The sequence below is a fragment of the Dermacentor andersoni genome, chromosome 6 (genome assembly GCF_023375885.2).
Source record: "Dermacentor andersoni chromosome 6, qqDerAnde1_hic_scaffold, whole genome shotgun sequence".
In the NCBI taxonomy this organism is placed as follows: Eukaryota; Metazoa; Arthropoda; class Arachnida; order Ixodida; family Ixodidae; genus Dermacentor; species Dermacentor andersoni.
Window position 1 is genome coordinate 113,853,277 of NC_092819.1, and position 144,179 is coordinate 113,997,455.

At 48.0% G+C, this 144,179-nt stretch overlaps 1 protein-coding gene across 4 annotated transcripts; it reads right to left on the bottom strand.

Annotated features, from left to right (window-relative positions):
• Positions 1-467: 467 nt before the first annotated feature.
• LOC126522276 (venom metalloproteinase BumaMPs1-like) lies at positions 468-117,863 on the bottom strand. 4 transcript variants are annotated; one of them, XM_055066315.2, is made up of 13 exons: positions 116,835-117,854; positions 101,114-101,307; positions 97,940-98,035; positions 97,743-97,869; positions 86,619-86,657; positions 86,416-86,540; positions 64,978-65,049; positions 64,795-64,925; positions 49,524-49,573; positions 33,502-33,610; positions 19,450-19,590; positions 5,303-5,450; positions 468-632 (listed from the first exon to the last, which is right to left on the bottom strand). In XM_055066315.2, the coding sequence occupies exons 1-12, from the start codon at positions 116,872-116,874 to the stop codon at positions 5,309-5,311; spliced, it is 1,266 nt and encodes a 421-aa protein (XP_054922290.1). In that variant the 5' UTR covers positions 116,875-117,854; the 3' UTR covers positions 468-632; positions 5,303-5,308. The 4 variants fall into 4 exon arrangements, with proteins under 4 accessions (XP_054922290.1, XP_054922292.1, XP_054922291.1 ...); XM_055066317.2 differs by lacking the exons at positions 468-632; positions 33,502-33,610 and having other exon boundaries at positions 5,360-5,450; positions 116,835-117,862; XM_055066316.2 differs by lacking the exons at positions 468-632; positions 5,303-5,450; positions 19,450-19,590 and adding an exon at positions 29,933-30,166 and having other exon boundaries at positions 116,835-117,862.
• Positions 117,864-144,179: the final 26,316 nt, after the last annotated feature.

Sequence of the window (144,179 nt, forward strand, 5' to 3'; positions counted from 1 at the left end):
TAGGTGTGCTCTGTTGACTAGATCGCGCAGGTCTGTGGGTATTTAAGCAGGTGGTTCTTGAAAAATAAAACAAGTTGTTAGAAAGCGCTCGTCCTTGTGTTGCCCCTATTCTTCGTCCCTCTTTGTTTTCGCACAAAAACTTTTAAGATGCTCCTCGGCAATGTTATGCACCCCCAGCTTGAGGAGATCCTCGGCATGGGTCCTGATGGGTAGCCCGAGAGCCCTCTTGTCCGCTTTGCGGATGAGAGCGTCGAGCTTGTCTCGCTTCGCTCTGAGCCAGTTGTGCATAGAAATTGCGTACGTAAAGTGACATAGTACGAAGGCATTGATAAGCCTGAGGAGATTGTTTTCCTTCATTCCTCGGTGCCGGTTTCTATTCTGCGAACGAGGGGAACGGTTGCGCGTCGGGATTGGGGTGTGAACACTCCAATAATTTTAACTAACATGGCTTAATTTGCAGTCAGACGTGAAGAAACCGAATACGATTTTATTTTCAAGGTGCATTTAATTTGCCATGCCCGAAAAGTCACTGAGCAGCAGTCTCCTTTTTGGTTGGGTTTTCTGTCCTTATCCTGGTGTCATATGATTTGGCTTACTTCTACAGATCTGTTTTTAGGTTCTTCTCGAGGACCCTGAAAATGCATGAAAAAATTATCATTTTTTTATCTATAGGACCTGCTCATTGTTGCGTTCACTCTTTCAGTGCCAGTATAGAAATCAAAATAGGGCAGCATCATTATGTGTGTAAGAAAAGTGCACTGTGCCTTTCACAAGTAAATACGTGAGCCTTTCTAGGTCATCTCTTAATTCTGCTAAAATTCTGTTCTGTTCAAAGTTCTGCTGAATCCATCCCGGTTCCGCTCACAGTAAATGAAAGCTATTGTTACGATTCTTGCCAGCGTTGCTGTCAGTCGACTGCCTTATATAAAACATCCGTAGAACGTGCCGCACAATATAGATGCGATTCTTTCAAATTCCTTACCATAAGAAATTTTCCTGAGACGGTATTTGACGAGGAACTCGTTCATAGAATAATGTTGCATTACAGGAACAAAAAACACTTTGCGGATTCCACGCACTATGCGAATCGATGTAAGCGATGGAATGGATGTGTGTGCTCTTATTCAGAGTAATTAGCGATGATGTTCATTGCGAATGTTTAATTTCTTTAACGCGTAGTCTAATACGAGATTGATGAGTTGATATTAAACGTTGCTTTGCCTGCAACACTTGTGTATATCAGTGTAATGCAACGAACGCACAACGAATCGTGCTTGCTTTAGTCTTTGTAGTACGTAATTGTTTATAACCTCTGAAAAGGCTAGCATTGCCACGGCCTCACACGATGCATCGCCTCGTGACTGACGGGTCAAACTCGTACTGTATTAGGGTGCTCTATGTGACAAAAACCCCATCAAATTATGAGGCACGCCATAGTGGCGGCCTCTGGAATATTTTTGACACCCTGGGGTTCTTTAACATGCACCTAAATCTAAGCGCAGGAGTGTTTTAGAGCGATGCTGTACATCGATATGGTTAATTGAATTTTTCTTCGCCGAGAACAAAGCTATCATCATCAATGGCTCACGCGCCAGTAATCACTCATGCTCCCGTAAGCAAGCAAAAGATGCCATGGGTCATAGTCCCGTAAGGCAGATGCTACAAGCACTCAGCAAAGGGAAGCGAACAGTGCTTAATTTTTTTCTAATCACGCATACAAATTACAGAACAGCATGTAGAAAACTGTCATCGTCAATGGCCCATACTCCTGTGAGCAATGGCTCATACTGCTGTGAGCATCGGCTCATACCCCCTTAAGCAAGAAAAAATGCAATGACTCAAAATCCCCTAAGGTTCACGGCTACTCACTTTGCGTGAATTAGCTGCGATAACACTACCCCTGTTGTCGTTGTCGGTGATTTCAATGTGGATGTGTCTGCACCGAGAAGGGAGTGGCTTACGCGTTCCGCGTTGCAGACATATCCGTTGCGATGCCACACCGATCCGGCCTAATCGACCAGGCGTACGTGCAGCGATTTGACATTATCAAAGAATGTGATTGTAGTTGCGAGTGAAATTGTGACCACTGATCAAGGCAATAAATGAGTGTGCGTACCTTTCGTCACGATGACCACCCACCAGCACAATAAATGAGTTCGTACCTTTGTTTAAAATTATGTGTCACGTCCGCACCGCATTCTAAGCAGCTTCGCTGGTCAACTACCCTCACAGAGTTGAATGAATCATAGTTTTTTTTTAGTATTTAGCCCCTGTCGAAATGCAGCTACTGTGTTCAGGATCGAGCCCGCGATCTCGAGCAATGTCACACCCACGAACCTACCGCAGCGGTACAGAAGTGTTGAATTGAAATGCCACCTTCTCCGTAGTGTCGCCTAGACGCTATGGCGCTTTAATGCGGCGTTCCGTCTGCGCGACCTGCGTCAGTTGTCTGCTTCACAATTTTGTACAGTGTTTATTTTACAGAAACATCAAAAACATACCGTACTATACTTTCTGATTGCCCGCAACCACTGCTGTGTCTAGTATTGGCGTTTTTTTTTGCTTTCATACGCCACGTTTTCACTATCCGGCCCTACCACCGCCTGTATGGGAACTGCGAGCGAAGAGTGGCAAGGCTGTTTCTCACTAGTTTTGTGACTGCTTCTGTACTATCCATCCTCTGCATCTTCTCCCTACCTCCTCTCTGCCAGTTTACTTACCTCCGCTCTGGACTTGCATGTTAGTAGAAAGGTAGGCGCTGCAGTTTCTGCAATGCTTTTGTGGGGCGTAACATAATTACAGGGAGCTGCAGAAGGTATTGTGCACACACGACGGTATGGAATGGCCCAAATATGTTTCTGGCGTCACGTTACCTCTCTGCTACACTCCTGTCATATATATATGCGCTCTGAGCCATCTGGCGACGCTGCTTGTAGTACAGCAGCAGCAGCAGTGAAAAAGTCAAAGGAAGCAAACTTCGCTTTCGAACTACAGAATCTCTCCACTGTGGTTACGAGTGAGAAGAGCTGATCGCTCTGTGCCCTTTATTTCATGGTGGATCAAATTGACGAGTGGCCGTAAAGTTGGCCTGACAGTTATTCGAACGCCGAACGACCTGAGGCGGTGGTGCCACAACTCTGCTGCCGAATGTTGACGTTGTGCAGGAAGCACATATGTCGCGCTTATCAGCGATCTTCGGAAAGAGCCTGTTGAGGAATTTTTCAAAGTGCGCTCATTTGTACGTGAGAACACGTACCAGCAAGGTGTAGCATCATAGATCATCCTGATAAATTTATTGCTTCTTTGTTGAAGCAGATGCGTGGCTTAAGAACGAGTACTACAGTTGTCGCTGGAAAACCGGATACTCGAGTAATGACGTTGTGAAACGCAGTAGGAGGAAGAGGAACACCAAAATGAAATGAGAAAGATCAAACACAGGAGCGTTCTGCCTTGGACTAATACAGCGAACACTGATATGGTCATGAAATACATTACTGCTTGAAAACTTATCATTTGTGCTATGTCATATAGCTTCAGATGTTGCAGAGGGTTCTTATATTATGCGCTTCCAGCTCCCCCCATTTCCCATTTATAGTTAACACAACATATGAGGGCATCTTCAACTAACAGGAGAATCAACCGGTGTGACGAGAGACCTGCTAAGACCAGGTGCTTATTCTTCTGACGCTCTTCACAATATGCCGCCACTGTATTATTCTGATGTTGCTGGCATCGTGTGCAATACTAATGATGAAGTTGCCGCGCCGATTACAGAATTGCAAAAATGGTATGATATGAGTGACGTCACTGCATGGTATTAGTTTCGCATCCGAGCGTATATTTGCTTTCGCACTTCTCTGTGTTTGCTGCAACCGCGGGTTAAGTTCCTCTTGGCGGATGTCTGGCTTACGTCGTTGTGTATTTTTTATCACAGTTTCAATATTTTAAATCCTAGGAATCACACTTCAGACAAATAACCCTATCCTTCTTGTTATTACTGACTCTCTACCACATTCTCGTTGTGCCCTTTCGTAGCTCTTACAGTGATATGAAGTATACCTTGTGTAATTGTGTATAAAAGAGTTCCCAGACAGTGGCATCATCTCCTCTATCTATGGAACAGTAACGCCATTTACTTTAATGCAGTAGTAGAAGGCCATTGATCAAAAGTTCAAATTCAAATTTATTTCGTTTGACGAGAAATAATCTTTATGGCTGCCTATGCTAAAAGCTGCAATTCAGCAGCTTGACGGAGCCCTAGGCCGCCGTTACATGGCGTGGGCATCAGTAAAAGCAATGCTGCAGTCGTCAAGCGTAACAGGCCACATTACGTTGCAACAGAGGCCTATAGACAGAAACAACGATGCATATTTACAGAAATATATACACACAGATAAGTAACTTTGCTGTGGTGGTAGACAGACACATATAAATAAGCGTATGCGCTTGGAACGCATTTCCTGAACTGCGCCAGTTCCGAGGTGTTATTTTGAAAGTGTCCAGCGAGATGCAATGGCGTTGCAGTTACATTTTTTTAAGAAAACGAAATTTTATACACGGAAGGAGAGAAGTAACTGGAAAACCAATGCATTTGGTCTAGCACTTTAAAATTATTCTGGACACTTGTGTGGTCCTGAGAATGAATTCACTCAGAAAACTTAAACTGAAATGCTAAATAGCGCAACTGTGGCACTGTGATAAGTAGCAATTGCTTGACTTGAACTGGCGGGCAAACATAAGGCGAGCAAAGTGGCGGCCTAACAGCGCTTACTAGAATTTGCATGCTTTGTACATGAGAAGGATCAGAAGTGCGATATGAGCACAAAATGACACTGTAAAATTTCGTCTGAAATATGAACGGTAACTTATTGCACATCCAGTGCACACCGCGGAAGCGTGCTGAGATTTTGGATAAGAAAAAGGAAGAATCGCGAAGATAATTTGGAACATCCACCGCGGTGACAATGCGTGCATGTGGTGCTGCACTACGGAGTAGATGGTCGCGGGTCTGATCCTTGGCACGGCAACCAGTTCCCACCAGCGCGGAATGCAAAAAAAAAAAAAATACACGCTTTGATGCTGCATCAAATCACGTTAAAAAACTTCTATTGATGAAAATTATTCCGAAATCTCTCCGCTACAACCTCCTTTATAACCCTTTCTACAGGAGCGGGACGTTAAAGCCCACAATTTACGTTAAGAATTAGGAGCACAATTCAAACCACATTGACGGGAGGTAAATCCGGCCCGGACGCATCTATGATCTATGAGTTTACTTCTACACAATGTGAACGTCACGTACCTTAGTCTACAGTGTGTTCACGCGTGTTGAAATGTTGACTTTGTGGTCTTGTGGTAAATGTGCATCAAGTGAAGGCACAATAGCACGTGGAAAAATGCCCAAAGCACTTGTCGCTGCTGCGTATTGTAGGCATGTAGCATCACCTGACCTGTAATAAAGAAATAATTGACGCATTCCTTGGCATCACAAATCATCTGATGGTATTCTCACACGGCGTGTCTTAATGGTAAAACTAATCTCTAGAATATATTGTTGGAAAGACTGTCAGAAAAGAACACAATGACAAAACTCATCTCATGATGACTCTCGGCGGTTATGCGATTGCCATTCGAGCGATTTAGCGACACGCCATATTCCTGAAGTCACCTTTGTTTTAACACGTGTAGTAGCCATTCTGAGATTTTCGTTGCTTCAACTATAGTCAGCGCATTAGGATTTTACTTGGGCGGAAAACACTCGTGTCAAACTCAGGACACACGAAAAGAAGCTCTCTAGCTGGGATACCTTTAAGAAGAAGCTCCGCGACCTCTTTCGAAACCCGACCGGTCGCCACCTGGCAGCAAGAAAAGAGCTTGCTATCAGAGTGCAGTCTTCCACTGAATCGTATGTGTCATACATAAAGGACGTGCTCGCCCTTTATCGGAAAGTTGACAACAAGATGGCAGAGGTTGATAGAGTAAGTCATGTCCTCAAAGGGAATGCGGCGACGCGTTGAACTTGTTGACCTACAACAATGTTTTCACCATTGATGTCATTGTAAAGGAGTAACGCCGCTTCGAGCTGGTTAAAAGCCTCCACATCGTTTCACAGTTCCCCCATCTTCCTAACAGGGATGCCACATCATTCTGTGTCGGCCGTACTACTACACCCACTTCAATGAGAATGTCACGCTTATCGCTCGCTGCAAGCTGGACGCTGCCCGTCCAGCCCCGTTCCATCCAGGCTCACTTGACCCCACCGCTGATAAACCAGCAAGAGCGATCTCCTTCATCCAGGAACTTGCGCGGCATGAATTTGCCAATCTGTGATTTCCTGCTGCCTGCTCCGTCTCCGGACATAACGCGAGACTGGTGCCGACAGCAGTGCCTTGCAGCGTCCTCTATTCTCCCAGAATGCGCAACCCTACTCGGTGGAGAACTCCGGATGACAAGCCAATCTGCTTCCTTTGCCACCGAACTGACCATGTAGCTCGCTACTGCGGCACATCCTGGACGTGCCCGTATTGGAGCTCCTTTTCCCCATCTCCTGGCCCATATGCCGATACTGGCCCGCATTCACCTCGCCGTACATCTCCTACCTCTGACGTCTCTCAATATGACACCCGTGCTGCTCGCTCGCTGTCATCTCAGCGCCGTCGGTCCGCGTCGTCCAAGCCATGCCGCTGCTCGTAGGCGACCAATTAGGAACCCTCCCGGACGGCAAACTAGGCCATGCCGCTCTTGGGGGTAGTGCTGCATTATTTTTTGGTCATGCAGAAATCCTCCATTGACGCTCCCAACGAACCACAACTTATTTGTTGTTCCCGTTGATGGTGTACCTTTGCCGGCGGTAATTGGTGCTTGAGCACAGGTGTCCATAATGACTGCTAATCTCTGTCGCCGACTGAAGAAGATTCTCCCAACTGCTATTGCACGAGAGTAACTGTCGCCGTCAGTGGGATGTGCGCTACCCGTATAAGTCGCGCCGGCCGCCACGTTTCAGTTCTTTTTTTTTTTTTTTTACAGTGCTGACAAACTGTCCCCACATCCTCGTCATTCGAACAGACTTTAAGACGCATTCAGCTCTAATCGACTGTTCTGCCGGTGCCTTTCGCCTCGAAATTCCTCTTCTCCCGCATACTCGGGCCAAACTCTCGAACAAATTTAGTGCAACCTCTTTTATCCGCCTGTCGACTGGAGCCTTCGCTTTCGTCGATTAGTTGACATGTTTCCCTATGCCCGATGGTGATTATGTTGTCACTACCGCTCTTGATGTCTGAACATTGCGCAATATCATTGTTTGCCACTCTGTCACAGCCGTTGCCGAAAACTTGACATGCCTCGCCGTCGTCAATTTTGGCCAGAGAAAGCAAGCTCTAACCCAAAGTATATCGGTTGCGATGCTGCATGCTATAGCGGATCACATCACGACTTTCTCAGTAGACGTCTGCTACGGTTCTTCACCATGTCCACAAGACGTAATTTGTCTCGAGAAAGCATATATTCCCATGACTGCTGCGGACCTATTCCCTGAACAAGCAGCAGCTATAAGACGCCTACTGGTTTCCTACAGCGACATCTTCGACCTCAATAACTGACATCTGGGTCTGGCTTTACTTTTTAAGCATCACCTCTATACTAGTGATCCTAATCCCATTTCTCGCCGGTCATATCGAGTTTACGCACCAACGTGTAAGGCAATTCAAGATGAAGTAAACAAGATGCTTGCCAAATACATTGCTCGTCGAGCCCTTGGGCGTCACCCGTCGTGGTTGTTAAAAAGAAGGGGGCACGTGGCGTTTTTGCGTAGATTATCGTCGCCTAAACGAGTGCATGAAAGGGCCTTCCGAAAAATGTGGTCAATACAAAAGATGTTTCTGAAATCATGCGTTTACTTGATGTGTATTTATGTCAATAATTCTGATGATTAGTTAGAACTTCAACTATGGTCTTGAAATTGGTTGTATTACTTATTTTATACGTATATGTGTATAAGTTGTGCGTATGTATTAAATTACGCTTGCAGAATGTTCTCCCTCCCTGTAGTAACCTTCAAGAGAGGGTTAACGTATTCCTGAATAAATAGAGCAAATAAAAAAAAAACATATTGTCAAAAAAAGCGTCTACCCATTGCGTCGCATTGACGACGCCCTCGATTGTGTCCATGGTGCCATCTACTTTTCATTAATATACCTTCAGTCTGGTTATGGACAAATATTTGTGGATGAAAAGGAACAAGGGAAGACCGCGTTTGTCACTACTGATGGTCTATGTAAATTCAATGTTATGCCATTTGGTCTATGCAACGTCCAAGCACCGTTCAAACGTAATATGAAATCCTTGCTTCAAGAGTTACGTGGTCAACATGCCTCTGCCTCTGCATTTGAGACACACCGTGAATGCTTATTAGCTATTCTTCAAGTATTCCGGAAGGCTGTGCTTCAACCTAATTCACCGAAATGTCACTTTGGTCGCCGGTAGATTACAAGGCTGGGCCACCTCACCGACGCTTTTAGTATTCGATCAGACCCGCAAAAATTTTTGGCCGTCACGTCTTTCCTGTCCCTAATTCTGCCACAGAGGCCCGAAGTTTTGTAGGACTATGTTCCAACATTCTACTCTTCGCAAAAAAAAAAAAAAAGCCGCAGCGATTGCCCAACCACTTACTGATCTTCTGAAGAAGAATATGCCGTTTACCTGGGGTCCCGCTCAAGCTGCCGCTTTCGCCCACCTCCCCACCGCTCGCACCATGCCACCAATACTATCCCACCTTGCCCCATACCCTTCTACTGAAGTCAGTACTGATGCCAGAGGTCACTAGATTGGAGCCACCCGCCGTGGTTGCTCAGTGGCTATGGTGTTGGGCTGCTGAGCACGAGGTCGCGGGATCGAATCCCGGCCAGGGCGGCCGCATTTCGATGGGGGCGAAATGCGAAAACACCCGTGTACTTAGATTTAGGTGCACGTTAAAGAACCCCAGGTGGTCAAAATTTCCGGAGTCCTAATCAAAAAGTGGTTTTGGCACGTTAAATCCCATGATATAATTTTTTTTTTATTGGAGCGGTCATATTCCATCGCCAACGGGGACAAGACCGTGTTGTCGCCTATGTTAGCCGCCTGCACACAGCAGTGGAGTGCAACTATTTGATTACAGAGCGTGAATGCCTCGCTGTCGTCTGGGCGTTTCCAAATTCCGCCCGTATTTTTAAGGCACGCTGTTCTCTGTAATCGCAGACTATCACCGTACTCTGCTGGCTTTCATCACTCAATGATCCTATCTGCCGGCTTGGTAACTGAGCTCTGCGCTTACAAGAATATTTCTATGCAGTAGCGTACAAGTCGGTCCACCTACATGAAGACGCAGACTAAAAATTAAATTATGGGGTTTTACGTGCCGAAACCACTTTCTGATTATGAGGCACGCCGTAGTGGGGGACTCCGGAAATTTCGACCACCTGAGGTTCTTTAACGTGCACCTAAATCTAAGTACACGGGTGTTTTCGCATTTCGCCCCCATCGAAATGCGGCCGCCGTGGCCGGGATTCGATCCCGCGACCTCGTGCTCAGCAGCCCAACACCATAGCCACTGAGCAACCACGGCGGGTAAGACGCAGACTGTTTACCCCGTCATCCAGTGGATGCAGCACCCGGTGTTTCTAACACCCAAGTCAAAGCTTGTGTTTTCTCCGTTTTTCAACTCCTCGACGTCACCCACGAGCAACACCGTGACGCCACCTTTAGAGCCATTATTGATCGCTTAGAATCCTCCGGGATGGTGTATTATACCGCTACAACATTCGTACCGACGGTTCTGCCTTACTCCTCGTCATTCCTAATTGAGCTGCTCCAGTCAGCTCTTCTTCATGAACTTCACGACTTACTAACCACTGGTCACCTCGGCGTCTCCCGCAGTTACGACCGAATTCGCTGGCGCTTCTTTTGGCTAGGGCTTGCCCGCTCAATCCTGAAACACATTGTGGTATGTGAGAAATGGCAGTGCCGAAAACCCAATCAAGGCTTCCTGCCGGGTGCCTTTAGCCGCTAGACGTCAAGTTGGAGCCCTTCTTTCGCGCCTTCTATCGACGTCTGGCAAAAAGTGGATCGCTGTGGCGACAAATTGCGCCACGCGCTACGCCATAAGAAGAGCGCTGCCAACAAATTGCGTCAAAGATATTCCCAATATTTTTTCCGCAACGTAATTTTTACAAAATGGAGCTCCACACCAATTACTCGTTAACGGTGGGCGGACATTCCTTTCAAAAGTCATCGCCGACATCCTGCTGTCCTGCTCAACCAGTCACAAGCTGACTACGTTTTACCATCCAGAAACTATTTGTTTTAAGGAGCGTCTGAATCAAATCCTGACACACATGCTTGCAAATTACGTCTCGTCCAGCCATAGTGATTAGGTCCTTGCTATAGCTGTTTTCATATTTGCATACAATCCCTCGCGCTATGACCTTGTCGGTTCTTCCCCGTTCTTTCTGTTGTTCGGCCGAGAACCAACATTGCCACTGGACACATCCCTTCCATCCGCCGTAACAGAGGCCAGCGAATACGCACTTGACGCCATCACCAAGGCAGCCGAAGTATGCGAAATCGCCTGTGCTCTCCTCCTGACCTTCCAAGAGAAACAGCGGCGTTCGTAAGATCGCCAGCACAGAGACGTGCACTTTCACCTGGATTTCTGGCGCTGCTCTGGTCCCCAACCACTCACGTTGGGCTACCAGAAAAAGTCACAGGCCTGCGTGGTACACGCAGCACAGTCACAACGTAAGCTGGAGGAGCGTCTACATATGAGCTTCATTTTCCGCACAACGCACTACAGGTCTTCACGTCGTTTTAGGAGAACGATCGGAATGGTCCGCCCCGCGTCGACGGCGAGCTGCGGCTTGTCCTGCCCTCTGCCCAGCGGTCTGTTGAGCGGTCTGTTGAGCCTGCGAATCGCTTCTTCAGGTTCGTCCCTTGCAAGGAGGCCCCATAACGTGCACCGAAGAATAAACAGTACTGTCCAAACTACGTGGAGTAGATGTCACATCTCTTGACCCGTGGCATAGTACGCTGCTGCCGATTATGGTAATAATAACGATGGCATCCCCTTCGAAACGCGATGACGGCATATAGTCACCTAGCCTGCTACATCCATGGTCACCTACATGTAGCATGAACCTGCTAAATGTCGGCACACCTGGTGGAATATAACGGAACTGCAATGCAAAGTTTGTAGGTATTGAGCCTGCGTGGTGAGCATGTGAAATGGTAACGATGATGCTGATTTAATGGCATTCCCTTTGAAACTGGACGGTGAAAAGCAGCCACCTAGTGTGCCTAAAATGATCGGGTATATCATTCATGATCTCTATAACATTTTTTTCCTTTCTTCAAGACTTCTCTATCAACCTAGCCCCGCTACCTACGCGGATGTGACATGACAAGCCACCTGGTGTAATAAAATGTAACGGCAATGCAAAGGGCACATGTATAGGCGCTACGCAGCGCAAATCTTGCATGCGAGGCAAGTCGCATGATACGATGCTAATGATTATGATTATTTATTACCATCCCCTGTGAAAAGCAGCGGTGGCATAGTTACCTAGCCAGCTTGAGTTATTCAGGCACACAATGTATGTTTTTCTAACATTCTTGGATTATAATCCTTAAACTTCTTTTTCTTCCTCAAACCTTCTTTATCTACCTTGTACTGATACATGTGCAACTGCTACACGGTGTCCTACCTGGTGTAGTAATATGCAAATGCAATGCAAAACGTTCACCTATCGACGTTACGCAGCGCGCATGTCACATCACGTGTCTCCTGGCGCGCTTGGACGCGTTTATACGGCATTTTCCCGCTGAATGCTAACAAGCGCTAGCGTGGCTCTGTGGTAGGGTTGCCGACTCCTACGCAGCGGGCCCGAGTTCGATCCCGGCGGGAACGGAGTGTTTTCTCATTGCCGGCGAAAGCTGCTATGGACACCGGCGGCGACGTGCACCATCGCCACCAGAAAGTCTGTTGGAGTTCCAACAGCCATTTCTGGTGGCGATGGTGTGCGTAGCCGCCGGTGTACGGTGTCCATAGCAGCTTACGCTGTAGAAGCTCCTGTCTCGGTCCTTACTGCGTGCCGCGATTCAGTGACATATGAAATTGCTCCAGTCAATGTTCAGTGCCTCATCTGTCCGCATTCCAATGACGTTGTGCATGTCGCACGTCTGAAACCTTATTTCTCTCTCATTAACGCCGATAGTTAGATGCACCGGGATGGTGCTTCTGCCGCCGGGGATAATGCTACACGCATATTGCTTCATTTGGACAATGCGCGCTGGCGGCTCGACGAAGACGAACTGCTTGGGTCCCGAGCTGTCGGCTGAACTGGCAGCGCTGCAGTTGTTTTCTAAATATACATTGTAAATAACCTTCACCGTTTAATCCTTTGTTCGCACAACAATATATATAAATATATATACACAGTAACACAGCAACCTGGACGAGTTGGTGACTGAATTGGGGTGGCTCTGCCCACCCCTAGGAACACACACGCACACACATACCTATATATATATATGGTTGTGGCTGAGGAAATCACGCTGGGCTTGGTAGGAAAATGAAGAAAAAGAGAGTACGACGTACGTTGAATTAGCACAGAACATTTCACTGACGTTTCGGCTGGTGGACAAAGTTTTCTTTATGTATATGTATATATATATATATATTGTAAGCACTATTAACGTTCTTCGTCGTTTTCATTTGTACATAGCCATCATCATCTTCCCTCTTCTTCGACTTCTTCGCGCGTGAGCTGCGGGCGTTGCCTTTTTTGGAATAAACAGCGCTGGACAACTTGATCTGTCTCGGTATTATAAAGTGGTGGAGGTACGTCAAGATCCCGACGTCCTCTCGCGTTCCCGTCCTCCCTGGAGCTCCGTTCCGGTCGCCGCCTGCACCCAGCTACCCCTACAACAATGGACACTTCCAACCCCGGCCCTTCCGGCGCCTCTAACCCTACCACACCGACGACCCCGCCTGCGGCGCCCTCTTGGACTGTGACGAGCCCTCAGCGCGATCCCCCTGTCTTCGCGGGACTCCGCGGTGATGACGTAGACGATTGGATCGACCACTACGACCGCGTGAGTTCTTGCAACAAGTGGAACGACACCCAGAAATTGAGGCACGTCGCCTTCTACTTGACCGGTGTTGCAAAGACGTGGTATTTCAACCACGAATCCGACATCGCGGATTGGTCCACGTTTACCTCGAAGCTGCGGCAAATCTTCGCTTCCTCGTCTGGCCGTGCAGAAGTCGCCAAACAGAAGCTGGGAACGCGGCGCCAACTTCCCCAAGAGTCTTACACCTCATACATAGAGGATGTCTTGGCTCTGTGTCGCCGTGCGAATCCTAGCATGACGGAAGCCGAACGCGTTCGCCACATCTTAAAAGGCATTGGGCCTGTCGCATTCAACGCCTTAATCGTGCAAAATCCGGCTTCTGTCCAAGACATCACTTCAACGTGTCAACGCCTCGACGAGCTGCAGTCTATTCGTCTTCCACATGACTGCAGCGATCTTCAGGTTCCCCATTCTCCAGATCTACGTGCTCTTATCCGCACCATCATCCGCGAAGAGCTTCAACTACAAGACCTCAGGCGTCCACCTGCTGCCTGCGCCCCAACCCCCGCCTTCGACTTGCGCGAGGTCGTAAAGCAGGAGTTGACAGCGATGACTACACCCATGACGCATCTGGCTCCGGTAGCGCGCTCCACACCTACCTACGCGGATGTTGTTTCGCTACCCACCCCTACCGTGCCTTCCGTGCCTACTGGCGCTTCCTATGACCATTTGGCTTCGATGGGAACCAGAGCACTTGCTGCGCCATCGTACCCTCAGTGGCGTCCACCTCGTCCAGTTTGTTTTTACTGCGGTATACGCGGCCATATATCTCGCTTCTGTCGCCGGCGCCAGCAGGATGAAAGGCGAGGCTATGCTGAGCACGAAAGAGACCGCACTCGCCGATCAGACGACTACTATCCCGGACCGCACTCGTCCCCGCAACAGCGTTCTGCGTCTCCACCAGCTGCTCCCAATCTGCCTCATAGTTCCCGTTCGGCCAGACGTCGTTCCCCATCCCCTTACCGGCGCTCTACATCCCCGCTTCGCCCCACTTCCCATTTTGTCGACCAGCACTCGGAAAACTAACTGTTGCAGTTTTTGGAGGGGAAACTGCTTCTTATCGGTCTTCAAAAATTCCTCCTGTTCGCCCGGCCAACATGCTTTCTGTGACTGTCGAAGGTGTTCCCGCGTCAGCTCTCATCGATACCGGTGCCGCCGTTTCTGTTCTTCGGAGTGATCTGTGTTCGCGGCTCCGTAAAGTAAAAACGCCTTATCTTGGACCTATTTTGCGTGGTGCTAATAATGCATTCATTCACCCTGACGGACAGTGTACTGCTCGTGTTCTCATCGACGGCATACGCCACCACATCGAGTTTATCATCCTTCCAACGTGTATCCATGAACTTATACTAGGTTGGGACTTCCTACATTCTGCTTCAGCCGTCATTTCATGTAGAGAGGAAGTTGTCCACATCACGGATACAGAGCTTGAACCTGTTGCGGACTCTTCACTTTCATGCGTGAACTTGACCATCGCTGCCGACTACGTCCTGCGTCCTGGTCACGAAGACGTTGTAGCCGTAACATCCAGTCAGATCGCCGACGGAGACGCCCTAGTCGCCCCTTCTTCCCGCTGTACTTCTCGCGGAATTCTCATTGCCACCTGTCTCGTCCGGTTTTCACGCGGCCGCGCCCTTCTGTCTGCTTGCAACACGACCCCAGATCCTGTGATGCTGCCCAAAGGGATGACTGTGGCAACCCTCGCCGACACTCAACCTATCTCTCTAGTCGCGCTTTGCCCTTCATCGCCAGCCCCAACCTCAGGTTTGGATGATTCTTTCCCTCCTCCAGCCGTTCTTGGTTCTGACCTAACAGCCGCGCAGTCCGAAGCCCTAATGATGGTCTTGGCAAAACACAAAGCCTGTTTCGATAGCTGTTCCCCTGTGTTGAGCCAAACTCCTGCGGCTACACACCGCATCGAAACCGATGGTTCCGCTATTATACGACGACGCCCCTATCGTGTATCGCCATCCGAACGCAAGGTCATTGAACAACAGGTTGCTGACATGCTTGCGCGGAAGATAATACGACCTTCATCTAGCCCATGGGCGTCTCCCGTGGTCCTGGTAAAGAAAAAAGATGGCTCAGTTCGCTTTTGCGTGGATTATCGAGCGCTCAATAAGATCACACGCAAGGACGTATATCCAATACCTCGAATTGACGACGCTTTGGACACACTACAAGGGGCGGAGTATTTCTCCAGCCTTGATCTTCGGTCAGGATATTGGCAAATTCCGATGAACGAGACTGACAAAGAAAAGACCGCATTCGCTACACCGGATGGCCTTTATGAATTTAACGTGATGCCTTTTGGCCTTTGTAATGCTCCTGCCACATTTGAGCGCATGATAGACAACGTCCTTCGTGGTCTAAAATGGAAGACATGCCTCTGTTATCTGGACGATATTGTCATCTTTTCGTCTGACTTCAGCCAACATCTTCATCGATTAGACGAAGTTCTCAAGTGCCTTGCGAATGCTGGTCTCCAAATCAATACAAAAAAATGCAAATTTGCAAGCAAAACAATAAAAGTATTGGGTCACGTCGTCTCAAAAGCTGGCATCCAGCCTGACCCCGAAAAGATTAGTGCCGTTCTTCAGTTTCCTCGCCCCCAGCAACAGAAAGATCTACGTAGTTTCCTCGGCTTGACGTCATATTTTCGTAGATTTATACGCAACTGGACTAGATACGCAACTGGACTAGCGACTGCGAGTCGGCTTTTCAAGCTCTTAAGCGGCATCTTACTTCTGGACCAGTGCTTCGCCACTTCGATAATCGTGCCCCCACCATACTCCATACTGACGCAAGCGCACAAGGTATTGGCGCAGTACTTCTGCAACGTAATACAGAATCTAAAGAGCAAGTCATAGCATATGCCAGCCGAACACTTTCTCCAGCTGAGCGGAACTACACCATTACAGAGCAAGAGTGCCTGGCTATCGTTTGGTCGATTCAGAAATTTCGCCCATACCTTTACGGCCGCCACTTCACCATCGTCACCGACCATCATGCTCTGTGTTGGCTGTCATCAATGAAAAAGATGTCAGGACGCTTAGGACGCTGGATACTGCGATTGCAGGAATATGACTTCACTATAACATACAAGTCTGGAAAACGCCATCATGATGCAGACGCATTGTCTCGCTGCCCACTCTCACTCTCTCCCGGTAACGCGCCGTCGTCTCCCCAACCACGTCGTTCCGATGCTACGCTTGCCTCCCACCAGCTCTCGATAACGCCCCTGGACCAAGTTATGCTTTCATCACGCTCTGATTTCGTCTCGCTTCAGCGGGCCGACTCCTACTGTCGAGCTTTCATGGATCGCCTTAGTGGGTTCACCGAACCACCCAACAGGCGCTTGCGACGCCAACTTCGACAATTCCGCCTTCAAGGTGGCGTGCTACACCGCTACGTTTACCACCCAACAGGTCACCGGTGGGTCCCAGTTCTACCTCGCTGCCTTCGCTTGCGGGTATTAGAGGCACTTCACGACGATGTATCGGCTGGCCACTTAGGCTTCCACAAGACTTACGACCGCATAAGGACCCGCTGCTTCTGGCCTGGCCTATCCACAACGGTGGCCAAATACATTGCCTCTTGTGCGTCATGTCAGCACCGCAAACGCTCGACATCCCCTCCTGCCGGTTTACTACAACCTCTCCCTTGCCCGGACGCACCTTTTGAATTTGTTGGCATTGATTTATATGGTCCCTTGCCGTTGACACCCTCCGGTCACCGTTGGATTGTCACTTCGGTCGACCATTTAACAAGATATGCCGAGACTGCCCCTCTGCGATCCGGCACCGCTTCCGAGGTCGCCGACTTTTTCTTGCGCGCCATCGTCTTGCGCCACGGGGCTCCTCGCGTTCTTCTCAGTGACCGTGGCAAGGCGTTCATTTCACAAGTTCTCGAGGAAGTTCTTCGGGCCACTAATACCGTCCACAAATCTACTTCTACTTATCATCCGCAAACCAATGGCCTTACTGAGCGCTTCCACCGTACGCTGTCTGACATGATTGCCATGTACATCCGTCCTGACCACACTGACTGGGATAAAATTCTTCCTTTTGTGACATTCGCATATAATACTGCTATTCAACGGACTACCGGCTACAGCCCTTTCTTCCTTGTGTATGGACGATCTCCTTCCACCACATTCGACAGAGAACTATTTTTCGCACCTTCTTCGCCTGACGCGTCGCTTCCAGAAGATTTTGCTGCCCGAGTTGCACATTGCCGTCAAATATATATATATATATATATATATATAGCAATCGGCCACGCTGCCGTAAATGGCTCTGGGAATGACAACTTGCCATCAGGTGGCCGTGTCGCCGCCGCGTGATGTTCGCCGGTGAGAATGTGCACCAGGAGATCCTGGGCGTTGAAGAGCGGCCGCCCGCACTGACGTGCCGCGCAAGCAGCGAGACCATCAGCCCAATCGTTGGGTGTGCCTTCGTAGCGTTTCAGTGGACGGATCACGCTTCGACAGCACACTCGAATCGCCCGAACTCGGCCAAATGCCGCGTGCCTCGCACGTCTGGTCCCTTCCGACGGCATCCCGCGATGGTCTCTGGAGCATCTTGAAGCCTCTAGCGCGTCTTTTGCGTCTTTCGCGCATGGGCAGGTCTTCAAAGATGATGGCACAAGCTGTGTTACTGGCCTTCGTTTCCTTCAGCGAGGCCTCACTTAGCGCGGGGCCAACAGTGACTCCGTTGAAATTCTAGCGTATGGAGGTATAGGCGATTCTGCCTGCTGCGATCCGTGAACATATCGCGTTCCTGGAGTGCTAGGGTGCGATCTTGTACGCGTTCCAAAATAGAACGCAGGCGGTCCGTTCCACCGAGCCGCACACAATTGGTCAATTTGAACCGTGACGAATGCCATGACGTCAATTGTGCCGTGATATCTGCTGTCAATCATTCCGTGTCGTCGGCTATCGGACGAATGCAATGGAACGGACTGCCTATTTCCCGACGTAAAGAACGGACCGCCTCCGTTCTATTTTGGAACGCGTACAAGATCGCACCCCTAATGTCTAAAGTATTAAAGGAGCAGGGGCGTCTATGCGCTCCGGTGTTTATGAATTCGGGTGCCGCTCCACCGACTGCTGTGACGGAAAGTGGCGCAGGTCTCTAAATGTGATGGTGCAGTGTCGAATGCCGACGAATAGACAGAGAATCGCGATGGAAAAAAAGGGCTGGCAACAGCGGTCTATCACGGAGCAGGCTGTGAGCCTTTTTACTGAAACCTTGCTGGGTGTAGCTGCAGCGGCAAGATGGTGCAGCTCCCGATCTTCACTGTGTTGCCGCCGCAGCATCTGGGCTGGCGTAGACTGCCAAATTAAAGCAGCAGTGGTGCTCTTCCGCGTGTTTATGTGTTGTGGTTTAGCCGGTGGCGCTCGATTGTGATGCGCTGCCTAGAAGTGGGATGACACGGAAGCAATGGTCGCCAGGCGCTTTGCATCGCCTGGTGTGGAGCCAACAATTGGTGAGCCGGTGTATGCTATGGGGTAGCCTGCGCACGTGCTGCTGGGCACCACTGCAGCGTCAAGGTGGTGCACCTGAGGAGCTCGGGCTGCGGAGCAGTGCTGGCCGCGCTCGTCATAGGCGTACATGAGCAGGCGGAAAACAGCCGTCAAAGCAGCACTTCCTTCTGCACTGGACCGGTACTTGTGGACTTCGTGGCTGTCCCATGCTCTGGCGCCACCTCGAACCCGAGGGGCACTATGGGAACGCTGTCACCATGAGTGGCATGGGAGCCAGCTGTGGAAAACGATGACGACGAATGCGCGAGCATTGGCACGAGCAGGTTAACGGTTATACCGAGGGACGCCGATGAGCAAGCCCTGGAAGAACTCGACGAACGCGCGCAATGGCACACAGCGCGCTCGCATGGTTACGCCGAAGGACGGCAACGCTCAACACACGAATGGGCGCCTAGGAGCTGCGCTCTAATATGAGGATATCAATGTTATAGGCGTATATAGCAGAGTTTACGAGCAGAAATAGGCTGTAGTATGTGCACCAAAACAATGCGCAGATTTCTTGGGTCACCATGTACTACATAGATTCAAGACTGCTAATTGCGCTAGTTGAAATGTTGGATTCATAGTTACGATACATCAGCGCCGACACAACGGACAAAGAAAGGAAGTGCACAATACGAGCGCTGTATAGATTGCGCTACATACATAGTTGAATTGCTTGTTGAGTCCCCTCCAAAAAGTGCGTAATTTACTAGGGTCCATCAGGTGCACGGTAGAAAGGCTTCCACAATCCTTACGTTATATATTTGTTTATGGCCCTTTGGCTGCAGCGTGAAAATTTATCCCTGTGTGCTCCATGTGACTGTGGACTCATTATGTATCCCTCTCGGGCAGGGCAATCCACTGAGGTTCCTTCGCCATCGTGGTAAGAGCCAAGTCTGCATTGAAAGAAGGAAGAGGGATCACGTTGCAAGTTTCATATCTTGAAAATGACACGAAATATGTTTAAAAAAGAAGATTTTATCACTGCTATCCAATTTCGTGGTGATTGCTTCTGCAATCCGAGACAATGGGCATGTATCTCTAAATTTCTGCCATAATAAACAAATTGAGCCAAGGGCAGGTCAAAACTGGCCGTCAGCATATGCCTATGTCAACATCAGAAGCAAATCCCCCAGAATGCGTTTGTTCCACCAAGTACGTGGCTAACTACACACGTACAACACCAGTAAAAAGCTTAAGAAGCGACTAAGAAAACTAGCTGAGTACATCGAAGGAATTAATGCGAAGAAAATGGGTCCAGACTGTCATTGAAGTGAGGAGCGCTGAGCGACAGAGAGGTGAAGAATAAGTCGGTAACAAAATTTCATGTCGAGTAGGAAATGAGCAACAGAAGGAGTCCAGTTCATGTTTAAGTAAAGCTAATTGAGCCGAAGTGTGTATTTCGCGATAAAATTCAGTAAACAGTGAAGGTATTTGAGTAAACAAACGCAAGGAAGAGGTTTGCTTATTATGAATTTCCACATGTGTCTCAGATTCGCTCACTCGGTTTTTTTTCAAACAGTATTTCCTTTCCGATGAAGAAAAAAGTCGTCATATCCTACACGTATGTGAGAATCACTCATAAACCAACATTTCTTAGTGGATATGACTTAAACATCTTCTCATCAAGCGTGTTTGTTTACTTCTATGTAGGTCAACGCTCCTCGCTCAACCCGGCGCAGCAGCGCAAGGATGCCGCGGCGTCGCTGGCTCAACTCAAGATTGCGGGTTCGATCCCGATGGCGGTGGCCGCATTTTCATGAAGGCGATATGCACAGACGTTCATTTACTTAGATTCCGCAATCATCACCAGCATACTTTTGTGTCCACTGCAGGACGAATGCCTCTCCGAGCCATCTCCAAATACCCTGTCTTTCGCTGGCTGATTCCAACTTGCGCCTGCAAATTTGCTAATTTCATCACCCCATCTAATTTCCTCCCGTCTTCGACTGTGCTGCCCTTCTATTGGCACCAATTCTGTAAATTCTGTAAAGGAGAAGTGAAGAGAAGACAGGAACGATGAAAAGGCGAGAGAGAAAGACGAAGATTGGAGAGGAGGACAGGAAAAGGCGACTACCGTTTCCCCCAGGTGGGTCAGCCCGGAGGTGCCGTCTATATGAAGCAGAGGCAAAATAGGTGTGTTGCCTCTGCCGGGCGGGCCTTAAAGCTCCGAGCATCCGGCATCGGCTCAACCCCCAGGATCCCCCTTTTTCCAGACACGGCTAAGCCGCGCACGGCTACACGCGGGAGGGTCCAACTCTTGCGTGCTCGGGTACGTGGTGTCGCAACACACCAAACGCCTGCTGACGCAGGCGACCCTGCGGGGTCTCCCTTTCTGTGACACAGCCATTCTTTTGCACCTCCCTCCTGCACCCCTCGGGCTGCCCTTCACGACACAGGACACTACTACGTGCGCTCCTGACATTCGCCGAGGCTGTCGGCCTCGCCGACCGCCTTTAGCTCCATCGCATTTCCGCGGCGTGCTGCTGTTTCTGGTGCACTTTCTCTCCCTCTACTTTCTTTCCCTACCCCCTGTGCAGCGCGGTTGAGGTGTCTTCTGCTGAGGGACAGCTACTGCGCCGCACTTTACCCCAACCCTTCCTTCCCATCAACAAGAATCTCCTTCTCTCTCTCTCTCTCTCATACAAAATTATCAACAAGAGGCCGATCCTTAAAATCTCGTAGATGCGTTTCGGTCAAGTCGTACACGCTAATAGCTTTGAGCAAAACGTGAACAAGGTGAATGCAGGAGCCAACGTTTCGACAAGTGGACTTGTCTTCTTCAAGGCCTTGAAGAAGACAAGTCCACTTGTCGAAACGGTGGCTCCTGCATTCACCTTGTTCACGTTTCACTCATCGTCTTGAATTTCCATCTCCCGCATTCCCCGAATTTACGCTAATAGCTTTTTAATTCAGCTGCGTTTGCATGTTAAGCCATTTCCCTGATTCTAGCTATTCTGCATGTTGATGTAGCAAATATTACCGTCCCTGTTCTTGTCATTTGTGCGTTACTTCTTCACTCTTGGTGCTCTAACTCTGACCTTCGCTGGTGTGTCGCTATACTGAACACTTCACCTTCGTTCCTGGTTGTCTGGGATCCACCTAATGAAGCTACTGTCCATGCCGCGAACTGACGTCCACCCGTGTTGCTGCGCTCTCGTGAAAATGTATCCCGCCATGCACAGAAACGCGTACGCGGACGGCTCGGTGCACTTGTCCGTTGATGTCAGCGATCATAAATTTATTGCCTTACCTAGCGTGCAAATTTGCCTTTTTACTAAAACCACTGCCCTTTAAATTGCATGATCATGGCTTTCAACCTCTGGTACCATGCACATTGGGTCTTGCACTTCCTTCGAAATATTCCGGAGATCGGCAACTTCTTTGGCTGTTTGCTTCGCGATCCCTGTCCCCTGTCCGTGCAGTACGTCAATCATTCCGCCCATTACCACCACTAGATTCGCCGCCTCCATTTAGTTCAAGATGTGTTGCTTGGCTTTCGCTGTCCCTTCTTTGATCGGTCTTCCCGGGAGCGCATTAACCTGCACTTGCTCGCCTGCACTAACCCTCTCTATTATCACTTTATCACACTATTATCACTCATTTATAACCAAAAAGACAAAGAACCAGAAAAGTATGATAAATGATCTATATATATTGTGCGGTATATCTAACACTTCTAACAACTAAGTGAGCGAAAAGTCAAATAAAACTTCTCGCTTTCACTCCTGCTGCGTTGAGAAGGCACTTCCACTCGGCATATCGGTTCCCTTCGGCGTCGCTCCAGAGAGTGACACTCAACGATTTCTGCAACAGCGCTATCAGGCGGAACATTGGGCTAATCTTAAATGTTTGCAAGAAGAAAAAAAAAACGCGTTTCGTATAACAGCATCAGCGTCTATTCTGGGTTCTACGAAAGCAACTCTTACGAAATCACTGGCACGAGCTCTGCAAGCACCTCAGGTTCGGGGCATGATACAGAAAATTATGGCACGCCTTTCACGACATGAAGTATGGTGGTCATCATGCTGAGCCGTGATCTGAACTTTTAATGGCTCTCAACCTTATGTCGGCAGATGTTACTAACCAAGCGGCTGTTAGCATTTTTCTTGAGAGGAACCTTTAGCTCGGGGACTCTCATGCGCCAAGTTTGGTAATGTTTGTTGCATTTAAAAGAAAAAGTTAAAATGTAGTGATGGTTGGTGTTACATCTTTTTATTTATATGGCCAATCCTTTACTATAAATTGGCTAAAAGTGGCAATTTTCAAAAAACACCTATCAAGGTTTCGACTCTGTAAGTGAGCAATTAAAAATATATTATAATTATGTAAATTGCTCTTAATAGTTCACATAAGGCGGACAAAGTTCATATATGCTACATGGCACCGCAATCAACGACTAATATGTCATCAGAAATTTTGCATTGCTCTCGTAAAGAATGCCAGTAATTCATGTTAGATGTAAAATGGCGCACCAAATTTGTCCATTTTGGATGCTGAAACAAATACAGTTCACAGAAGTGCGATGACTGTTAATCGTGCAGAGCTATGGATTTGTAAAATTCGTGTTCGTATCTTGAAGGTTAGCAATTTTCGCAAATCCGTTTTAAAATTTCAGGCCCTAAAGCAAAATTCGCTCCTAACAGTCACCAAAATTTGCCTTTCTCTTGCAAATGCCACATATTTCGTTAAAGTCGGTCCAAGGGTTATCTCAGAAAACAGAAAATCATTTATGCCTTTTACATGTAATCTCAATAGGCGGCTTCGGAGTTGGCACCGAGCTAAAGATGACGCTTAAGCACCATCAATCTGCAGGAAGTCCTTTCAGTTGATGAGGATGAGATTGCGGGAAATATGGTGCACCTAACCCAAACTGAGTTCTTCCATGAAATTGAAGGCACGAAGCAGTGTTCGAGGCTTGAAAATGAACAAATCCCGTATGAACATTTTGTGAAGTTGGAAGCGAGACCATTGAAAATTTTCTCGAGGTAAGGAATAACGTAACAATCGATGTATGTGTCGCACTTGAGTGAAGACCAGTGGCGTAACAAATATTTAACGAGTGTGGGGGGAGCGCGGGCTTGGTCTCTCTCTCATTATATATATATATATATGTATGTATATATGTATTGAGAAGCCCACAAACAAAAACGCCAAGGGCAACATAGAGGAAATTGTACTAATTGAACGAACGAAATAAATAATGGCAGTGCACGGGAATAAACAACGTGCTGCGGGTGGGAATATACATATATTGCCAGCCTAGTTTTACGCCTGTCTCGCGGTAGCTGATTCCCACTTGCGCTTGCAACTTTCACACTTTAATCACCCCAGCGAATTACCTGCCATCCCCGAATGCGTTGCCCTTCCCTTGGCACCCATTCTGTAATTCTAGTGGTCCACCGGTTATCTACCCTGCTCATTACACATGGCCTGCCAACTTCCATTTCTTTCTCACAATGTCAACTAGAAAATCGGCTATTCCTGTTTGTGCTCCAATCCACACCAATTTCTACCTTTTTCCTAACGTTACACCGAAGAATCCGCGTTCCATCGCTCTTTGCGCGGTCCTTACCTTGTTCTCGATTGTTACCCTGCAAGTATTTGTGCCTTATGTTAACACCGGTAGTACGCGGTGATGTTGCAGTTTTACACAATAGTGCTAAACTCCCAGTCAGGATTTGGCAGTGCCTACCGTATGCATTCCAACGCATTTGTATTCCGTAAGTTTCCTTCACAGAATCGGGATGCCTCCAAAGAGCAATTGACCCTGATAAACCCACTCCTGCACACACTATATACCGGGGATCCTAGTTAATCTGGACTGAAATTGCAAAAGAAACCAAGATCTCTAGAGATATCGAACCGACTACATAGTAGCGGCAGTAGTCTGTACTTACAGCCAGTTTTTTTTTTCTCTCACAAAGTATTACTTATTCATTCTAATTATAGATTTTTAAAATTATTGCTTCAATCGCAAACACGTCATATACAAAGCTGTAGGGCACCTTAAGTAATCTCCGAATCAGGTATTTATTTTGTGGTGACGTGTGCCTGGTTATTTTTTCCAAGAAAAAACAAAAGTCCACAAAATACGCGGAGCAGGAAATACGCAGGAGCAGGAAAGAGATGCGCACTAGCGCGCCGCTACTCAAGTGCCCCCAAGAAACCTTTGAAAGATATATGGTTGCATTCGTTTATCGCAGAATCGTATAACGCTTCGTCATGTAGGATGGCTCGAGAGGTTTCGCGACTAGCGTGATGCGATAAGCGTCACCATCTCTGGACGCCAAAATGTTTTGCTCGATCATAAGGCGCACGATATAGCTTTAACTTTTCCGTATCATAAAACACGTACAAAAGAAATTCAACCAATGTTTAAAACAAATCAGTGGGCAAAAGAGCACAAAAGAAGAAAAAAGGCATCTCTCGGAATAACACAAAAGACCTACTCAGGAGTTTATTTCAATAAAAAATAAACCAAAAGCACGCGAGGCGTCCACGCCGCCCACAAAGAAATATCCAAACGTACAACTGGCTCAGCCATTAGCCCTTTCTGCCTCCTGATTTCCGGAAAAGAGGCGAAATAAAGCATTTTTGAGCTATTTCTATCTTTGTCACAAGTTCTTTTTTTGTAAGGAGAAGGTGACATCATGAAGATGCGTTGAACATTTATATTTTACACAAGTTTCGAGCGGTTATATTCCACTGCCGCTTATAGCACGTGCTCAAACAGGTCACCGTCTAAAGCAATACAGTACTTGCTTCTTTCCAACACTGGTGCTGTTGCAGCTTTGATGAATGACGTTGGAATCTCGCGGCAGACACTGCTTATTTTTGCTTTAGGTGTGCGGTGTGGCAGTTTCGCTGCTATACACGCGATCTTTCGCATAGCGCCACAACAAGTCCAGCGGTGTGATGTCCGGCGACCTTGCAGGCCAGGGTACAGGTCCAGGGCGGCCATTCCACTGTCCAGGAAAAAGCTTGTCGAGCTACGCTCGAGACTCACTACTACTATGCGCGGGAGCACTATCGTGTTGAAACGAGATGTTGCAAAGGTGCACAAATGCAACGTTGCTACAGACGTCGTTCAAGGGGCCCTCGATGATGTCGTTGAAGTAGCAACGCTACGTCAACGATGGTGTGTTATCAAAAAAGATGGGTCCGATGCTGTTGCCATCAAAAATACCTCTCCACAGAATAAAAAACCACTGGTATTGGTGTTGTGTTTGCGCCAGCCAGTGGGTATTCTGATCACACCAGTGGTACGCCCTATGAAGGTTATTTTGTCAGTTTCGCGAAAAATTAGCCGCATCCGTCCAAATCACGCGAGTGAGAAAGTCCGGTTCTTCTTCACAGTTCGTGAAAATCCAATTGGCAAAGTCAAGTCTGTTTTCAAAGTCTCAGTCTTCAAGTTTTTGATGAAGATGTCCATGGGGTGCATATGACCTTTTTTTTTTTAAGATGGTCTACACTGATGACCTTGGCGTATCGGCCTCCGCACGGGTGCCACGCACACTACCGTGAAAGTAAGTAGCAAGGAATGCCAAACATCCATTCCCGTTTCTTGACCTACCGTCGCAGTCTTGTGTCGCTTCCTTGTGAAACTGCCCATCTCGCAAAGCAGTTCGTACGTTCTAAGTATCGTTGACGGACTAGGGCGTCCTGCATAATGCGACATCCGGAATAGATTGCGTGCCTTCCTCTTGTCGCTGTGCGCCACCCGTAGAGCCAGGATCATCTTAGCCTTCTGATAATTCGTGAAGGACATGACTGTCTTCTTGAAGAGCAGGTCGCTGGCGTGATAACGTTGAGATCTCCAGCTATTATCAACGCGCTGACACGTCTAGCAAATATGATTGATGTAATCGATAACACTATATTCTGGCTACACAGATCCGCCAAAACACATTAGATGGACATAATCCGCCAAAGGTTCGTTTCCTTTGCTAAAGGGAACAAAAGGAACATACGTTCCAGGCGCGCCTATCTACAGAACAAAATGAGTCCGCAAAATTAGTCCCAATTGCGTGGTCACGGTTTCCTGGCTTCGAAATTCCCGCGTCCCACCCCTACGGCTCGGCTACGCTTATCAATGCGTCAGCGGTGGGTTCTCATGACGCCTCGACGAGCACATATCGTGAATCCCTGTCTCGAGCTGCCACCTCTAGTAAACCATGTATGCGTAGCTGTTCGCTTAGGAGGGCTTGGGTAGAGGCGCGCGAGTGCATGTCTATTTAGTATTGTGGATGTTTCGCGAGCATGTGTTTTTACACAGAAAAACCAAGGCAAAGCTGAGCGCAAAATAAATGCTTGATTCGGAGGTTAGTTGAGGTGCCCTACAAGTTTGTAATTGATATGTTTGCTATTCAAGCAATTATAAAAAGTAAAAAAAAAATACTGGCTGTAGGTGCACACGACTGCCTCTACCATGCAGTCGGTACGATTTTACTAGAACTTTTGGGTTTTTTCTGTGTAAAACATGGTCCCAGTTAACTGGGACATCCAGTATGTATATATGTATGTATATATATATATATATATATATATATATATATATATATATATATATATATATATATATATATATATATATATATATTATCATCATCATCAGCCTAGTTACGCCCACTGCAGGGCAAAGGCCTCTCCCATACTTCTCCAACTACCCCGGTCATGTACTAATTGTGGCCATGTTGTCCCTGCAAACGTCTTAATGTCATCCGCCCACCTAACTTTCTGCCGCCCCCTACTACGCTTCCCTTCCCTTGGAATCCAGTCCGTAACCCTTAATGACCATCGGTTATCTTCCCTCCTCATTACATGTCCGGCCCATGCCCATTTTTTTTTCTTGATTTCAACTAAGATGTCATTTACCCGCGTTTGTTTCCTCACCCAATCTGCTCTTTTCTTATCCCTTAACGTTACACCTATCATTCTTCTTTCCATGGCTCGTTGCGTCGTCATCAGTTTCAGCAGAACCCTTTTCGTAAGCCTCCAGGTTTCTGCCCCGTAGGTGAGTACTGGTAAGACACAGCTGTTATACGCTTTCCTCTTGAGGGATAGTGGCAACCTGCTGTTCATGATTTGAGAATGCCTGCCAAACGCACCCCAGCCCATTCTTATTCTTATGGTTATTTCAGTCTCATGATCCGGATCCGTGGTCACTACCTGCCCTAAGTAGATGTATTCCCTTACCACTTCCAGTGCCTCGGTGCCTATCGTAAACTGCTGTTCTCTTTCGAGGCTGTTAAACATTACTTTAGTTTTCTGTAGATTAATTTTCAGACCCACCCTTCTGCTTTGCCTCTCCAGGTTAGTGAGCATGCATTGCAATTGGTCTCCTGAGTTACTAAGCAAGGCAATATTATCAGCGAATCGCAAGTTGCTAAGGTATTCTCCATCAACTTTTATCCCCAATTCTTCCCACTGCAGGCCTCTGAATACCTCCTGTAAACATGCTGTGAATAGCATTGGAGATATCGTATCTCCCTGTCTGACGCCTTTCTTTATTGGGATTTTGTTGCTTTTTTGTGGAGGATTACGGTGGCTGTGGAACCGCTATAGATAGCTTCCAGTATCTTTACATATGGCTCATTTACACCCTGATTCCGTAGTGCCTTCATGACTGCTGAGGTTTCGACTGAATCAAATGCTTTTTCTTAATCAATGAAGGCTATATATAAGGGTTGGTTATATTCCGCACATTTCTCTATCACCTGATTGATAGTGTGAATATGGTCCATTGTTGAGTAGCCTTTACGGAATCCTGCCTGGTCCTTTGGTTGACAGAAGTCTATGGTATTCCTGATTCTATTTGCGATTACCTTAGTAAATACTTCGTAGGCAACGGACAGTAAGCTGATCGGTCTATAATTTTTCAAGTCTTTGGCGTCCCCTTTCTTATGGATTAGGATTATGTTACCGTTCTTCCAAGATTCCGGTACGTTCGAGGTCATGAGGCATTGTGTCTATAGGGCAGCCAACCTTTCTAGGACAGTGTTCCCACCATCCTTCAACAAATCTGCTGCTACCTGATCCTCCCCAGCTGCCTTCCCCCTTTGCATAGCTCCCAAGGCGTTCTTTAGCTCTTCCGGTGTTACTTGTGGGATTTCAAGTTCCTCTAGACTATTCTCTCTCACCTTATCGTCGTGGGTGTTACTGGTACTGTATAAATCTCTATGAAACTCTTCAGCCACTTGAACTATCTCATCCATATTAGTAACGATATTGCCGGCTTTGTCTCTTAACGCACACATCTGATTCTTGCCTATGCCTAGTTTCTTCTTTACTGCTATAATATATATATATATATATATATATATATATATATATATATATATATATATATATATATATACAGAGGACATTTTCAGATTGACATTGTATTGAAGGAGGCTCTAAATGCGTCATTGAGCGTTATTGTTTTCGTTGAGAGATCTGGTTTACAGTCCCACCTAACGAACCATTACAGCCTAGTGTAGCGCAAAGTTTTTGAAGTGTGCCGCTGAAGCGAGACGAAAAATTTGTTAACATTCTCACTACAACTGTCAACTGGATTTTAAATTGAGTAGGCGTTTTGAAACAACAGACTATAACTTAGCGTGAATTAAAGATTTACTTTGATGTTCTATGTTTGTGTAGTCCCCCTGCAAGCACAGATAAACAGCGAAATTATGACCAGGACGTAGAGGGCAGTTATCTTGTTTACCTATTCACATAACGGATGATGACAACTGAACATCAGCGTTTACTTTCAGATTCTAAGGTTCCCGACACAGAACTCTTCCAAAGAACACAAATACCGCAGTTGTCCTTGTACGAAAAAGTACTTAGTCTACATTATTTCCCTATTATTCTTGGTTTGGATATTAGTAATAGAAGGAGATTCTGTGGAATGCACTTGCCTGTATGTGGTCAATACGGTGACGATAACTACTGGAACATTATACAGGCAAAATTATCGGCTTCCGCCCTTGATCTCGCTGAAAACCACCGTGAAGTATTGATTGGTCCGAAAGACGTGCCGAACGGAGTGAATTTGTTGATATTCGCGTGAGCGAGCGCTGCTGCACCGATATCTACGCCTTTCTATACAGTCGGTCCATTTAACCTGCTATGTTCAAAATTTGAACGTAGAATTTATTTCGATTGGTTTTGGTGGATAAATTTATTGCTACGCCTGCGAATGTGCACAATTGGAACTTCTGAGTGATACCGCAGAACGAGCAGCATATAAACACAGTCAAATGGCTTTTATTTGGGAATAAAGAAAACATCACTTTTGTGAGCCCAATGTGAAACCTGGGATGACTGCTATGCTGTGAAGAGCAATCACGGTGTAGAAGACTATCAACGTGAAGCCAACCGTTTCTTCATCACGGTCACGTCGCCTAGGCATCGTGAGTTCCTGGAGCTTCCATGCAGGTTTTCAATAATAAACTCCAATATCCTTCATGGCTGCTTACACTTCTAAAAATCGAGTTGTCAGTAGACGGGATATTCAGAAAATGAGACATGTTCATTCAAGCTGCTCACCAACTAGCACTTTACCAGATATATATGCTGTAGTCAGGATACACTCACATCTATACAGATGGCTCCAGTACAGCAACCTCTTTAACTTCACAATTAATTATACCGCACCTCAAGAAACAAGAACAACTTAAGTTATCTCGTGTGACTTCGTCCACAACGGCTTAACTGTTCGCAATCCTATGTGCGATAAAATCTATATTGTCAGTAAGAGACGCGCAAAAATGGGTAATTTTCAGGGGTTCACAGGAGGCTCTAACATCACTCTGCAGCACAAAAGGCAAAACATTCAGTGACAATATAACATACGAAACACTTAAACACCTCCCAAAGGCAAGCGAAGACAAACATGCAATGCCATTCCAGTGGATACCAGGGCGTTGTAACATTCCTGGCAACACACCAGCCGATGAAGCAGCACGACAAGCACACGTCAAAGATGATGCGGTTCCGCTCCAAATATCAAAGAATGAATTACGCTGCATTATAAGGACAACGCCTTTCAAAATGTGTGGAAACACTTGGTTTGACCAGAATTCTAAGAGCTCGGATTTATAGCATGTTGATCCGTTTATTCAATTCAAATTTTCATTGTCATTAAACAGAACTATGGGAAACCTTATTCATCGATTATGGCTAGGTACTGCCTACACAAAGAATTTCTTACACAGAATTGGCCGTGCGGAAACCCCCGAATGTGATTGTGGATTTGTAGACGAAGATACACTTCACCTTCTTCTAGATTGGCCAAATCACGACACACCAAGATGCCGACTTAAATGAACCCTAATTAAATTAGACCGCAGACCTTTCAATTTAAAGAAACTTTTGGGTCCTTGGCCAACAAGGTCCTTGCAGAAGAGCGCTTTAAAAGGTCTAAAGACTTTTCTGGAAGACAGCTGCATTGCTGGACGTTATTAACGATCTTATTGCTCCTTTCATTTCAATGTCGCTCTATATATGCATGTGTTTGTGAATTATGTTATGTTGACTGTTCTCTTGTGACAATATGTGATAATGCCTTTACACGATGTATGTACCATCCGCTGACTAGAGAATGTGTTATTAGGCGACAGCATCGTTTGTATTTTTGGGACTTTTATCTACATAACTATGGAAACATTTACCTTGTATGATGTATGTACCATGTTTTTCTTACGTCATAGTCTTCCTGGGAAAACGTTGCATAATAGGTCCTGGTGCTTGTGTGAAAAGGTTATTTGTTATGTAATCTTGAACCCTGTATGTTGTATGATGGAACCATTCAAGAGATAAGGAGTAGCCAGTGCCTTAAATTGTGCGGCAACATGTCCTTATATCAAATCAATAAAATAAAGCTGGGTTGCAAAAAGCCATATTTAGCAAGTTATTTATTTAGAGCGCTTAAAAAGTCCCTGTTTGCTTTGAACATTTTGTCGGCGAACAAACAAAAATGTCGCTAAATCTTTCGAAAGAATGCTACAAAGGCTGCATTGATTATACGCCGGTAAATTTTGAAACCCAAAGTGTATTTTATGTTTTCTAGATGGTTAGGTTAGATGGCCCCGACAATCACAAAATGAAGCAAGCAGCGTAACGTGAAATTTGTTTTGAAGTTTCCGGTGACAGCTTCTTCTGCAATGCAGGCGTGCAAGGCACGCCCCACAGATGGCCCAAACCGTGAAGAAGCATAAACACTTAACTGTTTCGATAAGCCAGCCCCGGCGTGAACTGTTACAGTGCATGGCAGTGAGGTGCGACAGGGAATTCTACTTGCCAAAGCAAGAAATACGTAATAAGAAAAGCATACTTACGTGGGCGCTATTTCGAAAGAAAACTTCTTCTGAGCTGTTGTTTTGCTGGATTTGACAGTGTACAGGCGACAGCGCCCGCATACAAAAGTGAGGGGGCGAATGGCCTACTTTGCACCCCCCCCCCACTTCTAACAGTGCCCCATGCTCCCGCCTCCCTACGGTAAATACGCCTATAGTAAAGACACTTCGTGGTGGTGCCCACTCATAAGCCACGCAAGGTACCAATAGGTTTCGAGGTTCTGCGGCCAATTTTCTGGCCACTAGCAACCTGCAAATTGCCTGAGAGAATGCTGCTCACATGACTTTCATGGTGGTTTGAACATGACGTTCAAAATCTCAGAATAAATTCAGGTTTTACATGGGTACCCAAGACGATCTCCATGTACTAGATGAAGTCCTGCACGTTCACCTTACAGTAATTTTGTGTGGACTTCAGTGGATAGTAACATAAACAAAGAATACGATAATGTACACTGTGAGACCGTCGTATAAAACACGCACAATAGACGGCTTCTTTACGTTACAAAAATAGTGCTCTCGTTCTTTTGCTGCATAACCTTTTGTTTGCGTACGCACACACAAGACTTTGGTTTGAAGATATGTATTCATGAATTATTGAGAGAATTACTTTGCACCAGATAATTAAAAAATGGAAACCAGGCAAGAAGCCAAAAAAGGTAGCTTGTGGATTCCTGCAGCCCAGAAAACAAGTGCAAACATATATAATATATGTAACAATAAACCGTGGGGTAGTACAAGGATGTGATCGGTCACTGTTAATATTTAACATTGTGTTGATGATTTCTGCAGGGATGTTGCTTCACTACGACCATCGACAACCTTCTACTACGGCATTGCATGACGATAACCACTATCATGATGAAAAAACCTACTCTGCCGATCCGTTCAACCAATTTCAACAATTTAAGCAACCGTACCTAGGGAAGATGTGGGATCAACGACGATGCGACTGTTACCTAAACGCAAGATAAATAGCTTCGTTAAGTCCTACGCACCCGGAGGTCCAAGATACCACAGCTACTCAGAGCACTTTTGATATACGTAATTATTTAAGCTGCAGGTTGTGTAATCTTTCCGCTTTCATGCCTAAAATACTATAAGAAGCAAAGGAAATTATTCTCGGTACACCTCGAAGCTTGCGGGAAAGAGCTCGACAACATTTCTACCGTATAAATGTTTCGTTTTTGTGTAAACGTTAGTGTATGGTGCAGTTCCGGAGGTCCGTGTCAGTCAAGCGCTTCTTGCACAGTCAAGAACTACCTAACAGGCAGATGAGGCCACCCATGATAACATGTAAGACAAACTCGTTTACACTTTCCTTCTGTTTGCAAATCTCTACACGTTTAACCAACAATCGGGGAACCAATAGACACGCCTAACATAACAAAGAAAGAACTACACTGCTGGCACACACACTGGGATGTATGTAATTATGGTCAAATATATGAGTAAACTTACGAATGGCCCATTTCATGGACTGTTGAGTGCACTCCGGAGTATGTTCCAGCCAAGTCTTTAACAACTGCCACGCTGTATTGGCTACAAATTCCTTCGAAGGGTGCAATGCCTATTTGTATAAAAAAGTTTCGACAGGTTTTCTTATATTATATAAGTAAGGGTAGAAAATCATTTTATCAAAACACAGAATGATGCAGCATGCATAAAGGAACAAGAGCTGCTTCATTTGCTCTCAAAGTACATTTATTAATTTGGTTTTTACTACAGGTGCCATTAAGACGCAGCGCAAAGGGAAATCCGACATCAATGATAAAAAAAGCTATGTAACCAGCTACATAAAAAAGGGCGACGAAATACCGATACGAGACTTGGAAACGACCACAAGAAATCTCAAGAAAAGCTTCCATGTAGAAATTAGTAGGTTGCTTTGAAATGTAGATCACTGGCTACTGCAGTAGATAGCCAAATATTAGTGGTGGTGGTAGACTACCAGGGCTAACTAAACTGTTTGATGAAGCATATTTGTTGTCTACCCACCGCAAGGCATAGTGGTAACAGATGGCGGCGCACTTGTAACAAAATGTTTACAACGCCATAAGCCTATATAGAGCGAAGATCATCCCGACAAGTCAATTAGTTATCGTATCACTATTTGCGAAGGTGTTTGTACTTATTTCTAAAGCTGTATCTGGCCCTATCACCTTGTAGTTGGAGCAAGCGCCGGAATGCCTGCAAAGATGCGAGCTTTATGCGTTGACACTAGCGCCTACACTGATTCCGTCCGTTCAAGGAAAGGTGATACCGTATTCTGCAAACATTTTTTGCTGCGCTATTGTTTTTTTTATGAAGTATACTGGCCAGTGGGTGATAGCTGCCACAGCGTGGGCATACCGTCGTGGTAGACGATGACAAAGCTAGAAAATAATGGGATCTGGAAAGGCTGCCAAAGAGATGCGACCAGACGCCAATTCACATTACAAGGATTCTTACATGAATGAGTAGCATGCTCACAAAGAGAGTCGAGGATAGCTTATGGGAGCAATTCATGAGCAGAACCCACGATAAAGCTTATCTGAAACGTGGCCCATCCCTGCTCGAGAAATAGCCGTATTGTAGCCCCTTCGCCGCGGTCGGGACGTTTCTAGTCCGCATACGACTAATTCTCTGTGAAAAATCAATTCGCTGCATCCCACCTCAACTCCACTCAAAGAGATTAGGGCTTTTCACCGTATTTAAGAGTAACCAGCGCTCGCCTTAGCAAATCATATATAGTTAGAAGAGTGCAGAAGGCATTAGGGTCATAGCTTGGTAGGTTCTGAGAAAATGCATGCAAGGACAGCTGGCATGAAAATTGCTCAAAAACACAGCGTACACGCAAAACATGAACTCAAGATAATGCAGGTACGTGCTGTATATGGCGATTGGTCTGAAAATTGTTCTGAATGAATTGGTACGTGAAGAAGGAAGTGTTGGTCTTTGTGATGGACAATGACTACCCGGCCCAAACCTGGTAGCGAGGTGTGTCTGGATATTCTCTCTATGAATGTGAACGTTGCTTATTAATCGCGCAACTAGAAAGTACTTCTCATTCACAGCGGCTACACGCGGAAGCTGTCTATTTCGTCTGCACTTCTAAGGATTCACGTGCAGCTCCATAAGGATCGGCGCCCGTCTTTACGGCCAACTGTCGTCGTTAGTGTGACGCCGGCTGCTCGCTCGGCTTCGCAAGCTGCTTGGAGAGTAGGCGAGCTGCACGTTCAGTGTCCTGGTGTTCTGGATCTCATTAGGAGCGCATCTGTACGTCGTCGAAGGTCATTTGTAGAATGCGATCAGTGCGTAAGCAGTTATACTAGCGAGAAGGTTCATAGATGGCCTACCGATCACTTAGTCTGCCTGAAAACCATTTGTTACTCGGGGCTTGATATAAAACGAAGGCAGCGAGACACCTGCAATGCATCGCTCTCATTTTACCACAGTTTAGGTTTTCATAACTGCGCGCACAAATTTCTTTCCTGAGCGACAAATTGTAACGCTATATTATATTCACCGCTGGAAGAGCGTGTCTCCATGCGAATACCAAATATTCGTCTATTACGTCAGCGAACTACACCCTATGCATACAAATGTCTTGATATAATCACGGCACCTACCTCTCCCCACATACGACTACCCACTACCACACTACCTGTCCATTCTGTTACTATATCAGACAAGCAGGTATTGTACGCTCTTCGCCTAGCATTGCATACTATGGCTCACTGCTCTCTTTCAATATCAACTACCACTGCCGAAATAATTTTGAGTTTATTATATGCTGATTCTCCCTCCATATTGACACGATAACTTTTATTTTATTGTGAAAGCAACTATATGGACGCTCTAGGCGCATTTCTGCCGTCGGCGCCGCCATCACAGTGAGGTTTCTTATAAAGTCCAAGAGCGACAAAATAGTCGCCGCGCGCTGTATGCTTTACGTGCGACTCAAAACGTGCGAGACTGAGCTGGCGAACGCGGCTCAACCTCTCGTATGAAATCGAAGAAGGCGAGGCGAAAGCGCCCTTTCCTGTTGCACACGGCGCGCACCGGTGAGGTGAAGGGGGCTTTCTCCTGCGGCTGCTGCTTACGGCGCGGCCGCGCAGGTGCCGTATCTTGAATGAATGAATGAATAAAACTTTATTTGAAACGGCTCTTCGTCCGTGCCGTCCGCCGCTTCAGTGCCGTGTGATCATGTAGTAGCACTCGGAGCGGGGGGTGTGGTGGCGCCCTGGACGTGCCTTATGTGTTGCACAAGGAGCGACAAAAAAGCGGTTCGGTGGGGTTCAAGCGGAGTGGTCCAGCTTTACAAACAGTAAGGAATAGACGGGCTCAGGGAAGAGGTGGGGCGATAGTAAGGCGAGGACTGTGCACGGAGGCAGGTCCAGTACGTGTGGCGAACGTCGCGATAGCCGCCGCACACCGGGCATGCCGAGTGGCCACGGCGTTGTTCAATAATGTGTTGCATGGCGTCATTCGCCAGTGTTAGAGCATGAGCCTGACAAATTAGGGAGCCGTGGTGGCGGGTGAAGGAGGGATCGGGGGCCGGAAGGGTACATGCAGACGAGCGCAGTTCACGGAGCCTAGCGTGGCTTTGCTTGCGGTGTTCAGCGCGGTGCATTCTGGCGCAATAGGTGTCAGGCCATGGAATAGGAGCATTCGGTATTTTAGACTCGCGAGCGAGGGAGTGAGCACGCTCATTTCCCTGTATCCCCTGATGGCCCGGCACCCACTCCAAGAGGACGTGAAGTGAGGGATGCTGTTGCATGTGTAGTGCGAGGGATGCCCGAATATGACAGGGAAGTAGGTTGTTTGCAAAATAACGAAGGGCTTCCTGGTTGTCTGAGCGAACGGTTATGGTTGGCGGGGAGTGAGGGCGAATAGTAATGGCTTCCGATATGGCAAAGATCTCGGCATCGGTTGGAGACGGTACTCCGCTATGCGAACGAGTGATGTCACCCTGAGGGCCGATGACTGCCGTCTTGTATGCGGTCGGCGAGAAGGCGGCGTCAACATAGTAGGTGTCATGCGCTGGGTCACTTAGATGGGTCGCCCGTGCCTGTCGCCTACCTGCGTTGCGTTCGGAGTGCATATTCCGGGGTATCGGTCGGACCTCGATTCGAGGGATAGTTATCCATGGTGGAGGATCGATGGAAAGAGGTGAAAGTGGTGAAGTGTCGTGTCCCAACATTCGCAGGATGGCGCGTCCCCATGACGAGGTGCTCATACGGAGATGCTGAGACTCCCGGTGGGCTTGGACCTTCACATCCAAGGTGTTGGGCAGGGTTGCGCGTTCAACATCGATGCTACGGGCGTACCTGGGAACACCCATTTCAATGCGGTGACATATTCGCAAAGCAGCCTCGAGTCGTTTGGTCTGTGTGCGTGTAAGTGCAACGTATGGCAGGCTATAGAGGATTCGGGAGTAGATTGCTGCCTCATAAATTTTACTGAGTTCGTGTTCACGCAGGCCTGTGTGGCGCTTGCTTACGCGTGTCATCATGTGTATGACCTGACTTGCTTGATGGAGAATGCGCCATAGCCACTCCGCACTACGTCCATTCTCTTGCCACAGAAATCCGAGCAAGCGGACACATTTCCTGCGCGGGATAGGTTCGCCGGTCATAGTCAAGGTGATGTGGGCGCGTTCAGCAGCTGCTTTGCGCGTAGAGGAATTCAGTACGACGACGTACTCTGATTTTTCCGGGGAGCATGTGAGGCCTAGCTGGTGTATGCAGGTGTTGACGATGTCTAAGCCGGTTTGAAGTGTGGCTTCCTGTTCGCCTGGGTTTACGGTCGCACACGAAAGTGTGATGTCGTCAGCGTATATTGCGTGGCGTAAACCTGTAACGAGGTTGAGCTTTGCGGGGAGGTCCTTCATCGCCAAGTTGAAGAGAGTCGGTGACAGAATGGAACCTTGTGGCGTTCCTCGGTTTATAGGGAAGCACATGGATGGCTGGGTGTCCGGACCCAAGAAGCGCACTTGCCTAGCACGGAGGAAGCTGCAGACATAGCGAACCATGCGTTCTCCGAGTTTGGTGGCTGCTAGGTCGTCAATGATGGCTCGGTGCAGGACATTATCGAAGGCACTTTTGATATCCACGCCTACAGTTGTCCGGAGTTGTGCCGAGCTAGGGTGATTGTGGAAATCTGTGGTAATTTGCAATGCCACGTCTTAGGCGCATACGTACCTGCGGAAGCCGATGAGTGTGTCTGGGAGATGGCCCTGGCTCTCAAGGTGCCATTCTATTCTCGTCAGAGCCATCTTTTCCACCAATTTTCCCACGCACGATTTGAGGGATATCGGTCGAAGGTTTTAAGCGTGTTGGACGGTTTGCCAGGTTTGGGGAGGAAAATAACTAAAGCTTCCTTCCATGACTCTGGAATGTTCCCCGTCTCCCATGCAAGATTAATGAGGTGTAGATGGTGCTTCTGGTGGTTTTCGGGCAAGTTTCGGAGCATGGTATATGTTATCTGATCCGGGCCCGGAGTTGTATTGCGTCGGAGCTGAATGACTGCTGACCGCAGCTCCTGGAGTGTAAATGCGGAGTCAATCCCTTCTGGCTTGGTTGGTGATTGCGGAAAGGGTGCAAGTGGTGGTGGGTTGAACTCCGGATAAAATGTCTCTCGCAGTTCTTGGATAATTTCTCCTGTGGAGCGCCCGATCTGCATTTGATATCGTTGGAGGGCGTAGCGAGGTTTGGCTGCGCCCATGAGAGTGCGAAATATTTGCCATACTCTAGGTGTGGAAGCTGGCCATTGAGGTCTTCACATGTTTGCCACCACCGTTGAGATGCCAGTTAGTCAGCGTATTCCTGGCTCTCCTGAGTTATGGTGTGTATACCTTGGTGGAGCGTCCTATTATTCTTTGCACGGCGCCACCAGCTCACCAGTCTGCGGCGTCGTTCCCAGAGGGCTAAGAGGTGAGTGTCGACCTGGGGTTGATCTTCTGTGGCGGCAATGCGGGAAGTATGTTGGGACACAACCTGCAGAACATTGTTTGTCCATTCTGTGGGGTTAGTGTTCTCATCAATTTCATCCAGTTCGAGTCGTTTACGCGCCTTGTTCCAGTCAACGAGACAGATAGTTTTGTGGCGGGGTGTCTGAGTTGGCCTTTGTGTACGCAAGGGAAGCCGGATCTCAATAATAGAGTGATCGCTCCCAAGAGTGTCTTGGGTATTCTCCCATTGAATGTTGTAGCGGCTGCTTGACCAAGTGAGATCAGGGCTTGTGTCCCTCTCACGTGAGTTCCCCAGTCTGGTGGGAGTGGTAATGCCGTTTAGGAGAGAGACGTTGTAGTTCGACATGAAGCTGTCTAATTCGCGGCCGAGCGCTGATGTTTCGTCATATCCCCAAGAAGGGTATCGATAGTTGAAGTCTCCGAGGATTAGGACAGTATGGTGAGGTGTTAAGCGTTGCTGGGACAGGTCGTAGCTTGATAGCGGCCAGATATTTTGGTTTGGCGTCCAATAACAGTTTAAAATATCTAGACCGTGACCATGCACGTCTGTCCTCTTGCTCACGTGCTCAGTAGTCAGTGTATTCATATGCGTAGTGTCGAGTTGAATTGTGGGCAAGGAGCTCTTGACGTAAGTCACCGTCACTGTAGGAGTAAGCGGGTGTGACGTGCCCCGTTGTTTGTATGTAATACTAGGAGCAACAAAATGCTCATAGCCAGCGAGGGGAAAGGCGCCGTGGGTCTCCTGCAACACAAGAATATCCGGTTCTGTTTTCATGAATAGCGTACGTTGCAGGAGATGTTTCTTGCGTCTGAAGCCACGAAAGTTCCATTGCCACATCGTGAGAGATGGAGATGGTGGGGTTGGGATCGGAGGTGTTTGCCTAGAGTTAGTGGCCATGTTGTGATTTAGAAGGGCTATGGGGGATGGGGCGTTTGTGTGGGTGCATATATGTTAGAGGCGGGTGGAAATTTGCGCAAATTGGTTTGACAAGGGGATTAGAGCAGCTAGAACGGCGCGTTGTATCTGTTCAGTAATTATAGTTGCGATAGTAGATTCGATCGCTTGTTGCACGATGCGACGAATACGTGCATCTAAATCCTCTGTCAGAAGGCCTGAGCTCTATGGGGTGGGCTGCGGACTGGGGGCCGTTTCTGGGAGAGCTGTACCATTGACCTTTAAAGGCGTAGACTGCGTCTGTCAGTGGTTAGGTAGCGCAGGACAGTTAGGGTCGTCAGCAGCAAGCTTGGGTTTACGTAGTTGCTGCCACGAAGGACGGCGCGGATCGTGTTGATCACATTGGGATTGAGCTGTCTGGCTCTGTCTGAAGTCCACCTTCTGCTTGTGGGCGGGCTTCGGTTTCTCTGTGGGCCGATTTTGACTGTGCTTGCGGTCGTGACTTTGACTCCGGTTGCGACTGCGGCTACGGCTACGGCTGTAGTCGGTGTTGAGTGCCGAATACCGGTTGCTGGTTGGCACGCCGGAGTCTTCTCGAGTATGCGGTCGTGAGAGGTACTGGGCTGCTTGGTGATTTGGATTGATGCGTGTCGGTGGTTTGCGTCGGCGAAGTGCCTCCTTCGCAGCGCAGCGGTGTGGGCAGTTTGCGTCCGTAGCAGGGTGGTCACCCCCGCAGTTGCAGCAGCGCATATAGCACTGTGAGGAGTTGACGTAGGAGAGAAATGTTGCCCACAAGATCTACAGCACGAATATGTCGCGGCGTTGGGGCAGACATCAGATCTGTGTTTCTGGCTGTAACAATGCCAGCACTGAAGGCATTTCGGCTTGGGTGGGTACAGCCGGTAGACCGCTGAAAACAGGATGGCGCTCCTTGGTATTTCAGGGCCCTCTACCGTGATTATGAGAGACGCCATCTTGCCAAGTCGCCGAAAAGACAGGATTTTTCGGCCCGGAATATGGAGTTCTTCCCGTACGGCATCTTCTGAAAAGGAGAGTGGCACGCCGTGCAGGACGGCGCGAGCGCTTTGTGGGTCGTTGGCGCAGTACACACTCACACGGTGCGATTTTCCACAGACATCCACGGACTGTAAGGAGAGTAGTTTGGTGGTGGCCGATGCACGGTACGTGTCGATGGGGATGAGGTATTGGGCGGTTCGAATTTTCACGACCGTGTCCTGCCTCTCGAACTTGGCAAGGTGGGCCGCGGACGAATTTGTAGGCTCAACTCGATTGGTGTTACTGAGGAGAGGTTGAAGCCATCGGTCAACTTCACAACTATGGTGGTGGCTCCGTCCCGGCGTGGTGCTGAAGGAGTCACGCACGTAAATGCTCCCTGTGAAGCGTCACCAAAGTACTATCGGCCAAAAAAGTAAACGGACCACGGCTTAGGTGGCCGGAGCGGCTGCGGGGCCACACAGGGGCGCTGATATCTCGCTCCGCGCGCTGACGGCGAGAGTGTGCCGGGTGACGCCAGACTTCGCCCTCACTCTCGCGCGGTGCCTCGTCACACTTGATAAATTTCTAGCGCGCCGTTTTATTGGTCTACTGCTGGCAGTCGCGACGAAGGAAACCGTGCATCGCCGGTAGTCCGGCACATGGCGCTGTCGCACAGGGGCGGGCGGCAGCGGGACAACAAACCGCGGCACTGAGAAGGAACGGAGACCCGTTATGATTGTTGTTTTGTTTACATTCACCGTATCTGTTATACTAGTGCAAGTCGCCGGCGTCCACTGCTGCTCGATTTTAGGTAACATCGCGCAAGTAGCCGCAACGGCGGCTACCATGACGCGCGCTCTTTCACGCCGGCGCGATAGTCGCAGGCGGCAAGGTTTACTGCGGGCACGGCTTATATGTCGAGATCACTTTTCCGTCGTTGTCTCCAGTAGTACGTTTAATATTAACATCAGCGACGCCTCTGAAAACTGCTTTAATTAGATACTACTATGCGTAGGCCGTAATGAAACTTTACAAAAGCACGGCCAGGAAGAGGCAATTGGGAAGACGAATAGGAATAACTATAGTCAGTCATGAAAGTTTATTCATGGAAACATTCCGTGGCTTAAAGGGGTCCTCAGTGCGATGAAAATTTGCCGTCGACCACGATGACTTGGCCTACTCGCCTAGGCATCGAGAGCGCCGCCGCTATAGCTTCGGATGTCCACGCAGCGCTTCCAATTCTAAGTTAGCGCGATGACGTGAAAGAGCGCGTGTCACGGTAGCCACCGTTGCGGCTCGTTGCGCGATTTTACCTAAAATCGAGCAGCGGTGGACGCCGGCGACATGCACTAATATAAAAGATACGGTGAATATAAAACAATCAGAACGGGTTCCGTTCCTTCTCAGTGCCGCGGTTTGTTGTCCGGCTGCCGCCCGCCCCTGTGCGACAGCGCCATGTGCTGGACTACCGGCGATGTACGGTTTCCTTCGTCGCGACTGCCAGCAGTAGAAGCAACCGAACGGTGCACTAGAAATTTATCAAGCGTGACAAGGCACCGCGCGAGAGTGAGGGCGAAGTCTGGCGTCACCCGGGACACTCTCGCCGTCAGCGCGCGGAGCGAAGTAGCAGCTCCCCGGTGCGGCCCCGCAGCCGCTCCGGCCACCTAAGCCGTGGTCCGTTTACTTTTTTTGGCCGATAGTACATACCCTGTGGGTTCAGCGTAGTGGATTGTGCAGGCTGCTACGCAGTCGTAGCTGTCGAGGGCGGCGGATCCATGCCGAGCATGGCAGCGGCGGCGGCGAAGCGCCTGCAGTGCGGCGCGGGGTCGGGGGTCCCTGTGCAGGGGCCGGCCGAGGCCGCCGGTGTTTAGGCGAGGCGCAGTGCGGCGGGCTAAAGTTCGCCCAGCGATGACAGGGAGCTCTCCGATTTCAGCGGAGCTCTCGTTGCGCACGTCCGCTCGGGGCGAGCACTGAGCGCCGAGTCCACTATATTGAAGGCGATCTGCGGCACGGCCAAACTGGCCAAACTGCATGCCCGCGGCTGCATTATCTTCAAAGCGATCTACGATGTTTGCTGAGTGCGCGTTGTGCGGGTAGCTTCGTATGCGCAGTGCATTTGGCGTTTAGTTCGCATTGAAGCGAGAGATGCCCGAAGGTCAATTCAGCCGCTGCTGCCACCGTGATTCCTCACTCCAGCATTTCGAGAACCACTTTCTGCGCCCATCGAGCTAGATCTGTTCATGTTTACATGAGCGCGCGTGACACCTTGCTTGTTAATATTGCTACGACACAATATGCGCGATCACGAAAGGCCAGCAGTGTGAAGACGACGACGACGATTAGAAGCTAGCGCGGGCTGTTGCCTCTTGGCCAAGCGCAGCGTATTTTCCTTGTAAATATATTTGTACATAGCTTTTCGTCTGCGTCTTCCTACGTAACATATCTGGTGGAGGTGGACGTTCCCTGTACCTCGTCACGGAGCTTCGCAGTGGACGGTACGTCGAGCCTTCCTTCATGGCTCCCGGCGACGACAACCCGACTCCGCCGGCTCCGACACCTGCTGCCACTTCGACGACCTACATCACTCTCCCCGCTCCCCGTGATCCTGGCGTATTCTCGGGCCAAGATGGGGAAGACGTCGATGACTGGATCAGCCTGTATGAACACGTCAGCCGCAATAACCGGTGGGACCCTACTATTATGCTCGCCAACGTAGTCTTTTACCTCGGTGGCACACCTCGAGTTGGGTATCGCACGCACGAAGATGAGCTCACCAGTTGGGATTCACTTAAGACACAGCTTCGTGACTTGTTCGGCAACCCCTACGGTCAACAACTTGCCGCGCAGAAGGCGCTTTCCGGCCGTGTGCAGACGTCAACAGAGCCCTATGTCACGTACATTCAGGACGTCTTGGCTCTGTGCCGCAAAGTTGACACCCACATGACTGAGTCAGACAAGGTTTCCCACATCCTCAAAGGCATTGCCGATGACGCCTTCAACTTGCTCGTTTGCAACAACGTAGCGACGGTGGATGCTGTTATAAGAGAGTGCCGCCGTCTGGAACTCGCCAAAAGCCGACGTATTGACCAGCAGTTTGCCCGTCTGCCCAACACCCCAGCGACATCTTCCTGTGCCGACGCTCCTCGTCCCAACAACACTGCCGATGTTACCAGGATCGTCCGGCGTGAGATCGAGGCCGCCTATCCGGCTGCCTTCGACTCCAGTCCCACCAACACATCTACAGTCACGGTCTCACTGATCCAGGCAGTTGTCCGCCAGGAGTTTGAAAACATGGGTCTTCACACCATCTGCTCGGCCCATCGCCCTAATACCCGCCCGGCTTCTTCGATTTCGCCCCGTCCCGCATCTTCTTACCCACCACGTTTCCGCAACCCATCTGAATGGCGCACTGCTGACGACAAGCCTATTTGTTTCCACTGCCATCGAATCGGGCACATTTCTCGGCACTGTCGTAGTCGCTGGAGTTCCCCGAGCCGGCCTACTTATACTGCCTACTCTCGCCCCTCAGGTGGCCCTTCTCGTCCCTATGCCGCACGCTCCGATAATGCCGCCACTGATTCTCCTGCAACGAACCGCCCCTATTCTCGTTCGCCTTCGCCCCAACGACGACAATCTCGCTCTCCCCAGCCCCGTCGCTCCTATTCGCCGACTCCCTTCGGACGCCGCTCCCAGCCGGAAAACTAGACGATGCAGCGCCTCGAGGTGACGCTGCATTGCTCCCTACGCCGCCAAATCCTCTACTGACTTTGCCCACTCATCTGAACCTTCTTGACGTGCAAGTCGACGGTGTTTCTGTGTCTGCTCTCATAGACACTGGCGCGTATTTGTCCGTAATGAGCGCTGACCTTCGTAACCGGCTCAAGAAAATTATCACGCCCGCCACGACGCCTGTTGTCCGTGTCGCCGATGGCGGAACAGCCCCCGTAATTGGTATGTGTACCGCCCGCGTCTCCTTCGCCGATCGCTCAACAATCGTGCTATTCACAGTCATCGCCCACTGTCCCCACGACATCATCCTCGGCTTAGACTTCCTTTCCGCACATTCTGCTCTCATCGATTGTTCCGCCAGTACTCTCCGCCTTGACCTGCCTGTTCTGGATCCTGCTGAACCACACCCCAGTCGCCTCAGTTCCGCCGACTTCGTTCGCTTGCCACCTTCGGCACTGACCTACGTTGACCTAGTGTCATCCCCACCAGTCCCCGACGGTCACTACATCGCGGCTCCTATGCAAGACGTCCTCCTTACACATGGGATCACAGTACCCCATACAGTTTTATCTATTACGGCGAATTGCGTCTGCCTGCCAGTGGTCAACTTTGGCTTGACGACACAAGTGCTGCCACGTGGGATGTCTTTGGCCCAGCTTTGTTCATTCGAGGATCACTCAGTAGCATCCATTGCAGTAGACGGCACTTCATCCGATACTCCTCTACCATCACAGTCGGCAAATTGTACCATCGCTGACTTACGGAAAATGATTGCCCCCGACTTGCCCTCCGAGCACGCTCGTGAACTCTACCGCGTTCTGTTTTCCTACCACGATATTTTTGACTTTAACGATCGTCCTTTAGCCCAAACTACAGCTGTCAAACATCGCATTAATACCGGCGATGCCCCTCCTATTCATCGCCGCCCGTATCGAGTGTCACCAGCTGAGCGTCAAGTTATTCACGCAGAAGTTCGCAAAATGCTTGCCAAGAACATTATTGAACCATCATATAGTCCATGGGCGTCACCTGTAGTACTGGTCAAAAAGAAGGATGGCTCATGGCGCTTTTGCGTGGATTATCGGCACCTTAACAGGGTTACCAAAAAGGACGTGTATCCCCTACCTCGGATTGATGACGCCCTTGACTGCCTCCACGGTGCTCGCTATTTCTCTTCTATTGACCTTCGCTCCGGCTACTGGCAGATTGCCGTGGACGATCTCGACCGCGAGAAGACTGCTTTTGTCACACCCGACGGTCTTTATCAATTCAAAGTGATGCCGTTTGGTCTATGTAACGCCCCTGCCACTTTTGAACGCATGATGGACTCCCTTCTTCACGGTTTCAAATGGTCCACGTGCCTGTGCTACTTGGACGACGTTATCGTATTCTCCCCAACGTTCGCTACGCACCTCGAGCGCCTCTCAGCAGTCCTGGACGTTTTTCGGCGAGCCGGTCTGCAACTCAACGCATCGAAGTGCCAATTCGGCCGTCGCCAGATTACCGTCCTTGGACATCTCGTTGACGCGAACGGAGTGCAACCGGACCCAGGCAAGATCCATGCTGTTACGCACTTCCCTGTTCCGAAGTGTGTCAAGGATGTGCGCAGCTTCATCGGCCTTTGTTCGTACTTCCGCCGTTTCGTGAGAAATTTCGCCGCCATAGCACGACCACTAACCGACCTTTTGAAAAAAGACGCTCCTTTCCAGTGGGGCGATAACGAGGCCTCTGCATTCTCTCATCTAATCGACATTCTCACAACGCCTCCCGTTTTGGCCCATTTCGATCCTTCTGCGCCTACCGAAGTCCGTACTGATGCCAGCGGTCACGGAATTGGAGCAGTACTGGCACAACGCCAGCGTGGCCACGACCGTGTTATCGCTTACGCCAGCAGGCTCCTCTCACCCGCGGAGCGCAACTATTCCATCACTGAGCGTGAGTGTCTGGCCCTAGTTTGGGTGGTTGCGAAATTCCGCCCATACTTATATGGCCGATCCTTTTCCGTTGTCACAGACCATCACGCGCTTTGCTGGTTATGCTCACTGAAAGATCCTACAGGAAGACTTGGTCGCTGGGCCTTACGCCTCCAAGAATATTCGTATACTGTCACCTATAAATCTGGCCGACTGCACAAGGACGCTGACTGCCTGTCTCGCTACCCGGTCGACGAGCCTGACGACACCGACAGTAGTAGCGCCAACGGCATTTTCTCTGTCTCTGCCTTCGGTAACATCGCCGATGAGCAGTACCGAGACCTATCGCTGCGAGCACTTATCGAGCGTCTGCGCTCTACACCTACCGACGCATCCGTTCGCCGATATGTCCTCCAGGGTGGCATTCTGTATCGAAGGAACTTCCTCCCTGACGGCTCTGACCTTCTTCTTGTCGTGCCAAAACAGCTACGACAGACTGTGCTCTTTGAGATGCATGACGCACCCACTTCAGGACATCTTGGGGTAACCCGCACGTACGACCGCGTCCGCCGCCGCTTCTATTGGCCTGGTCTCGCTCACTCCGTTCGACGCTATGTTGCTGCCTGTGATCCCTGCCAGCGTCGGAAGACACCTCAGGTGCTACCTGCCGGTCATCTCCAGCCGATCACCGTCCCTGTGGAACCGTTCTTTCGTGTTGGATTAGACCTGCTCGGTCCCTTTCCCACGTCATCTTCTGGGAACAAATGGGTAGCCGTCGCGACTGATTACGCCACCCGATACGCTATCACTCGGGCTCTCCCTACCAGCTGCGCCACTGACGTCGCGGACTTTCTCTTGCGTGACATTATCTTGCTTCATGGCGCCCCGCGACAGCTGCTTACTGACCGTGGTCGAAACTTCCTCTCGAAAGTTATCGCTGACATTGTGCGTTCCTGCTCCATTCAACACAAACTGACTACTTCATACCATCCTCAAACCAATGGCCTGACAGAGCGGTTAAACCGTACTCTTACCGATATGCTGGCCAAGTACGTTTCCAAGGACCACCACGACTGGGACATTGCCCTTCCTTACGTAACATTTGCGTACAATTCTTCCCGGCACGACACCGCCGGATTTTCTCCCTTTTATCTACTGTACGGTCGCGAACCTACCTTGCCCCTAGACACGGCACTTCCTCCTGCTGCGGTCTCAACAAGCGAGTATGCGCGCGACGCCATCGCCCTCGCTGACCATGCACGCCAGCTTGCCCGTGCTCGACTGACGGCCTCACAGACCACTCAGCAGTGTCAGTACAACGCCCGCCATCGTGACGTACAGTTTTCACCTGGTGCGCTCGTGCTCCTGTGGTCGCCCTCTCGTCACGTCGGACTTTCAGAGAAGCTCCTTTCGCGATACACAGGGCCCTACCGCGTGCTGCGCCAGGTGACGCCTGTGACTTACGAAATTGCTCCTGTGGCCTCAACCTCGTCCTCTCCTGTGGCATCTAGTGATGTCGTACACGTCAGTAGGCTCAAGGCCTACTACACTGCTTCCGAGTCCGATCTTTAGTCGCTCCGGGACGGTGCTTTTGCAGCCGGGGGTAGTGCTACGGCACAATATGCGCGATCACGAAAGGCCAGCAGTGTGAAGACGACGACGACGATTAGAAGCTAGCGCGGGCTGTTGCCTCTTGGCCAAGCGCAGCGTATTTTCCTTGTAAATATATTTGTACATAGCTTTTCGTCTGCGTCTTCCTACGTAACAATATACTTACAACAAGTTGGCGGGCACGCTAGTTTGAATCCATGATACAAAATGTAAGCGTGACTAAACGAGAACGTAGAAAGAGACACACAAAGACAGCGCTCTCTCTCTCTGTGCCGGCATTTTCCTGCGTCCTCGTTCTGTCGCGCTTAAACGTTATACCGTTGTTAATTTAGTTAGCAAGCGGGCGTTTACAAGTTTATGCGGCCGATAAATGTACTGTCCTTACGTCGTACAGCTATCCACTAATTTGCTGTCTCAATCGGTGCTTCGCCTTTCGGACGAAATTGCGACTTTCTTTGTGTCATACAAAGTACGTACAGCCGCATACGTTTGTGTTTTTAAAATTACAGGTAATGTATCGCTTTGCATCTCTCCGGAATTCAACAGTAATAAACGCGGGCCAGGACACCCAAGTGCATTTCTTCCGCGCTATCACGGACACAGTTGGACGTTACTTTTACAAAATCTAAAAATATCTATTCGATCAGCATAAAAATATTCCTAGTTACTTAATAGTAATATTTTAAGGAATTTGTTGTTAGTTGCGTGTTGGAACCGTTTAGTTCGCCCACTATGACCAGTTGGATATTCCGAGACTAGGGGCATATTCGAGATATATACTCCAGAACTGCGGCATCAAGGCTTTTTTCTTATTAAGCTTCCGTGTACTACGTAATAAGGCATTTTTTAAAAAATCAGTGCGAAGTTCTTTCACTTTGCGGCAAACTTAATGGCGCTTATCTCCGAGCTGCGGGCCAATTGAATAGGTGGTAAATGTTCCTGCTATGAGTAACCATTTGCTCCAGTTCTGGGGAATATATACATAGCGATAGTAACATTTCCAAATATTTACCTGAGCATTTGAATTTATTCTGCACACACTGATTTCTTTTATACTCACAGGTTAATGTTTCGTTCCCAGGGAAATGCAGGAGACAATGGGGTGTGGATGGTTGCAAGGAAGACGACTGCTAACAGGCTGTTATTACTGTCGAGAGGCTGTAGGGTTGGTCCTAAGCTTTCTTTCAATAAACTGATGTAATTGTCTATAAAGAAATGGCGTGTTTGTAGGAGTCCCTCATGGACTGTTTAGTCAGCGATGTGTTACGTTTATAACGGGTACCTTTCCGTAAGCTAAAACTAAGATGACCACCATCGTGTGGTGAAGAGGTAATGAGCAACTTAATTTTAATGCAAGGGAAACATAAAAAAGCAGCCTACCTACCAAGCACCTCAGGAGCGCCAGCAGGTGCTGACAAGTCAAATAATCCAGCTCTGAAATATGAAACAAAGAGATGTTGTGGTAATTATGCGTCCGGACAAACAGCACTTCCCCATCAAGTGCCTCCAATAGTCACCTAAATACCGAAAGTAAAACACCATCAAACTCCTCAGTTGTAATTGGAACATGATCTACTGCAAAGGCAAAATCAAAATGTGCCATGGAGCTCATAGTCTCTTCGCAAGAAGGTGTCTTGGTTAAATATTTTATAAGCATAAGTTAAACGAGGTACATGTACTCGTAAATTTTCGAATTAATTTTGTCTGCCAAAGACATAAAAGGAACTTTAGCATTGTCATGGAGCCTGTATGATATTTTTATAAATGGGACCGAGCAACGGCACATTTGATTTCCAATAAAATTGTATGTTTGCAAAACGTGGTAGCATGGTTCCTGAGTGGCTTAGTGCGGTGGTGTTTGGATGGGAACGATTCGAAAATTTGGGAAGATATACGCTTATTACATTCTGCATCAATTGCTGTATACGCTGCAGTTATACTAAAAGAAACCTACGAATATTGGAGAAAGCTGATAAAACGTCGCGAAGTGACATTTCACTATTTACTGGTTGTTTAATCTTCAATAGTGCTTATTTTGCACGCAGCATAGTGCGTCGACGGTGCCTGGCAGAGCAGTGCTCGGCATGCCTTCATAGTGTTCTTTTGTAGTCTTGTTCAATCAGTGAAGCTAAGAGAGCCTTGGATACGACTCAGTGCCTATTATGCTGCCAGATTCTGCGATTCGCTAAGGTGGCACTTGGAAATCTAGCACACTAATGTGCGGATATACCTAAATTAGGAGAGTTTTCTTAATTAAGAATTGAATATGTTGCGCAGAAGAGACTACAATGAAGCACAAATGCTAAATACAACATCGAAGCGCCATTACCGAGTTGCTTCATTATACTGTTACGCGAAGGACAAGTCAGTAAGACGAGCAACTATATGCAGGTTATATTGTCACGTGGTGGTGACGTTGAAGAACACAGTAGCAACACTGTGAACGACAAAAACATAACAATTATGGGGTTTTACGTGCCAAAACCACTTTCTGATTATGAGGCACGCCGTAGTGGAGGACTCCGGAAATTTCGACCAGCTGGGGTTCTTTCACGCGCACCTAAATCTAAGTACACGGGTGTTTTCGCATTTCGACCCCATGGAAATGCGGCCGCCGTGGCCGGGATTCGATCCCGCGACCTCGTGCTCAGCAGCCTAACACCATAGCCACTGAGCAACCACGGCGGGTGACGACAAAAACTAAATCTTATTGGGCGAACCTGTGCCCACAAGACAGGCTAGACTTATAGCACAACGATAGCGCCGAACACAGTCGGCGATCGTCCAAAATCTGATCAGCGGGTCAAGCGCGTCGGCTTTTATACAGCAGTCGTCGAATGTTCCAGCCTACTCGCTGGGACCCGCGGGTCTTCCACAAAGTTCTACGCCATTCGCGTCAGGCGATGAAATCAGATAACATAAGGTTCGGCGACAACAGACAGCGGATAGAAGCGTCGATATCTTTCCAGAAACTTCGGATACATGCAGGCGCGTCCTGCGCTGTGCGATAGCATTTGTTAGGCGGCGAAACGTGGTCGCCCAATAAAGATAAGTACATGTGTCATTACCCCCCTCTTAAAAAGCATCTACCCGATGCTGCGTACAAACGAAAGTAATAAAGAAAACACCCGTACCAAGGAAAACAACAAAATAAGGAAGTTCGTCAGCGTGCATAAAAGGGTTTCAGACGCACGACGTGGACCACTTCAGGTCGTGCGCGGCACCGCTGTGAATGCGAAATTCCGTCTGGCATGACCTCATAGTCCAGTGCGCCAATACGTCTAATGACCTTGTAGGGTCCGAAAAAGCGGCGCAATAGTTTCTCACTCAGTTCTCGTCGGCGTATCGGAGTCCAAACCCAAACACGGTCGCCGGGCTGGTACTCGACGAAGCGTTGTCGGAGGTTGTAGTGTCGGCTGTCGGTCCTATGTTGGTTATTGATCCGTAGGCGAGCGAGGAGTCGGGCTTCATCGGAGCGCTGGAAATAGCTAGCGACGTCAACATTCTCTTCGTCAGTGACGTGGGGCAGCATGCCGTCGAGCATCGTCGTCGGGTTCCTGCCGTAAACCAGCTTAAACGTCGTGATCTGTGTTGTTTCTTGCACTGCCGTGTTGTAAGCGAAGGTTACATACGGCAGGACCGCGTCCCACGTCTTGTACTCAACGTCGACATACATTGCTAGCATGTCGGCGAGGGTCTTGTTCAGGCGTTCTGTGAGACCATTCGTCTGCGGATGGTAGGCAGTTGTCCTCCTGTGGCTTGCCTGGCTGTACTGCAGAATGGCTTGGACGAGCTCTGCTGTAAAAGCCGTTCCTCTGTCGTTGATGAGGACTTCTGGGGCACCATGTCGTAGCAGGATGTTCTCGACGAAAAATTTCGCCACTTCGGCTGCGCTGCCTTTTGGTAGAGCTTTAGTTTCAGAAAAGCGAGTGAGATAGTCCGTCGCCACGACGATGCACTTATTCCCGGATGTTGACATCGGAAACGGCCCCAACAAATCCATCCCAATCTGCTGGAATGGTCGGCGAGAAGGGTCGTTCGGCTGTAGTAATCCTGCTGGCCTTGTCGGTGGTGTCCTGCGTCGCTGACACTCTCGGCATGTCTTGACGTAATGGGCGACGTCGGCGGTCAGACGCGGCCAGTAATACCTTTCCTGTATTCTCGACAGCGTCCGGGAGAATCCGAGGTGCCCAGCGGTTGCATCGTCGTGTAGGGCGTGCAGTATTTCTGGACGCAGCGCTGACGGTACAACAAGAAGGTAGCTGGCGCGGGCTGGTGAGAAGTTCTTCTTCACGAGTAGGTTGTTTTGTAGCGCGAACTAAGACAATCCACGCCTAAAAGCCGTAGGGGCAACGTCGGTGTGCCCTTCCAAATACTGGATGAGGCCTTTTAACTCCGGGTACTCTCGTTGCTTTTCGGAGAAGTCTTCCGCGCTTATTATTCCAAGGAAGGTGTCATCCTCGTCATCTTGCGGCGGCGCGTCAATGGGGGCGCGTGATAGGCAAGCAGCATCTGAGTGTTTTCGTCCAGACTTGTATGTTACAGTGATGTCGTATTCTTTTAGTCCGAGGCTCCACCGTGGCAGCCGTCCTGAAGGGTCCTTTAAGTTAGCTAGCCAACACAACGGGTGATGGTCGCTGACCACTTTGAATGGCCTGCCATATAGGTAAGGGCGGAATTTTGCTGTAGCCCAAATGACGGCGAGGCATTCCTTTCGGTTGTAGAATAATTGCCTTCCGCTTTTGACAACGACCGGCTAGCGTAAGCTATCACGTGTTCATGTCCCTCTTTTCTCTGGACTAGGAGGGCACCGAGGCCTAGGCTACTGGCGTCGGTGGATTTCGGTATCGGCGTGCTCGTCGAAGTGCGAAAGTACGGGCGGCGACTGCATGCGTTGTTTTAGTTCTTGAAATGCGCCGGCCTGCGGCGTTTCCCACTTGAACTCGACGTCACATTTAGTTAGCTGTGTCAGCGGCTCAGTGATGCGGGAAAAGTCCTTGACAAATCGCCTTTAGTAGGCACACATGCCAAGAAATCTACGCCTTGCCTTCTTGTCGGTGGGCTGCGGGAACTTTGTGATGGCAGCTGTCTTCTGCGCGTCAGGGCGGACTCCAGACTTGCTGATGACGTGGCCTAGGAACAGAAGCTCATCGTAAGCGAAGCGGCACTTTTCTGGCTTCAGAGTGAGCCCTGATGACTTGATGGCCTCTAGTACCGTGGCAAACCGCCTAAGGAGATCGACGAAATTTCGGGCGAATACAACGACGTCATCCAAGTAAACGAGATAGGTCTGCCACTTCAATCCTGCTAAAACCGTGTCCATCACGTGCTGGAACGTTGCAGGCGCCGAGCACAGTCCAAATGGCATAACCTTGAACTCGTAGAGGCCGTCTGGGGTGATGAAGGCGGCCTCTACGAGTTCTGGTGGAGGTGCTAGTGCGTTCATATACCGAACGCCCCCGCAAAGCCGCGATCCAAGCCCGAAGCCCGAGGACAAAACCAACATCGCCCAAGACCAACGTGCTAGCCGCAGATTGCAAGGACTGCCCCCAGAGCACGGACTTCTACCTGAGTTGACAAAGAAGATCGTGGTAAAAACAACCCCAATGGCTGCCCCAGCGTCCCCCGTTATCCTACAACAACCTCGGGACCCACCGACCTTCCATAGAGCAGCGACTGAAGACCCAGAATCCTGGCTGGAGACCTACGAGCGAATCGCGACTTTTAACAACTGGGACTCCGACGACAAGCTGCGGCATGTATACTTTGCCTTAGAAGATGCCGCCAGAACGTGGTTTGAGAACCGCGAGTCGACCTTGACGACATGGGACCTCTTCCGTACCGGCTTCTTGCGCACCTTTACGAGCGTCGTGCGCAAGGAAAGGGCCGAAGCCATGCTAGACGCCCGAGTGCAGCTACCTAACGAGAACGTTGCCATCTTCACGGAAGAAATTAACCGTCTGTTCCGCCACGCCGACCCGGATATGCCCGAGGAGAAGAAAGTCCGCCTTCTCATGCGTGGTGTGAAGGAAGAACTTTTCGCCGCAATGATACGAAGCCCACCGAAGACCTTAGAAGAGTTCCTTCGCGAGGCCACCAGCATCGAGAAGACACTCGAAATGCGGAACCGGCAATTCAACTGCCGTACAAGCTCTACCCACTACGCCGGAATTCAATCACTGGCCACGGACGATCTGTGCGAGAGCATCAGGGCCATTGTGCGCGAAGAACTGCGCAAGGTCTTGCCTTCGTCGCAGTGTGGACTCGATCGCTGACATCGTGAAAGAAGACGTGCACCGATCGCTTGGACTTCCTCAGGTGCAACCAGAATCACCATAGCCACAGCCAGAAGCGATGACCTACGCCGCCGTCGCAGGCCGTCAAAGCACCCCTCCGCGACCGCGCCAGGGCTCTGTAACGCCGCAATTCCGTGGTCCGCCGCCGCCGCGGCCAGCACGCCCACCCGTCGCCCATCGCACCTACGCGAGGAAGACGGACATTTGGCGAGCCCCCGACCACCGCTCGTTCTGCTATCACGAAAAACGACTTGACGACGCCACGTTCCAGCTTCAGTTTAACACGGCGCAGCCGTGATGCGACGCCAAGACCTAACTGCAACGCCAGACAAAGAACCACCCACTTCGACGTGCTTCTCTATGGCCACGCAGTTACCGCCTTAGTGGACACAGGTGCTGATTACTCCGTCATGAATAGACACATCGCCGCCCAGTTGAAGAAGGTTAAGACTGCATGGGAAGGGCCTGAAATTCGCACCGCTGGAGTACACCTGATTATGCCAACTGGAATCTGCAGGGAAAGAATAACCACTCATGACCGGACTTACCAGATGTCACGTGGTGGTGACGTTGTAGAACACAGTAGCAACCCTGTGAACGACAAAAACTAAATTTTATTGGGCGGACCTGTGCCCACAAGACAGGCTAGACTTATAGCACAACGATAGCGGTGAACACAGTCGGCGATCGTCGAAAATCCGATCAGCGGGTCAAGCGCGTCGGCTTTTATACAGCAGTCGTCGAATGTTCCAGACTAATCGCTGGGGCCCGCGCGTCTTCCACAAAGTTCTACACCACTCGCGTCAGGCGATGAAATCAGATAACATAAGGTTCGGCGACAACAGACAGCGGATAGAAGCGTCGATAACTTTCCAGAAACTTCGGATACATGCAGGCGCGTCCCGCGCTGTGCGATAACATTTGTTAGGCGGCGAAACGTGGTCGCCCGATAAAGATAAGTACACGTGTCAATATTTACAATAGCGGTTACAGCGCTGACCGGATCCCGCGCGAGCCCGCGCTAGCCCAGTTCGTTGTTCCTGTTCTTTTCAAGAGTAATGGCGCCCACGCGCCTTGTTCAAACAATCAAGTACCACACGCGTGTAGCACAATCCCCCGGCGGCAGAAGCGACGTCCCGGAGCGTATAAATGTTATAACTGGGAGGGGAATACTTCTTCAGTTGTGTAACGTGCACGATATCACTGGACTGCGAAGCAGATGGGGCGTCAGGGGCTATCTCGTAGGTGACGAGAGTCACGGCACAAAGCATTCGGTATGGGTGTCTGCAACGAGACAGCAGTTTTTCTGATAGGCCGACCTGACGCGACGGAGACCATAGAAGCACCAAAGAACCAGGCGGCAAGCGCATGTCTCGGTCTCACTGGTCGTACAAGCGCCTTTGACTCTCTCGGGATTTCAGAAGGCGGTCCCTTGACTTGGCACAGCGAGCGATGCTGTCAACTGAATTTTCAGTGGTCGGTGCTGCGTGAACAGGGAGGGTTGTGTCGAGGGGCAGTGCTGCTTCTGCGCCGAACAGAAGGAAAAATGGGGTATAACCAGCCATGTCGGGGCGCGAGGAATTATAAGCAAATATGACACACCCTAGAGCGACGTCCCAGTCAGTGTGGTCTGAAGAGACGTATTTCGCGAGAATGTCTGTGAGAGTGTGATTTCCGTGAGGCCATTTGTTTGTGCATGGTATGGCGTGGATAGCTTGTGCCTTGTGGCAAAGGACTGCAGGATGTCCACGATAACATTTGATAGGAATATCTGGCACGGTCTGTGAGAAGTTGTCGCGGAACTCCCTGCAATAAAACCACGTCGCGTAGAAGAAAATCGGCGACATCTGTGGCGCAGCTTGTAGGAAGCGCTCGGGTTATGGCGCAGCGCGTGGCGTAATCCGTGGCCACAGCGAAGCATCTGTTCCCAGAGGTAGAAAGAGGATAAGGTCCAAGTAAGTCCAAACCAACCCGAAAGAATGGTTCTGGGGTAATTTCGAGTGGTTGAAGGTAGCCAGTAGGGAGCGTCGATTGTGTCTTGCGTCTCTGGCATTTCTCACACGCAGCTACGTATCTTCGAACAGAGCGAGCAAGCCATTGCCAAAAGAGGCGTCGGCGCTTGCAGTCGTAGGTACGTGGCAAATCCAGGTAACCGGCAGTGGGGAAGTCGTGAAGTTCATGGAGAACAGCCGAGCGAAGGTGTTTAGTGATCACAAGGAGTAATGCAGGGCTGTAGGGGTGAACGTTGTGGCAGTATAGTACGCCATTTGAAGTGTGAATAAGCGAAGGGAACTCTCGGCAAGAGACGATTCCAGGCGGTCAATGATGATACGCAAGGACGGGTCACGGCGCTGCTCGTCGGCGACATGGAGCAGTGGAAAAACAGAGAGAACACAGGTGTCGGTGTCAGTATCAGACGTAGAGGTCGCGTCTTCGACTGGGTAGCGAAAGGCAATCTAGGACCAGGTGTTGGCGTCCCGACTTGTAAGTCACTGTGTAGTGATATTCTTGTAGTCGGAGAATACACGAATAACACGAATAACGGTGCCAGGTTCAGATCCCAACGGCGGCCTGTCCGGAGCCAGGAATTCTTAGCACCCTCTGCTGCGTCACAGATCGGAACACCGCCGTGGTCAGTTGCTTCGCGGTTGCTGGGGACTGAGGGCCGGGGTTTGAGTGTTGTATTCATACAGGAGGTTGTGGCCAAGTACTGCACCAGGGTGGCCAATTCTGCTCTGGTGAGATTATGGTATGCCTTCATTTTATTTTTCACAAAGAAATAAGTTCTCATCGATTCTGAAAAGTCGTATCATTCCAGAGATATTCGTGGAGGTCCTTATTGAACATGGACAGAAGAGCTAAATATTCCTCGCATATTACACGATCTTTCACAAATTCTACGTACGTTAGGCACACTATACAGAAGTATAAACTTTCAAGTGAAAAAAAGATGGCACTCTTGAGTAATTTTTCACAGGTGGAGAACGCAGAATTTAGCAAAAAGAATCATAAAAGTGATTTATGCCGTCTTTCTTGTAGAATCCGCTCAATCGTTGTAATTGCTAATATTTTTTTTTCATTTCAGTGAATATGCACCATTGGTGGCCTGGGTTGGCTTGAGAGAGCCGTAATTTGACCGCTTAGCAAGTGCATAGTCGAAAATTAGGGAATCCACACGCGAAATCCACTAATATTGTGCAGCTAACACCACCTCAGGTAAACCCAGGGCATATCACCGCATGTGTTGCCGTTACATTTGCGCTAATTTTGTCAGTACTACAGAAAAACATTTTAAACGTAAAGTCAGATGCAGAAACCGTATAAGGGGTACGTGTAGTCTATAAAAACACACTATATTGGGACACACACAAAAAGGAAAATATAATCAATGTTTAGATAAATAAACAAAACAACTAATTGTTTCGTATAAATAAGACCGCAGAGCGGTACACTTTTAACGCAATAGGTGTGTCAGAAAACGACGGTCTAATGCTCAAAGTGTTATACCGTGGTGTACAGAAATTGGCCTTGATGTTCATTAGGTGCAGAAAACATTATTTTTTATAATGGTGCAATACGCCTTCTTACAATATTCTGCCAGGCACTGTGCCATATGAATTTCATGCTGAAGATAACATTAAAGTGTGAATCAGTTTGCTTTGAAGAACAGGGGAAAAAATGACTAGAGGATGGATGGTGTAAATTCACGGATGATACACAATTAAAATAAATTCTGAGAAACATTAACATTCCGCAGTTCACACCACGGAATTTAGGCGCCGAAATATACACTACGAAACACAAAATAACAAACTAGGTAACAGTCGCCAGTGCTAATCTTTATAGCAGGGCCACAAATATGTTGGTAAACTCACGCATAAGTTGACTCGCTCAGACTCAGACAAGCCCATGAATCTGAGTGAGCTCGGCTGAGTAGAATTCTGGTGAGTATGAGTCCGAGTGAGCCGTGTGACTAGAATTCTGCTGTGTCAGAGTCCAAGTGAGCATGGCTGTGTAGAATTCTGATCTGTCTGAGTGAGTTCAGCTGAGCAGAATTTCCAGAAATTAAAGTCAGGTGTGCCCAGCTGAGTAGAATTCTCCTGAGTCTGAGTCAGCCGGTCAGTGTCCGCCGCCTCGCTCCAGGGCTACAGGGCCATGTCGAGCCGGCCCGGGGGGCGAGTTTTTTTTTTACCTTGATCGACAAAGGGCTTACTCATCTCACCCACGACCTCAGGTTGCCAAGTGGTAGAATCGAACATGTCATGGCTGAAATCCTGCTGGACTGACCGCAGCGCCATCAGCGCAGAAACAGCGTATTCGTCCTCAATATCTATAATAACCCCAGGGACACGCACTGGCAGTTCAATACCATCCTCAAGAAAGCGGCCGACTTGGCCTGCCCCCGACCTTTGGTCGTCGTCGGCAACTTCAACGCACCGTACGAAATCTGGGGTTACGTCTACGACACTACCAAGGGGCGCAACCTGTGGCACAACACCAACGAGATGGACCTCATTCTGGTCACCGACAAGGATTTTCCTACGCGCATGGGCAACTCCGTCACCCGGGACTCGACACCCAACCTCGTCTTCCTCAGGAGCGTCGAGGACGTGGGCTGGGAGAGCAACGCGGTGGAGTTCGGCAGCGACCACTACATTCTCGAGACCAACATCAAGGCGTCTCAGTGTAGGGTCAGAGAATTGACGTTCACAGATCGGGACTATTTTCGCAAGATTCCAGAAGAACCCGGAAATGCCAGGGCACCCGCCACCCTCGAAGAATGGTGCGGAGGCATCCGAAACGGTGTTTCCGCGGCCACCAAGAAAGTGGAAACCGATCTCGACTTCGAGCGGATGGACAGCAGACTCACCCACCCGATCGAGGCTAAAAACGCCCTGCTCCGCCGATGGAAGGGCAAGAGGTTCAATCGCAGACTCCAAAAGAAGATCTCAGAGCTCAACAAGGACATCGATGATTACTGTAAAGCACCATGCCAAGAGCAGTGGGACGAGCTCTGCTTAACTATCGACGGAGAGATGCGCAACGGCAAAACCTGGAGTATGCTGAAGCACCTTCTTGACGAAAGCTGCTCCTATTCAAATCGGAGGCATACGTTAGCCCGGGTCCTTCACGAAGCCACCAGGTCTCACATGGTCGATGAACTCGTCTGAAAACTCATACAAAAGTACCTGCCCGTCCATCGCGACGAGGATACAGCGACCCAACTCACGGACTACCGAGGCCCTCTTCGCCCCGAGCGTGACGAAGACTTCTCCGTTGCTGAGGTTAGACAGGCCGTCTACAGGCTCAACCGCAAGGCTGGGCTGGGTTCGGATGGAGTCACCAACAGAATGTTGAGAAACCTCGAGGACACGTCGATAGTTTTTTTGACCGACAAGATCAACGAGCCCTGGAAGAGAGGCTTTGTCTCTGCAGAATGTGAAGACGGCCTGCACTCATCCCCAAGCCCGGCAAGGCCTCGAACATCGACACCCTCAGGATAGTTTCTCCAACCTCCAGCGTCGGCAAGGTCATGGAGCGCGTCGTCCTCAACAGGCTCAATAGGTACCTCGAAAAGAAGGAAGTGTACACGTAAAACATGATCGGCTTCTGCGCCGGACCCGCGACGCAGGATGCCATGAAACTAATCAAGGATCAGATTGTGGATGGCTGTTCCCGAGACATCAAGGCTCTGCCGGTCTGGACCTCAAGAAGGCTTTGGACAACGTGCTCCACGCCTTCATTGTCAATACCATTTTGGGTCTGGGTCTCGGTCCAGATTACACAGCGACGACAGCTATTTTCTAAAGGACAGGAAGGCCAAGCTTCGCATTGGAGACTTCCGCTCCGAAGATGTGCCCCTCGGATGGCGGTGCATTCCTCAGGGCACCGTCATCTCCCCCACACTGTTTAACATCGACACATCGACTTGGTTGCTCTTTCCGAAAGGTTGGTACGCGTCTAGGACGTTAAGCACACCATCTACGCCGACGACATCAGCATCAGGTGCTACTGCGGCTGAGAGGGCAGAGCCTAAGAAGCCATGAAGGAGACGATCGACGTGATCGAGCAGTATCTCCGCCCCACTGGACTTCGATGCTCCCCCGCCAAGTCGGAGCTAATGCTATACCGAAAAGAGAAGGAAGGCAGACCCAAAGACTGGAAGCCAGTCTCCGAAAGCAGCACCGGCCTTCGCACTTGTGACGGGGCGGTGGGGGGGTGATACCCAGGGTCGACGTTATTTGGGTCCTGGGCATGCTTGTCGAATTCAATGGTGGTAACGGAACGGCTCTCCGGAAGATCACCGCAACGACCAACAGCGCTTTTCACCTTGTCCGCAGAATGGCAAACCTGCCTCGAGGCATGAAGGAAAACAATCTCCTCAGGCTGATCGATCACTTAGTACTATGCCACTTCACGTACACGAGTTCTATGCACAACTGGCTCAGAGCAGAGTGAGACAAGCTCAGCGCCTACATTTGCAAAGCAGTCAAGAAGGCTCTCGGTCTACCCATCAGGACACATACCGAGGATATCCTCGAGCTGGGGGTACATAACACCGCCGAGGAGATTGGCGAAGTCCAAGAACGCGCGCAACTCACTCGCCTGAGCCCCACAGCGGCAGGTAAACGCATCCTTGAAGAGCTGGGTTACCACCCTGCGGGATTCTCGATGGTCGCTACCCCAATCCTTAGGTGTATTCGACACAAGTTCGAAGTGGCCCCTGTGCCCTGATACGTCCATCCCGTCCACAACGAGGGCAGACGCAAGGCCCGAGTAGCAGCGGTCCTCAAGCAGTTCAAGCAGCAATACATTAGAGCAAGCTTCACGGACGCCGCGGAGTACAGCCATGGGAAGGCCTTTGCCATCATTATGGTGGACTCCAGTGGCAAGATTTACAAAAGCGCTGCGATTCGCACTTCACACCTCGGAGTCGCCGAGCAAGCCACCGTCACCCTCGCCTTGCTAGACGGTCTTGGGTCCGAGATTTATAGCGATTCCAAAACAGAAGGGTTGCGTTGCCAAGCAAGCCGCTAGTCCTAGCGGGTCGAGTCAATGTGCTCTTACGCACCGCTTGAGTCACTTGACTCGAGCGGTGCATAGAGTCGGTCGAGGGCACTCTCCCGAAACTCAAAGAGTCTGCTCACGAGGCTGCGCTTGACCTCACCGACCACCCTTCCTCTTTAAGGAGCCCCGACTGCCCTCCTTCCTACGGCCACAGGGACGCTCTCGCTAATCACATGAAGGTTATGTAATTCTTCTGCATGTCTAGTGTTGCGGTCCCATGGGTATACGGCCGCGTCTGTGTATACTGTGTTTTCTAGTGTGACTTGGTTTCGTTCCACGCAATCTGCTCGTGCCTGCAATCTGGCGGCGTGGAGACTCGGGTCCGTGTTTCTCGGTAGGGGGCTAATCTCCAGTGTCTGGCGAACGCTGGTTGGGATGCTAGCTGCCCGATCGTCTATTCCGTCTGTGTTATGCCCTATTCTTTTTAGGAGCTTGCGACCGGTGGCAGTCTGCTGGAGCCTGGCGATCTGTGCATTGAGCTGCGCTTCCGCGAGTTCTTCGAAGGTGTTGCTTAGGCCCATCTGTAACAGTTTATCGTTGGGCGTGTTTCTTGGCAGATGTAGCGCCGTCTTATACGCTTTCCTTAGTAGCGTTTCTGTCTGTTCTTTATCGTGCTTGGTCATGTTGTGGTACGGGAGCGAGTACGTGACCCTGCTGACCACCGGGCTTCTAACCAGCTTGATTGTGTGTCCTTCTCTCATTCCGCTTCTTCTTTGAGATACCCTCGTTATCATCTAGAACTAGAATGTTTAGAGTCGTGGCAGCAGTGGTAGACCACACGGGAGCACCAATCGGCGGCGCGACCCTGCGAAACTGCACGGTAACGGAGGGCGAAGAAGTCGCCGTAGCTCTAGCGGCGGCTGAAGGTTACCGCAGGAACAAATCTCTGATAATTCTAACGGACTCCAAAGAAACATGCAGGAACTACATACAAGGTAGAGTTAGTAAAGAAGTACTGAGAATACTCCTCGAAAAAGAGCATCCTAGCAAAAACATAAAACATAGGATCTTCTGGATACCGGCATGCACCGGGATAGAGGGCAACACAAGGGTGGACAGCCTAATTCGCGAACTCACGCACCGAGCAGGGCAGTCGGAAACCCTAGAGGCCCCCTTAACGGTGGAGCCCACGTATGCAGAAATACTTTACTACAGAGGAAGGAGAATTAAATAGCCCCCCCCCCTATCACACATCGCTCATACAACACGTGGCAGTCAGCTGGCGAAGACTGCAAGCAGGTACGTTCTTCAACCTGCACACACTACACAAAATGTTCCCTACCCAGTACAGGGATACATGTCCGTGGTGCGGGGCAACCCCCACGTTATACCACATCACGTGGGAATGCAAACGTAATTTCGCATTCCATAAAGTAAATAACCCAAGTGTGGAGCAATGGGAGGGTCTGCTCACTAGGAAGCGAGCTCGCGGCCCAACGGGCAATTGTGCAACATGCCTGCGAGGCAGCAAGACTCAGCGGTGCCCTGGAATAGGGGCGCCGACCTTGTGAAGCGACCAGGACTCAAGACGTGAAGACACCGGCCCACCGCCAATCTCTCTGAGATATACAGCAATAAAGTTTTTCCATTCCAATCCATTCTGCATGTCTAGAAGGATCTTTCCACCCCCCTCACCGCACCTTGAATAGGGCGCAGGCCGTTTCGCTGAGACTTCTACAGACCACCACATATACGTGTCTGTCCGTTCTACAGGAGGCTTACCCCGACGTATATTGCGACGACGCCTGCCCGTCCTGCGGGCAGACCTCCACTCTAGCAAACATGCTCTGGGAGTGCGGGTCGATATACCCCATGTTCATCAAGGAGGAGTGGGACTCGCTCTAGCCCCACTCTAGATTAGCAAATCCTGGCTGTCCAGCGTGCCCGCGACCGGGTCAGTGGGCTAGACCTGCCGGTCCCGACGCGGGACTAGCGTGGTGCGCGACGAGTTCGCGTCCTCGCCGAACCTGCAATAATGTTTCCTCACTCACTCACTCACTCACTCACTCACTCACTGAGTCAGCCAAGTAGAATTTTGGTGAGCGTCAGTATGGAAGCGAGCTCGCTGGAGTAGAATTTTGGATAGCGTGAGTACGACTTAGGCCCCAAGCAAGAACATGTATATTGTGAGTGAGCTTGAGTGGACTGTTTGTTTTGTCGACCAGAACAGTGCACTGAACTGTGCGCAAAAAAAAAAAAAAAAACCTTTTATACATAAGCTGAAGCTGGGGCGCAGGCTGCATAGATTAGAGAACCAAGTCTCCCTATCACATTAGAACCCGCCATGGTTTCTCAGTGGCTAAGTTGTTAGGCTGCTGAGCACAAAGTCGCGGGATCAAATCCCGGCTAGGGCGGCCGCATTTCGATGGGGGCGAAATGGGAAAACACCGGTGTACTTAGATTTAGGTGCACGTTAAAGAACCCCAGGTGGCCGAAATTTCCAGAGCCCTCCACTACGGCATGCCTCATACTCAGAAAGTGGTTTTGGCACGTAAAAGCCCATAATTTAATTTTTTATCACATTAGAATGCGTACCTTGTCCATTCATTTAGCGCATTCCTTGTGGAATTCTTAGCCACGAGGATTCGCAATACTAAGTACGAGGGCTATTAAAAAAATAAAGGCCGTTTGATGCTAAAAAATATGTATTCATTAGTAAATGTCGTCTATATAATGCCAAATCCTGGCCCACTTGTTGATCCGCTTCATTGGCCCGGATGCTGGGCCTGCCACTCCGCTCTTCATGCTGCACATTTGTGCGGCCAATTTTGAAGTCTGGAGACCATTTTCTGACCCTCATTTAATGCTGTAGTTGCACAAACTGGACAAAACTCCCCACGACTTTGAGAAGCTGATGACCTTTTTGCACGAAAAAATTGAATTACACCTCGCACTTCTCAACAGGCGGGAGCAACAATTTTCGCGGACATTGTAGTCTGCATTCCCCGTGAAGCAGACCGTTCCTGGGGCAAAACAATAAATAATTTACCTTCGCGAAAAATTCACAGATGGCGCTGCAGAAATAAAACTTTACTCTGATTTGTAAATATTTAAATTAAGGAAACGACCATACTTCTTGAATAACCCTCGTACTTGCAGCTTTACTTTTAGGCATGCCCAATTTACGAAATCGTATTACAAATCCTGGGTAAAAACTGCGAGCTTGAGGTGTGACTCAAGAAGCTATATTACAATATAATATCGCAGTGATTCGGGGTCCCACTGCAAAGTTTCAATTTAAACTTCTGCAGTTCTATTTTTTATTTACATGAATGGAATAAATTTACTTACCCCGTGATTAAAATGACTAAGTCAGATTGCCGAGTGGAAGCACTTGTTGGCGCGTACTTCCTTAGTTTTGTCACAGTGTCGTCAGCGTTCAGAGCTCCAGTTGGCAACAGGCTGACATATTCGGCGTTTGGCTGCAAGTATGACACGGTATGCTACTCGAATTGATCATGGCGGTTTACATACCTTACTTGTGTTCTGGTATCCTACTAGAGCAATCCGGACAGGGGGCGTTAACTGCTGCAGCTGCAGGCTGACCTGCAATAAAGTAAATAAAAGCGAGCTTTCTTGACACAATAACTTTTTATATATTTAAAAGTGCCGGTTCCGATGCTGATAGGAACACGCCGACAACAATGTCACATATGTGCCACCGACAGTGGGCCCGGCAGCCCGCTAGCAATGGCTCGTGCTAACGTTCCACGCTTCTTCCTGGAACGGGTAATGTATTCTTATTGCCTTTTCTCAAAGCCAAGTAGCCATTGTGTACTCTTGGTGCTGCCGAGCCCACGCGTTTTGTGCGTGACTGTGCACAAGTGCTGTTAAAGCTTCTCATGCTAGCTGGTGATATCGAATGTAACCCCGGCCCCAACCAAGAGATTCTTAATGTATTGGAAGAACTGCAATCTGAGGAGACGGTAGTGTTAGAGCAACTAAAGTGGAGTGCAAAAATAAAGTGGTTTATTATGACAACACCTTAAGCGAAAATAAAGCGAGGCTAGACAAAACTGAGACAGCTTGTGCTGGTATCGACTACATGCAAACAGCATGAGATATGCAACTAAAGTACACCAAAGAGTAATGTCTGCCGGGCTAAACGGTGCTCAATATTTATCCGGAAAAAATTATCTTGGTTACTGTTGCATCGAAGTTAATTGAAAGGAAGATGGTTGGACTACGAGAAGATCATAATTGCACATTGTAATCAATATGCAGACATACACATAGAACCGCGTGATATTGAGCGTGCACATCGCATCGTGTCTTCCCAACCTCTAGAATGCAGGCCTCTAACCGTGAAGTTTGCTCACTTTAATGACAGAAATAATCTCCTGTCTTCGCCACAAAATACAAAGATACAGGTTATGCCTTTGCATAAGATGTCGCTCCAAGCACGCGCCTTGCCCAGAAACGCCTCATCGAGATTAGAAGGGCTCGAAAACTGTGGTACAAGTTGTGAAATGAAAAGCTTGTCCCAAATGCAAAAAAAAAAACTGCTATTTCGATCACACTCCTAATCAGATTGTTGAGGAATACCCATGCCGATATTGAGGCCAAATTGCAATGCGCGTTAACGGAATCGTCATACATCATAATTTCTGCTCGCTAACATTCGAAGTGTTTTTTCCACATGTAATGCACTATATTGTCTCATAGGTTCATCTTCATGCGAAGTGTTACTGCTAACGGAAAGGTGGCCTAACACAACAGTCGATGATACCGAGATTCTTGCCTTCCTCTCACATTGTGACATATTCCGGAAGGATAGACCCCATAACACGCGTCGTGGGGGTGTACAAATCGCCACTAGCCAGAATCTGCATTGTTCACTGGTAAACCTTTCTTCACAACTGGAAGCGACTTGGCTTCGATGCATTGTTACACACAGTCTATGCTTTAATATTTTTATAGGTCCCCTAGTGCCGATAGTTCTTTCCTGCCTTTACATCATGATGCCCTAAATATGATAACAAACACACATCCTAATAAAGCTGTCCGTCTGCTTGGTGATATTAACTTTCTAACTATGGGTTGGCCCGATCCTGCCTCTTCATTACCAGAAAGCAGCCTGGCTAGGAATGTCTTAAACACGTATATTTAGCCTCATGCGCTACCGATGGCGGCACTGAGAGCGGCGCTCCGGTAGCGTCAGGGGGGGAGGACCCGCCATTGTCGTCTTCTACACTACGGCTTAGAGTAGCTTCCTTCTCACGCGTTCTTTTTTCGTGCTCTGACTGTGTTTAGCATATTATGGTGTTCTCCAAGTATGGCCCGTGTTCGATTTTTCTAATTTTACTCCTAAAAAGGACAGCATTAGGAAGACAGCAAACGCTGTATATTTAATGTATCTGCTGCATAACCCCTGGACGTGGTACTCCAGTGACTTTGGCGTTGCCCTGCTAACCTCGAAGTTGCTGATTCGACCCCGGCCGCCGCAGCTACATTTCAATGGGAGCGAAATGCGAAAAGCGCCCGCGCATACTTAAATTGAGGCGCACATGAAAGAACCGCAGGTGATCGAAATGAATCCGGACTCATCCATTACGGCGTGCCCCATAATCAAATGGTGGGTTTGATACATCAAATTCCACAATTTCATTTCTGTAATAAACGAAATTTCGTATTCCTACAGCCTTTGAGGTAGGGAAATGATCTCGTGACTTAGTCATAAAACATCGCGCCGAGCGAGTAAATGACAATCTACGCAGGTTTAGAAATGAAGCACGATCGCAGGGCTCATTCAATATATTTAGCTTCGGCTAAGTGTCGTTGTATTGGAATACATATTTTAAATTTAGCTCACAATTGCAGTCACTTGGCGTTGCATATATAAAGTTTTTTCTAACTAGGGAAATGTAAATTTTGTCAGTGTGACAAGCGGTTTATCTCAAACATTGCTTGCGCCACGCTCTATAGTGTTTCGCATCCGTAAAGTATGCTTTACTCTATTGTCTCGCAAGTAAATCGCGTAACCATTTCTAACGCAAAAATATTTTTTGTTTAGGTTTGCATAGGACTAATTCTGTTCAATGCACTTTCAGGCCAACGGATAGTACTTGGGAAGCATCACTTTATCAGTGTACAAATAAAAATATCGGTTTAAAAAAAGGAAACACTGGAACGCCTGTGGACATTTTATTGCGTCATTGTACGTCTAACCTCCCCCCCCCCCCCCCAATTTTCCTTGTTCGCTGATTGCTCCAACTCCATATCTGGTGAAGTACAAGCCAGCCTGAAGTTCAGAACTTTGTTGTTTTACTTTTGAATACGTATGACGCGCTTACACAAAAAAGTATATTAAAAACGGTAATCAAAGTAGAGGTTGTAACCTGTTTTATAAGCGTTCATTCTCATCATTCGACGAACGTCGTCCAGGAAAATGTACTCGGTACCCATGGCGAGAGCAAAGAAGAAGAAAACCTTCGCCTCAACCGACTAACTTGCAGGGGCAAGCTGTGTCACGATGGAAGTAATTAAGTATAATGAAAATTACCTTGCGAAGTTCCGCACAGGAGCACAATACTACATAGCTTCGTTTGGCCCCTAATTTTGTCCGCCGTTCTAGCGGACTTTCCAGACCGCATTTAGAAAGAATGCTGCTTATGTATTGCATGCATAACCGCACCGCAGCGACCACCTCCTTTCCTGAGAATGGCATCAAACATCTTTCGAAAAAACTCGTCTTAGGAAAGCAACTTTCGGCATTTTGTGGTTACTAACTAGCCTTTATTTAGCCAATAGCTTTGTTTGCCTCTTAACTCGTGTTGTTCATTGGCGGTCGCCCGGTGCATTTGCGATAGAAAGGAAAACTGTGCGCACTCTCCCGAAACTGCTGTCGTCGGCGAACCACAACATCATAAGTCTTTCAGGCGTACGTGTTCATTCGTGTCAGCTTAAGAGGGTGCGTAGGTTAAGATGTGGCGGTGCAGCACTCGCAAAGAAAATGTGTGGTCGCCCGCTCGTTCACTGGCTGGTTTAGTCGTCGTTCGCTCGTTCGTTTATTCGTTCGCTTACTCCTTCGTTCAACTAATTAGCTCGTTCGACCCCTATGTCTCTGAGACACACGTAATGAGACAACAACTTGGGCCTCAATATGAACAATCTGCATAATTTCAGTTACCGCAATTTCGGCCGTGCCATCACGGCCAAAATTTGCGCGGTCATCACTAAAGTCATGTCTCGCAAACGTTATTTCGGAGTGAGCGCAACCATCCCCAGTGCATGCACCTTAGTGCAACTCTGTTCGCGACAAGTACGTCACTTCGTGAACGAACGAGGTAACGCACAATGAAATGTTATTCGTGAGTCACTAACCCGAAAAAATAATGCACCTGAATGAAGCGCTGTTGCCGCATTACCGCTTCGCGAAAGAATACCAAAGAAACTGATTTCATTTCCTATATACGCAGAATCCCGACTCGATGATGGGTCGCGCGTAGTTCTGTCGACTTTTAGGCACGAGAAACACAATAGCACCAGCGTCCACCTTTGAGCCATTGCGCATGCTTAGAAGATTGGCAAGCACGCACGTTGTCGGCACTGTAGCTTGTAATACTTTTTCGAACCTTCAGAGCAGCGTTCGTTCGTGCTCTCTGTCATCCTTTGTACGTCATAGATGATACGCTCCGCGAATTCACATGGTAAGGACAGCGCGGTATTTTAGGCTAAAATTAAAATTAAATTATGGCGTTTTACCTGCGGAAACCACTTTCTGATCATGAGGCACTCCTTAGTGGAGGACTGCAGAAATTTTGACCAACTGAGTTTCAGCATACACCCAAATCTAAGTACACGGGTGTTTTCGCATTTCGCCCCCTTCGAAATGCGGCCGCAGTAGCCGGGATTCGATCTCGCGACCTCGTGCTCAGCAGCCCAAATACTCAGGCTACTGAATGCTTGATGAACCTCAGGACGTTGGCATTCGATCGTAAATGTGTTTACAACCATTCGCAAGACCATCATGCGACATTCACTTGACAAATGTTGCGTACCGAATTGTAGCGCACGCGATACATTCGGAGTCGTCATGGCACAGCGTTAGGGCTCGTTGAGATACCTTAAAAACAAACAATCAAATCAGGAGACAAAAGCTGCCGTTGCTGAATTTGTATAACCATCCGTATAGAAATTATATGCTTTACACGAAGTTACTCGGTGTTAGAAGGCCAACGCGAACGCCTAAAGCCTTGCTATGCGTGCATTCACTCTGCGAGAAGTCGTCTGCTGTGCTCGAGCGGTGTAGGCGGCGCCACGGTCGAGGAGGGAGCGTCAAAGAGAGCAGAAACGAGTTGAAGTGAAGGCGGAGGGGGAGAGTGTCGCTACTCTACGAAGTTTAGGGTGTTTTAGGGCGCCCAGAGCGCTCGTTCGTACTTTCACCGCGCGCGGGTTCCTTGTCTAGCTCGAGGCGCCTTCCTCCTCACACTATCGCTTCTTTAGCGGTTTCCAACATCACATCGTCGATTTCACTGGCGAGACATTTGCGCTTGCTCCTAGAAATCGAGCAAAGGAGGCCAGCCGACAGCGCCAAGTTGTCTTCACGTAGCGGGTGCTGCAGCGGTGTCCACCCTCTGACGTCAGGTTCGAGAGGGTGCCATTCAGTGATCTGGGGCCTGGTAACATTCGGCTTAACGCAGCTTGGGTCCCAGATGCCACACTCGTTATCCATCAATCATGCAACGCTTTAGGACTAGTGTTAACAACTTCTCCTGATAACTATTTTTCTATCACCCTGTTGCTCGGTTTGATCGATCATTTCACAGCACATGTTTCGTTTCATCGCAATGTACTAAAGAAAAAAACACATTTACAAGTTATGATAACGGGGACTATGCCAGCATAAACCGCGAATTCTTAGAATACTTCAATACTTTCGACACTAACTTTCCACTAAATTCTGTCCCGTAGAAGTGGTTGCTTTTCAAAGGTGAGATGCATTGCCTCCTCCGTCTTTACATTCCACCATTACAATAAGGGAAATAATAACATCACCATGGTTTAATAATACAAAAAAACTAACATGAAAAAACGTTTGTTTTGATCAGCGAAACGACTTTTCTCTTCTTCCACATGGTAGAAGTATGAACCAGTTGCGAAAGAATATGACATATCAACCACTCAAACTAAGCACAAGTTTGTTTCTTTCACTTTACCAGCTATGGTGCAACCTAAACCAAAATGACTTTGGAAAACCATTCATCCTATTCCATATAATGAGATTTCACTTAATAATAGCTCTGAACTTCTGATTCGTGAAGATGTGGTTGGAGATTTTCTTAACAGAATACTTAGTTCGGTTTTTGCTAATGAACCACCTGACAGTTTGCCTGGTCCACCATGCTTCGCGCATCCGCTAATGCATAATCTCCCGTTTGATCCCATCGGCATTGTCAAATTAATTGAATCATACAAGAACACGTCATCCACGGCGGTAGGTGGCATCAACGTCAAAATCTGTCTTACTACTGCCTGTCTTTACCCCTCATATTTCAGGAATCACTCAACGGCTGTTTAGGCTCACATGAGTGGTAGTTGGGCAAGGCTATCCCAGTTTTCAAAAAAGGAAGCCGATCATCTCCAAGTAATTAACGCCCAATTTCGATAACAAACGTCTCTTACAAAATAATGGAACATATTGCGACGTGGTAGTGACGTTAAATAACACAGTAGCAATACTGTGAAAGACAAAATTAGCTTTTATTGGGCGAACCTGTGCCCACAAAGACAGGCTACACTTAAAGCACGATGATAGCGGGCGAACACAGTCGGCGATCGTCGAAAATCTGATCAGCGGGTCAAGCGCGTCGGCTTTTATAGACCAGTCGTCGAATGCACCAGAGTAACCGCTGGGACCCGCGTGTCTTCCACAAAGTTCTACACTATTCGCGTCGCGCATTCATGCAATCAGATTACACAAGTTGCGGGGAAAGACAGTGGATGGAACCATCGAACTCCTTTTACATGCAGGCGCGTCCTGCGCTGTGCGATAACATTTGTTAGGTGGTGAGAAGTGGCCGCCCGATAAAGATGAAGAAGTACACGTGTCAATATTTTATACTCGAATATCTCTAACTTTGTAACATCAATAGATTTTTCGCTCTTGTCAGCATGGTTTCCGTCGAAATAATTCCTATGTAACAACTTTCTATTTTCCTGCCAATCTAAATCGGAATATCCTGACTCACACAACGTGTTTAGATTTCCAAAAATCAACACCCCTTTCTTAAAGAAAGATGGTTGAACGCGAAGCTTTGCCTCATTGCACACTGAATCAAAGTTCAAAGCCAATGACTGCGCAACAAACTAAGAAATGCTGAACGATCCGATGCTATGCATGTGTGATTTGATGGCTTGTTTAGGATTGGATTTTTCGAACGTTTAAATTGAATGAAGACACACTTTGTTAAGTTACATAGCCTTTATTTTAGGTCATGTAGCCGTTGATTGCACGCACACACTCACACTTTCACGGACGACTCTACACTTGCACAGTATTGCCTTGTGATCGCTGTGCTAGATGGTCAGAGGCTCTGCCATCGTAACATGACACAGCCAGTTTCCAAACGTGATATCAATGGAGGGACACTGTTGCATCGTGGGTCGCTGCAGCATCTTCAATTTCTACAAGTAGCGATCTAGCATGAAACTCTCGATACTTTTGCCATGCTTTTTTGCCACATCGATGTTAATGTGACCTCACACGATGGTCGGCCTACTATGTGGCTTTAAGGTCTTCCTCGTTTCTGCCAGGAACGTTTCCGCGTCACAACAAGACTTGTTTGGTCGGATGTGCGCGCTGATGATCACAATACCAGTAGGCACCTCCAATGTACTAGCGTCTCCCAGACGGCTTCTGCAAGCCGTTGCCGATACACCGGATCGGCATTACGGGCACGATCGCCCTCGCGCTTACTTTCGGTCACGGCAGCCTCTGGTGCCGTGCGCTGCACCCGCGGCCTACCCATGGTGACGGCCAGGAAGGCATTGCGTGACTCACGTAATGCAGTGTACACATATGCAGTTCGTCTGGCTAGCGTGGCGTTCAACAATCTTTCTTTAACGGCACACTAAACAGGAAAATGATTTCTTCGCCATCAGTAAATTACCTTTCTATGATACCAAAAATACCACTCTTACCACGATAAGACGCTTGGTAAACCAGAAAAAGCGCAATAATGAAAGACGCGTAGCGACGCCTCCTTGAAGTTCCTTCTAGGGCCTATTTAATTATGCAGTGATGTAGATTGACAACATTGTGTTCTAAAAGAAACAAATATTAAGCATGGCAAGTTTCGGGAACCTTCTCTCAGCGATGCGGCCCAAATGCGAAAACATACTTTGGAATCCCTGACGTCACACTGACGTACCAGCGTTGGGGTTTCGGCGCGAAATTGAAATACTGATACTTCGACCTTCATTTTCTCATCTAGTAATCAGCTATCTATGCCTACGCTCCAATAGATTTGGAGGCGAAGCTTGTGTTGGCTCACAAGTGGCGTTGTCGTGGTATGCAAAAGCCCAGTTGCTCCCAGACCACATCAGCTGCGGGAAAGGGCGGTTTCATGAGTTAACTGCTGCGCCAGGGTCGGAGCGTGAGTCATTAGCGAGAATTCTGCAACCAATCAGAGCCTTTTGCTTCCGCCGGGTAGGGAGATGGCAGGGAAGGGTTTTGCGTGCTACGCCGGATTCATTGTCGTTCACTTCGTTCTCGGAAACGGATGGGGTGGCCGCGCGTTGTGTGTTTTCCCGCCGTATGGGCCGCGTTCGACGAACAACGGCGTTGTTGTTGTTTACACGTCTTTATTCACATTTTTGCCCTTAAAGGGCTGCGGTGGATTGGTTTGGGGAGTGGCGGGAGTGAGGAGGTAAGGGAAATAATTGGAGACTTAATTATCTACATCATGGGGTCTGATGCTTTCGCTGGTACGCTCGACATAAAGAAGCCTGGTCCCAGTGGCTGGAGCCTCAGGATCATCCAGGAATTCGTACAGTGATCGCCAGAGCTCGTTAGCGGTCGCAGGACTGCAGTGTCTCGCTAGCGCCCAGGTCTCTAGGGAGGTTGGTCGCCATCCCGTTGGGAGCGAAGCAGGGGCCCTTTGCCTGGGGCCAGAATACAGCGGGCAGTCCCAGATTAAGTGTTCTAGGTCCGCCCTGGTGTTGCAGGGGCTGCAGGTACCCGCACGCGAACATTCCAGGCCATAAGGGTCCTCCTTTCTGCGAAAACGCTGCACGAAGAAGGGAGTAAGGAGGGTGCCAGTCTGTACCTGCCGGAGCAGAACGTGCTGCCGACGAGTAACAGCCTGGGAGGGATGGGGAGGAATGTCTATGGCATTGGACGTAGTGAAGAGATAGCTGTGTCGGTGGCGCTTGGCTTCGGCTATTGCTTCCATGGGATCGTACCACTGACTGTGTATTTCCGTGTATTCAGGTACGTTGTTCAGTAATTGTTCGGGCGGTTTCGACAGCGCGGATAGTAGCGTGGCGCGCGCTAGCCGATGGGCCCGTTCATTTCCTGTTATACCCGTGTGCTCCGGGATCCAGTGTAACTGAAGATCATGACCTAGGTCACGCAGACGACGCACGTGGAGGCGGATTTGTTGGACCCCAGCAGTGGTTGTGCGAGTGTCCTGGCAAGCCCTAAAGGCATTTCGAGAGTCCGTAAACACTTTGTATTGGTGCTTAGCATCTCTTGGAAATTTGTTGGCAATGTGTTCAGCATGCTTGGCAAAATCTAGGATGGCATATAGTTCTGCCGTAGAGCTCTGAACGACATGTCTTGTGAGGTGGAGTTTACTGCCCCGTTCGGTTGCTTCCATATTTGTCCACGCCGTAGTGAACATTGGCTCCTCCTCTGGTCCTCCGATAGAAGCATCCACATAGACTATATGGCACCTGCCAGAATTGTCGTTGCCCCACTCACGTAGTTGCGTATATTTCTTATGGCGTTTGGCGTGGGCCTGTCTTCTTGTCAGTTGATCTTGTCCCATGTTCTTCGGCAGTGGCTTGGGATCCGCAATTGGTACGTGCTCCCAAGGGGGAGATATCCGTGGAAGCGCCGGAAGGTTAGAGATGTCATGCCCAATTTTAACCAATGTGGCCCTTCCTGCGTTTGCGGACTTGAGGGGTGTCACATGAGTATGCTCGTGCATTGAAATAAGATCAGCGATGTCACCCAAAGCGCTGCAGCTCTTGAGTGCAGGGAGTGGCGTGTACTTTGGCAATCCTGTCATTACTCTCCTTGTCTCGTTGTTGAGGTGTTCCAGAGAATGTAGCTGTGTTCGAGTGATGGGGTGAAAAGGGGCGCCATACAGGATGCGAGAATGCAGGAAAGCCTGCACAAAGTGTCTCATTTCTTTTTCTTGAACGCCCCTTGTACGCTTGGAAATCCTGCGGAGGATTTGAGTGACCTGCGTGGTGACCTTTACTGTTTGATTGCACCACGTTATAGATATACACTGCTCGTCTAAAAAGATTCCGAGTATTAGGATGACGCGCATCTTAGAATGGGTGTCTGTCCGATCGAGAGATGGACGCTTGCTTTCTCCTCGTCCTTTGACTTTGACTTTTCCCGCCATGGATAACGACAAACTCGGTCTTCTCTGGTGCTAGTGTAAGCCCTATCGCCCTCGTGAAGCTCTCGATGGTATTCAACGGCGCCTGCAGGGCCTCCTCTTGTTCTCCTAGGGAACCTCGCGTAGTCCACAGCGTCACATCATCTGCGTAGATAGCGTGCTCAATGCTTGTGATTGTCTCTAGTTTTGCAGCAAGGGCTGCTAAGACGATGTTGAATAATGTTGGAAAGATTACGGCTCCCTGTGGGACTCCAACCCCGTTATGATTATAGGAGCTGAGGTCGCTGCCTACTTGAACTTGAAACGTTCTGTCTTGCAGAAACGCAGCAATAAAGTCGTGCATGTTGCCTTTGATACCTATTTCTTGTATCGCCTGCATGATAGAGGCGTGGGGAAGGCTATCGAAAGCTTTCCTGATGTCCACCCCAACAACTATGCGAGGACACGAGGACGAGACATCGAGCACGTCCTCTTTTAGGCGGATCATAATATCCTTAGTAGAAAGACCAGGCAGGAAACCGTACTGAGTGTGAGGCAGAAGACAATTTACCTCCAACCACCATATTAACCTTGCGTTCACCATGCTCTCCGAAAGTTTGCACAGAAATGACGTGAGCGAAACCGGTCTTAAGTTTCCTAGCCAGTTCGGTGGTTTGCTCGGTTTCGGAATAGGCTTGACAATAGAGTGGTGCCATTCTCGTGGGAGAGTTCGTTCTTTCCATATACGGTTAAACTCCGCCAGAAGAGTAATTTTGCATCCTTCGGTAAGGTTTTGGATGTGCGCTGCCGTGATTGCATCAACCGCTGGTGCATCACGGGTCTTCATTCTGCGTATGGAGTCTTCGAGCTCTCTGGCCGTGAACGGCTGGTTTAGATCATCGTGTCCCTCTTGGTCATCGTCCCTCGCATAGGTTCTATTTATGGTACTATTTGACGGGGGAAAAAAATATATCTGCCGCTTTCTCTGCAAGTTCGGCATTGGTGATGCCTTCTTTCAAGGCAACACGGGCTGCGGCGTCTGAGGTTTTACGTTGCCCAAGAAGAGATCTCTATATAGCCCACGCCCTGCTTGAATTAGTCGATCCGTTGAGTTGCTCGCACACCTGCATCCAATGCTGGGAAGCTAGCTCTCCCGCACACTTCTCGATTTCCTCTTGTAAAGAGCGTAGTTTAGTTCGTAATGTCCGGGGGCGCCCCTTCGCTCGATAAGAAGACAGAAGTCTGAGCCTGCGGTTCCATAGATGCAGGAGGTGCCTATCGGGATCAGGTTGGTCCGGAAAAACCCGCAGCGTCTTAGTTGCTGTGCGCTTGGCACGTGTCATAGCTTGCGTTAAGGAGTCAAGATTGTTAACTGGGCTGTTTTCGTCTAGTAGCGTCCGATATTTGTCCCAGTGTGTAATCGTACAATCCCGTTTGTAAGACGACGGGCGCCACGAGGAACCATGTGTTCTCACTGTGATGGCAATTGGAAGATGGTCACTGCCAAGAGGGTCCTCTAGAAGTTTCCATTGGCAGGTTCTGGGTCTCGAGGACCATGTTAAGTCTGGCGTTGTGTCTGCTTGCCTTGTGTCCTGTCCGAGCCTCGTATGGGATTGCGGCAGATTAAGGAGCGATAGTCCATAATGGCCAAACTCTTCCAGGATACGACGACCGCGTGGGCTGCACATATTATAGTTCCAGGCTACGTGCGGAGCATTGAAGTCTCCACAGGTTAGAATCGTATCCTTGGGCTAGATCTTCCGAAAATGTTGTAGGTAGCTAAAGTCTACCGAGGGGCGCTTAGTCTTCCTTCGTGCATTTTCTGAACGTATGTACACGGAAAAAACAATGATTATTCTTTCGGGCGTGAGTTGAATCCGGCATCCGGTAACATTAGCAATATTCGAACACCAAGGCTCAGTGTCGAGCTTTGTGTGGGTGAGTCTTCGACCCACATACACAGCTGTGCACACAGGTGTGACAGTGTCTTCGGGGAAGCCATAGCCCTCGTAGTATGGTAAGCGTGGAATGAAGCAGTTCACCTCCTGCAATCCCAGAACGGCGGGCCTGAGACTGTTATGAGACAGGCCCCAGCGTAAAATCATGTCTGCTTTTTTCTTCTTGAGGGAGCGGCAGTTCCACTGAATCACGGTCGGGATGGCTCCCCCCACATCCCGACCGTGACCGCGAACATTAACTTGAGTGATTAGTTGAGCCATGTTGTGTGTGAGCCATCTGCGTCGGAGCTGTCTGTACAGGCACAAAGGCGCCGTATTAACTGATGCGGCCGTGGTAAGACCTCCGAAGGAGAGCGCTCCATTACGGTGCGAACGCATGTTTCGATAGCTCGTTCTATCATCGTTTGTACCCTTGACATGATGTTGTGTTCCATTTGTGCCAGGCATGCAGAGAAGATGGCTTCGTAGTCAGGCTAAACTTGTGGTTTTGGCTGCGTTTCTAGCAGCTTATGCTGGCTCTGCTCTGGTGCCCCGACAGTGAGGGCTCGAAAGGTAGTTTCATGGACTTGTCCATGAACACGTGCACCTTCATTTGCTGAGAGTGAGGCGGGGACAGACTGACCTGTAATTCTGGCGTGACTCGCTTTCGCGTGTTCTAACGCTTCGCTGTTAGCCATCTTGACGACATTAGCAAATGTATGTTTGCCGTGGTCGGAAAGCGGTTTATTTTCCGGCGGTATCGCAGGAGTTGATGTTGATGGAGCGCGGGGAGGCCCAGTGTAAGAGTTGTGTCTCATGGTCACTGTCTTTTGAGGGCGCTCATGAGCTTGCGGTTGTGATCCCATGGACTTCTGGCTTTCCTTCTGAGGTCGTTTTGACTTCACGCGCAGCTGTTTGTTGGTCTTTATGCGCTGGGGGCAGTTTCGAGCCGTTGCGAGGTGTTTACCCCCACAATTGCGGCATTTCGGCCCCTGGTTCGGACAGACCTCGTCACTGCCATGCTGCTTTCCGCCACATGTGGCACAACGCGGGCTGTTAAAATTCGGGCAATGTTGTTTTCCGTGTCCTAATTTGTGGCACGTCTCACAAGCGTAGACCTGCGACTTGAATGGGTAGACTCGTATTGTGAAAGACTTGAGCCCAATTTTGTATGGAAGGCTAGTCCCTTTAAAGGTGACTACAGCTGTGCCTTTCTCCCCAATGGGGCGAGCGCTGATAATGTCGCACTTCCGGCAGTGCAGGTTGATCATAAGCTGCTCGGCAGTCATCCCTCCTGCTTTGCGGATAATGCCCCGGATTTGATCTTTTGTACGGCCTCGTATGCTTGAAATGCAGTTCGCTTGCCATTTATTGGAAGCTGTATTAAAGTCAGAAGGGCATCTCGCGTGTCGCGATCATCGGTGTCAACCGCTATTTGATTACTCCTGTCCAAATATCTTATCTGAACGATCGGGTCAGCTTCCCTTTCATGCGTTGAGGGAGCGTTGTGAATGTGATTCCATATTGCCTCATCAATAACAATGAAATGTTAATGCATGGTTCTGCATGGCTCTTGAGGTTTTAGGATCACAGTGTGAGCGTATGAATGGCGTTGAGCGCGTGCGTTCACTTGTTTCTTTCCTGGATTGCGGCGTTTATATGTGACGCTCTTCCATGCTCCTTGTTCCCTGTCATTTCGGCGTTTATATGTGACGGTCTTCCATGCTCCTTGTTCCCTGTCATCTTCGTGAGTACAGGCCATGTCCGAGTCATACGCGTTAAACTCTGGCGTCGCGTTGCCGTTGTAGCGAGAGACGCCATGACAAAAGGCAGCCTTGGGTTTAGCTGCTGCAGCTGCAGCTATCGCGGACAGGGTTCCGCGTGCGCGTTTCTGCCCATGCTTGGCGGTGGGTACAATGAGTAGGTTTGAGACGAGTAAATCATCGCACTTGCCTTTGCTTCCCGTTGGTGGCTCAGGTTCAGCAAGTGGAGCGAACGGATTCACGTCTGGACGCAGCGGCGCCTTCCTCGAAGTGGTGGCGTCTACCATGGCGTCGGTCGAGGTGCTCGTTAGGGTTGGCGTATCCTCTGGCGTGAGGGCGTCTTCAAGCTGCTGTAACTCCATGTCCTCGGGTAATGGAACGTTTGAAGCTGCCTCTGGGTCATCCATGGCCACGGTCGATACGACTTTTGGGCCCTAAGGCCCAAAGTAACAGAAGGAAAATAGTGACTGTCGCAGACGAAAAGGGGACACGTCCGTTCAGCTCGGCCACCTGGTGCCGAGTCTCGAACAACGGCGAGAACTCGCAGCTAAATAATTACAGCTAAATCAAAGGTTAACCAAGTGAAACCAAGGCTTAACCAGGGTAAACCAAGCTTTCGCTATGCGTATCCAGTGTTAGCTGAGCTAATAAGCCGCAGCCAATCTTTTTTACGGCTCCTCTCCTAGCCCACATTTACAGAGTGCAATGGCTGCCATTTTTCTGCGCATTCCTTGTCCACACAAGCTGTCGTCTGTGTTTCAACTGCGCTTCGGTAAGGGCAAATGAAAACGCGCCAAGCGGGTCAACCCACTGGCTTTCCCGCGAGGAGTTTATAACTCGAACGACCGCAAATCTGTATTCAGTTAGACATTAATAGTTTTTATTTTATACGCTCATTTTATACACCACCACCTCAAAACCATTGGCTGCGCCGTCACGTGCCCAACGACGCTCGAACTATGCCACAGGTTTAGTCACCCAGATGGCTGCTACGTGACGTGCGCAGTGACGCACGCGCTACGTACACATTTAGTTAGCGAGAACCGTGGAGCCACCGTGGCTTCGGGGAAGGGTACTCGTCCCGCACCCCGGAGACCCGGGTACGATTGCTAAAATTTGCCGATCTTTATTTTCAAAGGCATTAGTTACTTTGTTTGCTGGAACCTCCCTGAGGAATTTTGACATGAAAGCAAGTACTTTTTTGTGTTTTTTTGTCGCTTTGCCGTCGGCCATTTTGGCTACCACCATTCTCTCATCCCGCCGCCTGCAATGCCGGATTTCGCGTAATCGGGCATAGCATGCTTTAGCAGTGAAACGTGCGCGGAGTAGTGCGGCGCGGAAAGGGGAAGTTGAGAATGCAAGTGACCTAAAAGTGCATGGCTTAGTTCTCGCCGAGCAGCCCGATATTTCAAGGTGTATTTGACCCCTTAAACGCGTAGTAGAAGAAGGGCAGTACGGGCCCGTCAAGGCGCAAGGCGGGATGTTTGTGTGGCAAGTTGTGAAGAAACTCTACAGTAAACCGAAAGATCCCTAGACTCTTTAGTTCGACATCGTTGTATCCTGCTGGCATGGAGTCATGGTTGGCTGAAATTTTCTGTTCTGAAATTGAGTGCGGTGGTGTTAATCTGAAAGATTTTCGGTAGTGTGACAACCCGTTCAATGCCATTCATCACACTCTAAGTAGACCCATCATCGAGGGAAACCTACACAGCCATTCAGCTGCCTGTATTTTTCCATTCACAGTGTCATTATTGCTTTTGAGACCGGCAAAGTCTTTCGTATGCCGATAGCCCTTGTGATTTAAAGCAGTATGAGCCTTCGAATAGAAGATGAAGAAGCGCAGGAACCTGGATACAGGAGAAGAGAAGAATGAAGTTAGAATAAAAGGCAGACCAGTTGGACGCTACTTCCACAGCAATGCTTTACGTCTATTCTGTCCTCTAAATAGGAATGCCATATTACTTTGGCGCAGCCGACAACTGACTCTGACATGTGGTAACATTCTTCGTCGAGGAGACCTTCGCCGAGAAGACCATCTTTTCGAGATAGGAAGCTCAAGACGAACCAGCGGTGGAACTACCTCGCGAACTCAACTCGGCAGAAATCGTGAACCTGGTCTTAGAGAAGGCTTCCAAGGATACTACTGAACATGTCGGAAGGGTGCTGTGAAAGTGAACTTGTGTCTGGCGATCTTTGACGAATTAGTTCTTCAACCGATGCGTCGAAAGGACTCTGGATCATGGTTTTCGACGAAAGAGGTGAGCCTCATTTTGAAAGCTCTTCAGCTACAACAAGAACAGATTGCGCAACAAAACCAACTGGTGACATCACTTTAAGCTCTCTAAACGCTGAGAAGCCGGTGACTAAATTTGTAGAACCGGATGCGTTTTACGGCATGTCTTCAAGTCCAGAAAGTTGGCTTGAATTCTATAAATGTGCCGCTGATTACAACAACTGGCACTCTAATGAGCACCAGATTACTAACATGCATAGTTACTTAAGAGGTGTTGCACGGAAGTGGTACGATCTGCACATTATTGAAGATGCTGGCAACTCTTGGAACCTCTGGAAGGAAAATTTTGTGATGATTATTCCGAAGCAACCTAGTGCGAAGATGCAACGCCGCGCTTAACTTCAAACTCAAGCAGTGCTCCCTCGTCGAGTATTTCTTTTAAAGGTTGCCGAGCCTATGATGCGCCCTTTTGCCGTAGTAGAACTAATATTGCACGGACTGTGCGCGGCAGTCCTGAAGCAAGTGCAAGTACGATCACCCAAAGCTATGGACGGGCTCCTGGAGTGCCTTCACGACATACCATCTACTTCAGAAGAAAGTAACCGCTAGCTCAAGCAGTCGCTTCAGACGAACTGGTGCGGATTGGTCAAGCCGTGATCAGCGAGAACCGAGCCACCTTGCAGGCAGCACAGAGAACTTGGGTTGGCGCACTAACAGAGGTCGGGTGAATAACGTCGACAACGACCCTGTCCCCCTACTTTCGGACACTCAAGTCTCCGACGACAAAATCTAATAAACAAAGGTGATCAGTCCGACCCGATGACAACAACGGAGACTGTTTAGTTAACTTGCTCTAGCCTATTTCCCATACCTGTCAAAGTGGGACACAGATACGATGACTTTGGTTGACAGCGGTGCTTCCGTGCCTATAATAAATGCCAAGCTAGTAGATGCAAGTCACCCGCATAGTGAGAGAGTACTACGGGTGCAAAGCTACGATGGAAAAGTGAGAATGCATAATCAGTGGGCCTCAGCAAACATCGAGTACCGAGGTCATGAAATAGAGAGTGAACTAGTGGTGATAGAGCGGGTGACGTACGACTTTCTGCTATCCAGACCAGATATAAACTAAAAATCAACGTTTACTGGGACGATGCGGTTTTAGTGGAAGGACAATCAAGGGAAGAGCCACAGCAAGATAGAAAAGCTAACCTGCGAGTTGTCAAGTGCTCGGAGGATATTGCAACGACCTACCCTGAACTGGTATGCATAGGACGCTATCCACAAGCGATGAAGTCACACCAGGTGCTTTTCTAACTAACCGACAAGACCGTCATCCGAAAACCACTATATTACATGTGAAGAGAGCGCAAGATATGTTTGAAGAAAGAAGTGCAGGAGATGCTAGACGCTGATATATTCCGGCCTTCGGTGTCCCCCTTCGCCTCTCCCATAACTATTGCGCCGAAGGAAGATGGAACTTTCAGACTGTGCACAGATTACAGGGTTCTCAATCACCAGACAGAACTTATACCATTTCCCATGCCGAAGATAGACACGATTATAGATGAGACAGGTGGTTGCCGATGTTTTTCACGCATTGCCTTGTGCAAAGATTTTCTGGCAGATTCCGCTAACCGAATCAACAAAAATGTACACAGCTTTTATCACGCCCTTCGATCTGTAGGAGTATAACCGGCTTCCTTTTGGCTCAAAAAACTCGCCAGCATGGTTCCAGAAGATGAACGAAGTCCTGAAGCCTTTCCTAGGTGTCTTTTGTAATGTGTACATAGACAATATTATCGTCTTCTCCAAAACAGAGGCTGAGCATCAGGAACACTTGTCTCAGGTATTAAATGCCTTGAGCTTGGCACACCTCAAGGTTAATTTTAAGAAAAGTGCATTCCATCGAACAAAAGTTGTGTTTCTTGGAAGAGTCTGTGGTGGCACTACGAAAAGCACCAAACAAGAGTAAGGCGCGAGGATATTCGAACTGGTAAAACCATATGACGTTCACTCATTGCGTGTATTTTTGGGATTAGCAGGGCATCTCAGACCTTTCATAAAAGCCTTTGCCATAAAAACAAGATGCCTCACCCACCTAACGCAGAAAGAAGTTCTACTTGAGTGGGATGAGGAATTTCAGAGAGTCTGCCATGATATGGTGCACAGAATTTCTGCTGACCCTATTCTACGCATACGACATTTCACTTTACCCTTTCAACTGAATACCGGTGCCTCACAATATGGAACAGGTGCATTCTTCTAGCAGAAATGCCCAGAAGCATCCGACCGAGAAAAGCGACACGTAGTAGGTTACTACAGCTGCACTCTCAAGCCACCTGGGCTCAACTACACCACAACCGAAAAGGAAGCTCTTGCCGTCCTTAAAGCAAATCAGTGCTTCCGTACGTACCTAGAGTGTGCGGAGTTTAATTTGTTCGCCGATCACCAGGCCCTCACTAATCTCTTGAATATCACCAAACCTAAGGGACGTATCGCCAGATAGATGAACTACTTGCAGGAGTTCGATTTCCCCATCTTCCACATACCTGGACCCCTTTTGACTGATGCAAATGCATTGTCAAGACTGATGACCCTGTCCAACAAAGTACAACAGAAAGAAATCAATGAAGTAAAATTGTGGAAAGGCACTGAACAACTGATTTTTATGGAAGGTCGCTATCAAGTCCCGCCAACGCTGGTTTCCAGGGATCTTTATTTGTACCGCGATAGCCCAGAATCTGGAGGACACGACGTATTTTGACGCACCTACATCAAGCTAGTCAAGAAATTTACGTGGCCTCACATGAAGGAAGACGTCAATCCGTTCGTTCATGCCACATTTGTCAAGTCAACAAAGTGAAATATAAGCAGCCTACGGATGCCATGATGATACCTTGCCACTCGAACGTGCCTTTTGAAGTTATGCACCTGCATTTCGCCGAGCTGAGAAAAGAGAAGGAGTTCGCAAAACGCAAGCTTTTCTTCGGGCCATAGATGAATGCACCAGGATGATCGCAGCACGGGCAGGAAAAGAAGATACGAATAGTGTCATCGCCCTCCTCTAACGGGATATGTTTAGGACAACCAGGACGATTGTACGTGACAACGGTCCAGCGTTCGAGAGTGAAAAACTAGCTAGATGAGCTCGAGAACACAATATATCAATCAAATTATGTGCGCCATACCATCGCGCGGCGTATGGGCTTGCAGAGCGTGCTATACGAGATATGAAACAATACTTCAGGATGTGCAATAGTGTTCCTGGCGGATAGAAATGCTCTTGAGAAACAACTGTAAGACATCACAATCGCTCCTACACCAATGGTTTAGGATGGAGCTTGCAGTTCGCTTCTTCAGGAGAAACCCCTATTCTTCAGGCAGACCGTGAACTGGGGCTGTTAGAAAATCTCAAGATCGTCGAGGAGACGAAACAGAAATCGCAGGAGGAGAAGTGGCGTAAACGAATAAAAAAATTTTGACACGAGACATTCCTCAGATATCTTAGACATTCAAGTCACCGACCTCATTCTAGTTAGAAAGGAGTAAGGGAATCCAGTGCCAAATTTTATGGTCCTTATTCTGTGACAAAGACAGCCACTGAAAAAGGGACATTGAAGACTGTGTGGTACATTGGTGAACGGGGCTCAGTTGAATGTGCTTCGATTGGAAACGTTTTCAAGTATTACCCCAGGGGAGGTTAGAAAAGGAAACGTGGAAGAGTGAAGCGCTATGAGCCTTCGAATAGAAGATGAAGAAGCGCAGAAACCTGGGGATAGGAGAAGAGAAGAATGAAGTTAGAATAAAAGGTAGACCAGATGGACGTCAGTTCCACAGCAATGTTTTACGTCTATTGTGTCCTTTAACTAGGAACGCTACATGATTCATACATCCCTTTCCGCCAAGTTGCAAGCGTGGAAACACGCTTGCAGCTTATTTTTATTCTGTGTATTCTGATCGTTTCATCAGTAGCATATTTAGGTCTTCACCCGTCGACGTTAGTGCGCTGAGTGTACTCGACCCTTCTGGCGCATTTCCTCCGAATCTGTAGAGCTCTCTTTTGCCAATGGACTGCATCATGTTATTCACTCCAAGATTATCCAGCTACTTTGCCATTTCCGCGCTTTTTCCTACGCCGTTAAACCCTGTCACGTACGGAGCTCAACTACATCGCCACTAGTTCGCTCTCTCGGAGGCGGCAACTACAACACCATGTTATCACTGCAGTAGATTGCGTTAGTACAAGAAAGGTATGCGACCTCCTTCGCCGAGACATCGTCATTTGACCCACATCCAGTGGGTATTCTTCGTGGTTATCGTTAGGAAAAAGAAGATCATATCCCCTTGTCCATAAATTACAGAACTTTAAATCAAATGATATAATCAACGCATAGCTCTTATGGCAGATATTACGATTGTTTCGATTGCGCGAAGAGCGCGGAGTTTTTTTAAAATAAACATTGCGCTAGTAGTAGTGGCAGCTACCACTAGCGCCTCGCGTGTCAACACTCTCATCTTTAAGGTTACACAAAATGGTGAAAATGGGAGCGCAGGCTTAGGAAGCTACGGATTTCCTTGAGTGTCGTTGGCATAAAAATCTGACCACAGCAACATAGCGGGATCGTGACGTTGACCATGTTTAAAAACAGGAGGGCCCAAAATGGTTATTTATTTTGACTTCAAAAATACCTAATAAAGCTAAGCTGCAGGCCAGATTGCGTAACGCAGGTCAGAACTTGTTTCAGGCGTTGGAGATGTGTCAGGAAATCGGGCGTGAACACGATAACCTCGTTTAAATATCAGATGCATGTTGGCCACTTCAGGCCTTGCAAAATAATGTCTATCATCTGGTCAAATGTGGTCCGTTCATTAAAAAGCCGAAAGACACAACATAAAATTCATACAAGCTGTCCGATGGGACAAATGCTGTGTTGCAGCGGTCAGCCTCGGCCATGGGTAGTTGGCTTATCCAGAGCGATAATTTATGGGAAAAAAGTCTGGCTCTTCCATGCGTCAATGCATGCTAGAGGACAGAGTTCCTTTCGGACAAGCTTGTTCAAACGACAATAAACAATGTAAAATGAGATTGAGCAAACTTTATGTCTAAAAAGAAGGCTGTAACAAGGATGCCCATGGGCTACTTGGCGGCTGAAAAACAACGCTAGTGAACATGTCGGTCGTAAACCAACATGCTCACGACAGCTCGCCAATAACCCGCCTTTCTGTCCCCGAAACCCGGTAAGTTCGCTGCTGCAGAGGAGCATGAGAGCTAATGTCGGTGGGAGACCATTTCTCTATAGAGCTAGCCTTGCAAATACAGAATTCTGGCAAATGTGGCACAATATCCACGTGCAATAACGTGAGGATTCCGATCTGACAAGCAAACTAGATGAAACCAGCATTAGGACGAGCATATTTACCTTGTACATGTACGGCATTATGTATTCTAGACCTTTGATCAACTTCCTTCGAAGACCCAGCGTATGAGAGTAATCGCTAATGATAGCCACTTCCACGACAAGTCCAACGGGCTCCGCTCTTGCTTCTGGTAAGAAATGAGGGTAATCAGTTCCGTGCCAGAAATGGGGATGAAGATGGGCTTGTATCAAGTAGTTATACTAACCTGGAAGGGACACATTTCCATTCGTGCGAGATTTCACTTCTGCAATAGAAGTTGAGAATTAGGCATACTGATGGGGCATATGAAGGAAAACAATTGGCAATTAAGAAAATTACAAAACGCTTGAAACCTTCGTATTGCCAATTACATGTACGTGTATATGGAAGGGGTACTTTATAGCTACAAGGAAGTCGTACATCAGTCAGATAGCAATTCAATTATTCATGCTGGAGCACAAAGATGAATGTGTGCCTGTGTAATTCATTCATGCAGACATTCACGGGAAATGTTTTTTTGCACGGTAAATTAAACGTCTTTGTCAGTGGTGCTTGTTTGTGAAGCCAATTGTCCAGTTATTTGATGAACTGCAACAAATAGAAACTACGGCAGAACTCATCTTAGAGGACTCATCGAAAATAACTGTCCACGTTAATGCAACTAGCTTTCGAGCAAAGTAGAGACACGTGGTATTTGATGTCATGCTTATTTATTATCTCTAGTGATCATTCCGAGACTTTCGTTGCTTTGTTAATATGCGGCATACTGCAGCACCATCCCACTTCGCTATGGCACATGCTTGCCCAGGTCGCCCATTATCATGGCTCCATGAATGCGACTGTATCGCACCGACGCAAGGACGTCGACAGAGCGACAAATGCGATTAGACGACAGTGAGATGACAGTTGTTCAATTATGATGACGTTATAACGACATTTGAAAACAATGACATGATGGCAGTGGGATGAGAACGAGTGTAGAACTACGATGGCGCGAAAATGATGTCATGAGGACAACCGGATAGCAAAGCTGAAGTGGCGAAGACAGCACACGCGGGACGGCATGGCGACGATGGCATGGTAACGGTCGCTTAATTACGTTGTACAAATGATGGTATAAAAGGATAGGACGATGAAGAAGGAATTTCGTCAAATAATTGTGAAGGCGTTATGCCTACGATGATATGACGTTGATGAAATGATCACGATGGCAGAATGACGTTAAGAAAGGATTGCGTCAACAGTATGACGACAACTGTGGGAAGATGAAAGGTGTGACGACCATTGCATGAAGATAGTCGGATAACGAAAATGGAATGACAATGATACAATGAACGCCACGGTAGCAAGATGACAGTATGGCAATGAAGGCATGACGATGAGTGTATGACGATGGTGTGATAATGAAGATGGCATGACAACGGTATGAGCACAATAATATGACGATGAGTGTATGACGGCAATGCGACGACGACTGTATCACAACGCCTGTATGACGACAAACCCATGATGGCAGTCAAATGGTGAATCTAGAGTAAAGACAATAACTCGAGCGCTATGGTATGACAACGCACGCAGCACAGCGACCGTCTGACGAAGACGCCATGGTTGTTATGACACGTCTACGGCGTCATAATTACGATTTATTGACGACAGCATGATTGCGATGCAATAACGTAGGACTGACCTCGATGGAATGGCGAAGGCGGAATGACAAGGACGGCATGGTGATAATGCGATGCTGTTACTGAAGTAAAGCGGATGGTTAAATGACCTCGTGATGGCACAGCATGACGAAAGGGCGACCGAGACGGCATCACGGCGACGGTATGACAACGAATGCATGACGACGAGGAAGTGACGACGATAACATGACAACGTAGAAAGACAATGTGATGACGAACGAGTGTATGACGGACATGGGACGACAGCGACTCTATCACGAAGCCTGTATGACGATGAATGCGGGAAGACAAAGCAATGCTGGCAGCTGGGTGACGAATTGCAGTAATCTCGATTAAACGATTACAACGGCATATGATGCCGTTGTAGCAACCAGTGCATGACGAGAATACGTCTACAATGGCCTGCCAATGGCGCCTTGGTGAGAGCCACCTCAGAAAGCGCGAATGGCGAGGATGCAACGACCACGACGGCTACACATCTACGAGCGCATACCTTGTGGCCCAAGCAATTACACGTCCGAAGAATATGTTTTTGCAACACATTAGGACACATAGGTCAAGATCGGTCACTTGGCGGAGCACGCGTATGGGCCTTTATAATAGGAAAGCAGTTTGTCACAAAATCCAACTTTACCCGATGGTGACCAAAGCAACAAGAGGGTGCCGGGCACAAAATGGACATCACGGTGATGGAGGTCGTAGCGTTGCTTCGCGTGGGCCGAAATTGATAGAAGTAATCCTGACAGCAAATGCGAGCACCTGTTCATCGAAGTCTTTCCCAAAGGCAAAAAGGCCAAGAGCATACTAGCACTCAACACGTACAGCAGCCTGAACCACAGAACGCAAAGTTTCAGAAGACTGTTGAAGAAGGCCAGGGACCAAGCCGGGGACAACCCGCTGATTATTGCGGGAGGTTACAACGCCCCAAACGTAGAATGGGGCTACAGCGTCACCAACGCCAAAGGCAGAAATTTTGCCACCGATGCGGAAGAGATGGGGCTCAACCTGATCACGTCCGCGCTCTAACCCACCAGGATGGGCAACTCGGTCTCGAGGGACACCACCCCAGACCTCACTTTCGTCCTTAACACCGAGGGGGCCACTTGGCATAATACCGGCGACGACCTCGGCAGCGACGATTACATTGTGGAAACATCAATAGCAATGGCCTTGAAACCACAACGAAAATGGAGAGACACGGATTGGGATGCGTTTAGACAGGTAAGAAAGGAACGTACCGACAAGACCCCCACACTATAACAATGGACGCAAAAACTCAAGGAGGACACCCGCAACGCGACTAAAGAAATAGAATTAGATACCCAGACAATCGGGATGGACACTAAGCTCGCTCACATGCTGGAAGCGAAAAGATCCATATTGCAGAGATGGACTCAATAGAAGACTTAGGAAAAAGGTCGCACCACTGAACAAGGACATTGAGCACCACTGTGTGGTACTCTCCAACCAACAATGGGACGAAGTATGCGCAAGAGCCGATGGCAGCATGACATCGGGAAAAACCTGGAACCTGCTCAAACACCTTCTTAACAAAGGTCAAACCAGGAGCTCCCAGACCAAGGCGGCTGACGAGATAGCGAAACGCGAACTCAAAACCTTCAACGAGCAGGAATTTATGGCAGGACTCGCAGAGAGATACATGCCACTCTCGAGCAGCCACGAAAACGAGGCCGAGGCACGCGGTTCCCCGTACACGGGCGTGGACAACCCCGACCTCGACGAACCCTTCACCCTTGAAGAAATCAGGGCGGTCCTTCAAAACCTGAATGGAAAATCGGCCCCAGGTCCGGACGGTATTAGTAACAAGGCCCTTCGTAACTTGGACGAAGACTCCGTCCGGTTCCTAGCAGAACGAATCAGTCAGGTCTGGTCTTCCGGTAGGATCCCACCGGAACGGAAGAACGCCACCACGGTTCTCATCCCAAAGCCCAAAAGCCCTCGGGCGTCGAGAACCTCAGACCCATATCACTCACGTCGTGCGGGGGTAAGGCTGCGGCACACGCCCTTCAGAACAGAGTCTGCAGATTCCTCGAAAACAAGGGACTGTTACCGCACACCCTCATCGGATTTAGACCCGGTCTATCAACTCAAGACACCATGATTTTAATCAAGCACCAAATCATTGATGACCGCATTAGAAACGCCAAGGCCATTCTCGGGTTGGATCTCGAGAAAGCGTTCCATAACCTCTCTCACCAATACATTGTGGACACCACTTCCGACCTCAACCTCGGCGCTAGATTCGCCAGACTTCAATTATAATCAAGAAATTACGGTACGAACCAATTCGGGACACACCATACCGTACGTCGACAAAATCAGAGTCCTGTGTATGATCGCAGAGGCTAAAGACGTGAATGCCTCTACGGTTCGGAAGCTCATCACCAAGATTAACAACGCTATCGGGCTCATCAGAAGAATTGCAAGCAGAAACAGGGGCCTCAAGGAACATAATCTCATCAAACTCATACACGCGTTCGTCACCTGTCACGTCGCATACGTTACGGCAATGCTCAATTGGTCACGATCCGAAAAAGACAGACCTAATGCCCAAATCAGAATGGCCACCTAGCAAGCCCTCGGCATTCCGACCAGCACCAGCAACGAGAAGGTGGAGCACCTCGGCATGCACAACACCCTGGAAGAAATTGCCGAAGCCCTGCAGCGCGCCCAGCTTGCGAGGCTTTCGACGACGCCTCCGGGGCGCACGATCCTAGGGAAGCTAAGCGTTGCTCAAGGAAACACAGAAAAAGACTGCGGATCTCCCACTGGACAGCCGTGCCAAGATCACGGTCCGACCTGTACCCAGAAACGTACACCCCGAAAACAACAAGGGCAGTCGACAAGCGAGAGGACAATTCCTCCTTAACCAAGCCTTGGAGAACCGCGAACGCTCAGCTTTTCTGGACGCGGCTGCATACGCAGGAAACAAAGCTTTCGCAGTGGCGGTTGCGGACGGCCGCGGATCCGCAAGACATGCAGCCACGGTAATTTCAAGGAAGCCTGAACAGGCCGAACAGGTTGCGATCACTGTTGCGCTCACCGACGACAATCTTTGCCATATCTACAGCGACTCCATAGCCACTTTCAGAGCTTTCCGAAAGGGCACGGTCTGCGCACAGGCTCTCAGAATTGTTACAAAGAAAGAGATTAAGAAACACGTCATATACTGGTTCCCGGCACACTTACGACGAAATATCGGCGACGTCCCCAACCTTAACGAGGCGGCACAGGAGGCTGCGCGCGCGCTTACAGACCGCACGGCTTCATCCAACCATTCGGAGAACAAGGACGTCCCCACTACACACAATGAAATCACTAAACACTACTACCTACAACGTAGAGAGTATAGCACGCCACACCGCACGGTCATTCGAGCTCAAGCGGTTACACTCAGAATGCTACAAACAGACACATACCCCAAGCAAAACAGACTACACCATTACATGCCTGAGCTCTACGACTAGACTTATTGCACCAATTGCAATAGATCCCTTAACGTCTATCATTTACTCTGGCCTTGCTCGCAAGTTCACATAAACTGCGAACAGGACAAGCGCAAGTTTGAACAAGCAATCCGGAGCGAAGAACTCGCTCCCAAACTCTGGGCCGCCCAACAGATCCACGCCGCCGCCAGGAAACTCAACCTCCCGGTTCCGTCGTGGGAGACGCCCACCTATGAGAGCCCAAAGCTCTCGTGGCCTGCAGCACCTCGAATAAAGTTTATTTCCTTACTTCCTTCTGTTTATCTTGAGACACTTGTAGACGAATGGGGCATCAGTGGCAGTGGGTTCATGGCGGGTGGCATAGGTAACAGAAGGTTCAAAGGTGCGGGAATAAGTGGCGGCGTATGTCCGAGGAGGTGGTGGCCATCGGTTGCGGCAGTGACGAGCGACGTGGCCGATGCGACCGCAGTGGAAGCAAATCGGCCTGTCATCAGCGGTACACCATTCGGACGGACTCAAGCGAGATATGGCAGAAAATAACTGCCTGGGACGAGCAGGGCCGGTAGAGAACTGGGGAAAGCTGGGTTGAGACGTTGAACACACGGAGTTCAGACCCATGTTCTCAAATTCCTGTCTGACTACTGCCTGAATCATCGCAATCGTGGTTGCTGGCGGATCGGGAGGCGTCGCGGAGAAAGCTGGCGAACAGGCGGCCTCGAGCTCGCGGCGAACAATACGGGTGACGTCTTCACAGGTGGTGACCTGACGCGGTCGACCTTCACATATCGACGTAGCAGCAGTGTTGGGTAGCAGCGTGATGGGGTGTGTGATAAGGCGGCTCTTAGCTTGTTCAAGGCGACAGCATTCTTTAATATTGGCTTCGATTGTCGAGACCTTGCCGAAAACAAGCAAACTGAAAGCATCGTCGGCGATGTCTTTAAGGCCATGTGACACTTTATCTGCTTCAGACATAGCATCGTGAGCTTTGTGGCATAGAGCGAAGACGTCGAGGATGTACGAAATGTACGGCTTTGTAGACGTCTGAACACGAGACGCAAGAGCCTTTCTCGCGGCAACCTTGCGGCCAATGCCGAGCCGTTCCGGTAGCTTTTCTTTGAAACTGTCCCAACTAGTTATCTCGTCGTCATGCGTCTGGTGTCACACGCGTGGGGTGTCGTTGAGACAAAAGATGACGTTGGCGAGCATAAACGTTTGGTCCCACGTGTTATTAGCACTGTAGTGTTCATATGGCTTGATCCAGTCGTCGACGTCCTGTCCCTGCAGGCCACAGAACACACCAGTGTCGCGATGTTGTGCAACCGTGACGATTGAAGCAGTTGGACAAGCCGAATCCGTTGAGGAGGTGGTCACGTCACCGGGAGGCATGGTGACAAGCTTGATGTACCGACCACTGCGGAGTTCCGTGGTGAGGACGGGGATCGCTAACCTCCACCAGAATGTTACGTGTAGAAAGACAGAAAAAAGAGAATATTTACAGGCTATTTACACTGGAACCAGACCGCCAGTCCGACACTAGCCCGCGTCAAGGCACAGACCAACTACATCGTCGTTCTCGCGCCGGCTCGTCTCTTGAGTATCTCCCGATAATATCGTAATTATATAGATACTGCAAGCGGATTTTGGCCGTCGCCATCACCCTGCGGTCCCGTATGAGTGAAAGCGTGTGAGGGTGAGCCGGCGAACACGGTTCAATCTCGCATGCCCGAGCGAGGAACGCGGCCCGGATGCGTGCCCTCTTCGGTGATGCGTCAGGTAGCGGGGTCAGGCGAGGGTGGAAGGGCGTTCTCCTCCGGCGGCTGCTAGGGTGCCTCGATGTCGTCGTCGCCCGCCGCTCCGTACAGAGTGGACACAACCGCGGCGTCTTGTAACCTTGTGGGGGACAAGGAGCGACGCGCAAGCGATCGAAAAACGTGGTCCGGCTCTATGGGAGTGTGCACTCTTTTGGCATTTATTATTGCGATAGCAATTATATGGACACTCCAAGCGGATTTCTACCGTCGCCGTCGCCGTGAGGTCCCGCATGAGTGAAAGCGCGTGACGGTTTGCAGGCCAACGCGGTTCAATCTCGCGTGCGTGAGGGAGCAACGCGGCCTGGATGCGTGCCCTCTCTGGTGGCGCGCGAGGTAGTAGGGTCAAGCGAGGGAGGAGGGGCGTTCTCCTCCGGCGGCTGCTAGGATGCCTCGATGTACTCCTCGCCCGCCGCTCCGTACGGAATGGAGACAACCGCGGCGTATTGTACGGCGTTGGCCAAGCGAGTCACGGACGCCGTAGTAGACGCCTTTGGCGGACGTCGTATGGACGCGTCGCCAGTGCTCATGTGTCTTGCGGATGGCACTACTTTACTGGCCTTCCCCCACATCCACTGGAATCTGGTTTTTGCGATAGCAGAGCCACGTATAATTCTTTTCATAACACATTTACCAGTGCCTAGAACCGAGCTTGTGTAACTTTGTAAGCGCAGTGGAATTATAAAACGTTTGTGCGATCATGAGTTGGAAGAAATTGCTCGCTGGTCGTTGCATTGTACCTTACGATGTGGCCAGGCGAAACACTTCCGCGCAACATTAATGACTTGATTTCAGCGCCAGGCTATAAGGTAAATGAAGAGGCAGAAAGAAAATGACATCCGTTCTAAATTACACAGAAGAGTCCCATTTGAAGCGCAGATTAAGTGCTAGTGTGCAGTTGCACACGAAGTAAGAGCGTGCTAATGCACTTTACATTGTAATTCCCACTTGTGAAGCAGTATACGAAGCATCTGTCTATTCTAGGGAACATAATTTTGGGACATCGCAGTGCCACTAAATATAGTCCTTAATTCTGCTTATTCATTCCTTCATATGCTACCGTGCACGGTGCTCCTATATAAATTTTGTGGGAAAGGAAGTACTGAAATACTGTATCGTTAATTGCTGGCATAATGGCTGGCTTTACAAAAATCTTCAACCAGCGTCGTTTGGCACAGCAGCCGTAAAATGCTGTGAATAGCTTTTGCGCATCTTGGAAATGGCTGTTTCTTTTTAATATTGTCTGATGTGATCACGGTGAAGCCTGTCTTCCTTGTAAATTAGTTTATTCGAAACGAAATACGTGACTGCTATCAATAATTCCGGGTTTTTTCATGCGAAGCTTCCTTTCAGACTAATCAGAGATTGGGCTTGTAGCCGTACTTCTCACCGAGTAAATGCTCTTGCTATTCCAGCTACAAAAATGTCTCGCGTCGCAATGCTACGCGCGCTTCCGCCAATGAGGGTCGCCAGTTTAGTCACATGACGCGAAACTTGTTTACTTTCAGCATCCGCTGATGGTGTTTCCCTCTCCATATCATGAACTAACCAATTGCATTCGCACTATCATTGAAGTTTGCCGCCGCCTGTACACTGTGCAGCGTTCTTCGGTGCGTTCAATGCCCTAGCACAATTAGTTTCTAGGCGAATGTTCTGCTGGAAACCAATTGTGCTATGTGCAACCAACAAGCTCAGGCAAACGCTATTATGAAGTTCGAATGCCCTCTCGTAGGCGAGGGTATCTGGTTTATTGCGATATCAATTATATGGACGCTCCAGGCGAATTTCAACCGGCGTCAGTGTCGCCGTGATGTTCCGTATGAAGTCGAAATGCGATAACTTCGCGGCGGCGCTCCGTGTGCGGTAGGTGTGGTTGAAAGCTTGCGAGGGCGAGCCTACAGGTATGGGGCCTTTATGCGATGGTGCCTTCTCACGCTCGCAAGGGGGAAAGAGAGGGAAGATGGGCGCCTTCTTCTCTAGCGCGCAAGAGGTCGGGGGGGTGCAGGGAGATGTGCGAATGCTAGTAGGGGATTCGGGAATGGCACAGGTAAATGTGCCTCTCCTCTTATACTCCAGCTGCGGCTGCTGAACGCGGCCGCGTGCGTCCTATCTTTGAGGCAATCTGCGCTGGTTTCGAAGGCTAGCCGGCGGGATGTAGATGGTGGCTCCGTATGCCCTCTCTACCCGCGCGCCTAGTTTGGGTTTAAGTGGAAGCTTTAGCTCGGGGGCTCGTACATAAATACGTGTAAAAGATGAATTCGTTTTTCTCGGCAACCACTGCACCATATTTGACGAGCATAGTTGCATTTAAAAGAAATATTTGAAATCTAGTGACTGTTTGTTTAAAATTTTTCGTTTGCGTCACCCATTCTTTATTTAAAAGTGGCGAAAATTGAAAATCTTCAGAAAACGAAGTTATTAAGTTTACAACTCTGCAACTCAGCAAAGAAATACCATACCATAATTATGTGAATTGCATCTAATGTGCATCTAAAGCATACAAAATTGATATGTTACACATGAATTTCAAAAAGACTTAGTAATATCCAAATACAGCTTTTGCAGAACTCTTGTAGAAAACGTAACAAATTCTCGTAAAACATAACATGATATGCAAACATTCTCCGCTTTCATTGAGCTAGTAGGTGCTGTTCACAGAACCGCGATATCTGTTCTTGATGAGGAGTTATTAATGTGTAAACTTCGTGCTTCTATATTGTTCACACTTTCGAATATTTGAAAATGTTTTTAACAAAGTTCAGGCCTTAAATCTAAATTACGCTTTCAACAGTGACTAAAATTTACCTTTCTATCTCAAGTGCAACAAATTCCATTAAAATAGATCCAGCGGTTATCTCAGAAAATCGTTTTTGCGTTTTACATGTATTTGAATAGACAGCGTTGGAGTTGGGCCCGAGCTAAAGCTTCCTCTTAAGTGAGAGCTAGCGTGAAGAGGAATTCACTCGCCGCTGCTGCCGCTCTTCATCGCGCCAGCGTTCTGAGACCGAGTGACCGCGGTCATCGAACGAGATGTGCTCGTGGTTGCCTTCGCGCGCGTGACAAGTAGCCATAAAGATGTTACTGCAGCTCATGCAGCTGATAAAGCGACTAACCTTATTTCATGTAGCTGTCCAATAATCTGCTATTGCAAATAATGCTTTGCCTGTCGGCCGAAAGTGTGACTTTCTTTTTACCTCGACAAACCTGCCATGCAGTTCCAGCTGGCGCACGCATGGCGCTGTGCCGTGGTCGCTATCTTGCCAGGAACGCTTAAGGTCGTTTGCTTCATCGCGTTCGGTGTCGAGTAACGCAAAATCTCACGAATGTGACAATATCCCCGAACGTGATGACATAAAAGCACCGCCCCTCAACTGACTTAGCTTTGCTCTGCTGGATACTCAGCCGGGGCTGATTACCGTTACGGGCATGTTGCGATGCGCATTTGTTGCCCAAATCCACTACGCGGTTTTTATCATAGGCCAATGTTTTGTCAATCCATCTCAATAAAGCCTGTTTCGCTTCTATTTGCGCAATGCGTGGGACCTGCGTAATTTTTTCTAATTGAAAGCTAGGTAATTACGCTGGTATCCTGAAAATGAAATGAAAGGAGGCGTTGTGGTTCCTTCCTCTAATTGGCAGGAAAGACCACGGATAATATGATGAGATAGCTGAAAATTTTTGTTCAACAAGATTCTTTAGTGGAGAGGGGTACATTTACCAGCAATACTATTCTAGATGAGGAAAAGTACACACGTTCCCGTGATCTGTTACAGACCTCTACTGTTACGTATTACCCAAATTTTATGGAGGTTTTAGTTCATAAAACGAAAACAAAATGTCAACTGCGCACGACTCACTTAAAACGCATTTATGTATCGGCATGCCTGAGCGATTGCTTCCCGCATGTCAGCTGTACAAAGGTCCTCAAATCTGTCATGACAAAGGCACATCAATGCTTCCTAGATTCAAAAATACAGTCATCGTGGTCTACCAATCGAATATGTGCCAGCGGTGATTAGTGGCAATAAATATATTTGGGCCCCATCTTTTCCATTTAACATGTATCAAGGTGGGTTAATATTCAGAGTAAACAAAAAGCCCAGACGCCGAACATAGAACTGAGGTCATAGTACCATTCTACGAATTAGTAATGGTAGTCTGTCAATGGGGGGGGGGGGGGGGGGGAGGGAGGCCTTGCTCCTAATTTGGGTATATAGTAACACATACCGCTAATTATTGATATTGCAGGCTGTTGAAAACATAAAAACAACTATTATTATGTACTTGTAATATATTGTTTATGAGCGGTAACTTTCACGTCTGTTTGGTGCGCGCGTATAACTCCAAAAGTTGTAACCAGCTAGGGTATAATAACTTCAAATATGCTTACTTATCATTTTGTAGAAAGCGTCTTCTGTTGAGGCGGGAATCCGCGATAATAAATGTGGAGTTCTTCCCATGAAATCCATGTGGTTTCTGAGTGGTTCTATAAAATGCGTCGAATTAATGAGGCCTGCCTGCGAGAGAGGACGAAACGTGAAACTGATTTTGATACCACTGAGCAGGTGGTGTAAGGCGAACACTCACAATATGGTAGCGTCCTCTCCCTTGCGGCTTCACCAAAAGAGCGGCTTCATGAGCAGCGTTTTCATAGAGGTGGCGCTCGTAATAGGCTCCGTTGACCTGAAGCAACACATTTTGATGATCCCGCTGTTGTGGTGCTACTCATATTTTTGCTGACTTGAAGAATTTTTATTGTTACCGACTGTCACTTTGAACGCTTGCGTATGCGTTATTGCAGTGTTCAAGAACACCACAATTTAATTCATTGAATTAAACTGTGGCGTTTGCTGGCGGTAAAGGTAAAGGTTTACTGGCGGTAAGGTAAAGGGGACGCCAAAGGCTTGAAAAATTATAGACCGATCAGCTTACTGTCCGTTGCCTACGAAGTATTTACTAAGGTAATCGCAAATAGAATCAGGAACACCTTAGACTTCTGCGAAGCAAAGGACCAGGCAGGATTCCGTAAGGGCTACTCAACAATGGACCATATTCACACTATCAATCAGGTGGTAGAGAAATGTGCGGAATATAACCGACCGTTATATGTGGCTTTCATTGATTACGAGAAGGCGTTGGATTCAGTCGAAACCTCAGCAGTCATGGAGGTATTACGGAATCATGGTGTAGACGAGCCGTATGTAAAAATACTGAAAGACATCTAGAGCGGCTCCACAGCTATCGTAGTCCTCCATAAAGAAAGCTACAAAATCCCAATAATGAAAGGCGTCAGGCAGGGAGATACGATCTCTCCAATGCTATTCACAGCGTGTTTACAGGAGGTATTCAGAGACCTCGATTGGGAAGAATTGGGGATAAGTGTTAATGTAGAATACTTTAGTAACTTGCGATTAGCAGATGATATTGCCTTGCTTAGTAACTCATGGGACCAATCGCAATGCATGCTCACTGATCTAGAGAGGCAAACCAGAAGGGTGGGTCTAAAGGTTAATCTGCACAAAACTAAGGTTTAACAGTCTCGGTAGAGAACAGCAGTTTACGATAGGCAGCGAGGCACTAGAAGTCGTAAGGGACTACATCTACTTAGGGCAGGTAGTGACCTCGGATCCGGATCATGAGACTGAAATAATCAGAAGAATAAGAATGGGCTGGGGTGCGTTTCGTACGTAATCTCAGACCATGAACAGCAGGTGTCCATTATCCCTCAAGAGAAAAGTATATAAGAGCTGTGTCTTACCAGTGCTCACGTACGGGGCACAAAGTTGGAGGCTTACGAAAAGGGTTTTACTTAAATTGAGGACGACACAACGAGCTATGGAAAGAAGAATTATATGTATAACGTTAAGGTATAAGAAAAGAGCAGATTGGGCGAGGGAACGAACGCGAGGTAATGACACCTTAGTTGAAATCAAGAAAAAGAAATGGGGCATGGGCAGGACATGTAATGAGGAGGGAAGTTAACCGATGGTCATTAAGGGTTACGGACTGGATTCCTAGGGAAGGGAAGCGTAGCAGGGGGCGGCAGAAAGTTAGGTGGGCGGATGAGATTAGGAAGTTTGCAGGGACAACATGGCCACAATTAGTACATGACCGGGGTAGTTGGAGAAGTATGGGAGAGGCCTTTGCTCTGCAATGGGCGTAACCAGACGGATGATGATGATGATGATGTTTACTGGCAGTGACAAGGCAGCCGCCTCAGTGCAATGGCGTGAACCTTGTAAAATGGCGTAAATCTTGTGAAAGTTTATTAAACATGATTCCGATAATTCGTTATGAGTTGTATACTTGTATAGCACTTCTTTTAAAGTGTGGTTTGCACTTCAGTGGCTTATAGAGTACATAGGCTACAAATTGAATGCAGGGCACTAAGGCTGCGAGGCAGATTTATTTACTGGTATAAAAGAGGCCATGCAAGTAATACTTGCCCTTCGAAGTGTTTCATGCCATTCTATACCGCCAGTTTGTGCCACATTTTTTTACCAACTCTACGAGCTTGCTGTTTTCCATCAGCCTCAAATCGTTTTCCTCATAATTTGCCCTAATGGTCCTCTACTCATCGAAAGTTGTTTGAAATGTTCACCAACATCACGGTGTCGTTGACATGTTCGGGTTCTAGATAAATTATCAGACGCAGCAATCATCAATTAACTGACATGCCCAAGGATCGATGCGAAATTTTTCTGCTTCTAAAAGTTATAAACATGCCGTTGCGGAATTTAGGTACATACCTTGTTTTGTTTATATCATATATAAAAGCTTTAAATGTACCGGTTAACGCGTTCACGTGCGACGAAAGCTCATACGAGAACCTCCTAATATAAAGCAATACGTTGACGTGTTTGACTCGAATCACGATGCATTCAAAGCGATGACAAGGTTTAGCGTTATACCGAAGCTCCTGCGACGCCGTTCCGAATCTACGCGCGTGCGACGCGCTTGTGCGACACTACACTCAAGGCCCGGCGGCGTCTATTAGGCGTCTCGCAACACTGGCGTGATGAGGAGCGCTGCCACTGGATTCGCAGATGTCGCACATCAGTGGTGCACGAGATGAGACAGAAGGAACACTATGAGCTCTCATAGCTCTACGTGTATTGTCCGTTCCACTCAAAGCCGTTTGTGCACCTTGGTTCACTATGGAGACAGGTGCACAGCAGATACGCTAGTGTAATTTCGCTCAACACACGCGCTAGCAGTAGTAGGCGAAACGCTGCCCTGGTTTCACTGCAGTGCCAGAGTGGCTAGCCCAGCCGATGCAGGGGAGAGTGAGAGCACGCCCACTCGGTTTCGTAACTTCCGCACTTAAAATCACTATGCATCTCGAGAGACCTTTTAACGCTCCACGTACGCGGTCCGCACGTGCGCCATCGACACTTTCACAGCGCGGTGGTGTTCACAACAGAGCGAATGTGCCTTGAACGTGAACGACGTGACCGACAATGCCGATGTTGTCTTGCAAACGTGCCCACAATGAAATTAATAAACAAGAAACACGGAAATTCACACACGCCGCATTTAATGTCACAGCGATAACTACTGCCTCCAAGAAAAGTACCATTACGAATCATGCGATGCTTTGTATGATATCGGAATGCGCGTGAAAAAACGACTGAATTCTTACAAAGTTCTCTTTAAGATCTACCAAGAAACTGTGTTTTTCACTTTTTTGTTTGACTAAGCCATTGGTGAAATTAGGATAATTTGGATGAAAGTTATTAAACAAATTCTGTTAATACTAACGTATTTCCCGCCGGTTCCGTCGCCGGGGTAGTCCTGAAGCAGAAGCCTTGGTGCCAAAACGGATGCTCTCTTTAATGCCAGGGACTGCTCGCGCTCAAAAGCTACTACTTTCTTTTGGTTGTCTTCTCTGTCTTCATAAACGACGGGATAAACTGTGACGCTGTTCACTGTGGATTGGGCCTGGTTACTGATAGCTAGAAATAAAGGCAGATGAAAGAGAGTTTGCATCGATGTTCTTGTTTTTCGTTTTTTAAACACAAGTTTCGAGTGGTGAGCTTATGGCCGTCGCTTTGAAATCTCTGCAAACTACTTTCAGCAATATAAACTGTGTCAATAAAAAACCAACATCAGCCTGCGTTCTTGCATTCAGCCAGAGAATTCGGCGATAATATGCTGTGCAAGTCCCACACACCCTGCATCTCGTTTTAAGCAATAAAGCGAATGCGTGAACGCTGTTGGCAGCAAGCAAAATATATTGTCGTGGAAGGCAAAATCGGTCGCGTATTCTCAGGATGTTTCTCCTCTCGCTGTACACTGCGTATAATTTACAGCTGAAATTCTAATGAAATACAGAAAAATGTTATTCTTGTCGAGAAATTAAAAGAATTATCGCAAATTATTCTAAACTCGTTTTCCGAAAACAATTACCCCACTTCTGTGGGAACTTGTGCAGTTCGGTGTCATTTGATTATTACGGTTTTATTCCGCGTTAATTTTATACTGCATTGAGAAGATTTCGAAACCCGCAAGGGTGTAAATGATTTGTAAAGGTGTTTACCAACAGTCCTCGTAAAGAATGCTGATTGAAATTCCCCCATTGGCAGGCCATTAAAATAAAAGCACCCTTTCATGAGTGTAAATAAACAACACCCTTAAAAATGGAGGTGTCAAGGCGGACAACACCACTCTATATAGTACAATACAGACAACAACCTTCCGAATAAGCGCTACACCCAGTAACACATTCTGGTTCATTACAGTCATGTAGTTGATGAATGGAGTGCCGAGGTGTTTTGTGTGGTGCCTATCCTTGGGTAATTACTATCTGATTCAGTGAGCTGAACGCGTGAGTCGTGTCCGAATTGCTCTCCTTGTCGAGCAGGTAACGCTAACGTTCGACGCTTTCTAGAAAAAGATTGGAGAAGTTGTCGCAATTTCAGTAATTAGCATAGCCATGTACTTCTCATCGTTCTTCTTTGCCGAGCGGACACCGAGAATAACCTTATTCGCTAAAGGAAGAACTGGCCACGCGACACATTATGTGAGAGGCCGGTGACGCCAGCCCGCGGCAACCTGGGCGTTAGGATAGTGCAGCCTGGATGTGGCTGGTGGTTGATCCGAGAAGTCGGTCCCACGCTTCCGATGACGGCAAGTGCTGAGAAGGAGCAGGGAAGGCCCTACCTCCCCATAGAGCACAGGTGAAGGTGGTGTGTACAACGCATGAGGCCAATTAGGCTGCTAGTCGCCTGGATATACACGGCAGAGTTTGTAAGGATTAGAGAAAGCGTGTTTGTAGTTGGCCTCTGGGGGTACACGCAGACAATTGAAAATGGGGAACCCTGCACCGAGGATGACGTCACCTATCACGTGCTCATGCTATAATATGCCGTGATATCGTGGTAGGCGCTCGCTAGGCATTTTGGCGTAAGAGGTTCTCGCTACTCGGTTGTCGAAACCTCGGGCAGTAAGGTGCGCTGCTTCGTTCTCCGCATTGTCCGCGTGAGCTGGAACCCATATCACTTCGATGAGATCGCCGTCCTGGAAGGACGAGAGCGGAGGATGGAGACACAGGGTGGATGCAGCCACTCTGGTTCGAAGGAAGTTAGCGACGGCCTCTTTAGGGTCGCAAGTACTACACGGAAGTCTGAATTTAGCATGGCGAGAGTGATGGCTGCTTTTTTCGCAACTCCTGATTTGCGTGTCGAAATAATCGAGGAGGTAGCGAGTCGCCCCGAGTCGGTCACGGCGTCGACTGTAATGTGAGAGTGGCCAGGAGAGGAAGGATAAGAAGCCACGTCCGCGTAAAAGACATCTGGATGGTCGTTCCGGGAATTGTGCAGAAAGTGCGCGTGAGTGCTACGCCTGGCATCGTGGATATCTGCGAGCATATTCTTAGGGAGCAGTTTGGCAAAGATCTTGGACCTGATCAGAGGTTGAAGGTACGCGTTTCTCTTGTGAGTAGGGCTAGACTGTATGCCCAGTTTTGCAAGAGCAGGCATGTTCGTCGTTCCAAGAGCTACATGGTGTTGCTACACTGTTCAGTGGGCTTCAATGAGCTCATTTGCCGTGTTGTCCACGGCGAGGTGAAGGAGCAGGTTGGTGCTGTCCTAGAGTTGGATACAAAGCACCGTCTTGTAGGCCTTAAATGCCTGGTTCAGCTTAGAAAGGTCTGTTTACTTAACCCCGTGTTTATGGGTAGAAATTCTACGACTGGAGCGATCTCATCTGCTGCGCAATTGTTTGCAGCATGATGATGGATGCCTCATGTGCGTGTTGTTTTGCAGCAGCATTCCTAAGATATGGATTGCCTGCACCTCAGGATAGTTGACGACGTCGAGGCGAATCCCAAGAGTGACAGGTGGTACAGAAGGCAGGGCAGAGAATTTGGCTAAGTTGCAAAAACGAGAAACACAATTTGCTGGCGAGCAACTGAGCCCCGTGGTCCCAACATTCGACTGTATGTTGTGAACAGCCTCCTGAATGGCAGTCTGAGTGTCTCCATCAAAGCCTTTGCAGGCCCAGGTTGCAAGATCGCCTGCGTAGAGGGACTGGGAGATACGGGGGATGGCTGCCAGCTTCACAAGAAGCTGGAATGTAGTCAGACCAAAAAGGAACCGGGAAAGAACAATCCCGCGTTTCAAGAGAAATGCAATCACTGGTAAGTCTGCCGAATGTCAGCTCTGCGGTACGCTTGGTCAGAAACGTCCCGAGAAAGCTGCATGCACGGGAATTTGGGTTGACTTAATTGAGACTGGTTATTATGCCAGGGTCTAGTATACCATTATGCCTATATACCATTGTACCATTATACCATTATGCTTAAGACGGGCCGCTGACCGCAGGACCACGTTGGTTGTCAGGAAGCGCAGAACCCGTCAGCTACGCTTCCCTTCCGGGAGCCGGCAATGATACCCATATAGCCGCTGCAGATGAAGGCGCGAATACATTGACGATTGCGTAATACGATGAAGGAGCAAGTACGACGAAACGACGCGCAAGAATGCAGTCATTGTGTAATAATGGCGTCGCCCGGCTTTCAATCCCGACCTACTGGCCCAAGTTGTCTGACAGCTTCGTCCACTAGGTACGCGTGTACACGTTGTCGGGTAGCCGTAGTGGTCGTCGCATCATCATCATTCCAGCTTTCTTAGCCGTCTATCGGCAAACCATCTTCGTCATACCGTTGTTATGCGTTCGCTGCTGCACCGCCGTCGTGATGCCGTCGTGTTCGTTAAATCATCGTTATCTTCGTGGCCTCACTTGCCATGACATCACGCCTTCCACTTCGAACCCATAGGCAAACTTCTCTATAGCTTAGGGTCGTTGCTAGCTCGGGGTCGTTGCCTCATTGTCGCTCCAGCTTTTCAAGGCGATGCGTCATGCCACCATCGTCCCGGCAACGTCGTCAACAGTCATAGTGCATTCATTGTCACACCATCGTCGTTATGCCGCCATGGTTGCACCATTGTCATTCTAACTTCGTCGTCAGACTCGTAGTGATATCGGCATCACGCTGTCGTTTACCCATCGTTACAACTTCAGTAACGTTATTCCATTGTCACAATCCCTTTGTCGTCACCTCATCTTCATTCCTTGTTGATCATTCTGTAGTACTGAAGCTCTCACCATTCAATCGCGACGATGCCGTTTTTGTTATGCTATTGTAGCCATTGCATTGGCGTCAGACAGTCGGTACCATAGATGCGTCGTCAAAACATCATCGTCATGCCGTTGTGATGATGCCATCGTCATTATTCCAGCTTGGTCATAGAGTCGTCTTAATCCATCGTTGTCAAATAATCGTCGTCGTTATACCGATTGTGTCGTTTAATTGACGTCATTCCTTTGCCATTCTATCGTCACCATTGTGTCGGTGTCATGCAGTCGTCGTCATGGCGCCATGCTCATGATTTCTCTTGGCAAATGAGTGCCACAAACAAAATGGGACGATGTCGTGGAACGTTGTATCTACAGAAGCCAAGAAAGTTTGAGAATCACTACAACCTATATTAAATTAACCCGGCTTCAGAGATACGGTGTGTGGATTCATTCCTCCTATGATAACTATCGATGACAGTTATCATGAGACGAGTTCTGCCGTTATGTATTTCTTTTGCTTTTTGTAAATGACTCCCAGTAAACCACGTTTCCACAATTCCAGGAGTTCACCAAATAAAGTGTCACGTGAAAAGAAATACCTGTAGGAAGCAGTGGGAATCAGAGCAGTCACAAAATGTGGCAGCTATTTGAAATATCCTCCATTTTCTCCTCATATCTCCTTGTGTCTTGCGTTCTAATGTTGCTTTGTTGCGAAGTCGATATTTTGCACATTGAAAAGATATGTCAAATTATTCCCATTCTTGAGGGTTGGACCGTCATTTTTGATGGTAAAACTTCATAATTTAGTTTCAAACTGATTTCAATGACTTGATTTATTGTATAGGTACTGTCTAATATTGCAGTACAGAAGAGCCGCGTTGTTTATTTAATTGGAGCGTAAGATGAATGCTTATAAAATTTCTGTGCATCCCTTTACGTAGTTTTGTAAGTTCGAGGCCATGCTCTCCTGAGAAAGTGCAGCAGAGGGCTTTGTCTAAGTGCGCGACCTATGGCGCAGGCCATGGCTTGGCATATGCAAGATCACAGCCCGGATAAAATATGCAGACGACAGTGCTTTGTCATTGTTTTTAATTATTAACAATGAAATCAGATCTTCTAAAACATAAAGACTGAAATAAGTTGAGTCCACACACATGTTTTCGTGTTTATGAGATTGATAGCTGCGAAGAAGATATTTAACTCTGCATCCATCTAACACTACGACCCCGTTGCACTCGTACTTCATTAAGGTCGCTTCCGGAATATCACATTATAGAAGTTTTTTGTATGAATTTTTAATATTTCTCATAGCTGTTTTCACACATACAGTGATGTTCCTGTGCAAAAGACGGAAGGAAAATCATCGAGACTTATTCGTTCTTCCAATACCATGTCATGCTTGTGTTTCCACAGTGGACGCTATGATATAAAATGACCTTCAGAAGGCAATGTTGGCCATATGGGGAATAATTTAAAAGCTTTTCTCGTGTCAACCGTTATGTGGCTTAAGCATAGCATGGCTGACATACAGATTTTTGTTAGAGTTCTATATGCGCAACGGCTTCTTTAATTCATTTCCCTTTCAGTGGCATAGCCTGTGAGAATGTGTCACTGGGTTTTTACCCATCCTTCGAGAGAGAGACAACATTATTGATGCATAATGAAATGGAGCGCGTTAAGCACGTGATTGGGTGGCTCCCTATTAACGGGCTCCATGGGTTTTCAGGGCAGCCTGGCCCTTGTGAACCAGTCGGAGCTGGTCTTCCAGGGCGGGGACCGATAGCAGGATGTATAGGTGTAGGGTATAGGGTATAGGTGGGGTGGTCTATGGAGAAAGTGCACTCTCCTGGGCCGTGCCGGAGGGTGCCTAGTGCATTGCAGTCAGCGCATTTGTTCTCGTATCTTTCTGGGTATATTCTGTTCTGGAGGCATGGGGGGAAGTTTCCTTCACTTGGCAGCAGGGACAGCATATCGACCACAACTACTAATCGGGCCCTGCCTCATGTTGCAGATTCGCATCGCTGCTGAACGGACCTGCGTAAAGGACTACAAGCAATGAAGCAAGGCCGCTGCGGAAAGCCTGGAGCATTACAGTCCCGGCGGCGTAGTGCAGCGGGTCCTCGTGACCATCGCAAGGCCCATAAATAGACAGCCATGCTCGTGGACACATCACTAGGCAGAAGCGACAGCATATCGACCAGAACTACTAGTCAGACCCTGCCTCACGTTGCAGATCTGCCATCGGCAAGCCAGCAAAATCGCATCCGCATCGCTGCTGCACGGGTCTGTGTAAAGGACTACGGACGACAAAGCAAGGCCGCTGCGGAAAGCCTGGAGCACTCCAGTCCCGGCGGTGTAACACAACGGGTCCTGCCCATAAGTAGACAGCGGTGCTCGTGGACAGATCACTTGGCAGCAGCAACAGCATATCCATCAGAACTACTAATCTAGCCCAAGGAACCGGGTGCTCGTGGCCATCCCAAGGCCCATAAATAGACAGCGGTGCTCGTCGACAGATCACTCTGCAGCTGCGACAGCATATCCACAAGAGCTACTAGTCGAGCTCTGCCTCATGTTGCAGGTTAGCCAATTTTCTATTTCTTCCACCTGATTATGTCACTTATAAGTGCTGCTAGCACTGCGGCCACAGTGTGTTGTGAAACCTATTTGCGGTTTGTTTGTCCTTGCAGGTAAGAAATGTCGAAGGCATTGCAAGAGTGCTTCCAGGAATTCAAGCAGAAGCTTCGAAATGAATTCAAGAACCTCCGAGAATCTCTGAAAAAAAGTTTCCGTATAGAAGGAAGAAATCTTTGGGCAGATTTAGAAGAGATGAAACGCAGCATGAATTTCATTAGCAATGGCTTTGATGAAGCTAATAAGAGTCTAAATGCCTCCCTGACTGCATATAAGCAATTACAAATATAAAACGATGCGCTCTGAAAGCAGGTCATCGCGATCGAAAGCCACCTTCCTACATGCCAAGCTGACCTCGTGAAGTCAGAGCAATACTCACGTAACAGGAACCTGGAAACCAATAACGGCAAAAAAAACAAGAACAAATTATTGTCTTTCAAATATTATCAGCAAAATTGGCAAGGAAAGTGATGAGCCAATTTCAGTCACTGACGTAGACGTATGTCACAGGGTTTCTACAAAAGAGAAAAATAAAAAAAAAGACATCGTGGCCCAGTTTGTGAAGCGAGATAATCGGGACAAGATTCATGAAAAAGCACACAAAACAAGGATCGCAAGCGCTAGCTTGGGCCTACCGACTGAATCATCTTCGGTTTCATCGACAGACGAGCCAATTTACATAAAAGAGCATCTTTGTCAGTATATGAAGATACTCTTGGGCATGGCTGTAGCGCGCATTCTCAAAGCGCGATGGAAAGTTGCTTGTGTCAAAAACGGGCAACATTTTCGCACGTCGCGATGAGAAATCGCAAGTTGCAGCGATAAAGCAGGAAAGTGTCTTGACAAGATCTGCGCTGACGGCTAGAAATGCCATGTTTTCTTTGGGCAGTCTGCTTTCCGTGGCACTACTAATATGGCTGCCCACTGTTTCCTTCCTGAAGATGGAAAAAATCTTTTGCCCTGTAAACTACAACTACTGCTTAATCTCTTTCACCTTAACACAAAATACATTCAGCGGAAATATGATGACATTACTGCTTTGTTATCATCATTGAACGTTTCTTTCGATGTAATAATGTACACTGAGACTTCGTACTATAACAACCCTGATAATTTTGTTTTACCTTGTTACAATCAATTTTTCTAAATTGCACTCTGTAATACGTTTTGTTTAATTCTCACTCGTACTACTGCGCATCAGTGTGGGGCGCAAACCCCCGTCCTCCCGTCAGTTCATTTATATGTTATTTAGATAAGTGAGTTGGCATGCTAGCAAAGTTTCACTCCTAACTTCCCATATCAAATTAAATTACTGATCTACAACGCGCTGTTCTTATCAGACATTCATTATTGTTTCTTCGTATGGGGAAATACCATATAGTTTAATATTAACGAACTTCATGTAATACAAAAGAAAGTGTTATATCATATCGTCAGTGCAGATTATAATGCACACAATGATAAATTTTTCCGACAGCTTAAGGTTATTCCCGCACCTAACTTTTACGAATATTCCTAATCTACCAGACAAAAGGAAATCTGAATATAAAGGTGAGAAAGCTTTTTAACATATATCGTCTTTGAGAACTAATACCATTGCATATTTATTTCGCAACAGGGAATGTTTGTGGGATCCGTTTTGTCGCACCGAACATGGACGACAAACGTTACGGCATGCACTTGCACTTTTATTGAACAGACTGGTCTCCCAAAATAGTTAAGTGGAAAAATGCAGCGTACGTAACATGCGAGAATAGTTCTAGATGTGTTTTTTTGTCGCTTTAATTGTACTGCTAAATATTTTGTAGTTTACTGTGAAGTTCTTTTCGTGTTACGTTTTTTAATACGCTAAGATGTTTTCCAATTTTGATCAGTAGTATTGAACTGTTATTATCTACTGTTATCTTGATATAACCTTAAGTTGTAAACCTTGCATATGGGGGGCAAAGGCGCTCTCAAGTGAACAGATTTTCACTTTTTGCCTGAGCTCTGCGGATTGTAGTGATGCAAATAAACGGAACTTGAACTTTCTAGCTCTGCAACGTCGCTTCTTGAAATGACACAACAGTCGCCGCCAATATCTAGCTTGCGCGTGATGAGATGGCCCGCATCGTAGACTGTCGTGCTCCAGTGATGTAGACCAGTCGTGCTCCAGTCAGTGTTTGCAAAAACAAAAAGAAAATCACCGTCTTCTGCTCGTAACTCTCGCATTTCTTGTTTGACGCTGCGCGGAAGCTTGGGCGACTTTTACGCTCCAGCGAAATGATTCTGCCTTGCACACTTCCGGCATGTTCTTGTCTTTTTATGGGCACGTATCACTGTGGTCCATATGACCCCTACATTTGTAGGAAACGTTTATTCTTGTGCTACCGCGTTTACTATGGTGTCAGCGCTGGCGCCTGTAGCTTCACTTATCTTACTGAAGTGGTCTTCGCCTTATCATGCGCGCGGGAAATGGCTACCGCTTTTTGGCACGTCGGATGTTACGCAACCAGTCTTCGCTGTAGGCCCTTGTTCTGAGCAACGAAAATGATTCTCCTGCGCAGCATGCGATCTTCAAGGTTCCCAAAATCACAGTTCTTCGCTAAAACGCGCACTTTTGTCAACCACCCGTTAACCGTGTCGCCTTCATTTTGGTTAGATTGAATGGTTGCGAAATGCTTGAAATGTTCAGTTCGTTGTGGGCTTGCAACGTTCCTCAAATTTTTTCACCAGAACTTCAACATAATCTGTCTTCCGCGTTCCTCAACTTGAAGGTACTGTACGAATTCCGAGTGTTTTCCCCTAACGTATCTAGAAACGTGGCTGCTTCAGCTTCCTTTCGCTGCTTGTTGAATTGCGTAGCAGTGAAAAGCAGCTTTCCACGCAATCCAAGGGTCATGCGATCCATCCATTGGCTTCGGGGGCGGCAATAGCGTGGACAACATCTACATATCGTCTGGGTTTCCCAGCCCCCATGTAGACAGGCCAGCAGAGCGAACAAGTTTATTGCGGTTGAGCAAGTTACAGATAAAGACAAGCAACGTGGTTACGGGTACTTGGTGACGACTGCACATTCAGCCGTGCCACAGAGATAAACGTTGCATAGGCTGAAACACCATTGTACGTAACGCCCTTAGCAGTAGAGCATTTAATCAGCATCTGTGGAAAGTTTTGCTTCAGAAGGTTGTAGCGTGTGCTTTGGATCGGCATAATGTTTCACGTTTTATCTATTTCACTAGAGACCAATCTTCCAGTTGGTAGCCACCTTTCTTTCCCTTCCTTTCTGGGTCCCTGTTTTCTATGCCTATTTTTTGCTGCCTCGAATCCCTATAAAACGGGACAAATTTTTGCCGTTCTATCTATGCTTTTTTTCAAGCGCACCGTTATACCGTGAAGTCGCGGTAGCAGTGTACCACTTTTCTTCAAAGCAGAAGAAGGAGCCCTTTTCGAAATTTTATGCTTTTTGAAGGCGCGATTCATTTAATGGTTCATGAAATCCTTGTTAATTGGAGGTATCGGGCGTTTTCAGTTTTCTGCCTGAATAACATGGCTGTGAGCATGATGTACAATGAACGTTTTCTTTGAGTCAGGCACCTCAAGCAATGCTTCCGCGCTAGCCTGTGAGAACGGATTGTGTAAGATGTATATTGTAAGATGTGGATGTCGGCTCATAGGCTGGTTCATGTAATGGCTGATATGTAGACTATGTCGGCTCACAGGCATCTCTAGAGCAGAAAGGCCTCATTCTGGACAAACGCGATATTGAATGAGCTTCTTCCTTTTCCTAGAATTCTTATACTTAGTCTACCCCACTACTGGGACATTCCCATGTGCCACTGTATATGTGCACATTACTGCCAAATCTACCCAAATAGGTACGTGGCACTGTTGCGCGAACGGCACTGGATCCCTAAATGAACTTCCATATATTCAGCCATATCTCATTTTAAATAAAGCTTTCATCGTAAACATTATTGAGAAGAATCAAACACGGCCTCCAACCTCGTTGCGTCGATTTTGCGATGCCTCACTTTGTGCACCTTCCTGATTTGGTATTAGTCTGTTGGGTCATTCCAGGCCAAATCAACCAGCGTTTTTTCGACTACCACAGGTATAGCTGCAAACATTTCCACATGTTTGTTGGAGTTCAAAACTCATCCTCCACGATTATGCTTTCTTGCAGAAAATTTTGCAGAATTTTGACGACAATTTGTTTTTCCTGTCAAGATGAGCTAAACGGCATCAATCAACATTTTTTTCGCACGGACACATTGTATGATACACTCCTTCAAATTGCGTTTATGGCAACCCAAAGATGCGATGTAACTGCGAAAACTGCGAGCTTTATAAATATTTCAATACTTCAATGGGTTCTGGCACTAGCAAAAGCGTGCAAAAGTGCAAAGTTTGAGTTTTTTACGGGAACGTAGAAAAAAAACTGGAAGTAACATATAAAATATATACTGGTAGCCCAGTCAACATAGTACAGCTAAAAATATTTAAAGTATCCAAGGGTTAGCAGTTCGCTTGGAAAGAAATTGTAAATTTACATTTTTTACCAAAAAGTTCCATATTCAAGGTAAAAAAAAAATGTGCCTTAGTAGTCGGCCTAAAATTATATTCATTACATCATTAGATAGCCCTACGCGTCTACTACGCATATGGGAACTTATAAAAAGGTATTATATTTTAAACGCAAGAAATGGTTTTTGGAATTTTTGTGTGAGCACGGGCCATTTTCCGACGCGAGTGAAGCTATGTAGAGCACTGATTCCGGTGGTCCGCAGCCCAGGCTTGCTGGCGTGGAATCCAGACGACAATGCTAGAGCATCGCCTGCAACGCAGACGAAAGGGAAACGGTATGATCATCTGCATTTTATGGCGAACAGACGCACGCTTCAGTGCAATGCGGCTTGTGCTTGGTGTGTGCCAGGTAAACCATCCTCCAATTACACATAGAACTTCACGACCGCTAAATTTCCCCAGAGAGTGCTGCACATTTGAAAGGTTTGTTTCATACATTCATAAATTGAAATATTTACACATAAGTATAAATGAAACGGAGAAAGAGCGCTGGCATCTTTCACGCAAAGAATTATCAATAAAATGTCGCCCTGAAATCGGTGAATTCCGTTTCTATTTTCAGATGAAGACCTTTTGCCCTGCTCACTGGGACCCAAATACTGTCGTAAGACGACACAAGTGAAAAAGACCTTGCGGATTACAACTGAAAGCCTAGAGGAACGTGAACTTAGTCTTCTGGTGTAGCGTGCGAAAAGCGACAAGGACAGTTTAGAAACAGTACGCGCACACCATTATTACATCTATATTAAGAAGTTCACGACACTATGCGCGCCAAAAATCTGCTCGGACCCTTTCTCCAACCATGGGTCAAACCGTCGGGGAATTTGGGTCATATCTCTGGGCCTCGCTACAGCAGTGCCTCTCTTGTGGCTGGTTCCTGGTGAAACTCCGTCCCCAATGTAAAAGCAGGTGTTTCCAAATGCGGGCGCAGTTAGATGCAGGCAATAAGAGCTTGGCAGATTGTGAAACAATATGCGAGTCTACATTTGAAGAGAATGCATCCACCTCAACGGACCGTGCTGCACCACGAGATGGGACTGGAAGAACCTTGAGCAGAAAACGGAAGGGCCATGAGGAAGACGCGGCTGTCGCAGGTGGCACCTTGCCCAATGATGATTGTAAGGATGCTAAAGTGCAAGAAGTAGCCTACGAAATGGCACCAACCACCGCACTTGCGGAAGACTATAAAAATCTTCTTGAAGTCGTGAAGGATCGATTCGTACGAGAAAGAAAACGGTCGAAAAAATTGTATCTTCTGGTTCATGGTCCCGAAAAAAGTTGCTGAATAATTTTGTGCATCGGAAAGTCAAGTTCGCATTGCTATGAAAATTAGGCAACAGGGAGGAATTTTGGGCTCTCCTACATCAAAGTTAAGCAGACCACTACACGACAGGACAATAAGAAGCATAATAAAGTTCTATGAGGATGAACATACATCCGTCTGTCTTCTAGGCAAGAAATAGGTCGTCCGAGACAAGCAAAAAGACTGCTGCTAATGAATCTTAAGGAAGCGCACGAGGAATGGATGAAATGTAACACAGACCTGAAGTGCGGCATTTATAAGTTCGCCTATCTGAGGCCACCCCACTGTTTAGTTGCCGGTGCTCCGGCAACGCACTCCGTTTGCGTTTGCATTTACCACCAAAATGTAATATTGATGCTGCAGTCCTTGAGCATTTTGCAAACAATTGATTCGCTCCTTCAGATAACTGTGCGTGAGATAACGATAATGACCGGTATATGCAGCAATTGCCCAGGAGATTCGGCGCTCAAATCACTGATATTGAGCTCTCCTGCACTGAACCGGGATTTGGCAGCGAGTATTTCTCTCCGTCAGTGGGCTGGTGGAGTGCGCTGCCGATTGGAAACAATCTTGTTTACCAATAATGACTTTGTAGACCGTCTGCTTGAGATGATAAGCGACTTAAAATCCTATCACTCTGTCAGCAAGCTCCAAGCTCAGCACCTACGCAATTGGAAGACCGCTCTCACGCCTGCAGAAGCCATAGTTATAATGAATTTCTCTGAAAACTACAGCTTTCTCATTCAGAGCGCTCCACAGTCAATATACTGGGACAACTCTCAAGCAACAGTACACCCGATTGTAGTCTACTCTCGCTCGACAGACGCTTCTGATGAACCACATGTGCAATCGTGCGTAGTGATAACCGACCGTCTCGACCATACGACTGCCGCGATTTCAAAATTACACGAGGTGCTGATGGATCAACTTAAAGTAGACATGCCGCAGGTAGAACATGTGCACTACTTTTCGGATGGGGCTGCTTCCCAGTATAAGAACAGAAAGAATTTTGCAAACCTGTGCTACCCCAAGAAAGATCTTACTTCGGATGCAACGGGGAGGTTCGCCTAGCAGCACTAGTTATAGGTTGTATCGGTAGGCTCAAAGAGGTTGGCCTTATATCGTAACGGGGAAACCAGCCCTTCTCGTTGTCTTCTCTTGCACCAGCACACCTGCACCATGCCCACTGCCCAGTGCCTTCAGTACAGCTACATGAGATTTTTTTTTGCTACATCACACGGAAAAAAGTGCCTGTGATGGCGTGGGTGGCACCCTAGAACGATTGGCTGCCAAGGCAAGCCTACAATGGCCTTTCTCAATGCAGATTTTGACACCGTTTGAGCTGTACAACTGGCCACGTGAAAGCCTTTTACATATAAAACCAATTTGGTTGCTGGAGAGTGCAATATCTAAGCGGGAGGTAGAACTGTCGTCCAGGTTTACGAATGCTATGCGCATGGCCTTTACATTATTTTCAGCCGACGTCACTTTTTCAACTAAATGTCGCAATCACGTCTTCGTCGCAGACAAGAAGTGTTAAAGCTGTTCGACAGCCGGCACCTGCTCGGCTATAAAAGTGATACGGGCTATGTTCAGGCTCACGTATTCAAACGCGATTGACATTCAATTTTCGTAGCCATGGAAAGAAAAAGTCAGGAATACACCGTTGGAAACCGCTTGTCTTGGTTTGCATACAATAAAAAAAAGCCACAAGCTCCTTGCTGAATAGCTTCTTGGGCTCACTTTGTTGCCGATATGTCTTTGCAGGACGGCCACGCTTTATATATGCACGCTCTTTACGCGATCCACGTACTGAAAATTAAAAAAAAAAAAACATTTCCTGGGTTTAAAAAATACTATATGATAACTTCCCACATGCATAGCAGACACGTAGGGCTATCTAATGATGCAATGCATATGTTTTTAGGCCGTCCACAAAGGCACCTTCTTTTTTACCTTGAATATAAAGCTTTTTGCAAAAAAAATGGAACTTTACAATTTCTGTTCATGCGACCTCCTAAACCTTCGATACTTTAAATATTTTTCAGCTGTACTATGTTGACTGGGCTCTCAGTATATATTTTATATGTGGCTTCCAGGTTTTTCTACGTTCCGAGAAAAAAACCCAAATTTTGCAATTTTAACCGCCTATGCGAGTGCCAGAACCAATCGAAGTATTCAAATATTTATAAAATTGGCAATTATTGCAGTAACATCGCATCTTCGGGTTGTCCTAAACGCAATTTTAAGGAGTGGATCATACAATGTGTCGTTGAGAAAAAATTTTAGGTAATGCCGTCTAGCTCAGCTTGGCCAGAAAAACAAATTATCTACAAAACTTTTGGCAAGGAAAAACAAACGTGGAGGATGAGTTTTGAACTCCAACAAACATGTGGAAATTTTTGCAGCTATATTTGTGATCGTCGAAAAACGCTGGTTGATTTGGCGTGGAATGACCCTGTTGGTAGTGCTTGTTAACGGTGTAGTGCAAATGAATATTGTTGTATGAGGTTAACATTACGACATGTACGACGCATGAACCTAAATATAACATAAACCTGCACGTTCCATCGGAAATAAAGTGTGCACCGTCCTATTTGATTGCCTTGCTTTTATGTACCATTATCAAAACTGTCGCGTTTTGTAAATGGGAAAAATAGCCCAACATAAGGGCAACACACAGACGAAGGGAAGAGAAGGACAAACGCTTGTCTTGTTGGTTCCTTCCTTGTATGTTTGTTGTTTTTCTGTCTGTTTTCTTTTGTTGTGCTAAGTTTCTCTATCAGCAATGCAGGCCTACTTGCTTAAATATTATTGCTTCTAGACGTATGTTGGCATTGTGCGCGTCATATAATTATGTATTCTGGTCACGAAATATCTTATTTGAGGTAGCTCAGTGGATAATTGGGCATTGGATCATCATCTCAGTTTCTGATATATTATAGTGTCCTCGGCCTAATTTCATTCTGGAACCTGTCAATCGGGTCACCTGACGGGAAGATGGAGCGATCAGTCGTTATGTGCAGTGTTTAAATGGACCTCATCTGGCTCTAGTTGGTAGAATTACATATTATAAAGCGTTCCTATGCACCTCTCGTTGCCAGTACGTTACAAATACACTTGAAACATGCATTATGGTGATGTCTTATAATGGTTCCAACAAATAAATGGGATTCCAAAATCTCGAAAAAAAATCTAGTCACTATGTGCCGTGCTTAAATGGACCTTAGATGGCTCTAGTTGGTACAAATATATTCTGGAGAGCGTTCCCATGTATCTCTCGTTGCCAGTATGTTACAATTACACTTGAAACTTTAAAATTCTGGTGATGTATTATAATGGTTCATACAATTCAATGCGATTGCAAAGTCTCAAAGAATATCTAGAAGATGCACTTACCTACTGCTATTCTACAAAAGCAGAAGTACAGCAGAAGCATTTTATAGTGGTGAAGATCTTCCGTCCTATGGATACTCAAAACGATGACTGAGTTCCAGGCACCTTTATTGCTTTAGCACAGTGACAGTACTACATTTGTTGCTTCGGGGCAGTAATCAAAATCTTGGTGTGCAGTTGGCACACAGGTTTATTTGAAAGTTTGTAAGGTTTCCCGCAGAGAGTAAAGATCACGAACAGCTTTACTTACTTCATAGGTTATTCTTCCACAATAGCCTGTCTTTTTTTTTTTTTTTTTACAGGGCACTTGCAGCCTTTTCACGCCACTCGCAACAGCCTTTCTAGATCATCAGTACAGTCAACAAATGTGTCTGCTGCCGCATACAGCGGACTGATGGATGTATTTATATTCAAAGCAAAACACCCGTTTTGAGAAATCAACGCTCTATAGACAAGTAAGCTGTGTGCTGGATTTGTTGTACCTCTTACCAGCAGAGAATCTGACGGAACGAAGGATAAACACAAATACTCGATACGATGAAGTACAACTGCCATTCAACCGGTGCTAGGGCATAGGAAAGGAACACTTTAATGAAACGAACATTTTAAAACAGAAACATGCTCTATGGAAAAGATGTTAGTTTGAATTATCAGATACAGGATTAGCCTTCGAAACATTCGGCATAAGACGAGAAACAAACAAGTTCCTGAGTATCACTTATATTACAATAACAAAATAGAGCACCTGAGAACGATGCGCACACATATGGGGTACAAATTCTTTGTACTCTTTCTGCCTGATGTAATCCAGTGTCCTAAAAGTTTTTGACTGCACTTAAATTTTCTTAGCAGGGTGTATTCAATGCTTTTTATTTTTTAAAAGCGGGGTGACTAGTATAGGAACCCATATGAACCTGGGATTCTGTTAACGCAAATATATTTTGCAATACAATTGCTTGCAAAAGGGAAGATTATGATAATTTCACAAGGGCTCGGAAACGAATCGTAGAAAAAAGATCGCCAGAAATCAATGGCAAGAGCATTGTGGCAGGTCTTGCACCTTTAAATGCTACTTCACCCATTTTGAGCCTGCGTGCCTGCCTGCCTGCCTGCCTCCCTATCTATCTATCTATCTATCTATCTATCTATCTATCTATCTATCTATCTATCTATCTATCTATCTATCTATCTATCTATCTATCTATCTATCTATCTATCTATCTATCTAGCTATCTATCTATCTATCTATCTATCTATCTATCTATCTATCTATCTATCTATCTATCTATCTATCTATCTATCTATCTATCTATCTATCTATCGGTGTATCTATCAATCTATCTATCTATCTGTCTGTCTGTCTGTCTGTCTGTCTGTCTGTCTGTCTGTCTGTCTGTCTGTCTGTCTGTCTGTCTGTCTGTCTGTCTGTCTGTCTGTCTGTCTGTCTGTCTGTCTGTCTGTCTGTCTGTCTGTCTGTCTGTGTAGCCAGTCAGTCAGCCAGCCAACCAGCCTCTTACGCCGACCCAGTGGCCCAAGCTGCCTACCTGCTTCGGCACTAAGTATGTGCTCCTGGTCGCGATGCGTCGAGGTCGTTTCACAGCTCGTCATTCCAGCTTCTTGATATTGCTACGGAACAGCCGCAACAGTGTGGCTACACTTAGGAGGACGAAGACGACGTGTGTGCCGGCTTGATATAGCGTCGCCATTTTGGCCTCCGTGAGCTTCCCTGTAAATACCTTGTAAATAGTATTCGGCTTCAGCTTCACGTAACATTAATTTGGTGGAGGTGGACGTTCCCCGTACCCGTCATGGAGCTTCGCAGCGGTCGCAGTGGCGACAATGCAACTTCGGCTCCTGCTGGCGGCACTTCATCTACGCAAGCGTCTCCGCCTGCAGCCCCGACCTACGTCGCCGTTTTCCCACCTCGGGATCCTGGTGTTTTCAACGGAGTCGGCAGTCCTGATGTAGACGACTGGCTCCACTTATACGAACGTGTCAGCACCAGTCACAGGTGGGATCCGACTATTATGCTTGCCAACGTACTTTTCTACCTCGACGGAGCTCCATTGGCGTGGTTCCAGACTCGCGAAGAGGAGATCTCGAGCTGCGATCTCTTCAGACAAGCTACGCGACCTTTTTGGCAATCCGTTTGGCCGACAAGTCAATGCCAAGAAAGCCCTTGCCACACGTGTACAGACGTCGACCGAGTCCTTCGTGTCGTCCATTCTCGACGTCTTGGCCCTTTGTGCCAAGGCTGACCCGACCATGTCTGAGGACGAGAAGGTTAATCACGTCCTCAAAGGCTTTGCTGACGACGCCTTCAATTTACTGGTGTTTACGAACGTCACCAGCATCGATGCCATCCTCAAGGAGTGCCGCCGTCTCGAGCATGCTAAAAGCCGCCGTGTATCCGAGCACATCACGCGACTTCTCAACACAGCTGCTACGTCATCCTGTGACGACCACCAGCCGTCGCGATGTGACAACTTGACCCGCATCATTCGTCGTGAGGTCGAAGCGGCACAACCGGTGGCCCCTTCATTCCCGTTGCCTGATCCTTCTCCGGTGACAATCTCCTTGATCCAGGCCGTCGTCCATCAAGAGTTGTCCAACGTCGGCCTGCAATCCATTCCCTCCGTACGCTCTGAACCATTGTCTCCACGCAGGTCCCAACCGCGCTCTTCTTACTCCTCTTATAGACAGCGCAACGCCTCCGAATGGCGAACCGTGGACGACAAGCCGATCTGTTTTAACTGCCGACGCATTGGACATGTCGCTCACCACTGCCGCAGCCGCTGGACTTCTCCGACGCGCTATTATCCTGATTACCCCCCTCGCCCCTCTAGCGCACCCTTTTCCTTCGCCCCTTCTATGCCCGCTCCATCATCTGACCCTGCGACAGTTTGACACCACCCCGCTACTCCCGCTCGCCTTCTCCCTCCCGCCGCCAATCTCGCTCGCCCCCGTCACGCTGTGCTCCTTCTCCGACCTACTCGCCGCAGCCCCGACCGTAAAACTAGACAGTGCAGCTACTGGAGGTGAAGCTGCATTGACGACATTGGCACGAAATCCTCGCTTCACCTTACCCACAAACTAGAATCTTTAGGACGTTCTCGTCGACAATGTTCCTGTGCGCCCGTTGATTGACACCGGGGCGCATGTGTCCATTATGGTGCTGCTCTTCGCCGTCGGCTCAAGAAAGTTCTGACGCCGGCCCCGAACAAAGTTTTACAAGTCGCCGACGGAGGGACTGTCGCTATTGTTGGCATGTGTTCTGCCCGGCTCACCATTGCTGAGAGGCACGCCGTCGTTCTCTTCACCGTCATCGAGCATTGTCCTCACGAACTCATTATCGGTCTGGATTTTCTTGCCAATCATTCTACCCTCATGGACTGTTCGGCCGGCTCACTTCGCCTTGACTTGCCTCTTCTTGCCGACCCTGTAGACCCGCCTCCAAGCCATCTGAGCTACATGGATTTTATTCGCCTACCGCCTCACTCTGCGACACACGTCGACTTGTTGTCCTCGCCAGCTGCATCTGACGGCAATTACGTGGCCGTACCAATTGCGGCCGTTATGCTTACACATGGTGTTACCGTGCCGCACACTGTGCTGAAAATTAATGGCAACCGCACCTGCCTTCCACTTGTCCATTTCGCGCTAACCGCGCAAGTTCTGCCTCAGGGGATTTCCTTGGCTATATTAACGCTTTGCCGGATGATGAGGTCGAGCCATTCACAGTGGAAGATCGTTACAGCTCAGCCCATACCGTGACGTCATCGCACGGTACTGACGTCGACAATAAGAAGATGGTCTCCTCTGACCTTAGACCTACCTAAGCTGAAGCTCCTTGCCGCGTTCTTGAAGGCTATCGCGACATTCTTTACTTTGACTATAGACCCTTAAGCCAAACGTCCCTCGTGACCCATCGCATAAATACTGGCGATGCGAATCCTATTCACCGACGTCCATATCGTGTTTCTGCGTCGTAACGAGCTGTTATGCAACAGGAAGTCAAAAAGATGCTTGCAAAGGACATTATCGAGTCTTCCTGTAGTGCCTGGGCTTCTCCCGTCGTACTTGTCAAACAGAAGGATGGAACGTGGCGTTTTTGTGTAGATTATTGGCACCTGAACAAAATCACAAAAAAGGACGCGTACCCTTTGCCACGTATTCATGACGCTCTAGACTGCCTGTACGGTGCCACCTATTTTTCTTCTATCGACTTACGGTCCGGCTACTGGCAGATATCCGTCGACGACATGGACCGCGAGAAGACGGCATTTATTACCCTTGACGGCCTTTATCAGTTCAAGGTGATGCCTTTCGGTCTCTGCAACGCGCCCGCCACCTTCGAACGAATGATGGACTCTTTGCTTCAGGGGTTGAAGTGGTCCACCTGTTTGTGCTATCTGGACGACGTCATCGTTTATTCGCCCACATTCGACACGCATCTAGACCGTCCTTTAGCGATTCTTGACGTGTTCCGCCGCGCCAGTCTCCACTTGAATCGGCCCGAGGATGCCGATTGTTTGTCCCGCTACCCCGTCAACAAACCGGCTGATGCGGACGCCATAGCTTGCGTTTTCTCTGCGTCCGAGTTGCTTCAAATCGGCAACGAGCAACGGCGCGATCCTTCATTACGAGCCCTCATCGACCGTCTGGAGTCAACTCCTGGCGACGCCTCTCTCCGGATGTTTCTCCTTACGGAGGGGGCATTATACCGCCGCAATTTTGGTCTACACGGCCTTGACCTTCTGCTCGTCATTCCATCGCACCTGCGTTCGACTGTCCTCCAGCAACTTCACGATGCTCCCTTGGCTGGACACTTGGGCGTCTGGCGCACATACGACCGTGTACGCCGTCGATTCTTTTGGCCGGGTCTTGCCCACCCCGTGCGGCGCTACGTTGCCACTTGTGAGCCCTGTCAGCGCCGGAAGAAGCCCTACACATCTACAGCGGGATGTCTCCAGCCGATCGACATCCCAACCGAACCCTTTTTCCGTGTTGGTCTAGACCTTCTTGGACCATTTCCTCTCTCGGGCTCCGGTAATAAATGGGTCGCTGTCGCTACCGATTATGCTACGCGGTACGTAATCACCAGAGCCCTCCCGGCAAGTTGCGCTACTGACGTTGCTGACTTCCTGCTCTATGACATCATTTTTATGCACGGGGCTCCTCGCCAATTACTCACCGACCGTGGCCGCAGCTTTCTGTCGGCAGTCGTCGAGGACATCCTCTGCTCCTGCTCGACAAAGCACAAGTTCAGCACGTCCTACCACCCACAGACCGACTGCCTCACGGAGCGCCTCAACCGGACCATCACCGACATGCTTTGGAAGTACGTTGCGACCGACCACCACGACTGGGATCTTCACTTACCATATGTGACGTTCGCGTATAATTCATCGCGTCACGACACCACCGGTTATTCACCATTCTATGGCCTATATGGCTGAGAACCCGTGTTGCCCTCGGCCCAACGTTCAGCCACTAAATACGCCCGCGACGCGATCGCACACGCCGACCACACGCGCCAGCTCGCCCGCACCCGTCTCGAGGCCTCACTGGAGCATCAGAGATGCCTGTATGATTGCCACCATCGTGACGTGCACTTTTCTCCGGGTTCTCTGGTGCTTCTCTGATCACCCGTTCGACTTGTGGGCCTTTCCGAAAAGCTGCTGTCGCGCTACACTGGCCCTTACCGTGTGGTACGACAAGTGGCCGAGGTCACGTATGAAAGCATTCCCGCCGATCTCTCAGCGTCATCATCAGCTGCAAGTGACATAGTTCAAGTGGCAAGATGAAAACCATACCACACCCCTTTCACCGCAGATGTGTAGATTAAGCACCGGGACGGTGCTTCTACAGCCGGGGGTGATGCTACGGAACAGCCGCCACAGTGTGGCTGCACTGAGGAGAACGAAGACGACGTTTTTGCCGGCTTGATATAGCGTCGCCATTTTGGCCTCCGTGAGCTTCCCTGTAAATAAATTGTAAATAGTATTCGGCTTCAGCGTCACGTAACCATATCTTACTCTCGTCATGTTGTCGTCACGCCTTATATCCCTATGCAGACGCCCAAGTTGTCTAATACCTTGGTCCACTAGGTACTGGCCCCTGGTCCTGATGCCTACGTGGTTGGTTCACTACCGTCATTCTCGCTTTGTCATCCATCATTAGTCATGCCATAGTCATCACGCCATCACCGTAATACAGTCGTCATTGATTCGTTGCTGCACCACCATGGCAATGCCATCGTCGTCGTTTAATCTCCGTCATTCCAGCTTAGTGATTGGACACTTCTGATCCGGCCTTCCTCGATACTACTCCGACCCAGTGGTCCAAGTTGCCTAATAGGTTGGACCACTAGGTGTTTTTTCAGTGTGGTGATGCTACCGTGGTAGTTGCATCATGGTCATTCAAGCTTAATCATCCAGTTATCGTCAGGTTGTCGTCGTCACGCCATCTTCGCCATGTCATCATCATCATCATCATCATCAGCCTGGTTACGCCCACTGCAGGGCAAAGGCCTCTCCCATACTTCTCCAACAACCCCGGTCATGTACTAATTGCGGCCATGCCGTCCCTGCAAACTTCTTAATCTCATCCGCCCACCTAACTTTCTGCCGCCCCCTGCTACGCTTCCCTTCCCTTGGGATCCAGTCCGTAACCCTTAATGACCATCGGTTATCTTCCCTCCTCATTACATGTCCTGCCCATGCCCATTTCTTTTTCTTGATTTCAACTAAGATGTCATTAACTCGCGTTTGTTCCCTCACCCAATCTGCTCTTTTCTTATCCCTTAACGTTACACCTATCATTCTTCTTTCCATAGCTCGTTGCGTCGTCCTCAATTTGAGTAGAACCCTTTTCGTAAGCCTCCAGGTTTCTGCCCCGTACGTGAGTACTGGTAAGACACAGCTATTATACACTTTTCTCTTGAGGGATAATGGCAACCTGCTGTTCATGATCTGCGAATGCCTGCCAAACGCACCCCAGCCCATTCTTATTCTTCTGGTTATTTCACTCTCATGATCTGGATCAGCAGTCACTACCTGTCCTAAGTAGATGTATTCTCTTACCACTTCCAGTGCCTCGCTACCTATCGTAAACTGCTGTTCCCTTCCGAGACTGTTAAACATTACTTTAGTTTTCTGGAGATTAATTTTTAGTCCCACCCTTCTGCTCTGCCTCTCCAGGTCAGTGAGCATGCATTGCAGTTGGTCCCCTGAGTTACTAAGCAAGGCAATATCATCAGCGAATCGCAAGTTACTAAGGTATTCTCCATTAATTTTTATCCCCACTTCTTCCCAATCCAGGTCTCTGAATACCTCCTGTAAACACGCTGTGAATAGCATTGGAGAGATCGTATCTCCCTGCCTGACGCCTTTCTTTATTGGGATTTTGTTGCTTTCTTTATGGAGGACTACGGTGGCTGTGGAGCCGCTATAGATATTTTTCAGTATTTTTACATACGGCTCGTCTACACCCTGATTCCTTAATGCCTCCATGACTGCTGAGGTTTCGACAGAATCAAACGCTTTCTCATAATCAATGAAAGCTATATATAAGGGTTCGTTATATTCCGCACATTTCTCTATCACCTGATTGATAGTGTGAATATGATCTATTGTTGAGTAGCCTTTACGGAATCCTGCCTGGTCCTTTGCTTGACAGAAGTCTAAGGTGTTCCTGATTCTATTTGCGATTACCTTAGTAAATATTTTGTAGGCAACGGACAGTAAGCTGATCGGTCTATAATTTTTCAAGTCTTTGGCGTCCCCTTTCTTATGGATTAGGATTATGTTAGCGTTCTTCCAAGATTCCGGTACGCTCGACGTCATGAGGCATTGCGTATACAGGGTGGCCAGTTTCTCTAGAACAATCTGCCCACCATCCTTCAACAAATCTGCTGTTACCTGATCCTCCCCAGCTGCCTTCCCCCTTTGCATTTCTCCCAAGGCTTTCTTTACTTCTTCCGGCGTTACCTTTGGGACTTCGAATTCCTCTACACTATTTTCTCTTCCATTATCGTCGTGGGTGCGACTGGTACTGTATAAATCTCTATAGAACTCCTCAGCCACTTGAACTATCTCATCCATGTTAGTAATGATATTGCCGGCTTTGTCTCTTAACGCATACATCTGATTCTTGCCAATTCCTAGTTTCTTCTTCACTGTTTTTAGGCTTCCGCCATTCCTGAGAGCATGTTCAATTCTATCCATATTATACTTCCTTATGTCAGCTGTCTTACGCTTGTTGATTAACTTCGAAAGTTCTGCCAGTTCTATTCTAGCTGTAGGGTTAGAGGCTTTCATACATTGGCGTTTCTTGATCAGATCTTTCGTCTCCTGCGATAGTTTACTGGTATCCTGCCTAATCGAGTTACCACCGACTTCCATTGCACACTTCTTAATGATGCCCACAAGATTGTCGTTCATTGCTTCAACACTAAGGTCCTCTTCCTGAGTTAAAGCCGAATACCTGTTCTGTAGCTTGATCTGGAATTCCTCTATTTTCCCTCTTACCGCTAACTCATTGATCGGCTTCTTACGTACCAGTTTCTTCCGTTCCCTCCTCAGGTCTAGGCTAATTCGAGTTCTTACCATCCTGTGGTCACTGCAGCGCACCTTGCCGAGCACGTCCACATCTTGTATGATGCCAGGGTTAGCGCAGAGTATGAAGTCTATTTCATTTCTAGTCTCGCCGTTCGGGCTCCTCCACGTCCACTTTCGGCTATCCCGCTTGCGGAAGAAAGTATTCATTATCCTCGTATTATTCTGTTCCGCAAACTCGACTAATAACTCCCCCCTGCTATTCCTAGTGCCTATGCCATATTCCCCCACTGCCTTGTCTCCAGCCTGCTTCTTGCCTACCTTGGCATTAAAGTCGCCCATTAGTATAGTGTATTTGGTTTTCACTCTACCCATCGCCGATTCCACGTCTTCATAGAAGCATTCGACTTCCTGGTCATCATGACTGGATGTAGGGGCGTAGACCTGTACAATCTTCATTTGTACCTCTTATTAAGTTTAACAACAAGACCTGCCACCCTCTCGTTAATGCTATAGAATTCCTGTATGTTACCAGCTATATTCTTATTAATCAGGAATCCGACTCCTAGTTCTCTTCTTTCCTCTAGGCCGCGGTAGCACAGGACGTGCCCGCTTTTTAGCACTGTATATGCTTCTTTTGGCCTCCTAACTTCACTGAGTCCTATTATATCCCATTTACTGCCCTCTAATTCCTCCAATAGCACTGCTAGACTCGCCTCACTAGATAACGTTCTAGCGTTAAACGTTGCCAGGTTCATATTCCAATGGCGGCCTGTCCGGAGCCAGTGATTCTTAGCACCCTCTGCAGCGTCGCAGGTCTGACCGCCGCCGTGGTCAGTAGCTTCGCAGCTGCTGGGGACTGAGGGCCGGGGTTTGATTCGCCATGTGGTTGTCGTCAAACTGTCGCTTTTCATGTTCATCACTTCAGTAACGTCATGCAGTAGTCGTAGTTTTACCTTTCTCGTTCCATGGATGCCAATATCATGGATGGCAGTTCCATGGATGCCATTGTGATCATAGTCTCGTCATTTACTCGTTAATATGCGCAATTGTCATGCCATCGTAGTCATACATTAGCTATCATGCTTCCATTGCCAGACCATCGTCATAATGTCTGCGTGGTCGTGCCGCCACTACAAGTTGGTCATCCCACTCTCGTCACGCGATCGGCGTCCCACCATTGTTTTCCCATGCAAGCTTCGTGGTACAGACATCGTCTGGTGAGTCATGAAACACTCTTCACCATTTCATTCACTTCATGCCATTGTCATGCTATCGTTATCACTGCATCGTTGTCATACAGCCGTCCTCTTGCCTTTGTTGTCATACCTTCGTCGGAATGCGGTCGCGGGCGTTTCATAGTCATCACTGTAACTTCCACTTCCGACTCTAGGCATGCTGTCGTCGTCATACCATTTTGTTTTAACTTTTTTTATCACTTCGCTATCGTCATGCCATTGTCGTCGTACCGCCTTCAATTGATTGACGTCATTCCTTGTTCACCCTTCTATCGTAGCCGTGACCTTGTCATTCAATTGTCATTATTCCACCGCTGTCATGCTATTGTCATTGCAGTGTCGTCACACCAACGCCACCATGCGTACGTGGTCATATCGTCGTCATCATGTCATCGTCCTAGTGCCATCGTCGTGATATCCGCTTCTTCTTCTGGCTGTTGTTATACAGACGCCGTCATCTTAACGTCATCATGTCGTCGTGATCACGCTGCGGTGCTTTTGTTATCATCCAAATTTAAATAACGCCATTTGCTATCTTGTGACGCAGTCATCATTAAACCCATTTGTCGTTCGATCGATATCATTCCTTCTTCGCCAGTCCGTCGTCAATTTGACGTCATGGAGTTGTCATGCCCCTATCCTCATGGGCGACCGCGGCTTGCGAGGGCCATAAGTAAGTGGGATAATATAGGAGTTTGTGGCATATAACCCCTGCATGTCATACCTACATCATCACCCCTACACGTCTTAAATAAAAGTGACTTCAGGAATATGATTTTTTGGTGCATTGTTTGATTGCAATTCGCATTACAATCGACAGTCATCGCGATATTAGTTCTGCCGTAATATATTTATATTTGTTTCTTTATTAGGCAATTTCCGATAATACATATTGCTACAGGAAGGGAAAAGGGTGGATGTGCACAACGATTGTGTAGTCGTCGAGCCGGTACAGAGGAGACCATATACTTCGTCGTATTATTTACCAGAGTTGATACATTTTTCTTCAATACTTATCACTCCCGCAGTATTATGGTTTTCTACCAGTATCACGTAGGTTTGAATTTCCGAATCGTAACCTTTTTGGGAATTTAATTATAAGACAACCGTGTAAAAGACCTAATAACTACTTTTTTATAACTCCATCGAGAGCGTTCTATCTCCAGAACTTTTATTTGCACCCGTATCTTGTTTTTTCACCATATCTAAAACAGACCGCAAAAACCCATCAACGCTAGCCTTCACCTGCGCATAGGCGCCAGCACGCCTCACTCTTCAAACCACGTTTAGATCTTCCCTTGTCTGAGGAGTTGCCTGTTGTATTGCTTACTCATTTATTTCAATAAATATTCCGTAGTCACAAACAATTTTGCTGGTACAACGACGCCCTTGCAAGAGAACACTGCAAGACATTTTTAAAGCGGCATAGACTTCAGGCGAAACAGTCACTTCTGCGTACTTATTTATCTATTACTATGAGGTTGCAGCGTCAGTAAAGTCACCTACATTGCGAAAATATATGAAAGACACTGACGTTATTATTTGAACACTCAAATAATTCGTGTTAACGGCACAACAATGCAGATACCTTTTTAATGCATAACTCATGGATGGAAAAGAAAATCTACGCAGAAGTCACTGCAATTGTGAATACTCTTGATGTAATAAGTCGTGGTGCAAACCGATGTAATTTCCTTGCTTTTTTTGGAAGTGCCATCATCGTCCTGTCATCGTCGTCGTTCTAACTTCGGCAACCGACTCTCATGTTGCTGTAATCGTCAGTCATAGTCATCAAACACTCGTCGTCGTGCAATAATTACCATGTCTTAGTTGTTCCAATGTAATCCCTTTATTAACATCTTTCCATTGTCATCTTGCCATCTTTGTGATACCACCTTCGTTGATCCATTGACTTCGTTCCATTGTTCGTACTTCTACTATAATTATGCTATCGCGAATCCTCAGAAGCCACCGTTGCCATGCCATCACCGTCATCGCATCACTTTCGGAGATTCGCCATGATTTGTTTGTTGTTATACTGTTGTTACTATGTAATCGTGTTCGTGTCATCGGCGGAATGCCATCTTCGTCATTCGGTCCTCGTCACGCATTCATCGGCGTACACTCGTCATCGTCCCAATGTCTAATGTCATCGTCACGTGTCGGAATCACATCACCTTCTTTAACAATTAACTTCTCCCTGTCGTCATCGTGTCCTCCTATACCGTGTTTACTGTTTGTTTCATCAGCGTCCTTCTGTAACTCTATCGTAACTATTATGTCATATTTCAATTGTGATTACGACGCCGTTGGCATGTCATCGTTATGTTTGCGTCATCGTGAGGAATTCACTATCCTGCATCCGAGGTTTGTGGTCGTAACGCCGTCGTGGTCTCCTAATTCCAGCTTCGTCATCCCGTTGTTCTCATGGTCATCAGTGTATCTCATCCTGCACTTGTCGTTATCCTGTAGTCACGCAGTCATCGTTATACTATGCCCATCATTAAAAACGGTCATCTCATTGTCGTCAGGCAGCAGTCATCATACCGCCTTTGTCGTTCCATGGACGTCATTCCTTCTTCGTCATTTCAGCGTCGTCACTTAACTCGCGCCATATAGACGCCGTCATGCCGGCATGCTCATGAGTAACGTTGGCAAGCGGGTTGGACGATACCGGAGTATGTCGCATATAGTCGAAGCAACCGAAATCTCTGAGTAACAGCGACCAATATTAACCAAACGCCACCTTATGATTAGTGTGTGTCGCTACATAGCTCGACTGCTAATCCCATCACTTCCGGCAGTAATCGTTAGAAGAGCTCTTGCGTAATTGTTTCCTGATATAGTCGTGCACTGTGCTTTCCACTCATGTACAAGTGCGAACCCCTTGACAATGCGCGCTCGATTCGAAATTCGGCATAAACTTGTGTTGTACATTGCTCTAACTGAAATAATTCTCTCCATGCTACCGGAAATATTCTAGCTGGTTAAACTGCATCATTTCATATCGCCGGAGTATTGCACACAAGGTGACTTTGATTTTCAGCTGCATATCAAGCAACGTGGTCTACGGTTTAGAATGTGCCGCTTGTAGCAAACAAAATATATAAGTGAGACTGCACAACAGATCCGTACAGGACTCAACGGACATCATACAGATACAAAACACAATTTACCTAAAGCAGTAGCCAGCCAATTCAACGAACGTGGTCATATATTCGACAAAGCAAGACTATATATATTACAAATTACATACAAAGAAACAATTAGTACAAGCAAAGTATACAGAATCATACCTCATGGACAAGTTTATATGCCAACATCCAACGGGGAACAATTTGGCACGTGGCAACTTAGAATCCAAAAGCAGTGACTGGAACCACAAATTCTCATATCATTATCTAAGGCACAAAACACGTTATGCTACCAGCTAGCCTCTATTCTCAATATGAGCCATTCCTCCATTTCCAGTTCTTCCCTGCCTCGCCCATAACACACGATCTACTATTCCCTTCCGCGCTTTCACGCATATATCAGCCAAACGAGCCCTCTTCCTATGTACATCTGCATACTCGCGTTTTTTTATGCTGTGCCCCTTCTATTTGTTCTTATATTTTGCCCTTCCTTCGGTTATTCCTGTTTAACATTTTTCCTTTAAAGACCTACACCGACACATTCAAAAGTCGCAGATGGCAGTATAGTTTTTCGGCGCCTCAACCACACAGGGTCGCGTCATTTCTGTGCGCCGCCACGACGGCGCCATAGCCGAGCTACTGAGGCTAGTGTCCCTCGAAAGACCAAGCTGCTGCCTTCCAACTACCCTATGCATTGCCCCCATACTCTGCGCCTCCATTTTAACAGCTTCTAAATTTCCCGACGCACTGCTGCGACGCTCCTCCAGTCATTCTTTCAACTCATGCCTTTTTGTTACTTGGACACTGACGGGCTGACCGGCTCCTCTAAATCCACAAACGCACGCCGCTTATGACACCTCTGAAGGCTCCCTAATCTTTCGCTCCCCGAACACACCACTGTTCTCTGTCCATCTCTCTCAGTAGCTTTTTTTTTTCCTGCCGCATTCCCCATCTTTCACTCTTGTCGCCTCGTCTTGGAAAACACCACTAGAGCCGTCAAACGACATCGCTCATTTTCCCTTCAGTCTCTCCCATTACAGCCAGTCGCCACTGCAACGACTGCCCGTGACGTCACTTCACTAATCCGGCAAAACTAACCTGCTGGGGACAGCAAGGCCGCCTTTGACAAAGATAGATCCTCTATCGAAACGCTGGCCAGCCTTCCTGAGGCATCTCATCCCCGTTTATAACCTTTATACCACATGAAGTGGTCATATTTACGTACGATTGTGGAATGCGTGGTCGCCAATGACAGTAAAATCCGGATTTCTCTAACTTAGGCTGGTCCACTACCTACGTAGAACCCAACGATCGCCATGTCGAAGGTCCGCATAAAATGGCCGGCGTAGAAATCTTGTCATTGTTGCCATACCACTGTCTGCAACGTGGCTGTCTCCGTGTTGCGGCAGACACGTACGCTAATCTCAGCTACTCAATTAGCTAACTACTCAATTCCAGGAACACATTGCTACACCAGGTATTGCTTTGCAGAACTACAAACAATTCTGGATAGCCAGGTACATGCACAATGCTTCGCGCAACATATTTCCTCACAGCGCAGGGGATGCGCACAATTTTTTCTTTGATTTAGCCGTTCAATATGCTTCTCTTGGTATTTGACCATTTGTGACCACTCCCCCATATTGGATATGTGCAGCGGTTGCACAAAACCTATAAAACCCCTAAATATAGTTAGATTTCTTTCGTACTTCTGTATGCATACAAGTTACATCACCGCTCTTTCCTTGATAAGCAGAGAACATTGCCTTTGCCCTCCTGGTATCGCTGCGTAGACGTCTGATGGTGTGCACCTGATGAATTTGTAGCTTCAGTTCCTACATACGAGTACAATCTGGCATGACACATTATAGGTTGCATAGGATGAAAGCAATCACCATTAAGCGCATCACCGTTAGCTCAATAGCATTTATTCTGCAGCTTCTTGTGAACCTTTACTTCAATTGATTCTAAGCTTTGGGTAAAAGTACATCTAAAGTATGCAGCCAACTTTTTGTGGTTACGTCCGAGGTCTCCCTACGGTTGCGGTATGTTTCCCTCACGTCACCCTTCCTTCCGTGCGTGTTGCAAGGGAGCACGTCAGAGAGAACACAGCCCATGTAGATCAGTCTACTCGTTACTGCCGTAACATCTGTCGTATGTACTCCGACGAGGAGCATGCGTGTTTTCACATAAACAAAAACGCATTCGATTGGCTTGGTCTGAATGCTAGTCTATGAAACAGTGTGGTTCTCGCAAATGGAATAATAGTGCACTAACCCTCCACTATGAATCCGCTTGGGTTATTGCTTGAAATGCGTCCACGTTTCATCTGTTGTACGCATACTTTCTTTAAATGCCAACGTGTTGGAATGGTAACAGCAATATTTATAACACGAAGCAGCGAAACGCGATTCTTCATTGAAGAGTTATCTCGCCTAAGCGCTCTACAACTCTTCTTGATTACTCGTTCGCGATAGGCACCATTGAATCTTGTTCTGTCGTTTGCTATCTCCCTCAAACGCAGTTACCTTTAGACACCTCTACGAAAAACTGATGTTTATTTATACCCCTATGACGCCACTAAACAAACACTTGGGAATTGGTTGAGCTTCTATATGGCGTAGAATGAGATGTTGTGATCATTTATACGTTCAGCAACATACCCGGAAGTGTCCGCACGCATCTTTACTTTGGTGCTGCTTCGTCTACATAAGCTGTAGTGACAATATTTCCGAGTGTTCTTTTTCTTCTTTAAACGGAGGTGCGGTACCTCCAAACCGCCGTCTAATGCTCTCAAAGCTTGGTGTGCCATTAAGAACTATTATAATAGCCTTTATCGAGCTAGCTTAGGTTACGATTCTCCTCTGCTGAGAAGTCATGACGCATTATATGTTCACGTGAAAAATGATATCGCGACATCTTGTCAATTTCTGTGGCTCGCTGGATTATCCGTAATGCTGTGAAATGGGCCCTCACAACGAGTAGAAGCATACGAGGTGATCGGGTAAGCCGCAACGAGGGCCGTAACGTCACGATGTGCTGCTCGTGCAAACCCAATACTGCGCCAGAGATGTCACAATTAAGCATCCTCCTGGGAAACGGACCAAAGCTAGGACAGGAAGAGCTTATATGCGAAACTTTTCATTGCTCTAAGGAGGATGTCACAATTTTTGTAGAGTCTACAAGTTTAGAACCCTCATATTGGTCACAATTTTTGCAGAGTCTACATGCTTATAACACTCATCTTGTTAGAAAAAAGGAATGGGCGAAAATATCATGTCAGTAACCCTAGTAGTGAATGCTGTAGGCGGGGTTCGGCGCAAGCATGAGGGAGAATTTACATGGATCAGCACATTCAGTACCCACCACGGTAGGCCAGTGACTATGGCATTGTACTGCTGAGCTCGAGGTCTCAGATAGCAGCTGCTGAGACAACCATCTGATAGAAGCAAAATACATAATCACGTTCATCTACTTAGATTTACCTTGAGCTTGACGAAGCCCAGGTGGCAAAATTGAAGACTGAGTGCCGTACCACAGCAGGCCTCATAATGAGGTCGTGGTTTTTCTAATATATACTAAGAATTCTTGGTCACTTCTATTGCGAAAGTCTCAGTGAAGAGATGGTTGCTTGTTTATAAAAAACACAGCAGTTTCGATGTGCTTGTTGCACTTAAATAGGTTGTAAATGAAACGTTTGAATAAAATTCACTTAACGTGCACAGGACTTGACTTATGGAAACGCGAAAATTAACAAAAATTATGGGGCATATACTTCTAACGTTTGCAGTAAGGTGCTTATATTACGTCAAACGCAATGGTTTTAAGTAGCCTGTTCTCAACTCTCAGGAAGAATCTCCGGTTGCTGCGCTAGAGTACTCGGGTTTCAGTGCCTACAACATACAACCTTCTTTTCCTTCCCTTGGGGCTATTGTCCAATCTGGTGATAAACGTTTTGGCCCCTTACATATGGCAATGGGAAGTGGACAGTAGCCAGTACGTGCTCCCTATTACTTCACAGTCACATCCACCATAACATCCAATCGTGAGTTTAGGTTAGTTTATCGCTCCTTCATGTGCTACATAGGTCATGTAGAAAGAGCGGAATAAACGCACTGCAATAAGACAACAATAAATGTTATTAAACGTATGAGGAGATGCTTCAATTGATGCCGCGCTGCGAAGTGGTAGTGAGCCCGAGCTGGGGCCCTATAGTGTAAAACTATTCCAATATGTTTCTATTCCAATATCCTGACGTCAAAGTTGCGTAACCGCCGACGCAAGCATCGGGTGGTCACTCGCAGGGCTGTCTGAACAGACCAATCAAACGCTTTCTTCGTTCATAGGAGGCAACATTTGTTTGCTTGAAAAACGAACAACATTGCGTACACTGAGCGGTTTGTCCTATCTAATTGGCTGACAAGAGGCAAGGAACACGCTCAAGTGGAGATGGATTCCATAGGGCCGAGCCACTGCACTGAAAATCGATAGCCGGAAGAAGAGGGCGGTGCCGTCGTCTGTGATTGCTCCGCTTTCTCGTACTTAGCTTGCGGCGGCTGGTCGAAAATCGCGGCAGCATGCAACAGAAGCTTAAGCATGACGCTAGAAAGGATCTTCAGCAAAGAAGAGTTAGCAGAACGAGGTCGCAAACGTGCGAAAAGTGCTCGAAAACGTTAGATGTCCACGCAAAATGATTTATTATACCCACATAAACCCACGCTCTCTCGGAGGTGCTAGAAGCCGGTACCTGAATGATCGGCGGCAGCCATCCTTTATTCCTTTCAGAACTGGCCAGCCTGTGGCTATACAGAAGAAAATTCACTTTTGTTCAGCATATTATTGCTTCTTTAACGCGTACACGTAGCATTGAGGCGGTGAGTTTTTGTGGTTTTGTGACGTCGCGGGACAGGCAGGTGAAGTGCGTGCAGCCCGAAAACTTTACACCAATAGCCGAGCCCTAATGGCGAAAAGGCGTCGAATCACAAATACCTATTTTTCTTTTGTTCGGTGAAATCATGCATAATCAGTGTACACACGTCATAGCAGATGGAGAGCTATCGCGGTTTTCGTGACGTCCCGTGACAGGCAGCTGAAGTTGGGGTGGTCCAAAAGTTTGTGATCAATCGGGGAGGGCTGATTGCAGAATTGGAATAGAAAAGTTTGGAATAGTTTTACGTTACAGCGCCCCTGGTTACTGACAGCGCGCTGTTCTCTGGTTGATGTGCGAAAAGGCTTTTGGCTAAGTGAGAAAAACTACAGCACTGCTGAACAGTAATATTAAAATACCATGAAGTTACACATTGAGGAAAATAACACGCTCAAGTTTGCATTGGAGGCCTACACATGCTTTTTTCACCCTTGTTTTCTGTGAAAATATTGAAAATTGGTGGATTCGGTAGCTGAACTCTATTAGTACACTCTTTCATGATTGAGGTTGCTTAAAGGCTGTTTTGCGGGACACATACACGTCGCAGAATTTAAGGGTGCTCGGACACTGAACATTTCAAGCGAGCAACAGCTTTGAGTGTATCATTCCTAGCGGTTCGTGCAAAGTCACTGCTCGAGCACATCATATGGCCACAGTATATTTTTCTTAAAAATGTCTGCATCATTTGGGGCTTAGGAGTAGAGCAACCATAATCGTCATCGGCATTGCTTTCGTCTCCTTTCTTGAAAACTCTGCGCTCGCCATTTTCCTGTCGAGGGTGTTAAGTCACGCTGAAAACACGCGTGCTGTTAGTGACCTAGAAGTTGTGAGCTCGCAGCATTAAAGAAAGAAAATGCATTGGAGATAGATGCCTATTATTGTTGTGGCGGGAAATGAGCCCCAAAGGGTTCAAAGCTTTGAGTGAAAGACGCAAAGAGGCAATGCATGCTTTGCTAGTTGAATAATTACAATGGAAATGTTTAGCAACTCGTAGACAAATAGTCAATCAAATGGATTGATTGCTGTAGGTATGGTAAAGAAACAGTTAAGTTGTGTTACATTGGTGCTAACTTATAAATGAACTGAAGAACTGCAAAGCATGGCGTTAGCCTATCACTAAAGGCGCGACACCACTCTTATGTTGCTGTATTATTCACTGTAGTTTTGCAACTGGAGTGTTCTCGAAGTGAGGCTTCCAAGTGGCAATCTTTACGTCCCCAGCGTGAAGCAAGGCGTTATTCGAAACCCCGCAAAATTTTGAGACATTCGTGGGACGTTTCTTTATTATATGTTAGCCCGCGCGTCAGATGTATCTTTAAAAACGTCCCCTACAATAAAAAAGAATTTCACAGTCTGTGCTCCAGTGTAATCTTTAGCTTCAGTTCTTCGGCTGTATACCTTTGAACAATGCATATAACCTAAGGGTTGCAAACGCGCTTAGCTTTCCATCATTTTGGCACAGACCCCGCCAAGAACGGCACACTAACATATAGAGTATACGTTTCATTTTTTTCAAGCAGCAACGCCCTTTGAGTCACCTTAGGAAATGTCAGGGCTCCGATTGTTATCGCACCATAGCTTTCTCTCTGTCATAGTTGAACAAAGTAGAAATGTCATGGGTTCGAGTGAAAACACTTGACTGTAATTTCCAGTGGTTTGCGCCAAGTTATTGCTCGAGCCCCTCTTGTGGTCACAGTACACTCTTCAAAATGTCTACACTCTTTGGCGCTTATGTTGTCTCGCAACAATAATCGTCATCTGCCTTGCTTGCATTTCTTTTCACCAAAACTCTGCGCTCGCTATTCTTGCGTCGAGGGTACTAAGGCACGCTGATAACGTGTACACCATTCGTAACGCGCAAGCACTGTGCTCGCAACGCTAAATAAAGAAATTCTGCACAAAATAGATGACTATTTTTGTTGTGGCAAAAGATAAGCCCCAAATGGTGCAAACATTTTTAATAGTGTAGACTATGATTGTCATCCTGCTCCCTTGCATAGAAAACAACCGTGGTTCTTAATTGGAAAAAAAGCATTTTTCTTTTGTCGACCCTGCCTTTCACTTTTTAGCACTGTGTGTGTACAAGACGTCACTTTCCTGCGAAACACGTGTGCTTTCTCGGAAACATTTCGTCTCTCTTTATCGTGTTCAATTTTTAGTGGCGTGTTACCTTGAATGCGCCATATTGTCTTCACAGGATCTGTGCTCTGACCTTTCACGACAAGTGCCCTTTATTCCTATATACCGACATGACGAAGCACCGAGCACCCTTTTCCAACACGCGCGGACAGCGACACGCCGCTTCGCGCTTTGTTCTTCAATTCATGCTGTGCACAGCAAACGTGGACTGGTTGGAACGTTGTTTAGGACTTATGAGCGAGCGCTGAAATTCTGTAGCCAAATACAGATGAGAGTGCAGAAAATAAGTTCTTTGTAACTTCCACCTAGGAGCGCTGCAGTAAACTATTGCCTATGCATGTATACGTGAGAGATGAGAAACGTTACGAACATACCTTCATAAGGCAACACGAACATTGAGGACCTACATTTTACTTGATTAGTTTCCACCTATTACGAAGACCAGCGTGTTTAACTAATCAACTAGGAAGCACTTCTATCTTGCTGTAGAACATGAGGATCAAGATGAGCAGTTTATCAAAGGCAGAACTCAGTTAAACTCACCTTGGAGCTTAGTGCTGGAAACGTGTATTTAGTATTGACACGTGTGCTTATCTTTATCGGGCAACCACGTTTCGCCGCCTAACAAATGTAATCGCACAGCGTGGGACGCGCCTGCATGTATCCGAAGTTTCTGGAAAGTAATCGATGCTTCTATCCGCTGTCTGTTGTAGCCGAACCTTATGTTATCTGATTTCATCACCTGACGCGAATGGTGTAGAACTTTGTGGAAGGCACGCGGGTCCGAACGATTAGTCTGGAAAATTCGACGGCTGTTCTTTAAAAGCCGACGCGCTTGACCCGCCGATCAGATTTTCGACGATCGCCGACCGTGTTCGCCGCTTTTGTTGTGCTATAAGTGTAGTCTGTTTTTGTGGGCACAGGTTCGCCCAATAAAAGTTAGTTTTGTCTTTCACCGTATTTGCTACTGTGTTCTTCAACGTCACCACCACGTGACATCTGGTGGAGGTGCTTTTTGGTCATGTACCGGACGCCCCCGACAAGCCGTGATCCAAGCCCGGACCGCAAAGAGAACACCAACGTAGTCCCGGAGCATCGAACAAGCCGCCGTCTACAACAGCTGCCCCCGGAGCACGGAATGCTACCTGAGAAGACGAAAAAGATTGTGGCCAAGGCAACCCCAATGGCAGCCCCAGCGCCTCCCATCGTGCTGCAGCAGCCCAGGGAACCTCCGACGTTCCGCGGATTAACATTCGAGGACCCGAAAACCTGGCTCGAGACGTATGAGAGGGTCGCTACGTTTAACAGTTGGGACAGCGATGACAAGCTGCGGCATGTCTATTTCGCACTGGAAGACGCCGGCAGAACCTGGTTCGAGAATCGAGAAGCCACCTTAACGACGTGGGACCTGTTCCGAAGCGGCTTCTCGCAAACGTTTACAAGCGTCGTGCGAAAAGAGCGAGCCCAAGCACTACTAGAAACCAGAGTGCAGCTCCCAAACGAGACGATCGCGATCTTTACGGAGGAGATGGCCCGTCTTTTCCGGCACGCCGACCCGGAAATATCAGAGGAGAAAAAAGTCCGCTTCCTGATGCGGGGCGTGAAGCAAGAACTTTTGGCAGGACATATTCGTAACCCGCCGAAGACCGTAGCTGAGTTTTCTGCAGAGGCATCGACGATCGAGAAAACTCTGGAGATCCGCACCCAGCAATATAACCGCCAGGGGCTCACGCCGCAGTACGCCATCCAAGGACTGCATTCCGCCGACTTTCAGGAGACCATCATGGCCATTGTGCGCGAAGAACTGCGCAACGTCCTGCCTTCGTCGCAGCCCCAAGTGGCTTCAATCACCGACATCGCGAAAGAAGAGGTGCACCGATCGCTTGGAGTTCCCGAGCTGCAACCACAATTACCGCAGCCCCAGCCAGCAGCGATGACATACGCCCCGTCGCACGCCGTCAAGGTCCCCCTCCGCGACCACGCCACGGCCCTGCAACGACGCAATTCCGTCGTCCGCCGCCGCCGCCACCAGCACGCCCACCCGTCGCCCAGCGCAACTACGCGAGGAAGACGGACAATTGGCGAGCCCCCGACCACCGCCCGCTCTGCCCTCACTGTGGAGAAGCCGGCCATGTGTATCGCGGATGCCCATAGCGGGAGATGGGACTGCGAGGCTTCACCGTCAACGCTCCGCGCCCGCAGCAAGATGAACGCCCTCGCGATATCGCGGACTACCTCGCCGTTACTCAGTGGAGCTCTCGACGACCGTCGCGTTCGCCATCACCAGGCCGCTACCTCTCGCCGCAGCGCCGACCATACACTGGCCCAGCCCGGGGCCGGTCAGCGAGCCCATATCCGGAAAACTAAAAGCAGCAACCGATGGAGGTGCGTTTGCTGTTCGTCGAACTGACGAAGATCCTCCGCCGCCGACGAAGATGACGAAGAAACCATCTCGACGACCTAATGACGACACACCGCTGTCCCGACGAAGTCAGGAAGCCAAGACTACACCGACGAAAGACGGCTTGACGACGCGACGTTCCAGCTTCAGTTCAACGCGAGGCAGCCGTCATCCGACGCCAAGACCCAATTGCAACGCCAGACAAAGAACCACCGAGCTCGACGTACTTCTCGACGGGCACGCAGTCACTGCCTTAGCCGAAACAGGGGCCGATTACTCCGTAATGAGGGGACACATCGCCGCCCAGTTGAAGAAGGTTAAGACTGCATGGGAGGGCCCCCAAATTCGGACCGCTGGAGGACACCTCATTACACCGACTGGAATCTGCATGGCAAGAATAACCGTTCATGCAGGACTTACCCAGCCACCTTCGTTATCCTCCAATAGTGTTCACGAGACGTCATTCTCGGCGTGGACTTCCTGAACCAACACGGCGCAATTATAGACCTGAAATCAAAATCGATAACGCTGTCGGAAGATCAAGCGATACCTCCGGAGAGCTTTCGTAGTCACCACGCCTTGAGTGTTCTCGAAGATCAAAAGAGCATCCCGCCTCGCCCAGAGCATTGTTATTTCGGTCGGCACCGAAACACCCGCTGACGTAGAAGGCGTCATCGAAGGCGACCAACGTCAACTGCTAGACCGTGAAATTTGCGTCGCAAGAGGGATCGCTCGACTGCATGGAGGGAAAACTGAAGTGTTGCTGAGAAACTTCAGCCAAGAGTTCAAGCACATCAACAAGGGTACGACGATCGCGTACATCGAGGAAATTCTGGGAGCCAGTAATGCGTTTGTCCTCTCGGATTCCACCGCATCTACCCCGACGACGATGGTTCCCGAACCAGACTACGACATTAATCGAAGTCTCCCCGTGATTAAGCAGCAGAAGCTCAAAAGTCTGCTCCGACGATACCAAGGCTGCTTTTCGACGTAATCGAGGATTGGACAAACACCAGTCACCAACATCGCATAATCACCGAGGAGTGCGCTCGACCACTCCGCCAGAGCCCTTACCAACTTTCACCGCGAGAATGTGCAGCTATAAGAGAACAAGTCGACGAAATGCAGCGCAACGGCATCATCCAGCCGTCGCAAAGCCCGTGGGCATCCCCTGTTGTCCTGGTAAAGAAAAAGGACGGAACCCTAGGTTTCTGCGTCGATTATCATCGTCTGAACAAGATCACGAAGAAGGACGTATACCCCCTCCCACGAATAGACGACGTATTGGATCGACTCTGCAACGCTAAACACTTCTCGTCCATGGACCTCAAGTCTGGCTATTGGCAAATAGAAGTCGACGAAAGAGATCGCGAAAAGACAGCCTTCATCCCCCCAGACGGCCTCTACGAGTTCAAGGTTATGTCATTAGGACTGTGCTCGGCGCCTGCAACGTTCGAGCGCGTCATGGACACGGTGTTAGGAGGATTAAAGTGGCAGACCTGTCTCGTTCATTTGGATGACGTCGTCATCTTCGCCGGAAATTTTGACGATCACCTCAGGCGGCTTGCGACAGTACTAGAGGCCATCAAGTCGTCAGGGCTTACTCTGAAGCCGGAAAAATGCGGCTTCGCTTACGATGAGCTTCTGCTCTAGGCCACGTAATCAGCAAATCTGGTGTCCGTCCAGACCCGCAAAAGAGAGCTGCCATCGCCAAATTCCCGCAGCCAACCGACAAGAAGGCAGTGCGTAGATTCCTTGGCATGTGTGCCTACTACAGGCGCTTTGTCAAGGACTTTTCACGCATCGACACGTCTCACTAAATGTGATGTTGAGTTCAAGTGGGAAACGCCGCAGGCCGACGCATTTGAAGAACTCAAACGACGCATGCAGTCGCCGCCGGTACTTGCGCACTTCGACGAGTACGCCAATACAGAAATCCATACTGACGCCAGTAGCCTAGGCCTCGGTGCCGTTCTATTGCAGAGAAGAAACGGAGTCGAACAGGTGATAGCTTACGCTAGCCGGTCACTGTCAAAAGCGTAAGGCAACTATCCTACGACCGAAAAGCAATGCCTCGCCATCGTTTGGGCTACAGCTAAATTTCGCCCTTATCTTTATGGCAGGCCATTCAAAGTCGTCAGTGACCATCACGCGTTGTGTTGGCTAGCGAATATAAAAGATCCTTCAGGACGACTGGCGCGGTGGAGCCTCAGACTACAAGAATACGACATCACTGTAACCTACAAGTCCGGACGAAAGCACTCCGATGCCGATTGCCTATCACGCGCACCCATTGACCCGTCGCCGCAAGATGACGAGAATGACGGCGCCTTCCTTCGAATGATAAGCGCGGAAAACTTCGCTGAACAGCAACAGGCAGACCCGGAGATAAAAGGCCTCGTCGAATATTTGGAAGGGCACACCGACGTTGTCCCCAGGGCATTTAAGCGCGGATTATCTTCCTTCACGCTTCAAAACAATCTACTCGTGAAGAAGAACTTCTCACCAGTCCGCGCCAATTACCTTCTTGTTGTCCCGTCAGGACTTCGTCCAGAAGTATTTTACGCCCTATATGACAATCGGAACGCTGGACACCTCGGATTTTCCCGGACACTATCGAGGATACAAGAAAAGTATTATTGGCCGCGCCTGACCGCCGACGTCGCCCGTTATGTCAGAAGATGCCGAGACTGTCAGCGACGCAAGACACCGCCGACAAGGCCAGCCGGATTACTACAGCCAATCGAGCCTCTTTGCCGACCATTCCAGCAGATCGGTATGGACTTGCTGGGACCCTTTCCGACGTCAATAACCGGAAATAAGTGGATCGTCGTGGCGACGGACTACCTCACCCGCTTCGCTGAAACTAAAGCACTGCCGAAAGGTAGCGCAGCCGAAGTGGCGAAATTCTTTGTCGAAAATATCCTGCTGCGACATGGCGCCCCAGAAGTCCTCATCACCGACAGAGGAACTGCCTTTACAGCGGAGCTCACCCAAGCCATTCTGAAATACAGTCAGACAAGGCACAGGAGGACAACGGCCTACCATCCGTAGACGAATGGTCTTACGGAGCGGCTGAATAAGACCCTCGCCGACATGCCATCGATGTACGTCGACGTCGAACACAAGACCTGGCATGCCGCTCTGCCGTACGTAACATTCGCTTACATCACGGCGGTGCAAGAAACAACACAGATCACGCCGTTCAAACTGGTCTACGGCAGGAACCCGACGACGACGCTTGACGCCATGCTGCCGCACGTCACTGAAGAGACCTTGACGTCGCTACCTACATCCAGCCCGCTGAAGAAGCCCGACAACTCGCCTGCCTACGGATCAAGGACCAGCAGCGTACCGACAGCCGACACTACAACCTCCGAGGACGCTTCGTCGAGTATTAGCCCGGTGACCGTGTTTGGATTTGGAACCCTATACCCTGACGAGGACTTAGCCAGAAGCTTTAGCGTCGCTATTTCGGACCGTAGAAGATCATCCGCCGTATTGGCGTACTTGACTATGAGGTCGTGCCAGACGGCATTTCGCTGTCACAGCGGCGCCGCTCACGACCTGAAATTGTCCACGTTGTGCGACTCAAGCCGTACTACCAGCGTTGATGAACTTTGGGACTTCGCGGAACTGACCTTTGAACTTTGTTTCTTTTCGTTGTTTTGTTACTTATGTTCAATAAGTGTCCTTTTGTGTTTCGCTCTCTTATATTGCAGCATCAGGACGATGCTTTTTAAGACGGGGGTATTGACACGTGTACCTATCTTTATCGGGCAACCACGTTTCGCCGCCTAAGAAATGTAATCGCACAGCGTGGGACACGCCTGCATGTATCCGAAGTTTCTGGAGAGTTATCGATTCTTCTATCCGCTCTCTGTTGTAGCCGAACCTTATGTTATCTCATTTCATCACCTGACGCCAATGGTGTAGAACTTTGTGGAAGGCACGCGGGTCCGAACGATTAGTCTGGAACCTTCGACGGCTGTTCTTTAAAAGCCGACGCGCTTGACCCGCTGATCAGATTTTCAACCATCGCCGACCGTGTTCGCCGCTATCGTTGTGCTGTAAGTGTAGCCTGTTTCGGACGAGAACCGGCGCATTCAGCATGGTATGGCCGATGGCAGTAGCCTGTTTTTGTGGGCACAGGTTCGCCCAATAAAAGTTAGTTTTGTCTTTCACAGTATTTGCTACTGTGTTCATCAATGTCACCACCACGTGACAGTATTTAAAGGGCATGTATAATTAGAGACATTTCATTGTAGAATTTAATAAAGCATTTAAGGAGTATCGCCAAAAGAAAATACAAAGAAAAAATTATGCCGCAATCAAGCGTAGGTCTCTGCTGAAAATTCTCATTCAATTTCAGATGCCAGTAATTGCAACATAAAGTTGCCCACGTAGTGCAAATTTTGTTCATTTTATATATGAGAAATTAACATCGATTCGAACTTGCTTTCTTGACATAAAATGAGAAGGAAGTCAGTTGCTGCTGACTACATATTTTTCAGCAGAAAAGCTCTTTCAATGCAATGATGTGAAGTCATAAATATGTTGTCTCTATAGCTTCTTTCTACAGATTATAAGGCGAAAGCCTTAAATGACTCATTTCAATTCATCACACCCGCAAAAAGCAGCGGCTCTTTTTCTTACTTCAATATAATGGCACGTACTCCCAAATACCAACCTGCCCCGTTGGGAGATTGAGCATGATTCGGAATGGAAACATAATATCAATGTCTTGCTTCCTGTTAACATAACAATATGTACTATATATATTTACATATTAGTGATTATAAATTATTGTTCTGCTGCTTTCATTTCCTGCGTAATGGTCATGCCAATTTTGACGAAGATGCTATATTACGAAAATAACGCGATTCAGTGTGGTAATGAGGAAGGGTGCTTAACATGAGAGCCTCCCAGTTGCAATGACGTACTCAGGACA

What these genes read in the sequence shown, in the direction of transcription:
- LOC126522276 (XM_055066315.2), bottom strand. Translation starts at nt 116,874, where the DNA reads ATGCTTCTGCTGTACTTCTGCTTTTGTAGAATAGCAGTAG. An exon ending in TAATGCCGTACATGTACAAG is followed by an intron (nt 65,050 to 86,415) that starts GTAAATATGCTC and finishes ACTTTATTGCAG; the next exon opens with GTCAGCCTGCAGCTGCAGCA. An exon ending in TGGCGCTCCTGAGGTGCTTG is followed by an intron (nt 33,611 to 49,523) that starts GTAGGTAGGCTG and finishes TTATACAAATAG; the next exon opens with GCATTGCACCCTTCGAAGGA.